This window comes from Megalops cyprinoides, chromosome 2 (assembly GCF_013368585.1).
Source record: "Megalops cyprinoides isolate fMegCyp1 chromosome 2, fMegCyp1.pri, whole genome shotgun sequence".
NCBI classification, from domain to species: Eukaryota; Metazoa; Chordata; class Actinopteri; order Elopiformes; family Megalopidae; genus Megalops; species Megalops cyprinoides.
The window spans coordinates 2,405,354-2,537,500 of NC_050584.1; the positions used below are offsets into that span (position 1 = coordinate 2,405,354).

Consider the following 132,147-nt stretch of genomic DNA (forward strand, 5'->3'; position numbering starts at 1 on the left):
CGCCCACCACAGCTGGAATCTGACTGCGACTGCTCGAGTTATTATCTGTGTGGCATGCTTTCACCAGCAGGGGGCTGCAAGGAGCCTCACATCTCCCAGTGCAATCCAAGAGAAACACAGCGCAGGCTGCCGGAGACTACAGAGTGCTGGGGTCTATTTGACTACCAAATACAGGGAGCCTAGTCATAGCAGCCTGGAGTGTTAAACTGCACTACAGAGGGGACTCTTCTGCCCTGTGCAAGCTAAGGGCCAGCACAGCACTGTAGTGTGTGTGTGTGTGTGTGTGTGTGTGTGTGTGTGTGTGTGTGTGAGTGTGTGCGAGTGTGAGGGAGAGAGTGAGTGAGTGTGTTTAAGAGGCCAGACAGACAGCATCTCCACCCCTTGAGTGAACTCCTCAGGCCTGCTGTTGCACCCCAATCGACCCCTCGCCTCCCCTGTCCTTTGCACCCAGCCATCTTCCAAGGGCTGCTGTTCTGTGCTGGTAGGCGATCTTCTTCTTCCTTTGGCATTTAACGGCAGACTAGAACACTCGTAGGCGCATATGCTGCCCCTGTCAGGTCCTGAAGAATTGCATCCCCGGTACAGTACTGTAGAAAAACGAGTACCGCTACGTTTTCAGATTTTTGGCACCAACTTGGTACCAAAGCATCGGTTCTCGTGACATCCCTAACTGTGACACAGGGCCTTCCACTCAGCCCCTTCACTGACTGTTCCCTGAGTGTGAGGAATCAGGGTTATTAAACGATGACTGAGGGCTCGTGTATTGACACGTTAGCAGAGTAACCGTAGACACCCTTTAAGCAAAGCTTGCTGGCTGGGAAGGGGAGGCCAGCACATGCCACTCCACAGTGACAGGCCTGTTTGCCTGAGTGACACACCAGCCAGCACCACCTGAAAAGCAAACGGCGGCAGCACCAGACCAACAGGCTCGGGCTGATGGGAATTATGGGGAAAAGGGCGTGTATGTGCTGGGGAGGAGTTTACAGAGCCAGTTACGTGATGTGATGTACGGCTGTGTGTGTGTGTGTGTGTGTGTGTGTGTGTGTGTGTGTGTGTGAGAGACAGAGACAGAGACAGAGACAGAGACAGAGAGAGAGAGAGAGAGAGAGAGAGAGAGAGAGAGAGAGAGTGTGTTAATTCTAGAGCCTGTTCACACGCTGTTCACATGCTTCCAGTAACAGCTGCTCTCATTTACCTGCCCATGAGTTCTGCCCATGAGTTTTGCCCACACTCACACACACTCATGTTATACAAGCACACTCACACAGACTACTACACACATTTGCATTAAATGCTTTGGCTTAAAGTTCACATGTAGATGTAAATAGAGCCCAGAATACAAGGAGTATCAAAGCACCCCACCTTACCATACACCATCATCATTGTAACACAGCACTCCACCTTACCATACAACAGGGGTCAGCAACCTTCTTGATATGAAGTACCAGTTTCAAATGTTCTTGTTAATTAGTGTGCCATTTCAACATTAAACATAACATTAGGCCTGCACGATGAGGAAAAATCTGCGATGTGCAATAACATTGTTCAATACTGCGATGACGGTATATTGAACAATATTGAACAAATATTGAAGTATGCATATTAGCTATACGTTTCCTATGTCTTTCTGCTTTAATAGGTACACTGCTAACACAGACCCTAAACATTGAATAGCTTATACCCACTGAATAAAGAAATGAAATAAATTATTTTGAACATGCTTTTATTGAACAAATTGCACATGAATGCCCAACCAATTAAACAGAACATTAAAACAACAAAATCCGCTAACCCGGGCTGCTAGGTTTGGCATATATATTTTGCCGAAGTGGTAGTGATTTCGCACTGACTTGTGTGACTGAAATAGCAATAGTTTGGTTTCCTTACTGAGATCGGGTCAAATTAAACAAAGTAAAACATGCATTTTAGCCATCAATTTCAACACTCGTTCCTGCGCAGAAATACCCACGGTTTGTTTCCACGGTTAGCAGTTTATTGTAAGTAAACACATGGCAGAGTGTTGTTTTAGTGCTTTTTCCACAGCGAAACTTGTTGGGAATCAGTTTTGAGAGCATGTAACAGGATTTCAGTTTTTTATGCGAGGCCACTTGAAATCAGACTGGCAACCCTGTCAAAAAGGCCGATTATCGCAGTTTATTGCAACGACACGCTTCTTTAGTGCATTTTATTTTCTATTCAACCAGCGCTCGCTACGCCCCTGCCCCTTTCCGCTCATTGGTGGAACGTCAGTTTTAAGGGGCGCGTCATCTTATCCGGAAGAACCTGGCGGCGGGAGCTAACTGAAGCTTAATAATGCTACTGAAAACCTAATGAAAACATGTAACATAACACGCGCGCTACATAACATAAAAATAAGTTACGTGCGAAACGGTTTAAAAAATTAATTAAAAATCTTCTCCCGCGCTTATTGCCAGTGTGCCAATGATTACGCTGCCTAAGGTTGCCGACCCCTGCCATACACCATCACTGTAACACAGCACTCTGCCTGGGAATACTCCATCATCACTGTAACACAGCACCCTGCCTGGCAATACTCCATCATCACTGTAACACAGCAGCCTGCCTGGCAATACTCCATCATCACTGTAACACAGCACCCTGCCTGGCAATACTCCATCATCACTGTAACACAGCAGCCTGCCTGGCAATACTCCATCATCACTGTAACACAGCAGCCTGCCTGGCAATACTCCATCATCACTGTAACACAGCACTCTGCCTGGGAATATACCATCACCACTGTAACACAGCAGCCTGCCTGGCAATACTCCATCATCACTGTAACACAGCACTCTGCCTGGCAATACTCCATCATCACTGTAACACAGCACCCTGCCTGGGAATATACCATCACCACTGTAACACAGCACCCTGCCTGGCAATACTCCATCACCACTGTAACACAGCACCCTGTCTGGCAATACTCCATCACCACTGTAACACAGCACCCTGCCTGGCAATACTCCATCACCACTGTAACACAGCACCCTGTCTGGCAATACTCCATCACCACTGTAACACAGCACCCTGCCTGGCAATACTCCATCACCACTGTAACACAGCACTCTGCCTGGGAATATACCATCACCACTGTAACACAGCACTCTGCCTGCGAATATACCATCACCACTGTAACACAGCAGCCTGCCTGGCAATACTCCATCATCACTGTAACACAGCACCCTGCCTGGCAATACTCCATCATCACTGTAACACAGCACTCTGCCTGGGAATATACCATCATCACTGTAACACAGCAGCCTGCCTGGCAATACTCCATCATCACTGTAACACAGCACCCTGCCTGGGAATATACCATAATCACTGTAACACAGCAGCCTGCCTGGCAATACTCCATCACCACTGTAACACAGCACTCTGCCTGGGAATATACCATCACCACTGTAACACAGCACCCTGTCTGGCAATACTCCATCACCACTGTAACACAGCACCCTGTCTGGCAATACTCCATCACCACTGTAACACAGCACTCTGCCTGGGAATATACCATCACCACTGTAACACAGCACCCTGCCTGGCAATACTCCATCACCACTGTAACACAGCACTCTGCCTGGGAATATACCATCATCACTGTAACACAGCACTCTGCCCTGATGTACACCATCATCAGCATTTGATCTCACTGCAGTCTGAATACTGTAGCAGCGATGACCTCAGTACTTTAATCTGAATCTCTTATCACTAAGTCTTTGCATCTGGGCATGCCTCTCCCTGTCAAAACCACACAGTCGAACTACTGATAAAAGGTGACAGGGCTTCTAACACAGGGATTCCCGTTCTTAAGAGACAGAGCCCAGCGCCAGACTGCCAGGGAAGAGCACGGAGCGGGACCAGGAGAGTTCAGCTGCCACATGTAGTGACAGCTCTCTGGGGTCAGGAGTCAGGAGTCAAACTGTCAGCTGTGGGCACTGTGCTGGGGTAGGGATGTACGCAGCCTGGACACAACCCCGTCAGTACGAGAAAGAGAAAGATTTCCCATTTACTGTTTCACTGTTTCAGTAAAAGAGTGCCAATAAAGCAGAGTTTGAATGCTGGATCTCGAGAGAGGGGCAGGGCGCTGTGCAGCTGCAATCCCTGCTTGTCCTGTCACAACCTGTCAGCTGCAGGTATTTCACTGCAGGCCAAGCACTGCGCGTCTCCAGTGCCCCACACACACACACACACACACACACACACACACACACACACACACACACACACACACACACACACACCAACAGCTGCTACAGTAACAGCACACTGCGCATCAGTCCACTCCTCAGTATAAATGCACTCCACAGTACAGACCTCTGCATTAACCCTGCATCAGCCCTCCACAGTCCAAATGTATGACCAGTGCTGCAGTTTGGGTGACTTTTGTTGTGAAAATGACCCTGGAGGTACAGCCAGCTCAGCACTCTGCACTGCAGCACAAAGCTGACACAGTCACCGCTCCATGCCAGCAGCAACCAGCAGGGACCTGCTGCACGCCGGCGGCGCGACCGCAAACGGGAAGCCGGCGGCGCGACCGCAAACGGGAAGCCGGCGGCGCGACCGCAAACGGGAAGCCGGCAGCGCGACCGCAAACGGGAAGCGAGCGGCACAACCGCAAACGGGAAGCGAGCGGCACAACCGCAAACGGGAAGCCGGCGGCGCGACCGCAAACGGGAAGCCGGCGGCGCGGCCGCAAACGGGAAGCGAGCGGCGACCGCAAACGGGAAGCGAGCGGCGCGGCCGCAAACGGGAAGCCGGCGGCGCGGCCGCAAACGGGAAGCCGGCGGCGCGGCCGCAAACGGGAAGAGAGCGGCGCGACCGCAAACGGGAAGAGAGCGGCGCGACCGCAAACGGGAAGCCGGCGGCGCGACCGCAAACGGGAAGCCGGCGGCGCGACCGCAAACGGGAAGCCGGCGGCGCGACCGCAAACGGGAAGCCGGCGGCGCGACCGCAAACGGGAAGCCGGCGGCGCGACCGCAAACGGGAAGCCGGCAGCGCGACCGCAAACGGGAAGCGAGCGGCACAACCGCAAACGGGAAGCGAGCGGCGACCGCAAACGGGAAGCGAGCGGCGCGGCCGCAAACGGGAAGCCGGCGGCGCGGCCGCAAACGGGAAGCCGGCGGCGCGGCCGCAAACGGGAAGCCGGCGGCGCGGCCGCAAACGGGAAGAGAGCGGCGCGACCGCAAACGGGAAGAGAGCGGCGCGACCGCAAACGGGAAGCCGGCGGCGCGACCGCAAACGGGAAGCCGGCGGCGCGACCGCAAACGGGAAGCCGGCGGCGCGACCGCAAACGGGAAGCGAGCGGCGCGACCGCAAACGGGAAGCGAGCGGCGCGACCGCAAACGGGAAGCCGGCGGCGTGAACACACTCAGGTTTTCAGCAGACTAGGTCACCTCTCTCTTCTTCACACAGCTCTCCACCAGAGCCCTCCTCAGGCACACCATCATCCCATAACACTGCACCCCTGCAGCCGTTTCAGCCAACAGCGTTTCGCCACCTGAAGCCCAGGCATCTCACCACAGTGCCCCCAGATCCAACCCTGATCTCAGCTGTGTTTCTGACCCCTCCAGCCGCTGTCTACAGTCATATTAACATCTGCCCACAGAACAGCCTGGAACACACACTAGCATGTACAGCAACTACGTACCAACGCAGGCATAGTAAGCAGAACTGACTTTAAAAATGCTGCTACTGACACACACACACATTACGTGCATTTGGCAGACACTCCTATCCAGGGTGACTTCCAGCACAACACAACAGGAAGTGTATCCATTCAAGTTCAATGAGCAACAGTGTCAGACCAGAGTAACAAAACTCTCAGACCAGCGAGTGTGAGCTTAACTTGTGGTAGTGCTTGAATGTTGTTAACTTGTGCAACCTGACTAGACAACGGAAGCAAAGTACGCTACCATACATCAGTCACTACAACACAGGATCCAAAACACATCGCAATACTACACACATGAGCATGCACAGCTTACACACACACTCACAGACACACGCACGGTGTGCTGAGGAGGAGCCACAGGTACGCTGTGCTCCGCTGCGGGGGGCTGAGGAGCGCGACAGTGCTACCTTTCAGCCGGCCGCCGTGCAGCCGCGCGGGGCGGGAGCCTCTGGCCAGGCCCTCGGGGGCCTCGTCGATGGTCGGCCCCATGGAGAGCAGATTCAGCCTCTTCATCCGGAGCAGGCGCGGCCCGATCTCCCGGGGCAACACCCCAGACTCCGGCGACGCCTCAGCGGGCGGCGCAGCCGGGACCAGGCTCTTCAGGAAGTCCATGTGGAGCGTCAGCGAGCGTAGCGTCTCAGGCCCACCGCAGCACTACCATCTCGCCGCCTGCTCGCCGAGTGCCACAGCCGCCTCACGCGAGCCTCCCTCAGCAACGTCGCCCTGAGGATGGGCGGTGCCTTCAACAGTGGGGAACTACACCTGGCTGCACACCTGGGCAAGCAGCAAAATCAGAAACGGAGCTCTCCGAAACCCGCAATTGAGAGGAGGAAGAGAAGGAGGTGAAGGAGAAGCTGCCGAGCGGCCGAGATGAGTGAAAAAACAGGAAAGACGGCTGTGTGCGTTGCTGAGAGCCAGAGAGAGGAGGGGGAGGGCGTGGCCGACTCAGAACTGCTGCACACACTGATAGAGCTTATCATGGAGAGAAAAGCCCTGCCTTACTACTGTTACTCCCACTGACAGACACACACACTCACAGTATACACACACTCACGAACAGAGTTTCACTTCCACTTTCCCCTGCTGAGAGCGGGAGGCAGAGGGAGTGAGGGGTGTAGTGTCTGTGGCAGCCCTGTCACCAGGGTGCGAGAGGGAGGAGTGGATGTAGGGCCTCGTGGGTGTCAGGGCATGCGTGTAGTCGCTGCAGCACAGATATTCAGCGGCTGAGATCCGAGGGGAGCCACAGGGCACAGAGTAACCGTGTATCAATCTGTATAACAATCTGCATCACCTGAACGGCTCGTGTCATTCACTGCGGCTGCATCAGCCTATCCACACCGTGTATAGATCAGTGGAACGGAGACGAACACAGCCAGACTTGCCTTGCTTAACTCAGTGCCAGAGGGAATCACACACACACACATACACACACACACGCGCGCGCGCGCGCAGACCGTAAAACATCCATCAGTCGCAAAAAACGCCACTCATATATTCAATGTTGATATCACAGAAACAGCACTATGCTGCTTCCATGTGGTGGGTAGAAACACATGGCTACAAAGATAAAGAGTGAAAACATATGCTATGTGCTTTTCAAAGCTAATAGGTAAGTTAACAACATATAGATACAAGTGATATTTTTCTGCCCCGGAAGCATTTCACTGAACTTTAGAGGTGTGCTCCCGCATCAGGTACGACTAAAGGGAAAAAAAAACAGGAAGAAACCTAATGCCACATACCAATAGCTGTTATTGCGCTAAAAATAGCTATTCAATATATCGCAACGGCTATATCGGCTATAACGCACAGCCTTGATTAATCGTATCAAGTTCTCCTCCAGCAAGCAGGGGAGAGGGGCTTTAAACCGTTATGCAATGCCTGCGCTGCCCGCACCCCATGCCCCTGCGTGCCGGGCATAAACAGCAGCTTCGCAGGTCAGCGCACGCTGACAGCGCTGACACACCAACACTTACATAAAGCCACGCTCAAAGCGCCACTGTTCCACATGGCCCACTTACTTTGTTTTGTAAATCTGACACGGAGGTTTACAAAGCCAGGCCAACACCGCCCCCTGGAGCCTGCAGGGGGCACTGCAAGCAGAGAAGAGACTGAGAGCATGATATGTGAGTGAGTGAGTGAGTGAGTGAATATGTGTGTGTGTGTGTGTGTGTGAGAGTGTGTGTGTGTGAGAGAGTGTGTGTGTGTGTGTGTGAGAGAGTGTGTGACGTCATTAATGGGCAAAGCAGGTCCTGGTAGGGGCGGAAGGCTCTCGCTGCCTGGCCTCCATTCTCTGGGAAAAGTCTTAGCTAATCAGCCTCCATCCCCATTCCGGAGCCACCGACGTGCTACAGAGAGAAAAATGCCACAGACGGGCGCGAGAGCTCCTCTCCTGCAAGGATCCGAGGATGCTCTGCCCGACAGCGCTGCAAACCGCTGGCCTCTAGGACAATCGCAGTGACACTCACTGACACCATTCAGAGAGACCATTTAACACCTCCTCCATCTCTCACAGCAAGCCAGCTCCACCCTGGAGCTGCTACGGTAAAAAGGTTGCACATTTGAGAAGTAGAACTGCACTGCTGCTGTACTCTCGAGAAAGACCATTCAAATTCCATAAGTCAAATTCAAACACGCTTACACACTAACTACTTTAAATGCATTTTGTAATATCGCCAAGGCATGTTACATAACATGTTGTGAAAATAAAGAAATAATAAGTAACAGCTATAAGAGCTTTTAAATAACAGCTTTTAACACATATAAAGATTGAGCACTGCACTTCTAAACTGAGACAGTTAAACCCATTAATGCTATAATCTGTAAATGTAAAGTAGATAAATATAAAGGTTGGTGTAATCCCTTCCGTTTCCTCACTTACGTAGTTACTCACTGTCCCTCAGGCAATGGGAAGTTAAAATGAACTGCTCCACTACTGGGGCTGCTAGCCCTTCCCCCAGCAGGATTTAATCGGATTTTCACTGCCAGGACACCGAAATGTTCGCTAATTTGACCAAAGTTATTTAAATACAGATTTTGTTTTTTTTTTTTTTTTTAAACATTTTTCACACAGCGTGAGGAAATGCATCTGTTTGGTCCCTGACCTACCACACGCAGGGACAGCAGGTCACAGCGAGTCTTGGAAAGGCGGCCCTGGATGACGCCGACATGTTAACGATTTATAGCGGCTGAGCTTTCCCAGGCCATGAGGAGGGCCCAAGCTGCCCTCTAGGGGCCAATCCTGGGAACACAGCAGGAGCTTGTCAAGCTGCATGGAGAGAAGGCTAGTGCTACAAACCCCACCCACTGTCACCTGTCAGTTTCATTTCTGTTCACTACTAATTCAGCAGACAGATGCAGAGCGTCCTGGAGGGCCATGATGGGGACATGCGTTAAATGCAAAGGAGAGGGCAGGTTCAGCAGCCAGCGACACCATACCCAAGCAGCAAGCCGTGTGTGGGATATGGCCATTATCTGCAAATGATACATAGTTACACAATGTCAGTGTGTGCAACTCAAGTATGACAAAGAAATCCGCTTTCGCAAAACCCTGTCCGCAGAGGCATCTGAAGAGTCCTGCTACGGTGAGCCAATTGGTGCTCTGTGAAGTTCTGCAATGAAACGAGCCGTTTCAGAGGAGCTAGACTATGAGAAAACTCTGGTGCAGTCGTGTGGTTTTCTGCACTTCCTGTGTGAAGACGGCTCAGGTGAGGCTGATCTCATACCGAGCCAAGCATCACGGATGTAACATACACTTCTCTGCACAGAAATGTGTGTCAGTCTCCTCGCAGGCCTCCCAGCCTGCACCACCCAGCCTCTGCAGCTCATCCAGAATGCAGCTGCCTGACTGATCTTCAACCTCCCCAAATTCTCCCATGTCACTCCCCTGCTTAAATCCCTCCACTGGCTTCCTGTCGCTGCCAGGATCAGATTCAAGACCCTGACCCTCGCCTTCTCTGCAATCAGCAGGACAGCCCCTGCCTACCTCCAAGAACTCATCCAGCCCTACACACCAGCCCGACCCCTGCGCTCAGCAGCAACTGGACGCCTCGCTCCCTGCATGGTCAAGGCAGGAGGTGCTCGTTCTGCCAGACATCGGCGTTTCACCTACATCGCTCCCCAGTGGTGGAACGAACTCCCTGTCCTGCTACGGACAGCTCCTTCACCCCATTCCTTCAGACGGGGCCTGAAGACGCACCTCTTCAGACTCTACCTGGACTGACCCAGCACACAATTGCTGCCCCCCCCCAATCAGTGCTGTCGTAAATTGCTGTGCTTTTTAAATTGTTTCTTGTTGCCGCCTTTACCCTGACGCTCATTGCTCTCAGCTGAGAACTGTCTCATTGTGGAACTGTACACATCCTGTCCCCGTACTGTCCCCCCTCCCTGCTATACTTGCTGTATGCACTTTTGTAAGTCGCTTTGGGTAAAAGCGTCTGCTAAATAAATAAACGTAAATGTAAACGTCTGAGAAGGGCGATTATCAATTAATCTTTGAAATATGTTCACAGTAATGAGCGCCTTTTCCTCCCTTTGGATAGGATGTCACAGATAATTCAGCCGATCATGACAGAAAAACAAAAAACAAAACACACAAGGCCTTTCACACACATTTGAGTGTTCTTGTGTGCGCTGTGCCGGGAGGCAGGGAGCGGGGCAGCCAGCGCTTCCACCTTCCGCTGAGCAGCACAGGTCTTTGGGGCAAAGGGTGCAGCCATTTATCTGGGTTGACTTTGGTGGAATCTGGCCAGCTCTGCCAAACCAAAGCCAGGATCTGCGTCCTCCCGGCGCACAGGCTCAGCCGCAGCGCGCTCACAGAAGTCTGGCTTTTTCTGCTGGGAAGGAAATTCAGATTTATCGCCGAGGTGAAGGCAAACGACTCGGCCCGACCTTTGACCTACCCGGTCTGACGCTCTGATGATATGACAGAGGGATTGGGGGCGAGGTTTGCGGAGTCCGCGCGTGGGCTGCAGTTTGTAAACGTGCCCCTCAGCCTTCAGCGGTGACACGTTAACAGATAAAAGCTCTCTCCACTTCCCTATGACCCCCCCTCATCATGAGAGATGGCACCGCTCTGAGCAGGAGGCCACGCCCGCGCTCATCTCCACAGTGACCGTACCTGCATGCGCGCCGGGAGCAACACTTAGAAGCACTCATTCTGAAGCGGCTGCCGTTTTTCCCAGAATGCCTCAGGCTCTGCGGTGGAAGCACCTGGCTGAGACAGAGGCCGGCCGTGTAGCATCTGCTACAGTTCAATCTCAGCAGGCCTCTTACAGTCAGTCATTCCGGCACTTACAGACAGCCAATCAACATTCAGGCCCTGGTGCTGACGGCTTGAGCAGCCACACAGGGAGTTACCGCCGTGTCTCACAGCCCGGTCACTGGCCACACTCAGGGCCATCCCCTCAGGGCTTCAGGTTGTGAGCTACAGAGTTGCTGAGAGACTGATCACCCAAATCCATCCAACACAGAGAGAGAGACATAAAGAGGGAGAGAAAGAGAGAAGGGGTAGAGAGAGAGAGAGGCTGAGAGAGGGAGAGTGGAGAGGGAGAAACAGAGAGAAACTGAAATGTATATAGTAATCATAACTAATTGATCAAATTATAGTTTACTGTTAGATGTACCATGTAGGGTTGATTACTGCTTTATATATCAATTTAACCTGTATGTACATGCGTTTTCTTTTTATTCACAAGGTTGTTTGATTAATTAATGCAATTGTTCGTCTTGCTGCTTTGGCAAAGCAGCGATTGTCTGCCCTGCTAGTAACACACCTTTAAATTGAAAGTGAGAGAGAGAGGAGGCAGAGAAAGGGAAAGGGGGGGGAGAGAGAGAGAGACAGACAGAGACAGACAGACAGACAGGGAGTAACAGAGAGGAAGTAACAGAGAGAGAGACCCCAGTGAGAGGCTGAGAGCAGAGCTGTCACACAGTGACGGGCGAGCGGGCCCTGATCTCTATCAGCGCAGGAATGTGCCAGAGGAAGCGCAGGGAACAATGGCGTTTCTGCACAGCCGCCGCCGCTCTCCCCACGCGCTGAGAAAACAGGAAGCGGGCCGCCCCTCCCCCCTCCCCGGTGCTCTGCCGAGCAGGACCGGCCGTCTCTCCCCCGCCGCGCCGCGCCGCGCCAGGCCGCTCGGGTCGGCTTACTCCGTCTCGGAGTGAGCAGGGACGACGGGCGGAGATGAACTTCCTGCCGGTCTGCGAATTCGCCGCAGCTCCTCCCTGTACTTCCTGCCTGCTCCGCTCGAGCTGCGAGAGTCTCAGCCCCCCGCCAAACTGTGGATTATGTGGTAAACATATGACATATTGCTTGGGAGGTGCTCTGAAAGCAAAAATGAAAGGGGCCACACAAGTGCAACGATTATCATCATGTAATTATTATAACATCATCTCATCTCAGTTATCAGTCAAGCACATACTGGCCATCACAGCCCTGGCCCAATCAGCAGCCAGGTCCCGTTGGCATACACAGCCCTGGCCCAATTGCCATCCAATGCATGAGACTCCCCAACACACAGAAGGCAACCAAGAGCAACCAATCCATAATGCCAACCTATAGGCAAACCTATACACACTCTGTATGAGCTACTAGTGTAAGGGACGAGCCTGTACCACAATCTCGCCAACAGCCGAACCCAGCATGAGAGGAAGAGGACGAGGACGAGGACAGCGCAGCAGAGCATGCCCTTTTTAGAGCAGCCACAGATCTGAAGCGTAGAGGGTTAATTGTGTAAGCGCACACAGACCATGCCGAGCAGCGGCACACTCTGTTCAGTGGGCTAAAGCTCTGACCCTGAGAGAGCGCCTTGCACACATTCGGCAGGGCTGCAGACGGAGCACGCTGCTAATGGTTGCCTGTATTGCAGCCACATAACAGCTGCTGCAAACTAGCCATCAGCTTTTCCCAGGGGTTGCTCCTTACCCTGCTGTAGTGTCCAGCACTGTACTGCTGCACCGCAACACTGTCTGCATTGCACTGAAATGCACCACTACACTGTCTGCGCTGCACTGAAATGCACCACTACACTGTCTGCACTGCACTGAAATGCACCACTACACTGTCTGCGCTGCACTGAAACGCACCACTACACTGTCTGCGCTGCACAGAAATGCACCACTACACTGTCTGCGCTGCACTGGGGGTGCAACGAATAATCGACGTAGTCGACTAAAATCGATGACCAGATTAGTTGCCGATGAATTTAATTGTCGATTAGTTGGTGACGTCATCATGTGTGTTTGTCGTGCTGACTCGGAATGCTCAGCCATGTAGCCTAAGCTACATTGCTTTACTGGAGTGAACAGTAGAGATGTAAACACCTTCACGACCAAAGACCTCAAAAGTGTGGCAGCATTTCACTCTTAACCCTTTCGCTCGTAACTTACTTTTTTATGCTATATAGCGCATATTACGTTACATGGTTCATTATGTTTCCATTAGCGTTATTAAGCTTCTCATAGTTTTCAGTTAGCATTTGCTATATTTTTTAATGTTAAATCGCTGTTCCACAAAGCTAGAATTTTTCCAGTCTAGTTTTCTAATCGCATCGGTTTCAGCATGTACGCGCTAAACGGCTAATCACACCGGTGTGACCGTATGCGCAAGAAGGTTGTGAACTGTAACATTTGCAAACCTGACCTTGCCCGGCATGGGAGCACATCAGTTATGCTCGAGCATCTGTAGAGGTGGCACGTTGCCCCTCTGGATGATGAAGACCTCGTCTCGTTAAGTTAGTTCGCGAGCTAGCATAACTAATGTTAATGTTAACAGCCATGTTACTTCATGTTATGAGTTGTAACGTTTTTTTAATTTGAAATACATTTTCTTTTGATCAATAAATTATTAATGACGTTGAATATACAGTGTAGCAAATAATAACCTATTATTCACAACGATCCTGTTCACATTCCAAATGTGCTCTGACTTTACAATGTTAAACCAGAGCTCGTTTGCTATTTAGAAATTCTCTGCTTAAACACTGCATCATTGTCATGGCGAAGTTTATGGCTGGAGATAGTGTTGCTGCCGAGTGCACAAGTTTAGAGAACACCGGAGAATTTGATACTTTCGAAATTGCGAAAGATTTCTACAACTCGTGTCTACGTGTGTGTGCCCAATGTGGGTTGCAATAGAATTAATTCGAACAAGTTATGGGTTTGTTGGATCTCATAATGCTACCATGGATGGCTTTCTTCAAAGGAAGCAGACTTGTACTCCCCAGCAAACTTGTAGCAGACTTGTACTCCTCTTTTAATGAATGGTTACTAGGACTAATTCAGTGAGGGCAGTTGCCAGGCAATGTGCTGGAGTGCCCCCAGGGTCCTGAGCTCTGCATCAGAGAGATCTGACCCATTTCGAGACAGGTGACCAACTGTGCTGTGCACCTGATATCACATCAAAGCTCAGAATACTCCTTCAGCTAAGTGATAAAAGGTTCAACTCACCACAGAGGAAACGTCAAGTTTCACAGTAATGCCACATACACACATATACACTGATGAGCCAAAACATTATGATCACCTGCCTAATATGCAGTTGGTCCTCCGTGTGCCGCCAAAACAGCACCGACCCACCGAGGCATGGACTCTACAAGACCCCTGAAGGTGTCCTGTGGTATCTGGCACCAAAACATTAGCAGGAGATCCTTTAAGTCCTGTAAGTTGCGAGGTGGAGCCGCCGTGGATCGGACTTGTTGGTCCAGCACTTCCAACAGATGCTTAATCGGATTGAGATCCGATTGAGCAACACCTTGAACACTTCATGTTCCTCAAACCATTCCCGAACAATGTGTGCAGTGTGGCAGGGCGCATTATCCTGCTGAAAGAGGCCACTGCCATCAGTGAATACCTTTGCCATGAAGGGGTGAACCTGGTCTGCAACGATGTTTAGGTAGGTGGCACGTGTTAAATTGACATCCACGTGAATGGCCGGACACAGGGTTTCCCAGCAGAACATTGCCCAGAGCATCACACTCCCTCCACCGGCTTGTTGTCTTCTCACAGTGCATCCTGGTGCCATCAGTTCCCCAGGTAAACGGCGCACACATACAAGGCCATCCACATGATCGAAAAGAAAACAGGACTCATCGGACCAGGTGACCTACTTCCACTTCTCCAAGGTCCAGCTCCGACGCTCGCACGCCCCTTGTAGGTGCTTTCGACGGTGGACAGGGGTCATCACGGGCACTCTGACCGGTCTGCGGCTACGCAGCCCCATAAGCAGCAGGGTGCGATGCACTGTGTGTTGTGACACATTCCTCCTGTAACCATTCAAATTTTCTGTGCCTTGTACCACAGTAGACCTTCTGTTGGTTTGGACCAGACGGGATAGCCTTCATTGCCCTCAGGCATCGATGAGCCTTGGACACCCAACACCCTGTCGCCGGTTTGTGGTTTGTCCCTCCTCAGACCACTGTCAGTAGGTACTCACCACTGCTGACCGGGAGCACCCCACAAGCCTTGCCGTTTTAGAGATGCTCTGACCCAGTCGTCTGGCCATAACAATTTGGCCCTTGGCAAAGTTGCTCAGGTCTTTACTCCTGCCCATTTCTCCTGCATCCAACACGTTGACTACGAGAACTGATTGTCTGCTTACCATCTAAGCTACACAGACCTTGACATGTGCCCTTGTTTGGAGATGATCAATGTTATTCGGTTCACCTGTGAGTGGTCATAGTGTTTTGGCTCATTAGTGTACGTGAGTGCATACACGCATGAACGAGCACACACATGCGCGCGCGCACGCACGCATGCACGCACACACTTACTTCATTAACACTGTAAGACAGTTCTGGACTTTCAGGTTCTACTCTGAGCTTCACACAGCGGGATGCAGAGAGGCCAGGCCAGCCCAGCGGGCCTCAGGTCCAGGAGAACACACTTTACAGTAAGAAGCGCATCTGTCTACACCCCTCCCGCCTCAGCAGCGTCCCGTGGGCTTATCCCTTCCTCTGGGAGGTGAACAATGGAACAGGTTCCGGCAGAGGAAGCCCACTCCCTTTCCAGACCTGCAACACTTCCACACAATCACAGAGCCTGGCCGCACACCAAACACCGCCCGCAGAAAGGCGCACATTTACTATAAAAGGCAACAGGCTTCCAGAGGCAACTGAGATGCCGGCATGGACACAGGTCCAGGATCAGCTTAGAGGGTCAAAGTCTGGACTCCCCGGCCAGAGCAACAGCCACAGACCATGAAAAATAACTGCAAACTGGCAGTCTAAAAATAACCAGCAGAAACTACGTGAGCACAACAGAAACCACACACACACACACACACAGACACACAACAGTAACAGCGCACACACAACATAAACTATGTATACTAATACATCTGGCCAAACCAGCTGGTGTAAAACAGCAAGACCACAAGCATACAAACACATCCAGCCACACAGCATACAGAGAAACGCATCTAGCCTCCAGCCACTTCAGGCTATGTCAGTCAATATGCTCTTCACTGCAAAGAAATGCCTGACATTCTGAACTGAGCTACAGCCAGACATCCACCAGCAGTCACCTCCTATCCCCACTGATCAGCACAAAGGCTTTCTGCCCATGTTGCCCAGTGGTTAAGCAACTGGCCTTTTAAACAGGACGGGTACAGGTTCAATTCCAGGGTGGAGCTCTGCTGTTTCAGCCTTGAGCCTATTTAACCTGAATCGCTACAGGACACGTTCAGCTGTGAAGCAGATTATCCAGACAGAGACCTGAATTGCTGACATTTTTCCATATCAATCTTTATACATTTAATATGTGAAAAATGGAAGCTGTACAAGCAATGCTGGACAAAGGCATGTTTTATTCGAACACATGATAATTAGGGATGTCCTGATCCCGATGCGAGTCATTTAATATTGAGTATCTGCCGGATACCGAGTCCTGATCCGATACTTGTATTTTCCTAGATAATACAGTTGCACAGTGCACACTTAAAGAACATTAAAGTTGTTAAAATCAATCCTATGTATATGCTTGACAACTGAATAGCTCTGCAATGCATTAAGAAAAATATTGCCTGCATCCAAGCTGTTCCTTAATGTTTTTTTTTTTTTACAAAATAAAGTAAACTAAAAATATTTTTATATGGCTCTTATCACAATTCCACTTAGTGCAGCACTGGTTTTCATTTGGTTTTTAACAAAAGAACCAAGTAGCCAAAACAAACTAATAGCTGTAGAGTAGAACTGTGTTGACCTGTTTGTTGTATTGTTAGAAACATTGGTTTGCTAATATTACAGTGTTGCACGGGTAAATTTTGTCTTTTTGTTCCATATGCTTACACAGATTTAAAAAAGAAAAAGAGAGCATCTTAAGACATGAATTTTCTTCTGCTTTATTAGTATCTTTCAGATGTTAGTATTTCGGTTTTAGATATGTATATTAATGAAACTGACATTAACAGTTGGTAAAGCTGTAGTTATTCGGAAACAATGTTCCATATTTTGCTGACCTGTCATGTTTTATTTGTTGTCCTACCTTGTGGACAAAAAATAAATTTGTCATTGTTTGACACATAGTCTCATGTCAGTATTCATATATAATTTGACGTGTGTGTGTGTGTGTGTGTGTGTGTGTGTGAGCCTGTGTCTATCGACTGATCTGTCTGTCATATATAATATATAATGGTATGGTTGGAAAATATATTTGTTTCATGCAACATATGAATTAACTTTGCACTAATTTATCAGACTTTTATAGCAAGTAGAGCAAGTTTCTAACAACTAACCCTGTGTCTGTTAAAATGAATCCCACCTATGGTGTATGTTGTAGCGTGGCATTTTACATGAACGGTAGGCGCTAGAAACAAAGTTCAAGTGTTCGTAGCAGAGATGTATATGTTGCTTATATAAAGCATGATTATTCCGGCTTAAATGTTTTTAAAATGATTTCTCAAAAAACCAAAATGTGTTAGGTTGTGCCCCGCTCTCTCGCACTCTCTATTGAACGCAGCTCTGTTACTACTGCCTGGAGAAATGCTCGCATTGCAGACATTACAAGTGGCTGTTGGACTGCTTTCGTTTTCCAATTTAAAATATTTCCACACTGCAGACATGTTAGCCACGTCCTGCCACAAGTTGTGCTCTCCGTTTAGGACACCTGTGTGGGCTTAGGTTCGTGCTCAAAGCCGATACCGATCGGTTAAACAATGCCTTGGTCGGCCCCGATACCGATCTTTGAGGACATTATTAATGATAACTATAAAAATAATATTACTATTCAATGTTCACAGCTTTTAAGAGAGCCAGAGGAATGGCAAGTGTTTCATTAATCATTCATACTGCTTTATTCAAGATGAAAACTCTTTACATACCATAGTTCCATAGAGAAGCGGTAACAGGCAGTCGGGTCCAAAACTCCAGAGACGTTTGTACAAGAATCTGCAACCAGACAACATTTTTCACATTACAATCGGCAATCAATCACTGAAAAGGACCGTGACCAATGAGCGAGAGGCTGAGCAGTCCCTGAGCGAGCAGGAGGGCACTCCCATTCACTGCCTGTTTGCTCTACGGCCTTGCGCAGCCACGGAGGGGCCAGAGGTCAGGTCATATGTTAACTTTTGCCCTCTCAGCTGACAGCCTCACAAAGGTGCTGTGACATCACATCGGTGTAAGCAGAATCCCCACTGCAATTGTGCATGAAGATTTACTGGATGGTCAACTTAAATGATTCATGTTTCCAACAACTCCGCAGGTCCGTCAGAGGCCCTCAGGAATTAGTGTGGAAAAACCGCAGGAAGCTCAACAGAGGCAGGTGTGCCTCTGAGACTGGCCACTTCATTGCCAAAGGAGGTTAGCGGGCAGGACACACCAAGCACGTGCAGGAACCAGCGTTAATTTCATTGATGAAAACTGTAATGAAAAATGTTCAACAAACCTTTATCCGCGACAAAAACGAGACACTAAAATTAAAATGCACCCTTGGATTTTGGTCCCTCATTTCAGTGCCACTTAAATGCCTGAGCACTGTCGACTGAAATATTTGCCCTCTGGTGTTCTGAAACTGATGTTACAGTAGGCTATTGTACCTGTTATTTAGTGTTAAATTATTGTAGTTGGGTTAAGTTGTATTTATTATGTGAATTTGTTACGTAAATTTAAGTGTTTTGTATTTATTTATACATTGAAGTATACTTTAAAGCACTGATTCTCATTCCTGCTCCTGGGGCCCCCCTGCTCTGCCTACCTGACTGAACTGATCAGTGGCACTTTTTGATTAGCTGGGCACACCTGATTTAATCCAGAGCATGCACAGTAATTTCAATCAGGTGTGTTTGGAGCAAGAATGGATAGAAGATATGCAGGACGGGGGGCTCCAGGAGTAGGATAGAGAAACACTGCTGTAAACTGTTAACAGTTAATATATTGTTCAATTTCAAGTTCAAACCTGCCTTAGCAATGAAAAAGCCGTTCTTTAATGTCGTCGACAGTCATTTTGTGCTTTTTTTTTTTTTTAACCCTTTTGCACATCGCACTGGTTTTAGCATATGCGCTAAATGGCTAATCACACCGGTGTGACTGTACGTGCGAAAGGGTTAAGAATCGTTTCAGGCGCTGTTTAGGCACCGGTACCGTTTTAAAAGTATCGCTTTAGCGCCAGTATTGGAAAAAACCAAACGATACCCAACCCTAACGATAATGTCAGAGACAGACGAATGGAGAAGCAATTTAGCTACCATATTTTTTAAATCAAATTACGTGCAGGCACTCACTTTACAAAATATGTGTGTACTGCATGCTTATGATTGGTTGATATACAGGTCCAGGTCGTGCTGCCCTGCCAATGGAACACTCGGAAGAAAAAAAAGAGCTCTGTTTAGGCTGTTTCAGGCGCTGTTTAGGCACCGGTACCGTTTTAAAAGTATCGCTTTAGCGCCAGTATTGGAAAAAACCAAACGATACCCAACCCTAACGATAATGTCAGAGACAGACGAATGGAGAAGCAATTTAGCTACCATATTTTTTAAATCAAATTACGTGCAGGCACTCACTTTACAAAATATGTGTGTACTGCATGCTTATGATTGGTTGATATACAGGTCCAGGTCGTGCTGCCCTGCCAATGGAACACTCGGAAGAAAAAAAAGAGCCGATTTATGGAGAAACTGTATCCATATCACTAGTGCTATTGACAATAAAACACAACACAGACCGTGCGGGTGATAGGGTAAGTTCTATAGCAGTCAAAATCAACTTGAACGCTTGACTGTTAGCTAAAAGCAGACGGGCATCTTTTCTTATTCACTCAACTTGTTACTGTTAATTGTGCATATTAGGCAAGTTGTTTGGGTACAGGATGAATGTTAACATTACATGAACAACCTACTAAGTCAATGTTCCTTGCCTCTTGGACTTCCTCTTACTTCCCCACTCTACAGCATAGATACAAAGAGTGTTCACTCTCGCTCTTGCCATTTGGTATTAGTAAGTTAGCAAGCTTATAACTAGGATATCCAGCAATGCTAGCGTTGTTCTGAGCTAGGTCCTACGCTGTAAGATAAAGTCAGTGGAAATATTGTCTTTTTTCACTGTGTCGTTAGGAACAGTATTGCAAATGAAGCGGTGGCCAATATGTGTTACTTGTTAGTATTTAGGTTAGCTTGCACTGCAATAGCGATCATTGGCGCTGTTTGTTTACAGGTCAGCTAGTGTACAGTGTCCTATTGTGCTTGTGTCATAGAAATATTGTAAATTCATAACCATTATTATAATCTTCGGTTGTTTTCATGTACCATGTAAATATTACGCTAGTTAAGTTTTATTACTGTGTCCGCTTCCACTCATGCTAATCCTAGTGTGAATGTGGTAACCGCAAGTGAGAAGCACCACTCTGATAATAGCCTGCTTGAGTTTTGCTCGACTCACTTCTGGGTTGAGACTACTGCTAATGCTATGTTCCAAATGCACAGTAACAATGCCCTTATCATTAAGTCTCGTGTCCCTTATTTGTGCAGCACTATAGTATGTCCTTGATGGTCATTTTTCACTACTATTTCAAACATATAAGTGACTTAATTATACTATATTTGCACTGACTTTGTCTTACATTGTGGGTAGGTTATATGCCCTGAGTCTACTGTACTTCACTGTAGTCGTTTTTATTTGTCATTTGCACTGCAATGATAAACAACCGAGTGCAAAAGAATATTCTTAAATTAAATAAATGTCAGATTTATTTGACAGCCAAAGAATAAGTCATATTCCTTCCACAGTGCAAAAGACACATATTACGTCTTTATACAGCATACACTGCATGACACAACCTTTGTGGATGTTACTGTATTATTAAATGCATCAAGTTTAGGCTACAGCTAGGAGTCCCTGGCCCTGAGAAGAAAACCTAAGGGCATGTAGCTGTGTGTTTGATGAAAGGTCACTATAATGATTTAATTAAAAAAAATGATTAAAATGTGACAAAAATGCATTTGCCTAAAACGAGACTAAATCTTCTATAGTTTTTGTCGACTAAAACTAATAATTTGAAAGACTAAAATGTGACAAAACTAATATGTCAAAAGACTAAGACTAAGACTAAATCAAAGTCAGATGCCAAAATTAACACTGGCAGGTGCAACAGAATGCGACAGAATCAGCCAATGAGGTGCTTTCCCTATGGGAATGTGACCCACTGCATGGTTATAAGTCAGGGAAGGTGAGCGTGTCGGCGAGTCAGATTGTAGCGCTGTAGTCTGGAGGCTGCTGAGGTAAGGCAGCAGTTGGAGGGTGATTTCACAGGCCGTCAGTGACTATTGGTTTAATGCACTGATTCTCATTCCTGCTCCTGGGGCCCCCCTGCTCTGCACGTTTTCCATCTTTCCCTGCTCTACCTACCTGACTAAACTCATCAGTGGCACTTTTGATTAGCTGGGCACACTTGATGTAATCAAGAGCACGCACACTAATTTCAATCAGGTGTGTTTGGAGCAAGGATAGATGGAAGATATGCAGGACAGGGGGGCTCCAGGAGTAGGATTGAGAAACACTTAATGAATGCAGGCAGGGGTTTGACACAGTGCACGACTCCTTTAGGAGCAGCACAGGTGATGCCGCTCAACCCCGTCGGCCTCCAGGCCAAAAAAGTGTCCCCCTCGGTAGGCAGATGCACTGGAGGCAAGTACACACAGATACCAACGCTAAAGTAAAACCGAGAGAGAAACAGACCAGCGAGCTGAGCACAGATCACGGATCATGTGAACAGATCAGCAAGTCAAAGCTGCAGAACTGGGGGCCCCCGCCCCACCGCGAGTCACACCACAGACACATTCTTCAGTGTATTCCCAGAAGAGCAACACAAACACACAAAAATAAAACATCTCACGCTTTCAATTTCCCTTTCACACCTTGGGTTCTCTCTGCCTGCCCAGTGAGTATGTGTCCTTGTGCAACTCTCTCGGCAGCCTGCACTCAGCAAACTGAGATGCACAGACGGTGCTGCAGACTTCACTATGCAGACTGGCCTGCTCGGAACAAGCTGCAGACTGCACTAGGAAGACCAGGGGCCTCCAACACATCGCTCACGAGCTACCGGTAGCTCGTTGCCCGTTTCTGAGTATCTCGCCAAAAGGTTCAAAGATTATATACAAAAAAATCCGACAACAAATAAATGCAACCTGGAAACCTCTTCCCATTTCAGTCCAATCAAATACACAGATGTCCCACCCCCCTCCAACACAAAAGGGTATCAGCTGTCAATCAAATAAGTTAGGCTACTCAAGTTTGCCAACACGTCATCACGTCAGTTACACTGTAGGCTAGCTACTGAAGTAGCTACTGGGCTAAAGCAAGGAGTTCAGTGGTGTTAGCAAACCGGTTTAGCTTATAAAATAGCCAGATTTATGATGAACAAAGTGGCCAGGCCAAAAAAAAAAAAACATGCTACTTCCATGAAGACTGGGAACGTGAGGTTTTTTTCCACAAATGGGAAGGACAGGTGTGTGTGCTTCATCTGTGGTACCAGCGTTTCAGTCAGGAAAAGATGCAGCGTTCAGCGCCAATTCAGGGACATTCTTAACGTGAAAAGGCTTAACATGGCTTAATGTTCCAAAACAGCGATCAATGATCACCAAATTTCTCTTGGACATGTCTTGTCATAAACACTTCCACCTGTCAAAAAATCAAAACCGAAATCCTATGAGTATGGACGTTATCATACTTTAAGTGTTTTCCTCTCTATTGACGCCCATTATAAGGAAAAGTGTTAACATGGCTTAATATTCCAAAATAGCATCCAATGATCACCAAATTTGTATAGAAGAACACATTTGCAGACTGGAGCAGCTCCGGTGAGCGAGCGGAATTCTGTTTCGAAGACAAGGCAGCAGATATTGCCGAAGTTGTAATAAACATCACAATCCTCTACGCTGAAGTTGCAAAAACACCACAATCTGATGATCTATTTCTGTGATGACAAGTAGTGGTGTAACGGATCGTAGTTGATCCGTGATCCGTACAGATCACCCCCCACGCTTCGGCACGCATGTGAACCGCGGATTAATTGCAAAGTACTGTATTTCACACTATTCACTGCCGCTGTTACTTTTTAAAGTAATAATTCCCTAAATCTTGATGCAGAGTTGCAGTGAAAAGATACAAGTGCCATTTTAAAAACCAGCAACCTTACTTAACAGAAGCATTGCGAAGATGAAGGCTGCTTCTGAAATCACTCACTCAGTCACTCTCTCACTATTCACAGTCATACAATAAATTAACAATTTTCTGGATATAGTTGATATATGTTTACAAGTTTATTCGAACATTTGTATGAACACCTTTGTGTCTAACTGTGCCAGCTAGCTAGCTAGCTGACTAGCTAGTTGCAACTGACATTAACCTGCTAGCTAGATAATAATAATAATAATAATAATAATAATAATAATAATAACCTTAATAATAAACTAACTTAATGAAAGAACTAGCACCCAGCTTCATCTGGTCAAATTAGTTGAAACTAATGTTAGCAAGCTAGCTGGCAGTTAAGTCCAACGATCAAGTGTAAAATGTATATATATGCACTATATAGTGAATAGGGAGCGATTTCGGACACAGCTGAAGAACAGCAGAACAAGCTGGAAATTATAAGGTTTAGTATAATTACATTGAATAATTTAAGCGATATATGTGCACACATACCAATCATAGGTCATAGGCTGAATTATAAAAGCCAGAAGTGGTACTATATGAAGAGCCATTTGGGAGCTGGAAGAGCCGGCTCTCATTGCTGAGCTGAGCCCACTAAAAAGAGCCGGAATTCCCATCACTAGTTCCTACACCGCAATGGAAATCATGGCTACTGCAAAAGCAAAAGTTCCTTGCTTTAAGTGTTCTTTAAGTTCTTAGTTAATCTAAGTAATTAATGGAAAGCAAAGTTATATTTGTCTCTTCCCCCCCCTTCTTTTCTTTTGGTGATCCGAAAAATGATCCGATCCGTGACTCAAAAACCGAGGTACGATCCGAACCGTGAGTTTTGTGATCCGTTGCACCCCTGATGACAAGCATGCCCAGTTTCCCCAGTTACACTGAAAATGCCCGAATAATGCACTTTATTGCAGTGATATACAGTCAACTATAACAAGATAGTTTATTTATGTATTGATAGCTATATCTTTGAGTAACGTTGGTGCCAGTGCAACTGGAACTTATTTTAGCTACCATACTGCGTACGTTACATTACTCGCCCATATGAGTTGGTGTTTCTACATGTTACAGGTAGGTGATGGTCATAATAATGTAAGCTAATGTTGGGTCTTGTAGAGCTAACCTGAATGCGATAGGGAACATCAACAAGTTCATTTGTTGATCCATAAATTAGTCAGCTGACTAGCAAAAAAATTGATAGGCTATAACGTTATTTCTTGCATGTCACTTACCAGGGCCGGTCATACTATCAGTCTCAACCCACAACTACTAGTAATGTTACTAATGTGTGTCCTGAAGCGGTCTCTGACTCGGTTTCTTGTAGAGAGGTGCTGGATATTGTTGCTCGAGACTTAGATGGAACTGCATCTAAGGCCCGTGTTACCCTTACGTGGACTGCATAGATGGTGTACAGTTGTCAGAGTCAAACAGTCACTTCTATTGCTTATTGTACATACTAGTATTGTACATACTGGGTGCTATATCGACTGAAGGTATATCGATATATTTTTTCTAACAAGATATAAGGTGAGACAATACCGTTTATATCGATAGTTTGATGTTGCGTTATGTAACCTGTTTTTTCTGTAAAGCCGTGCCAGTGTTTGCATCTCTCCTCTCTCACACTCTCCGCGCAGCCCCGCCCCCACTCTCCCTCTGCATCTGCGCGCAAACCCAGTGTTCTGTCGATTTGTCCTAGCTTATCGAAATCTCCTACCGTAGCGTAGATTGATAGTCATAGCTATTGATCTTTGCCACCCTATCGGAAAATACTACCGCAAGTAGGTTGTGATACCTTAGAAGCCAAAAAAGGTTGGTAATTCTTTACCTTTTCAGAAAATGGTTCTAAGCTAATTACACTATTGTTTTCATTAATTCATCCAACGGCAATTTCGAAAATGCTGTCAAGTAAATTTTAATAGGCATAGCCTACTTACAATTTATCCATCACATAAACTGTATGGATTTCGACAGTTGTTTACATGCTGACATGTAAATTTGTAGTCTAGTTTGTCCATCAACACACTAATCAATACCAACGTAAAACTGTAAGTAGCATATTTTGATATTCTAAATCTTATCAGAAAAGACTACCAGAATATAACTATAGAACGTTCTGATAGTCTGAATTACCTTATCAGAAAGTGCTACCAACATAAACCTATTTTTATTTAATATAGGCTATTCATTTTATATATTTTTTCATTTACATATTGACATATTGTGCAGCTGTATATTTTCAAACACGGTAGGCCTGTTTTTTTTTTTTGCTGATGTTTACATTTTTAAACAGCTGTGTGTTTTGTTAAGCAGGAGAGAAAAAACTAACTGTTATTGTTGTTGAAAACAACTGAAGAAGCATTCTTAGACATAGCCTATATTAAATAAAAATAGGCCTATTTATTTTATATAATTTTTCATTTACAAGTCTTACAGCTGTATATTTTCAAAAGGGAGGGAAACCCTGTCTTTGCATTTTATTTTGATCAGTCTGTTTTCATAAAAGTGCTTGTGACATCTCACATGTGGCTTTGTCTTAAAACGGAACTTTTAGCCCACTTCATTGGAAATACCGTGATATATATCATGTATTGCCATTCAGCCTAAAAATACAGAGATATGATTTGTGGTCCATATCGCCCAGCCCTAGTACATTTTCAGCTATAGTAATCATTAGTAATGAAGTAGCCTAGTTTTGAAGGACAGGCTCCCTGCTATCACATGTTGTTAATATATAACATCGGCCCTGAAAAAGCCGTCTCACTGGAGAGCACGCTGAGCAACTCTGCTTTCTGCAGCACGGTCTGGTGCTGCTGAATTGGGACTACTAATTCAGACTCAAATTTCAGTAAAAAATTAAGTTTTATTTATTTTTAATTTATTTACTTTACTTAACTTCGGGGAGCTGTTTTGTTTATTTATTTATTGAAATTTTCAGTTGAATTTATAAGAAATGCTGCTGGGAGCTCCCTGCACTTTTTCTTTGAAGATAATGTTGAAATGTTCTCTTTTAATTAAACATATGCTTAAAGGCATTTCAACGAAGTTTTATTTTGGAGTTTGTTTGTGTTATTCTAAAGTTTGACATCGAGATTTTCATTTTTACTGCAAATGTGTATCGGTTCCAAATATCGGTTATCGGTCTCCTTGATTAATAATAATTTGTATCAGCTCTGAAAAAACCATATCGGTTGAGCCCTAGCATAGATGGCTTGACCCCACACAGCATCATGGTGAGAGCCCAGCCGAAGCAGAACAGAGGCGGGCGTGTCCCTCTTACTGCTCCACTGCACAGCACTCTGCCCCGCCTGTCCTCAAACCTGCAACCTCCTGACCAGAGGCCCAGCAATGAAAATCCTTACCCTGGCTCGCTCTGCCTTTGTCATATGAAAGGTGACGTGACAGTCTGTTTCCTGAACCTCACCTCAGAGACGTGACTGGTTCTCGTTCTCTCTCTCTCGTTCTCTCTCTCTCTCACACACACACACACACACACACACACACACACACACACACACAGGACTGCCTGGCTCTTTTAGTCGTGACACCATCAGGGGTTCCAGAGGAGAGAGCGCACTGAGAGAAACTACACTTTCAAGCCAACCAACAGCAGCACTGACACCATCATGAGAGAAACCACCCACTGTCCAGTATAGGGCTCCAGACTAACTTTTTCCACTAGCAGCACTGTGAAGCACTTACTGAAAACTTTAGGACCACCAGCACAAAATTTAGGTGCACCACTTAAATTGACATGCAATGCAACAACATTCATATTTTTTCCATCTTAACTGTTTAACTGATAAATGCTTTGGTAATAAATTGTTATTTCTGTAAATTGTCTATGTGCTGTTTTATTTTAAAGGAAAAAGTCACAAAGTGAAATAATGCTTTAAGAGAAAAAAATCATTAAGTTAAATGGTGCTTTTTTAAACAAATAATACATTTATAGATGTAAACACAGGGCTCCAGACTAACTTTTCCACTGGTAGCACTGGTGCTACCAACTTTCTCAGTTGGTCCCACCAGGACATGATTTGGTCACACCTTTTATTGTTACAGCATGGTATTAATAAATGACCCTGCATGCTGATGAATAGTTGTCTTAATTTTCATACCCTCGTTCTGCATCAATGTAAAGATTGACAGCGACTCAAGACTTGATATCTGCAAAATATTTTAATCTGAACATTAAGTTTCCCTGGTACCGCAACCATGGGTACCGCGTTAGCCATTGTGGTTGAAAGTAGTACTGCTTCTTCACTGGTTCAGTCGGTCTCTCCCTGCCTGCACCTGCACTCTCATCATCAGTTGTGTCTGAGTCGGGACCTCTCGTTGGCTCTCCCTCTCCACCAGCCTCCTCCTCTCTCTCCTCATTTTGGTTTTTAACCCTTTCGCGCGTACACAATCTAATCTACACCGGTGTGATTAGAACAGAGGAGCTAATTAGTGAAGTCACCTTGTTTCATCATCAGTGCGCGTGTACAGGCAGGGAGAGACCGACTGAGCCAGTGAAGAAGGAAAAAGTACTGTTTTCAACTACAATGGCTAACGCAGTACCTGTGCCGGAGGGGCACCAAAACAGCCTAATGATCATCACGCACTCGCACGAACGCATCGACGTGAAATTTTAACTCGCACACTCTCAAAAAAACGGTCGCATATGAGGGCATATTTGCAAGTCGCACTGGTGCCAAGTTATAAAAACTAGTCACACTGTCTCCAAAAATGGAGTGCAGTCTGTAGCCCTGCAATAGGGCTCTATGGCAGACAGAGGCTTTCCTTCCTGCCTCAGACAAACATCCCCACAAGCAGAAGGGACAGAGGGACAGACAGGACTGCACAGAGAACATCATCAGGCCCACATAATGCACGCAGTCAAACCTAATGCCATTTCAGCAGCCTGAAAACACTAAGGCATGAGGAGTGACAAAAAACACAGCATGCGTTTGCCTATCAGTCTGCCTGTGTGTGTGTGTGTGTGTGTGTGTGTGTGCGCGTGTGTGCGTGTGTCTGTATGCGTGCGCACAAGGCTTCATGCCTCCACATGCATCCTCAAGTCAGCATGCCAGTGCAGACTTGCTGACCTTTTTGTTATGTGGATGGGCTGACATTGTGGACTCAGGGAACATGATGCCATCCCACTGACATAACGATCAGCGAAACTGCAGTAGTGCCGATGCAGAAAAAAAGGAGGCCTGCTGGCCCGCGGGCCGGGCGTTCACACAGAGCTCCAATCACAGCGTGCCGTTTCAGGAGGAGGGGTTTGTGGGGTGACCTGTGCCTATGAATCACACTACTTTCACTGGTGGCCACTCGTCACTGTAATACACTGTCTCACATGCACCCTCGCTCTTAATTAAATTCATTAATGTAATACACCTCAAAGCAAAAATTTACATACAACCTAACACTCTTCTTTCATTCTTGCCGATTCACTATCCCAAACTTAAATGCACACTTGCAATAATATAATTTGCACAAAAAAGGCAGATATTTTCTATAACTGTCACATGGATGGTGTATGAACGGGACTTTAACAAACAACCGCAGACCATTTGAGGAGGCTTAACAGCAGCTTACAGTACAGTATTCTGCGTTTGCAGACTGCAGTGCGTTGAATGGCAGTATTATACGGAGCTCTTGGGCCAAACCCTCGGCGTGTGAAGCTTTCGGCAGTGGTTTTTCAGCGGTCTGAAGCGTCCGACACACAGCACGTAATCCCTGCACTCTCCTGACGCGGTAATCCCCTAAACCGCTTTCTGTAGACGCTACCTCCACTTCCACAGCAGTTCACACAACGCGCGCACTTCTCATGAGAACATCTGCTCTCAACACCCGTGACCCTGTGACCTTTACACAGGTAGTGCCTGTAGGGTTCATCGGTCACTCCCAAACTCAGAGCCTGGGGACACTTTTCCCAAAACTGGGAGCAGGGCGTTTTCTTTGCTGAAGCCTGCCTCACGCTTCAATTACCCAGCGCTCTCTGCAGCCAAGAATAACGTGCTTCCACAAGGTGCAATTACAGGCTATTTCCAGCCGGCCTGCCCTGACAGCTCTGCGCGGACATGCAGCAGGGTGGGGCCAGGCGCGGGGGCGTGCCGGGTGCACGTTGGGGCCTGCCTGTTTAATGCCCGCCATGCATCGGCAGCGGCCTCTCAGAGCACGAGTCATGCGGGTCGCCCGCCGCAGGCCTCCAGCACAGGTACGCAGGCAGAGAGGGGCTACGCTGGCACGCTGGTCTATCACAGGTGCACTGAGCTGAGGGGGGCGTGCAGTGCAGGTAAATGGGGGGTGGGGCTATAGGGAGAGCATGGGCAGAGCATAGTTCCAGTCAGGTGGTTGAACAGGGGGTAAAGGTTAATAGGGTGGGAAGAGGAGGAAGCAGCACACCAGGAAGAAGAGCAGCACAGTAAAACATTAACACACACACTGCACTCCTGTGCCTGTCCCAAGACCACATCACTCCCCTAATACGCTGCAGGCCAAGCGCAACCAATCAGATCAGCTCCCCCTTTACAGACAAATCAGGGAGTCTTCAGCGTTCATACATCATTTAAACAGGCTGATCACTTGATTTTAACTACCATCAATTAACTTTGAAAACATCAGAACATATCTGTGATGTTTTATCAAAGGACTATTCATGGAAACTTAATACCAATTTGTTACTCATTATTCTGCTTATGTTAGAGACATTAAATTATTAATTTTCACAAGGCAATTCGGATTATTTTGTTTTTATCACCTCACATGTAACTAGACCATGTTTCTAGGTATGCAAAAATTAATACTTCCCCTTTACATGACAAAAAATGACAACCTATTTTTCCTGAGTAAATGAGCAGCGCAGTGCTCGGCTCTTACGGAGAACTCTACACCAGCACATTCAACACTGGACACGGCACTGGCAGGGAAACACACTCTGCAGTCAGACAGCTTTCCCGTTTATCACAGAGAACTCAACAGGTAAACCAGCTCTCAGAGAAAAGCTAAAGATTAATAGGATGGCTGAGGTCTCGGTGCCAAACAGACAGCCCTGATCTCCTGATAAGAAAGGGAAAACAGTCTCCAAGGGGCCAAACCAAGACAATCCTCTGTCCCAATTTGACCCAAATCTACATTTAGCACTCGTGCAGCAATCTTTTCCCAGAACGACCTCAGGGGTGGGGCTGAAAGCATTACAACATCTGCCAGCAAAACAAGCCAATGAGAGAGATCGAAACAATACTGCTGGGTCAAATCAGTGAATCACTGACGGTACGTGGTAGTGCCACTCAGTGTGGGGTTCCTGCTAGGGGTCGACCGATACGATAATCATTAATCTGTGACAAAAAGAGGACGATAAAAGCAAATATTGGCCTGAAATATTGGTTAACATATTTTTTTCCAGTGTGAAAAGAAATAGGTTGTGACAACATGGACTTAATTACAAATCCTCTTTACTTAGTCATATGTTTTCAGGCATAAAGTTAAATAAAGAGCCAAAAGATCAAATGAAAATTCTCTTAAAGATAAAAACAAACTGAAAATTGCAGTAACTAAAATGATTACCTGTGAGGGTCACATTTGAGCTGCAGCGTGTGTGCGAAGGTGTGCACGTTCGAATGAAGCGGTGTAGGAGAGAGAGACAGGGCCTACTAAAAGGGAGCTAATATTGACGTTGCGGGTAAATTTATCTATGGTTACCTTATTTTGGCTACGCAACAGATGCCTACCACCATTTCAAAAGCATTCAATTATCGGACGAACGATAATCATTGTGTAAGAAATAAAACAGTTGATACATCATTTGGACAGCATTTTCATAATAAAGTATGAAATATCAAACTTTAAAACTAGCCTGTGCGTCCAAGCTTTTTCTGAAGCTGCGGGGAGATTCTAGGAGCCCATTTGCTCATAAGTCATTTATGTGAAAAATGGACGGCTCATACAAAAGTAGGGTACTGTGTGGAAGGACTGTGATAAAGTTAGCGAAAATACTGTGAAGTGCAAACTGTGTGCTGCAAATTTTTTATTCTAATAACTCGACTTCCATGATGATGATGACGCCAAATGAAGAAACATCAAAGCGGCAAACAGGTATTTTCAGCTTTGCCGTGATGTTCCGTGCCGTGCAACCGCAACCGAGCTGAAGTTTAATTTCGTGAACGGCTGCTTAAATGACGACTAATTTAGAAGGGCTGTGCTTTAGGGTAAATTTCTTAATTTTCTAAATTTTTAGGGTTCATTTGAAAGAAAAAAATATACATTACTATTTGTTAAGTGTGCAGTGTCAAACTGTTGCAACTTATAGCATAAGTGCACCAACTAGTCCTTATTACAATTTCTTTTATATGCCAAGCTTGTTTTTTTAGCTTAAGCGTAGACTACTTATACGGATTCAAAAAGGTCCAATTAGCCTAGCGCAATTTGGGTAATGGCATGGTTTGAGCACAACGACCCTTTTACTGGATACTTACCTTTTTCCTTGTTTCCAGCAGATAACGTTGTCTGTCTCTGCCAATGAGGGAATTTTGTGGAAAGAATGCTAGCCAAACCAATTGCATTTTTTTCTGACAGAGGAGATGCGTCGGGATAGTACACGCATTGCTTTTAAAAGGTTTTCTATTGGGAATTTAGATTTTTAAAAAAAATATACCGATGACCAATAATCGAATATTTGGAAATATCGGCCCCGATTATCTAACGATCAGATAATCAGTCAACCCCTAGTTCCTGCAGCCTCAGTCTCCCATCTCTAGTATCTGCTGGACTGAACAAGAACATGGATCCACAGTGAAGCTCTGTGACATAAGCAACCCGTTTGCAAGCCCAAACGAGGCTCTATGTTATGACAGCAGCAGAAAAAGGATCCTGGGAACCCAAAGAATGCAGCTCTTCTCTGAGTAAGTATGGCCAGTTATCAGACGCCTGTGACAGCATCTCCTTTTCTGCACTGAACATAACCGTCTCCGCAGTGTAAGGGGTGAAGGAAATCAAAGGGGCAGAAATAGGAAGGAAAGGACCCGCTCCTGACTAGCAGCAGGGCAGTACCGAAACACCCCTGTGAGACAGAGCGGGTCGCCCGAGTCTGCCTGCTGTCCGTAACCATGGCACATGAAAAAGGGTCCAGACTTGGTCCGGAATGGCTGACGCTGTGCCGCTAAACGCACTGCTGGGTCGCACAGGGCCTCTGCGCTGCAACCTGCACAGCCTTCATGTAGAGAGCTGTGCAAACCGCATTCTCGCGCGAGGCTAATCTAATCTACGCTCTAACAAAACGATGAGGCCAGCCTGACCGCACAGTGAACGGGTCAAGCACAACGTGGAGAAGGCGCTGATGGAGCTGAGAGCTGATAGACTTGGGTTCGAGACAGGCCCATACGCTGATGCAGGGTCCATATGGTCCAGACTCCCGCCATGTCAGACCCTACAGCTACCTCAGCCACAGAAATTTGTCAAACCCACCAGACACACTCATCATCTGCTACATATCCACTTCCACAAGCACACGTCACCCCACACACACACACACACACACACACACACACTGCACAATTTGCACAAACATGCTTAACTCCACACACATATGAGAGCTAAACACATTAACCTACAAACATCTATACATACACTCATTCCTCCACAAAAACAGAGACACACACACATCTATACAAAATGTACAAGTTATACACACAAAGCATATACTTAATATCCTCTTTCTCTCTCTCTCTTGCACACACACGCCCACACACTCACAGAGAAAAATAAGCCATCCCTTCAGCACCACCATGGCATGAGCAGTCCTGTGGCATCATGGTTACAGAATAGAGCCCGACCTATGAATCGCCGTGCCGATATTATCGGCCAATATGAGCTAATTGCAATCAAATCGTTATGAACGTTTATAACGGCCGATAAATGACAATTAAAAAAAGAAACGGAGAGACGGAAGATGGATCCTACAACCATGTTATGAGTGTTGTCGTTACGTAGTTTGTCCACCAGAGGGCACACTGCAACTCCACTGTTTTCAACACACGGGGTTGGAATGCCACAAATCACAACAATCTGCTGATGCAAGCAGAGTAGCACACGATGGAGATCTTCTGTGTTCATGGTAAATTGATAATTGTCACGTGAAATATATTACTTAAATAATAATAAATATACCCAATCACCTCTCCTCTTAGCCTAAGTAAGCCTGACAACAGTCATGTCAGCCATGCCTGGTTTTGCTGCAGTAACGTGAAAGCAGGCACCGTCAGTCAAACATCAAAATTACATTTAACGTACCAGTAGTTGAGCTGTTGACAAACTTGATTGTAGGTTTATTTATGAAACAGTGTGGCAGTTCTAGCGAGTAAGCAAACAACGGTCCTATCATTTCTCCCTCGTCACTTCTAAAAATTAGGTTACCCACAAAGCTAGCTAATGCCATGTTTATCAATGGAAGACCGCTAACGTTAATGAGCGGTTAAACTATAGCGTTTAACTTATTCTGCCTCAATGAAGCAATGGTAAATATACCTGCAACTTGCATGTCTGTAGTAGTTACAGTCAGTGCATTGGAAATTATTAACCCTTTCACGCGTACGGTCACACCAGTGTGATTAGCCGTTTAGCGCGTATGCTAAAACTGGTGCGATTAGAACACGAGATTTTAGCTTTGAGGAAACAGCGATTTAACTCACTATATAAATATATATTTATAAATATAAATAAAATATGTACATTTATAAATATAGCAAAAGCTAACCAATAACTAGGAGAAGCTTAATAACACTAATGAAAACATACCAAACCATGCAAGGTAACACGTGCACTAGAAATAAGTTACGTGCAAAAGGGTTAAACCAGAGGGGACACGTAAATAAACGTGAGTTGAACAAGTATCTAACATGGCTTGTTAGCCAAAGAAAGTTATCTAGCTTCTCTTTCAAACATGTGGTGTGAAATCCCAAAGTCGCAAGTCCTCCTTGCAGACAGTCATGTAGTATTAGGGTGTACTCACACTAGGCAATCCGTATCGTGCCCGAGCACGTTTGACCCCCAATGTCCAGTTAGTTCGTGTGATCGCTCCGTACCGTGCCCGGGCCTGCTTGAAGAGGTGGGCTCGGGCACGGTTCAGTTGGACTCGGGCACGGTACGCATCAGTGTGATCGCTAACCGTGCCCGAGCATGGAACTCGAACAAGACGTCAATAACGCGACTGCCCCATTTAAAAAATATATCCGTTATAGCAGCAGTTAGCTGGATATCTGTTAGTTACACGGCCAGTCATAATTCATTTAAACCATCATTTGATTAGCCAGCTGACTTCCTTAAATATAACAAGCTGGTTACCTCCAAAATTCAACTGGTTAGTTCTGTAGATCTATACCTAAAAATAACTCTGTGGATCTCCACATTAGCTTGATTACCAGCAAGCAAAATAAAACTAACCATACTTTACACGGCAATGTACACATTGCTGTTGTTAGGGGCTTAGTCAGAGTATCACAAAGGAAGCAGCCAACCTGTTCAAGTAGCTAGTCTTCAACAATCGTTCAGATAGGTAGCCTGTTAGCTAACTAGCTATGTTTGTCAAATCTATCACTCGATAGCTATACGTTAGCTCCCCAGCCAGTTAGCATCGATTATACAACGCAGCGATTTTCAAGCTGCAATTCACCTTCATCAATAAGGTGAGAACCAGACCCGTTATTAACCCAAATAATCTCGAATGAATTGAAAAGTGTAGGCTACTATCCAAGCAGTAATGGAAGATGCTTGTTGTTGTAATGATGACAGTAGCGCATACACAAGTAGTAGCCCTAACTGGTTAACATTAGCTAACATTATTGTGATTAGGTTACTGTAATCTGACACAAAATATTGGTATGTCCCTTAGCATAATGACTGAAACGTCAGCTGCCTCCGTAAAAATCTTCTTATACGTGTAGCACGATTAAATGAAAATTGCTGCACTGCATAATCGATAAATCTATAAGGCATGTGAGAGGGCCGTGTGTCACTCCAAATAAGCCACAAAGTAAGTACAATCATGAACTCCATTGTACTGTGCGAGAGCACTTTTGTTCAACACAAAAAGTTGCATCGTGATGACGTAAGCGTGCTCGGGCCTGGAACGTTAAGCGCAATGTGAGCACAGGCCAGCGGGGGAGTGGGGAGGGGGAACAATCGTGCTCGGGCACGGTAGAAGGCAACCGGGCCTAGTGTGAGTATGCCCTTAGATGCATTCAACAGCAGCGTTTACTCTCGGTCACTGTATCAGTTTACCGCATAGTTTAAGATGGCATAATATTTTTAAAACTTTTTTCTATTTTTATACATTTGACTCTTACTTATCAAAACTTTAATATACTTTGTTGTACTTTTGTTCAAAGTACTATTTATGACAATAAAAAGTTTATTTTTAAACTGCATTATGTCATGTTATCTTGGTGACGACTTTTAAATAACTACACATAACAAAAGTTAGGGAAAATCTTAATGTTATGTGTTTCTGAAAAAAAACATTGGCCGATATATCATTATCGAATCATCAAATATCGAAATCGGTATCGGTCTAAAAAATCCTATATCAGTTGGGCTCTATTACAGACCTCTACACGAGCAGGATGCTGGGTCAATTCCCAGTTGGGCTGGTGTCACCGCACCCTGATCTGACCCTGTACAATGCACAGATGAATGGAAAGATAATATGCACCACACAAGTCTTCCTGCATAAGAGTGTATCCATGGCAACTCTATGATAAATAATACAATGAACCCTGCCAGCCAAGAGCACACAGGGCTCCTCTGGGGAGCACAAGCTTCCAAAAACAGCTGTCGCCCCTGTCCTGGCAGGAGCGGTCTGAGAGAGACTGTTGTCACGGCCACAATGCATGCTGGGTGGCAGAGAAGCTCTGTGGTCATGCTGCAGGGGATGCTCTCCAGCCGGAGACACTCTCTCCACCAATGGAAAGACACCTCACCTCTCACCTACTCCCCAGCTCCGGCCCTGCCAGACAGCCTGGCCTTGTAAACCCAGCCTGGTCTGTAAACCCACACACTTCCACTCACACCAGCCCTGCTCCTGCAGCACGTGCCAATGACACAGCCCCACTGCATCATGGGAGCTGGGTCCGCACAGGATATATTACCGCAGGACAGATTTCTGCGGTACAACATTAGCAGCACTGACCTCTGGTTATCGTGAAGCCAATCACTGTTTATTAACCAATGACAATGGCACTGAGACAGGGATGTTGGAGTGGGGATTTTGTTTAAGCAAAACTAGCGACTGGGCCAAGAAGACCAACGACAATGCCAGCTGAGGGGGAAAGAGCTATCTGGGGCAACCCTCCGAAATGCAGCTGTCAGTGTGTGTGGGCTTGTATCTGTGTGTTATGCACACACATTTGCGTATGGACATGGGCGTGCGCGTGCATGGGTAAGTACAGTGCCGTGAAAAAGTATTTGCCTCCTTCCTAATTTCTCCTATTTTTGCATATTTGTCATACTTTATTGTGTCAGATCTTCAAACAAAATTTTATGTAAGACAAAGACAACCAGAGTAAACACAAAATACAGTTTTTTAAATGATCGTTTTACTTATTGAAGGAAAAAAAAGTTATCCAACACCAACTGACCCTGTGTGAAAAAGTAAGTGCCCCCTAGTTACTCAATTAACCAATTAACCAAGTCCAATTGATAATTGGGTTTAATTAGACTAGACACACCCAGCCTTGATTACTGCAAGGCCTGTTGAATCTAATCATCACATAAATAGAACCTTTCCAGCAATGTGAAGTAGGCTAAAAGGTCTCAGCAAGCAGCACATTGTGCCGCGATCAAAAGAAATTCCGGAAGTGATGAGAAAGAAAGTTACTGAAATATATCGGTCTGGAAAGGTTACAAAGCCATTTCTAAGGCTCTGGGACTCCAGCGAACCACAAAGCCATTATCTTCAAATGGAGAAAACTTTGAACAGTGGCGAATCTTCCAAGGAGTGGCCGGCCAACCAAAATTCCTCCAAGAACACATCGAAAACTCGTCTGGGAAGTCACAAAAGAACCCAGAGGAACATCTAAGGAACTGCAGGCCTCACTCGCCTCAGATAAGGTCAGTGTTCATGATTCCACTATTAGAAGGAGACTGGGCAAAAATGGTACCCATGGAAGAGCTGCAAGGCGAAAACCTCTGCTAACCAAGAGGAACATAAAGGCTCGTCTCACATTTGCCAAAAAACACCTTGATGACCCCAAAGCCTTTTGGGATAATGTTCTGTGGACTGATGAGTCGAAAGTGGACCTTTTTGGAAGACATGGATGCCATTACATCTGGCGTAAAGCTAACACAGCATTCCACTATAAGAACATCATACCAACAGTCAAACATGGTGGTGGCAGTGTGATGGTGTGGGGATGCTTTCCTGCTTTAGGGCCTGGGCGAATTGCCATAATTGACAGAAACGTGAATTCTGCTCTCTAACAGAAAATCCTGAAGGAAAATGTCTGGTCATCTGTCCGTGATCTGAAGCTGAAGCGCAACTGGGTTATACAGCAAGACAACGATCTGAACCACAGGAGCAAGTCCACCTCTGAATGGCTGAAAAGAAACAAAATTTAAGGTTTTGGAGTGGCCTAGTCAAAGTCCTGACGTGAACCCCATTGAAATGCTGTGGCAGGACCTTAAACGGGCAACTCATGCTCGAAAACCCTCCAATGTGGCTGAATTAAAGCAATTCTGCAAAGAAGAGTGGGCCAAAATTCCTCCACAGCGATGTGAAAGATTGATCTCCAGTTATCGGAAGCGATTGGTTGCAGTTGTTGCTGCTAAAGGTGGCACAACCAGTTATTAAGTTTAGGGGGGGACAATTATTTTTTCACATGGGTGATAGGTTATCCAACACTTTTTCCTTCAATAAAATGATCATTTAAAAACTGTATTTTGTGTTTACTCTGGTTGTCTTTGTCTTACATTACATTTTGCTTGAAGATCTGACACAATTAAGTATGACAAACATGCAAAAATAGGAGAAATCAGGAAGAGGGCAAATACTTTTTCACGGCACTGTACGTGTGTGTATGTGTCTCTGGACAGAAGATTAACCCTCTCTCCACCAAATCCAAGGGTTTAGAGAAGGCTTCCTTTCATTATAACACTCGTCAAAGCCACTGTCCCAGTGGATTAAAGCAAACATGCAGTCCTGAAAGTTACACTGCTGTAACCGCAGATAGTGACCTGCTGTACCCTAGGAGGATTCCCCTCTTGCCAGTGTGCACCTCTACAAAATCCGGCAGTGACTTATCCCAGTGGGGAGCAGGACAATCCTGCCCAATCAGAGCACGCAATGCACGGTGCAGCTCAGGGGAGAGGGGACGCTTAGATCTGTCTCAGCAACAAGGGAGCTGGACACGGGTACCGCCAGGGCGCTCGGTCTCCGCTAAAGAGTTGGTTATTTGTTGAAATTTGGAATTAACAAGAAATACATCAGACTGGGAGCTGAATTTCAGCATTTTTACAGATTGGAAAACAGGCTTGTTCTTGTTGTTCGAGTTGCACGCAGGCTGTGACAGTGACACTACCTCTGCCTCTGAGAGGGGCCCGATGGGCCCCTGCCATTTACAGGACTCGATGGCTGGCCAACAATCTGGGCTACTCTGATCGTCAGGCCACCAGCAACACTGCTGCCGTCCTGAAGCTGTGTGCTACGCAGCTGGGAAATTCCCAACCAAACAGCGGCCAACGCTGCTGACAGACTATTCGGGGCCTGCTCTTTCAATGAAAAAGATGCCTGAAGTCCCTTGTTGGAGAAAACCCTTCTAATGGTGGAGAGCTGTATTGTAGGCCTTTGTGCGTTTCCTGCCCACATCTGAATTCACTCTCCACCCACAGCACTGCTGGAATACTGGCTGGATTCTTTTCTGTCCAGATCCATCAGAAGGCAAAACTACCAACAGCAACAAGAACAAAAGCCCTCATTGTCTCTCTTATGAACATGCTATACAACTGATAAGCTTTTAAACTACAGTACTGCATTTCGCCTGGAACAAAACCCTCTGTGACACATGTGCGTCTGAGCTGAGACACTGCCGTGTGTCAACACTTTCAGAAGTGCATGAACAGCTGCCTACAGAACCGTGGTCTGAGCTTGACTCCGGAGCACTCACAGCACGTTGCAAAACAGAAAAAAGACAATGCATGCAAGGAGGAAGGCTAGCACCGCGATCAAGGAAACATGGCGAGCTGGTTGTGGTGTGTAAAGCTAACCGTTCACGTCTATCCGGTAGCTGACCCTACTTGATTCATTTACATTCTCAGGCAGCACACAGCCACCAGATGAGACGAATGACCCCCAGTGGGAATCTGACAAAGAGTTCCTTCTTTCCTTCCAACTTGTTACACATATTCATTAATAAATTATGCAACATTGGCCCTTTGGGTAAATGGACTCTGTACCTGCTGTTATTCAAAATTAGAAGGTTATAACTATTATGCTGTCTAGCAAGCATGATATATTGAACACTGATTGATGGTATACACATCACTATATACACACACATCATATATATACATATACACACACATTAAACAACCAGCACATCTTTATCCAGCAACACTGGAAGGCATCAACTGGCATCTGGCTGCCTAGCTGACTCTCCGCCTAGATATCTAACGTTAGCTATCTGGATAAACACAGCAACAGAGCGATCGTGTTGTTTTACATTTATTTACTCATCTGGCAGACGCTTTCATCCATAGAGACTTACAAGTGAGGTACAATACAACCAAACGAAAAACCATTAATTGCTCAGGTGAGAGCAGAAGAGCTGTGTCTTCGGCTTTTTCTTGAAGATAGTAAGGGGCTCAGCAGAACGGATGAAGTGTGGAAGTTCATTCCACCATCGGGGGGACAACGGCGGAGAAAGTCCTGGATAGAGACTTTACACTGCGATGCGACGGGACCACCAGGCGCCGTTCGGTAGCAGAGCGTAGCGATCGGGAGGGGAAACATGGTTGCAGTGGTGACTTCAACACAGCACCGACTGTATTTTAGAAAACATCCTTGACACAAACAGCACGATGCACGGGATGCACACTTGAATTAATAACCGGACCCATCTTTACACACGACAGCGTGAAAATCACGCTATCCATCCGCACAAAAGCTGTCTTGTCACGCCTTCCTGGAGACCACACTGCACGTCGATGATCAGCTAGCCAACGCCGCTGCGGAAGGCACCAGGCTCTGCAAGTTTCACAATAATATCCTAGCTTAGTTTCAAGCAACTTTAAGTTAAACAGTAAAATTATGTCAGATGTGTTTTCCAGGCATGCTGAACACAAAAGGTCTGCCGTTTCACTGAAACGTCAGCCAAAGATACAGTAAGCTATCGCTAACTCAGCGCCTCCGATTCATACACAATCCAAACAGCTAGTTTGTGAGCTTTGCCAAAGACATGATCAGCTACTTTAGCTTTAAGCAAACAAAGCCAACACTAAGGTGTCACAAAGCTCTAAGCTTAGCTAACGTTAGATCGCAACACAAACACTCCTTGAGTATTTTATCTAGGCAGCTAACTAGCAGTTAGCCATATGCACCCAGTCAGACACTGTAGCAAGATAATGCTAACGGGGACGCAGATTTATTCAGCTCGCTGGCTCACGGTTCTCGTAATTGTGGAAAACTGGTTAACTGGCTAACGTGCTGCGTTAGCCACAGAAGCTAGCGAACGACTAAAAGCAATGTTTTGTCAGAACGGAAAGGGAACGAAACGTCTCGCGTCTTGCTTCCCGTTCAACCGCCAGGATGAAACGGCTAATTAGCTAACGTTAGCCGGAGAGCTAGCCAGCTTCGCCGAGCGCTTTGGTTGTTGGGGTTTGCAACGCTCATTTAGCCACAGCTAGTCAACTGTCTGGCAAAACGTAAGCAGGTAACCAGTTAACTTAATTAGTTATGGCGACTCGTCATATAGGCATGTTAATCTTTCTAAACAAAAGCAGGTCAGTGGTGTTAGCGCTAGCAGGCTAGCTAGCTGGTGCTCATGAACGGCGCCTGGGAGCTCGCGCTAGCTCGCGAGGTTAGCTATCGAACCGATTCAAAAATCTGGCCGTTCTTACCTTCCAGTAAAGTGCGCTTTCGCTAGCTATCAGTAGCCAGCTCTTCGGTGACTTACAATTTCCAAGGTGTTAACCAGCTGTTAGAATCGCAACGGAGCAAATCTTTAACAAATGGGGAAACGGCCCCCGCCTCGCTATTTTCCCTTCGTTATTTTAGAATGTTCCTTTTTTTAAACAGCTAAAAACTCGACGGCAGCAAAAGTGTCCGCCTCCCCGTCCGCAGGATTGGAGGAGCCCGAATTTATTGTACCGTCGTCTTTCGCTTATGATAGGATAGAAGGGCTGTCAATCTCACACCGCTTTGTACCGCCTCTGTTCTTTTGCGGTTGGTGCAAACTAGGGAATGCCCGCAATGCTTTCATAGCACTATTGGTGCAATCTCCTGACAATCATACGTTGTGATGGGAGGGCGTTAGACTTATGACAGGCGCTTGGTTGTAGACCTGCAGGAATTCATATCTTTGATTGGTCAGTATAAATGTCCATCCCCGCATTTTAACAATCATTTTCATTTTTTTGTGTAGAATTAGCTATGACTATTTTGAACACTTGTTTGTCAGCTAATCAAAGACCATCCTGTGAGAAGTTGAGCACTGACAAAGCAAATACATGTTTTCCTCAGATTGGATGTGCCTTGTGTATCTACCAACGGACAGACTTTCCAGCAACATGTACGAACAGTCAAAGGTCTCTCCTGAAAGACTGCTTAAAAGTCAGCTCCCGTCTTCATCTCGGGTTCAGTCAGTGATCTGTCTGCTGATTTAAAATCAGCTGGATATAGCACCGATCTCTATCAAGAGATCAATGGACCGGGATCGCAGAGCTTTGGTATTTTTTCTCGGAATGACTGCAGCTTGCAGCTCATTGAGAATGAATATTAGAAGTGTCCACCAGCAGTATTCCTTATGTCACGATTCACATCGTATTCCTAACAGTAATAACAGATCATCTTTAAACCGTAAAGCAGCTATCAGTATGGAAATGGTCAGGCCAAAGTACACAAAAAAATAAATGAAACAGCCTCAAAACATGGCGAGCTGATACGTCAGGGTCAAACGCCAAACCTCAATGCGGTAAGATTATAGAGATCTGGGACGCCCAATCAGAATCTGAAGCTAAACCCAGTTTAGTTCCGGGATGAGAGACTACATCCCGTTTCAGAGCAACAGCATCCGGGTCGTCACTGTTTTTTTTCTGTCTGGAGGTCATTTGGGAGCTGTGTGCTGTTAGCGGGAGCTTCACTTGTGATTCCCCCTACAAGACTATTATTGTTATCTGATGGGTGGTAGCAGAATCTGAAAGTATACGACACACCCTGAAATATGTCTCAGGCTTCTTCGGGGTTCCCGGGTGCCCCGCAACAACACGGGGTCTCTCCTCAGGTAACTGGCAAGCTAACTCGCCGAGCGAGGGTAGACTTAGTATTTTTCGTAGCGATCCTGCTGACGTTAGTTGGATATTGTTATTAGGTAGCCAAGTAACAACAGTTTGTTGTTGCAAGCAAATATTTTACTAGCAAATTAATAAATCGGATTCATGGTACAGCGTTAGCCACCTGATGCCAGGTAGCTATTATACGCGATTTTCGTACCGCAAGCGAACAGTTTGCAGACTTTGGCTACCCTGGTTAGCACTTTTCATTATTGACATTTTTACATTACATTATTTTCGGACAAACCGCTTTCCCTCACAGTGTTCTCCTGAACACCATGTGGTTAGACCTGAAAATTGTGGTTAGCTATCAGGTAATGACGTGAAACTGTGCAATTTAATGAATCGCCACTGTCAGTATAAATTAAAGGATCCATTATAGCTGGAAGATGGAATCTTGATTAAAATATGCATCTCTGCAGTGGTTAACAGAAACATAAACAGTCAAACCGTGGTGGTTTTGTGAGAATGATGTGTGTTGACCTGAAGTGACATCTTTACACCCCATCTTGACCAGGGTCCGATGGGACTAGACTACATACCCACAGAGGAGGAGAGAAGAGTGTTCAGGGAGTGTAATCAGGAGAGCTTCTGGTACAGATGTGAGTTGGATGAATTGGCTACCTCCTAGCAGGGATTCTTCCTCATCCACTTTTCCGTTATGTTGAGACGTGCACACAAGTGATGTGTGTACTGACAGCTGCATTGTGCCCACTTGCAGCTGTGCCATTCTCTGTTGCGGGCATGTTCCTCACCCAGGGGCTCATTTCCAGAGGTGAGTTCAGAGCCTGTTAAATAACATCGTTAACACGATGCATTCGGCTGTCTCTGTGTCTGACCTTCTTTCCTGCTGTTTTTAAGGGGTCCTGACGTCATCCACAAGGTTTGGCTCTCTGCCCAAAGTGGCATGTAAGTACAGCACTAACATTGCACCATTGGTTGTTTTGCACATACTTTTCTGCGCTGTGTAGTCTGGATTTGTAAGCACCTTGCCCTGTCTGAAAAGCCTCTTTTGAAAGGTCAGAGCATCTGTTGCTACTGCTAAGGTAACTACAGAAGAATCTGAATCTTAAATAGGGAAAAGCGCAAGAGCGGGCAGCGTTCATGGTCCGCACTGTTTGGGTGGATCGCCGCCTTAGTGGTGATAAGGGAGAGAGGCTTCATGACCATCAAAATGAGTGGAGCCATTGTGTGCTGTCAGCCAGTCTCCCATTTGAGGCAGATGTAGTGGTTTGCTGTTGCAAGCAAAGCCGCCTAGTGGTATTGCCGTGTCTCAGGGGGAGTGGCCTGCTCAGTGACTGAGGGAGGCCTGAGCTTGTGGTGGCTGAAGCTCACAGAATCTGTGTTTCTGAAGGGCTCACAGCAGAATTAATGGATGTCCTTGTTCTTGTTCCAAAAGCTAATGAGACAGAAAATTGATGATGTGTATATTGTGTGTGTTTGCGCACATGCATGTGTGTGTGTCCTGTCCCCAGTCGCTGGGCTGTGTGGGTATCTGGCAGGGAAGATGTCCTACATGAAGACATGCCAGGAGAAATTCAAGAACCTGGAGAATTCTCCTCTGGGAGAGGCCTTGCGCCAGGGCCACCGCAACCTGCCCCCTCAGTCAGTCCTGTACCACACACTCACACATACAGAGACACACATTCTCTCACACACATTCACTCACTCACACTCACATACAGATACAGACACACACTCCTGGATTTTCAACTGTTTAGTGTGTACTTTATTTCTGAAGTTTACTGTAGAAATCATTTATGAAAGGTTTCCACTAAGACATTGTCATTGAACTTTGAGCATTGTGTGTCTAATCATTAAGTCTGCAGTTGAGGAGATAATTCTAGAAACCATTGTCTTAGCAAAGATCAGACAGTTTATGAAGTAAAACTATATGCTTTAGGGTAGTTCAGAGTGTTTTGAGCTGAACATTCCAGACAGTTCAAATGGGAGTTACATTGGCAGTTATTTGAGTGACAGTTGATCAGTCTGGTTGAAATGGTTGTCGTCCTCCCCAGGTTCAGCCCCCAGAAGCAGTTGGACGAAGCAAATCAGACGGCATTTGAGTCAAACTCTCAGCCCTCATTGGACCTCCAAGGGCCCGCCCACCCTTACAGCGACTTCTCCTATAGCGACTCGTCCTACCAGCCCGCCCCTTTCAGCTCCGCCCTTAGTGACTCCGCCTACCAGCCTGCCCCGTTTAGCTCCGCCCTCAGCGAGTCTGCACCCACCGGGGCTGCGGATGACGTCAGCCCGCAAGGTAAGGGGGGGGGCGCACGCCATCGCCATGGAAACTGCAGGGCTTCAGTGGCCTAGCAGCTCTCTGAGTGAAGGCCTCAGCAGTTTCAGCCAGGGATAGCGGCCTTTACTGTGGGTTGCTGGGGAGCTCAGCTGGAGCTCACAGCTAGCGGGGTGTGGCATTCGAGCGTGCCAGTTTTTAGGGAGCCTGAGGTACGAACAGACTGCTCTAGCCTAGCCTAACCGCTCCGCCTCTCCCCCCCCCAGCCCCACCTTACCTGGAGGAAGAGGAGAAGCCGAAGAAGAGGAGCATTCTGTACGAGGAGCTGCGCAGTAAGAACCGCGAGAACTACGAGGTGACCCTGACCCAGAAGGCCGAGACCCTGCTCAAACCTGCCCCAGACAGGGCCGCGCCCAAGAAGGAGGGTGAGCGCACGCCCCAGGGAGGAGGGCCATCAGGGGTGGGGACCAAGGGAGGGGAATTCCTGGGAGAGTGTTAGCACTGGTGTCTTCTTGGGGGGGGTGAAGGCCAGGCGGGCAAAGGTGTCCCTGGCTGCTAGCAGTTGAGGGGGGCCTGGACATTGACCTACCGGGGGGGGGGGGGTTGGATTCCAGAGTCGGGGAGCAGGTAGTGGGGTGGGGGGATGGTTCTGTGAGCTATGTCTCATCTGTGTAAGAGTTTGGAGAACATACATGTGAAGTCACTTAGAGAACAGCATGCATAGGCAGGTTTGAGTTTACAGAGCATCACCTTTTCAGAAGTAACATCAACAACAGATGGAAGCAGATCAGCATATGCTGTGATGCAGCTGACATTTCTTCGCAGAAGGATTCATATCTCCCAGGTGTGTGTGGCCCTATTTCTAACCGCGCCTCTCCGGGTTTTGTTTTCCAGTGAAGAAGAACATTTACGGAGACACCTGGGAGGAGTGATCATCATCAGCTGCGGGGGGGGTTCGCATGCGCAGCTCTGCGCAGCGGTTGCAGGGGAAAGTGTCTATCTGGCACGCAGAGTGCTTCTAGAGCCAGCCCTTTGTCTTCAGTACTTGTGAGTCAGCTTCTGTTGCTTCACTGCAAGGCCTGGAGAGGGAGGTGTGACCACACACACATCTAAAAACAGCACCTCTCTTCTGTGTGAAATCTTCTGTCGAGAAATTAATGTGACGCGTTTGTCCAGAATACCATTATTAAACCAAATTGGTTTCAGCTCACTGATTACGTATGTCCGTGAGGTCTTGCTCTGTAAGGCGGGGCTGTTGAGTATGATTTGTTTTAATGACTCGATTCATTTCACTTGATTCAGTATTCAGTTTCCTTTGGGGCTGATTTTCAAGCGGGGCCATGTGAACAATATCACATGACCTGTATGGGTGCACGCTGAATCTGAGTGAGTACACACTAAAACTGAGGATTCACAGCTGCTTCAAAAAGAACATTTTAACCAACATTACAACACTCCACAGTTCACTCCACTCACAGTATCAGTATAACCAGGTAATCGTAGTTGGTAATTATTACAATATGTGTATATAATCACATTATATATTCATATATTATTATGCCATAGATTTGGTGTAAATTAGTACAAAATTGACTCATTACATTGAGGAAGTATGGCAAAGTTTTGGCACGTTAAAAGAAGGACGCATGTTCCTCACAGAGTGCTTTCTGATGCTCTGTGTGTTGGTCTTTACTCAAACCCAGCCTGCTTATACACAGAAGTGTCTGCAGGCTTCATGTGTCCGGCAGCGTGTTTGTGGCCGGGCGCTGAGGTTCAGGGAAGGGAAGCGTACGGGGCGGTTTCCGTGGAAATGAGCAGAGACCTAGGGAGTCTTGAATGGTAAACTCAGAGAGCACTCATCTGTGTGTCTGTGGTCGCAGTGTCACAAAGGTCATTTCTATCACGTCACTCTCCAGAGGAGCACTGGAGGAGATATTCATTTTTATTATTGTCTCACAGTACTAGAGGCTCTTTTTTCAAAATGCCCAATCACACAAGACTGCATGGAAGAATTCTCTGTGAAACATCGGATCAATCATGAGTGATACAGTCCCCTGGGAAAGGACTCCTTGCGCTTATGCTGTGTTCAGTAAGGACGCCCCCCTTAGCCCTGGGAGGGCATTTACAGCATGGCCATAGTGAAGTTCATGCCTGTGTGTGTGTGTGAGGTGGAGTCATGGGAAACTGGACAGATGGAAGGTTCCGCAGAGTTCCGTACAGTAAGGACTGGCAATGAAGTGTGGTTTTTTTTACGTGGCTGCCCCCAGGCTCATGTGCTGAAGAAAGACAAGTAACATGCTTATCACGTCGCTGGGAGGAATCTGAAGAACAGGCAACCCGTAAGACGAGCTGTTCTACAGCGAGTGCGTATATCATCAGTGTTGGGGACGTAGTGGTCTTTAGTCACCGCAACACCAGCATTTTCCTAGTTCTCTGGGTCCGCTCTGACATGCTAGCAGATTTCAGTTAAACCTGTAACATCTCAGATCTTTATGCAGATGTACTTCTTAGAAGGTTATACCCTACATTTTAATAAGATAATGGGGTCTCAGATGAGAACATCTAAAATTAGTTTTTTACTTCTTAGTTTTACAGTACTTTATGTAAGTGATTTTAAGCCTCTGAGGACATTAGTGGATTTTTGCTCTGCTTTTGCGCCCCCTTGTGGCAGCAGGGTTTGGTGTTCAATGTTATTGTTTCAGCTTGCATCAGGTGCAGGTAGTAAGAGATGCAAAGCTTTGCACTTTTACCTTTCCCGCTTGGAGAAGCGACTCATGATTTCAAACTCCGGCTAGCCGAAGAGGTTTGTTCATGTATATGAAGGTGAAGCCATTCTCTTACCCTCAGAAAAAAGTGAAACTAAAACCAACCGAGAGACCTGAACCTGTCAGGTTGTGCTGAGGGAGGGAGGCTGGAAACCACAGCTTTACAGGATGCGGTTCTCAGTGCTCACTTATGTATGTAAGGGCATGACTCCAATTATGCAACATGACATTAATGTTTCAGAGCGGAGAGGTGCGATATCCAATACGCAGCCATTGGTGACACACACCTCGTGCTGGGCCCTCCCTCCTCCATATGCTCTCGCCCGGGTGGCCAGGCTAATTCTGTGTGATTTGTTTTAGAACCACACCCCTTCTAGAATTTTCAGAAAGAGCCAGCAGGTCAGAACACCGATAACCTCAGAGACAGAGCTTTCATGGTGGAGCCCACAGAGGGCCATCTGCCTGCTCATTGTGAAACTGTATCTGAACCTGTGCTCTTGGGTGATGCTGTTGTGCAGCTATATTGTAAGAATAAGCACACACTTTTGAAGCACAGTAAAAACTTTGAGTTCTGTTGTTGAGTACTTGATGGCCTTTGCTTTTCCTTTGTTAAAGGGACTGGATCATGGATGGAAAATGACAAATCAGACAGGATAGATAAAGTGGAAAAGTTTATTTGTATTATCTGGGGTAAACTTTTTGTGAGCACCACAAAAACACCTGTGCACAACAAGTCCTTTGTGGTCATAGCTGCATCTGATACATGCTGTAAAAACAGTAGAGATGTTAAAAAATTAATATATAAAATAAAATAGTTTTTACTCTACTGCTCTGCAGAAGGAGAATAAAACACTGTTCAATACATTGCATAACATTAAATTTTGGTCGTTTAGCAAACACTTATCCAGAGCCACTCATATACTGCATCTCATACAGTGACACGAGAAGCTGCACAAACAAGACACCACTAACCACACATGAACGAACATCAGTGCTAAACATAGCGCTGAGATCACAAATGCGTGCCAAGATTGATATATGTACAATTTAAGGACTGTGCCATTACAAATATAATGTTAACACACACAACATGCATGCTAGTAAACCTCCATATACCCAGTGTAACACTGCTATAGATTTTACTGTAATGCTGCAATACATTGAGAGCGAGTGAGAGGGTGTGTGTGTGTGTGTGTGTGTGTGTGTGTCTACTCGCTTCTGTGTTTGAGAATGCGCATCTGTCTGTGTCAGCCTGCCTGTATGTGTACACGTGTGTGTGGGTGTGTGTGTGTGTCTGCCTGTCTGTATATACGCGTATGTGTTTGTCTGTGTGTGTATGTATGCATGTATGTGTGTGTCTGCTTGCTTCTGTCTTTGGATGTGCGTGTGTCTACCTGCCTGTGCATGTATGTGCCTGTCTGTCTGTGTATACGTGTGTGTGTGCATGTGTATGTCCGTCTGTCTGTGTATACGTGTGGGTGTGAGTGTACCTCTTCAGCTCTGTTCTCTCTCTGGAGTTGGGGGTGCCTGGTTCTTTTCACACTCCTTACACACGTGGTGACACTGCCTGTCAAACAGAGCTTCCTGTCACAGCATCCATCACCAAACCAGGCTGTCAGTCAATAACATTAACAATTCAATAACAAAACAACCAATCAGCAGAGACTACATTCAGTTGTAGTTCCCACAGACTCACTCACAAACATAATGGGGTAAATATAATGCTCAAAGCAGCCATTTAAAATCCTAATGAATTAATAAACACAAACACTGCTAGGGGTATCAAGAGAGTTCTTACTTCTATTCTGACGTGAATAAGGAGCCCATTCAAGTGAATGTGATCAACAGAAAAAGCTCTGATTGGTCACTGTCACACAGTAGACCAATTAGCCGAGGGCATACACACCTCTTGTGTTCCGGGTGGAAGCCCCTCCTGAATCTTGGGCTGAACCCGGGGCCAAAAGGCTCGAACCCAAGCCTCTGGAACTTGTCTCTGCACATTCTCATGTAGGAGGCCTTTCCTAGTATGTAACCAAGGATGCCAGCCACTGGGAGAAGAGGCGAGAGGTGACTGACTGAGCCAGGCTGCGATTGCCTGAGCAGAGGAAGAACCTGGAGGCTGAAGTGAGCTTCTTGCATGGCTTACCTGCAAGCTTCGGGAGGGGTCCGAACCTCTTAGAGGGATGCAGGACACCTGGAAGAGAGCAGAGATGCACGAGGACCAGGTCTGCGTCATCATTAAGCCTGAATGTAATGCTCTCAGAGTAACGCACAGTGCTGTCAGACCATTAATGTCTGATGGGATACTCTCGGAGTGACACACAGTACTATTACCTGTGCCAAGGTCTGTCTGCCTACCAGCAGCAAGTGAAAACCGATTTCAGCATCAGCCTTAGCACCTCACCCCCTGAATGCTAACATTCTTGGCTTCAACTGTTGTTCTTAGACAGCAGATCCAGGAACAGCTAACCTAACACTAAAACCAGCTTACACCTATTTTATGAAGACAGCTGTAGCTTATCCTTAATCAGTAGTTGGTGGAAGAGCCTTACCATTGTAGAGGAGAGCTCCGGTGATGGCCATGCTGCCCAAAGACAGAGGAAGAGCTAAAAGAGGGACAGACGCATAAATACATGAACACATAAATGCATTAACACACACATGTGTTCGGGGAGATCATGCTTGTGAGTGAATGAGTTTGTATTTTTTCTTTTGTGTGAAGGAGTAGATGTGTGTAGGTGACTTCTCAGCACCCTCACAGAGCAGTGCAGTCCCTTCTCTGTAAGTTTCCCATGCAGGGCATGGGTATTTCCCATGAACGGACAGCCCTCAGCGCTCCACTGGTGGAAAGGCTGCCGTGCAGCAGAGCAAGGAGTGTGGGCGTGTTCAGATCCTGTTTGTTCATAACGCTCCAAAAATATCCCATCATGCATTGCCTGGTAACCTAAACACTGGACATTATCCAGATGGCAGCAATCACTGGAGTTGTGGGCGGAGGGGCACTCCTTTTTAGAAAGTCCAACTGAGGATTAAAGTTCAAAAAGCGTAACATCTGTAAACAGCAGTGATGACAAAGTGGGCTTTGGATCGAGGGAACTACACCTCACCCAGACAAGTGAGCACAAGCCAAGTGGGAAAACAAAGAAATGGCAAAAAGTTGCCTGTTTCTGTGTGTGGTGTACAGATCAATCCTTCCTCTCCTTCCTCTGTCTCTCCCTCTTGCTTGCTTTCTCTCTCTCTCTCCCTCCCTCTCCCTCTCCTTTCTCTTTCTGTCCCTCTACCCCTCTACCCCTCTCCCTCTCAGGTAGCCATGTGGTGTCTCCTCACCTCGGTACCAGAAGCTTTCCTCCTGACACTCCCGGATGATCTGTCTCACCTCGTCTCTGTGAACGTGCTGATCTCCCAGCAGACACTGAAACACACCTGAGACTGTTAGAGGTTCCCCCAGCCCCACCCCCAGCCCGTGCCGCACACCTCTCTCTCACCGTTCCCTGTCCACCCCGCTCAGCTGCCTCAGAGGTCATGGTGGTTTTCGACATCTGCGTTGCATACGTTTCTCCGCTGCTCTGCTGTGTGCTGCCTGCCCTGCAGTCTTAGCCCGTTATTGCCCTGTCAGAATAAATACCTGCGGAGGCCCCGCCCACACAGGGGCTGTTCCTCTGACCGACCGACTCCCTCTCCCTCTCTCTCAAATTCAGATCAGATCGATAAAAAAGGGAGTGGTACACTGAAACATTGTGAACAAAGACATACGGTACAATGATAAACACTCTCTCTCCCCGGCTGTTTGCGTCTGTCCTGTAATGCAATCTTGTGTAATTTGGACACAGCCTTGACTCCAGTGGCGGCGGGTGAGCTGGAAACTGGGGAAGCCCGAACACTACCTTTAAATCTATCATTACTTTCAACCTGTTATCTTTATCCTCCCTGACTGACAATGAAACAAATAATTCACAGAATAATCGACACCAACGGCGTAATTATAATAAATGATTATGCTGGCGAAACACCGCAAATTGTCTGTTTGTGTGCTTGCGAAAGCTACAACGTGAGATTGTTTAATTAACAAGGATGGCATTTTACGATATAAATTGCGTTAAATGCTCATGACACATCACAGCTTTTGTGACGTCTGTGTTGTATACGTTATTGTTCATTGCACTCAACCTAACATAAAGGTTTATTCTCAGCAATTTAATTCGATTTAATTAAACTTAGCTCCGTTTTGTAATTGAATTTCGTAACACAAGAAAGCTATAATGTGAAACATTTAGGAGAAAGCTTAATTATTCAAATTGCCATCCTTGTTAATTAAACAATCTCATGCTGTAGCGTTCGCAATAGCACACAAATTTCAGACAATCTGCGGTGTTTCGCGAGCATAATCATTTATTCTAATTACGTCATTGGTGTCAATTATTCTGTGAACGATTTGTTTTATTGTTAATCAAGGAGGATAAAGGGCAACAGGATGAAAATAGTGATAGATTTAAGGGTAGTGTTCGGGTTCCCCTGTTTCCAGCTCACCCGCCACCACTGCTTGACTCACACCCTTTCAGAGTCCAGCCCATCTCATGGGTGTCCCAAACAAGAAAAGTTTCCTTTAAACATTACCAGCAAACCACCTCACAATCATCATTCAATATCTGTACATCTATCCTGGGCTTCAACATTTTTTAAATCCATTTGAAACGAGCCATTGAAAATGAGACACCACCAGGTGCTTGTTCACATGTTTAGATGTGGTCTTCTGCATGCTGGTCATGTGACTTGCTTAGATGCTCTTTTCTGCTCCTGTTTTGTTAGGGGCTCTGGATAAGCGACTGCCAGGTGAATAAATGTAAACCCATGGCAAGTGCTTATTTGGACATAACAATCACTCACCTACTCGATGGGTCTTACAAGGCTGATTCAGAGACACGTCCAAAGCTTTTTCCGGATTTAACACTGGCAACCGTTTCCTTCGTCAATCATTTTTGAAAAACACAAGTACGGAACATCACAAACAGCAGGCCTCGCTCCAGCCTATGGCTCTATGGTTACTGTGGAGGAGGCGAGGAAGGGAACTCCCTGTAAATGTGCTCACCATCCTGGACCTGTGAACAAACAACAATACACACATTCTAGAGGGCCTGTTTCTGGAGGCTTCTGTGTGAACTGAGTCTCAGTCAGTGTGCAGCTACTGCCCTGAAGTGAGGCTCCTCTGTGAGGCTGTGGAGATGAGGCTGCTCTCTGTGGTTCCTCTTTCTGTGAGGCTGCTCTGTGAGGCTCTCACAATTCTGAAGTAGATTAATTAAGTCCTTTTGAAAATACAAACCTGGTGGGTCCCACTGTGGTCATTTTCTGGGTGTGTCTGTAACTGACTGTGCACAAAAAGAGAAGTGAGCAATCGTAGGGTGTGGTATGAGGAGATCCATCACCTCTGTGTCACCTGGGAATGAGGCATTCAGCCCAGCTGGAGCTACACCAGAAACGCAAGTAAATAAAATAAAAGTAAATGAAATTAGATTTTTTATGTGTATTACCTATGCATATATAAACAAGTTATCATGTGAATTTACACCACAAAAAACCTCATCTATTTGGAACAGAGTCACACATTTCAACTTTACACACACATTTCACAAGGATTCAAAGGCTGATTCTGTTTATGTTGGCTAAATACCTGAAAGACACACCCACAGTGTAGCTTTGTTCTTCCCACACCCACCATGGCAAAATACGTCCTACCTATGCATAGAGGCCAGGGCACCTCACAGAGTCACCAGACTGGATGGATGGAAGACTATTTCAGCACTGATGTTGCTCTTCATTTCAGTAATAATGTTGAACTTTCTTTCAGCACTGGTATTGGACTTCATTTCAGCTGGGCTGCAACATACAGTAGTTTCCTTCCAGGGTAGTTCCATTCCACAATCCGCCAATCAAAGGGAATCCACTTGACCTTGGATTGCCATGGTGGACCTCACTAAAACAGCGTTTATTTTATGGTTTTCCTCCTTATCATGACCAACTCAATTACATACTAATAGCATGTGTGAGAGGACAGTGAGCAGTGAAGTTTTAAAAGTAAATGACAGATAATTAAAGTCAAAACAAAAAGGATGTGTTTTCAACACTGACTTACTGATGCAGGGAGGACCATACCACCCTCCTGCTGTAGGGGGCCACGCAGAGAGGACTGTACCACTGTCAGACTTCAGTTTGATCTGATGAGCTCAGATAAAGTTGGCTGTTTTGGGTCAGGAGTTCAGTAAGGTAGTCCGGAGCTCAACTATGTAATGCTTTACAAGCCAGCAAAAGTAGCACAAAGTCAGTGTTAAAAGCACATCTCTCTGTGGTGGAAAGCACAGACTGATCACATCTCACCTCAGGGTGATTCTTCTCTTAGCACATAAGCCTTGCGCCTCCTGTCAAGTTATATCCACATAACATACATTCTAGCCGTATAATGCAATGTCCTTTATATATCACTGTGTGACTTTTACAATAAGAGCAATATCGCAAATAAAACTGAGTAGTTGGTTGGTTAGTGGGTTGATTGATTGACTGATTGATTATTCATTGATTGGTTGGTGGTGTGGTTGGTTGATGGTTAATTGATTATTGATCTGTTAGCTGGCTAGTTGATTGATTGATTGATTGATTGATTGATTGAAGGATTGGGAAGTTATATAATTAACTTCTAAGTCGAGAGTTATTTGCATTTCCACCAGTATTTTATCATACATATTGGTTTAGCATAGCTTTTAAACACACGCAGTTCACTATCGCATAAAAGGTGACACGTTTGGTTGTCTTTTTTGATGTCCCACGCCAGTAGTGCCGTATTCCGATTAAATGTGCTGTAAACACAACACATTCTCTTCCTTCACCCTCATCCTTACCCTGAAGCGCCAGTGTGACCGAAAGCGGATTTTGCTGCCACCTGGTGGACACAAATCTTAGTCATTGATTTTTTTTCAACCTTGGCCTTGTCTGGTGGGTTCTCCAGGTAAATTTGTTGTTAATGTCAGTGGATGTCAGACAAACAGCAACAACACGCTCTCTTGTAGACTCAGTCCGGCTAAAGACACAAATAAACAAGTTACCAGTTATACAGACGAAAATAAAAGTGGTGGAATACAGTTATCCCAATCTGCACAAGCTAATGGGTCATTTTTCATATTACTGAACATCCTCATAATCCATGGCATTCAGATGGTCCTGTTTTAAATTGCTACATATACTGCATAAAATACATACATAAAATTCAACGTAATATTTGGTTTACCCTTTAAGGTATATTTGGTCGGCTAGCAGCAGTCCAGAAGAGGAAAACGGAGCTCAAGTTGTCCTTACACTGTTAGTACTAGGTGGGAAAAACGGTGGATACGTGTCCCACGATGGCCCAGCGCTGTAGTAGGCCCTGTAATGTTAGAATATAATTAGGGACGAGCTAATACCTCATTCAATTCGTTGGGCACCCGAGTAATTTGTTCAATTAGCACCCTCTGCCTTGTGTAGAAATACAGCCAAACGCCAGGGGCGGGGCCAGAGGGGGTGGGGCGTCAGGGGCGCGGGCCATCCTGGAGATTTGATTGGCCACCCCAGGTGCCGCCCAAAAATCCTAGTCTGTGATTGGCCACAAACCAGGTCGAAGGCAGGGCTTTTCTTGACATACTCGGTGATTCAAATCAGCGCGGGAGTCGGGAGTGACTGACTTCAAAAGTTTAAGTACACGTTTTGATACAACCAAGAAACAGCCGTTCTATATGTGTAATTGGTTGTTAGCAACACAATTGCTCTTGCTAGCAAGCAAAGTTATCTAGCTATCTGCCAATCATGCAAGGTAGCTAGCTAGCTAGCTAACGTCAGCTAGCTTGATAATGAACTACAAATCTCTCCAGGTAGCTAGCTAGTTAAATGTAAATCATTGTAAAACTGTAGGACTAGGATCTTTTCATTATATAGTTGGCATGTGTCTGTTGATTTGTATTTGAATTTCTTCAAATAAAAAAAGATGACGTGAGAGTATGGTGTTTGTCCTTCTTTGCAGTTTCATCCTCTGAATATGGTGTTCATATGGTTAGTTTATGGTTTATGGTTTAGCTCCTGTATTGTATTCATGCTAATTTCACATCTTGCAGTTCTTTTAGTGTATGGGGGCATTATAAATATTCGTTATGTGCCTATTTCTGTTATTGTGGGTGTTGTGTTATCCTCATGCCACCCTTGAATGAATCAGTGCACCACTTGGGCCACCCCAGTCAAAAAAGTCTAGAACCTGTGGGCTGGGCTGATCTGTCTGACAGAACGGGGTACAGCCCAGCACTCTAACCACTACTCCATACTAACCCACAACCCAGCATTCTAACCACTACTCCACAGTAACCCACAACCCAGCATTCTAACCACTACTCCACAGTAACTCAAAGCCCGGCACTCTAACCACTACTCCACACTAACCCACAACCCAGCATTCTAACCATTACTCCACAGTAACCCACAGCCCCAGCGCTCTAACCACTACTCCTCAGTAACCCACAGCCCAGCACTCTATTCCACACTAACCCACAATCCAGCACTCTAACCACTACTCCACAGTAACCCACAGCCCCGGCGCTCTAACCACTACTCCACACTAAACCACAGCCCTGACCACTACTCCACACTAACCCACAACCCAGCATTCTAACCACTACTCCACAGTAACCCACAGCCCAGCATTCTAACCACTACTCCTCAGTAACCCACAGCCCAGCACTCTAACCACTGCTCCTCAGTAACCCACAGCCCTGACCACTACTCCACACTAACCCACAACCCAGCATTCTAACCACTACTCCACACTAACCCACAACCCAGCATTCTAACCACTACTCCACACTAACCCACAGCCCAGCACTCTATTCCACACTTCTGCAGAAGTGCATCTGTCCTGGACTCCCTGGCATGGCTTCCTTCTTGTGGGCCACTGGGTTGGGTTACGTTATTGGTTAGATCGCTGATTCTCAATCCTGCTCCTGGGGGCCCACTGCTCTGCAAGTTTTCCATCTTTCCCTGCTCTACCTACCTGACTGAACTCATCATTGGCACTTTTGATTAGCTGAGCACACCTGATTTGATCACGAGCATGTTAATCACAGTAATCAGGTGTATTTGGAGCAAGGATAGATAGAAGCATGCAGGACAATGGGCCTCCAGGAGTAGGATTGAGAAACACTGGGTTAGATCAGTGTTTCTCAGACCTCTCCTTGCAGACCCCTTGTCCTGCATGTTTTAGATCTCTCCCTGCTCCAACACAGCTGATTCAAATCATCAACTCCTTATGCACTCCTGAAGCTGCTTAATAACAAACTGATCATTTGAATCAGCTGTGTTGGAGCAGCAAAAGATCTAAAACATGTAGGACAAGTGGTCTTCCAGGAGAGGTTTGGGAAACGCTGGGAGAGATCATGTGACCTGGCTGGCACAGCATGTCTCTATTTGCTACTCTGTGTTTTCTTGGGCCATTCCAGTCCTGATGTCAGCTTGTTTTGTTGTTGTTTCGTTTATTGTACATTATGAGTCGCACGAGGGCGGCAGTGCGGTGGCGGATGAAGAATCGCCAGTATTGCGCAACATTAAATTTTGCGTTTCACTTGGATGTTAAAACCCGTACGCACTGTCAATCTCGGCGCTGTGTTTGGCACTGTTTAAATATGCCTCGTTGTGTCCTTGTTTTGTACAACATTTAGTGCTGTTTTATTAAATGCACTTTGAGCTAGCTCTTCAGAAGTCGCTCTGGATAAGAGTATCTGCAAAATGACAACATGTAAATGTAAAAAAGCGAAAGGCTGCAGGTTCCGTGCCCAGGTGGCTAAAGTACCTCACGTGAACGGTTTCGGTAAAGACGCAGGTGCATAGACTGCACAACAGTGACTGCTGAGTAAATTAATTGCATAACTGAATAATGATATACGTTTTTTGGTGCTCTAGAAAGAGGCTCCCATGTGCAAAACAAAAAAAAACAAAAGCTTAACACACATTCCACATCTCCAGAGTCTGTTGTGTAGTGGCGTGCATCGTACACTAAAGTGTTCTCTCTGCTTTCAGCAGTACATAGATCCGGGCTGGACACTGAGCACAGCCCAGTCTTCCCCCATCCCCCACTATCACGAAAACAAGCCAAGGCCCCGTGCATTTTAATGAAAACTGCGTTTCACGCAGTCTGACCGTGGGGGTGCATTCACGTGCGCTGGGAGGAAATGGAACGCCGTGACTGCGCAAAGCACTGTATGAACTTAAACACCAGAACAACATACACGTTTTATTATTATTATTATTCAGCGACGAGCGTTGGTAATGAATGCAGCAAACACTGCTCCAGCTACACTAAACAAAGATAAGCAACGACATGTGCATTGCTTTAAAATATTACCACTTTAAAGAGAATTATTCTACAAAGGCGTTTGGGACTGGTGATTATCAGTACATTGTAGAAACTGCTGACGGCCGAAAGCTTAACTCTGGACAAAAAAATAACTGATTCTGTTAGCGGCGAGATCACGCCCTACTGTAAACTGGCAAACGCAGCCAATCGCATTCCACAATCCTCGGAATATGTGACGGAAAGGCCTCTTTACCGTTGAAAAAATGTTAGAGGTGGGGCCAGAGTCGTTTGCAGCCCAATCAAATTCCGTCGTGGGCTGGGTTTTCATTTTGCACGAGGAATCTCTCATAAGTGATATATGTGGTAAGTTCAGTAACCAATGAAGCGCGCCGAGGGGCGGGCCCCTGCCCAAACTTTGACCTGTCACGTTCGGCGGAGGGAGGGCCTAATTTCTTTGTCTTCGGCGTGACTGAGTGACACCCATTCTGACCTATCGCCGACATGCAGAGGCGTAGCTATGATGCTATTGTCCACCTAAATCATTTGTGGGCGTGTGTTATGGTGCCATGACCCGCCCACTGGCCGGTCTGCAGATTTGCGGAGAAGCGATTCAGTGTTAGTGCTCCTGGTAAAAAATGCACTCTGATGCGGCAAGTAAGTGATTGTCTCTTTGGATGTGATTTTACCAGTAATGCTGACGACCTCTCTTGATTGTAAACTTGCAAAGGGGCGACATTTTATCATGCATATTGTGTCAGAAAGATTTCTAATTTTTGATTCGTGCAGTATTCTGGGTCTAACTAGCTAGCCTGCTCCATACAAATCTGAAAATCTGTTTGGTCGCTGCTACCTTTGTAGTAGCTAGTCAATGTGTTGTCATTTTGCGATATAACAACGAGGAGAGAGCGGATGAATAAAGCGGTAGACTTGCACTTTTGTTCGTCTTGGAAAGGATGCCACAGTGAAGCGAACAGTAACATTATGTAAGATCGTGTTAAAATGTAGAGGATAGCTTTCTTGTTGGATGCATATTTTCACCAAACGAAAACAACCGTTTTTGTAGCGAAGACGTTTGAGAAGAATGCATACACAAAAGAGGTTATACACTGTCAACGTTGTAGCTGTTTCATAACGTAAATAGGTCAGTTTTCGATGAAACTGCGGAAAATTACACTGGATGAAAATTGTGACGCAGTTTTATAAAATATAATTTTTCATCTCTGCAGATGTAGTACGTGGCCGAACGTGTCGCCTGCGTTGAAAAGAGAAACAATGTCCGTAATATATTGCAGGTTTTTAATTTTACGTTGCAACATTTCTGCAACAATCTAAATTGCATTCGTCAGTTGGGGCGAGTATCAGGAGAGGGGGTGCTGAGTGTTTGTGTTGGTGTTTTAATTATGGGAAATGTAGTTCGTTCTGTTAACCCATAATTGTGAGAAAAGGCAGGAGTCGCTATATGGACTACAACCCCCAGATCCCTTCCCACTCTCTTGATACTTTGTAAACTCGGTGCAAGTTATCCGTGTGTACTGTTACAGCTGTGTAGCTGGTTAGCATAGTCGCGATTGGCCCGACAGGAGAACATACCACATATGTCCCTTTACACTGCGCTAACACGCGGTTTCTTCTCAGAGGTTTAAGTGCGTAATCGCCGAGTGCCAGTTTTTTTTCTTGACGTGAAATATCAGCTGTTAGTATTCTGAAAAAAGTCCTTCATTTAATACTCTAAACAAAATACTCGCAGCTATTCAGCAATTTATCATAGTTACAGTAAATGCAGTCTCTCGGTGTAATTATCATTATTTGATTTTCAAATAATGTGTTTCTTAAAAACCTAACATTAAGTAGGCAGCTTGAGACGTCGCAGTGATCCATCTCCCAGAGCGCATAAGCGGGTGTGATTTGGGTGGGGGGGGTATGGGTAGCCCCGTTCGCAGCCCACAGAGCAGGGGGGAGGGGATGCACCGGGTGAGCCGCTGAAGGCAGCACGATCGCATAGCTGGCCTACATACGTCTGCGCACGGTCACGGCTGGCGAGGAAAACACTAATGTTAAAATCCGTTGAAGCCCGATTTCGGCGGGGTGCAATATCTATGTTACAGTATTGTCGACTCGACTGACAGCCAGAGTTTGACATTTGCGCTGGGGTAGGGGCAAACATTTTTTAACTGACGTCAGTACACAGTCCAACTATTGCGTGGCGACAATAGTGCCAAGCTTGCCATAAAGCCAAACAACACAGCGCATCAGATCAGTTTCTGACCACTTTGTACTGTGTCACACATAGGCTTACGTAGGGTATCTGTCTTTCACACATGAGCGTACACAACTGAAGCACACTAACCATAAAGTTAAAGTCTGTTTAAAGTGAAATATCAATTTGTTTATATTATACTGTCAGGCTTTCATTTTCCATGTACCCTTTTAAAACATTTAGTGTACACATGAACTAATTTCATGTTAAATTGAAAACTATGAAATATGCATTCTCACTCATATCCAACTTTTAGCGCGCACACAATTAGAAAATGCTCAACAACAGTGTCGCCTGTTAATAACTGAATGTCCATAATTGCTCATTGTATAACAGAAAGATAGCTAGCTGAATCACTGAATGCACAAGAGAGGGAAGTCGCATCTAGCATCGCACGCCACAACGTGCCATGTCATATGACATGAGTGCTCAAAAATGAATTTATTACAAAACCAAACGTAATAGAATTCACATTTATTTCTTGCAATCATTTAATTTTATTGCATTACTTAAAATATTTGTGTATATATATATATATAATATATATACACACACACACACACACACACACTCGCACACAAGAAATATTTTATTGGACCTATTTTGGACTCAATGTAGTGACATATTTCAGCCCCCCCGCCTCCACACAAACTTTGCGTATGTGGGGCAGATGTGAAGGTTCGTCCTCAACATATACCCATTGACCACTTACACTACAGCTACACTTTTCTTACAATAGTGGGACACATGACCCACCCCAATGTTTAAGTATTTTGTGTCGTAAATGGGCTATGTTTAATAGTGAGTTCATTGAAATATTGCTTTTTTCATTTTGTGGTTTAGGAGAGGGATCTAATTGAATTCCTTGAGTATCATAACTTCCAGATCTTTGCGCAGTAATTGACAGGATGGTGTTTTGTGGTGTGGTGAAGAGAGCGCTCATCCCATTTTCCTGGGTGACCAATAACTCGTTTTCGCTTGAACCTCAGTGTGGCCCCAGATCTGGACCTTAAATGCCTAAAACGAGACAGGATCGTATGGGTCTGTGAGCTGCTATGGCCAGGGGAATAGCCATGGAGTTTAGATTTTTGTATGGAGTCAATATCTTTCTTTGAAGGAAATAATGACATCATCCAAAAAATCGGGCAGAATTGATGGCCTGAATTAAGGCGACAATGATGTGTGTCATATGTGTGCAAACAGAGAGAGCAGAAACTAGAATGTTTTTTTGTCTTTTCTCCTCATTTAGATTTTCAACTGAACTCCCACCTGTCTACATTGGCCAGCATCCACAAGATCTACCACACACTCAACAGGCTGGTAATAACCTGGGCTGGAGTGGGTTAACCTGGGCCAGCGTGGATTAACCCGGGCCAGCGCACGCTAATGTGTGCTATTGCAGGCTAATCTGGGGCCACGGTGGGCTAACCTGGGCCAGTGTGGGTTAACATGTGCTTTTGCAGGTTAACCTGGGCTGGCGCAGGTTAACCTGGGCCAGGTTGGGCTAACCTCGGTCGGCATAGGCTAAACTGGCGGGCCAGTGTGGGCTAACGTGTGCTATTGCAGGTTAACCTAGGCCATAGTGTGCTGATGGGTTAGTTTAGTCAGTTGTCTCAGAGGCAGGAAAGGGTCTCGGGGGTGTGTGACTGGAATTTTCCCCTGGCTCTTTTTCTGAGTCAACACCATGTTAACCGGGCTGGTCTGGTCAGAAAACCTGTACTAAAATAGGAAAGTCAAGTGGAGAATGTGAACCAAACTCCCCCAGTAGAGGAAGGGTGTTTGTTTCCTTTGCTGTCACATTTCCACATGATCTGGATATCATGCTTATCTGTCTCTCCGACATCAAAATTCTGGATTTTGGGTCATAAAATAATTAATGGCATCTTTATAAACGTGTTAAATGTGGATTACCAGACAGTAAATGGTTGTAGATGGGGAATGCCAGTTCCCTCTTGTGGAACATACTCTTATAGTCCAGAGTTTAAGGCAGGCTCCAGTACAGTACAATGGGAACATCAGACCCTTAGTTCTGTTGGAGGCAGGTTTTCAGATGAGCTGAGCATAAGGCTAACACATCACAAGAGCATTCATCATTCACAGCCAAGGGGCCATTTTCCAGCTCAGACGTCCATCACTCAGTCCCTGATTGCCTTTTACTCATCATCTCAGTTCGGCTCCACTGATGCTCAGAAGTTCACTTAGAGGTAGGATTTTTGTTCTCGCACCAAATTTTGGCATTTGCCATCGTTTTATGAATAAGCCCCTAATTTTTAACTGTTTTCAGGTGGGTGGCAAACATTCTAATCCATTCCACTCCAGTCTGTTCTGGTCTAACCCAGTCCATTGTGATCCAGTCCATTCTGATCCCCTCATTCCTGGCAGACCCGTTGACCTCTTCAGCCTGGTCCATATGGTGTTGCTAGGGTGTTCTGCGCCCTGACATGGTCAGAGAGGAGTGTTTTGGGTAGGTGTTCTGACCCACCTCCAGCCAGTACTGTAAATGACAAGCAAACCTGTGCTTGTTTGATTCCCCTGAAGTGTATTGATACCTGTCAATGGGTTGAGGCCCTGATCATTACAGTCCTGGGCTGTGATCCAAACCACTGACTGACCCCTTACTTCTCCCCTTATGTAATGAGTCGGCATGATGTCACAACGACAGAGGGGTGGGGGGAGAGAGAGACAGAGAGAGCGAGAGGAGCAGGGAAAGGGAGGGAGGGAGAGAGCTGAGCAGTGAGAGGAGGGGAGGGAGCAAGAGAGAGAGGGGGAAGAGATGGATGGGCCAGCAAAGCCTTGTTCCAGAGCACACCTCACATTTATCAGAGAAAGGCAGTCATTCTGCTGTTCAGACGGCAGGAGAGTGTGAGGCTCCCTGTAAAGACTGAGCACTGGGAGGTATTGTTTATGTGAAGCATTCAGACAAGTGAAGTGTGAGGGCCATGGATGTAAGTGTTGTGCTGTGACCGTGGCTCTGACCTGCCGACCTGGTGTGTGAGCACCGCACCCCTCATTGGCCCGAGAGGCGTGTGAGCACTCAGGTGTTTAACCTGTTGAATGTCAGGGCAGGTGATCATGAGGAAGGAGAAGCACAGAGAGGTAAGACATGCTCCACTCCTTCCTGCTCACCTTCCTGCCCTCTGTAGAGGTCAGTGTGCTGTAGCCAAGATTGAGCCAAGATTCAGATGTCACCATCGTCACCACCACCATCAGGCTGTGTCTTGGTGATTGTTCTCACATGGCCAGATCCTCTGCTTGCCTGGAGGGGTGGCATCCTCCAGACTGTCCAGCAGAGGGCAGTGTGGAACGCCATTCCTGGAAACCCAGTGGGATACTGCCTGTTGGTGTGGAAGGCGTGAAGGATTTCTGAAACTCACAAGAACTTTGGGTACTGCAAACAAGAGCTAGAGTTGGCCAGTTAATGGCACTTTTAAAGTACGACCCCTGGAGTCACCACACTTAGAAGATGTTCACCCAGCTTTTTTACTTCGTAGCAAATAAACAAATCACAGATATGACACGAAACAATTTGTTGAATAGCTGAACATTCTGGCTTTGTGAAACATACCTCAAACAAATTAAATTAAATTATTTTAATTAATATACATTTTTCCGAATCAAGAGGAAAAAAATATGGAATCACTCAATGTTGAGGAAAAAATTACGGAATCATCAACAAAAAAATCACAATTAGTGCTTTGTTGCTCCTCCTTGGGCTTTTATGATGGCCTGAATTCTTTGTGGCATGGACTTCACTAATGAAAAACAATATTCTCCATGAAGCTGGTTCCAACTTTTTCAAATAGCGGCTGACAGATCGGCTTTGCGGAATGGAGCCATGTGATGGACCATTTTTTAAAATTTCCACCATAAATTTTCAATCAGATTGAGATCTGGACTGTTTGCTGGCCATGTCATTGAGTTGATATGCCTTTCCTGAAGAAAAGCTTTAACACTCTTTCCTCTGTGGCAAGATGCATTATCATCCTGAAAATTGACTTCATCATCACCAAACCTATTTTCTATCGATAGAATGAGAAAAGTGTCCAAAATTTCAATGTACACCTGTGCATTGACTGTTGAGGTAATGATTGCCATCTCCTCTGGTTCTTTACCTGACATGCAACCCCATATCATAAATGAGGGGGTTTGATTGTTTTCATCAGGCAGTCATCTTTATATATTTCATTAGGACAGCCCCAGACAAAAGTTCCAGCGTCATCTCCTTGGCCAATGCAGATTTGTGATTCATCACTGAATATTACTTTCATCCAATCATCCACACTCCATGATTGCTTGTCTTTAGCCCACTGTAACCTTGCTTTCTTCTGTTTAGGTGTTAGTGCTGGTTTTCGTTTGGATTTTCTGTGTGTAAATCTCATTTCATTCAGTCGATTTCTTACAGTTCTGTCACAAACATTCACTCCTGTTTCCACCCATTTGTTTCTCATTTGTTTTGTTGTGCATTTTCTATTTTCAAGGCATATTGCTTTGAGTTTTCTATCCTGACACTTTGACGTTTTCCGTGGTCTACCCGTATGTTTTGCCTTTATAATCTTCCCATTTTGTTTATACTTGCACTAAATTTTAGACACAGCTGACTGGGAGCAACCAACATCTTTTGCCACACTCCGTGTTGGATTTCCTTCTTGAAGGAGTTTTATAATACTTTCCATGGTTTCAATTGACAACTCTCTTGTTGGGGCCATGTTTCCTTTCAATTAGCCAAGTTCAACAGCTCGTTAAGGTTTTCAGGCACTCTCTTGTAACTGCAGACTAATTTACATTTTTTTTTTTTTTTTCGGAGATTCTCATTTTATTTTTTTTTTTTATTTTTTATATATTTTTTTTTTTCTTTAGACCCACCACCACCCCCCCTCTTCGGAGGACAACTTTATTTTTAAATAAAGGCAATACATTCGTAATAATATGGATAATAATATGGATATCCATAAAAAGGGGGGGATTGTGTATAGCATACAGAATGTGAAATAAAGAAAACGCAAGAAAAAAACAAAGTGGCGAGGGACACTAGCAAAGGACTGGGAAGACAGGACTAGACAAGACAGTTGACGAACATGAAGAGGCAAGTTATTAAAGATTGAATAAAGTACGCTATGATTTACATTGAGTGGTCACGGTTTAGGGATGCTGAAGGAGGTTGTCAGATATATTCTGCAAGAGTGTAAGAGACATGTGTCTATGTGTATGTGTAATTGTGGTAACTAATAGGCAAAATAAGTAAATAACTTAAAGAAAGAAAAAAAAAGGGGGGGGGGGGTGAACCGAGAGTAGGAATGTTAGGGGTCAATGTAAAAATTTACATTTTTATACTTGTGCCGGTATTTGTTTTTGAAATGCAAATTACAAGGTGATTCCATATGTTTTTCCTCAACATTGAGTGATTCCATATTTTTTTCTCTACTTGTTTTGGAGAAATGTATGCCATTAATTAAAATAATTTAATTTAATTTGTTTGAGGTATGTTTCACTAAGCCAGAATGTTCAACTATTCAACAAAAATTGTTTTGTGTCATATCTGTGATTTGTAAAAAAAGCTGGGTGAACATCTTCTAAGTGTGGTGATTCCATAATTTTTTGCCAGGGGTTGTATGTCCCAGAAGGCTTGTTCTGTGTCTCCCTTTTCCCCTTGTTCCCTTGTGTCCTTGATTGATTCCTTATGATTTCATGATAACTCAGAAGTGACAGCTGTAACTGAGAACTTTAGGGTGTAACTTTGGAATTGAGCCCTCATGGTATGTACTGGTGGGTAACGTCATGCATTTTGTGGTCAGTAGTTAAAGCACAGTGCCTTGTGGGTAGGTGGAGAAAGCACAGTGCATTTTGGGTAGGAGGGTACCTTCTAGTGCATTGTTTGGGGGTTCAGGGTTGGTTGTTGTCAGAATTCACACATTAAAAGCCCAGCACCCAGGAGACAGTGTTTCACTGAAATGGTATCTCTGAAAAGTCTCTGAAATGGTATCTCTGAAGCATCCAGGCCTCAGGGAGCTACCGAGGCAGGCTGTCCTCCGCAATAGAGTGCAAACGCATAACTGCTCCTCTCTCCACAGAACCTGACCGAAGACGCAAGCCAGGACACTTCCCATTCCACAGGTAGGATGTCCTACTCGAGGTGTGTGTGTGTTTATGTGTTTTTGTGTTTTTGTATGTGGGTGTTTTTGTATGTGGGTGTGAGTGTGTGTGTTTTTGTATGTAGGTGTGTGCACATTTGTATCGGTGTGTGTATGTGTGTGAGAGAGAGAGTGTGTGTGTGTGAATGTGTACACATTTGTATCTGTGTGTGTGTGTACATGAGAGTGTGTGTGAGCATGTGTGAATGTATGAGCGCGTGTGTGCGTGTGTATGTGTGTATGTGTGTGTGATTTCTAAGTCTCTCCTTGCTGCAGAGTCTCTGCGCTCCTGCTGCTCCATGCCCCCCAGGAAAAAAAGGAGGCCCGCTGCTGGGGATTACATGTCCGCCAAGAAAAGCCGCCCCGACAGGTACTGTACGCTAATGCTAATGCACACACTTACAGAGCGCAGATCATATAATTGACTGTCGTCACTGCTCTGAGAGAAGCGTTATACCCTCCACATCCACTAGGGGGCTGTGTGGACCAGCTGGGAGAAGTACTGTCTGCTTAGCTAGCTTCCTAACTTGCTAGACAAGCAACAATGTGGTAAGGTAATTTAGTATTGAGTTTTTTGATAATCTAGCTGCTTGGCTAGCTAGTTGCCTGTATGTAAATTTTTGGTAGTATAACTTCACTTTGGTTTGTGTTTGCCAATCTAGTGAGATAGCTGGCTAGCTTGCTTGTGACTAAGCTTTCTAGCTAGGTACTTACATACTAACTAGATTAATTCTAAGATAGCAACCAGCTATCCAATTACTTAGCTAGCTAGCAACTGCTGTGCTTTGGGTAGCTTGTTGGCTGCATGTTGTGTGGAAAAACTTTCTCCTCTCTTCTTTACTGGTGGAAAGGGGTGGAAATTTTTATCTCTCAAGGTGGCCACCTTCACAGCACGTCAGGAACTGTGTGTCGTTTCAAAGTCCAGCACATGTTTATGTTGATCAGGTAACAGAGTTAATGGAGTGTAGGGTCTGACGGAGAGGGAGTCCTGTCGTTTCACACTCCAGCTGAGGGAGTGTGTGCGGAGATAAAGACCGAAATGTGACGTACAGAGCGGAGAGGGTGTGCTCAGATCACCTCTGCTCTCCTTACAGCGTGTACAGAAAGCACGAAGCCTCCAGGATCAAGAGCGAAGATGTCTTCTCAAGTAAAAGATGTCTGGAATGGTTTTACGAATACGCAGGTGAGATTATGGGAGGAGTGGCTCTATGAATACACAGGTCAGACTGAGATTCAGTCCACACCAGGGTAATGGATAGACAGCTGTCAGTGCAGTTTGTGGTGCAGATTATCTCGGACACAGGTCATCTACAAAACGTAATTTTAATAGTTTAACTTTAAATTTACAAATATTTATCTCTCCAAACATGGATCAATAGTTGGCAGAGGGTGTATGGTTTTGGGCAGTGGGCAGGTGGGGTTTGGGTGGGGGGAGTGGTGTCCTGTTTCTGGCACAATGTGACACGCCATGTCTCCCTGCCAGGCTGTGACGATGTTGTCGGACCGGAAGGGATGGAGAAGTTCTGTGAAGATATTGGAGTGGAGCCTGAGAACGTGAGTAGCCATTTTACTAACAGATCTGTACTAACAACACACTGAACAACATAGTAACCCACAACCCAGCACTCTAACCACTACTCCACACTCACCCACAGCCCTGACCACTACTCCACACTAACCCACAGCCCTGACCACTACTCCACACTAACCCACAACCCAGCACTCTAACCACTACTCCACACTCACCCACAGCCCTGACCACTAATCCACACTAACCCACAGCCCAGCACTCTAACCACTACTCCACACTCACCCACAGCCCTGACCACTAATCCACACAAACCCACAGCCCAGCACTCTAACCACTACTCCACACTCACCCACAGCCCTGACCACTACTCCACACTAACCCACAGCCAAACACTCTAACCAGTACTCCACACTAACCCACAGCCCAGCACTCTAACCAGTACTCCACACTAACCCACAGCCCAGCACTCTAACCACTACTCCACACTAACCCACAGCCCAGGTGATATTGTTGTCACTGACAAGTAAATTGGTTCTCTGGTGTGATTGACAGCTGTGTGCTCTGCCCATGCAGGTGGTGATGTTGGTCCTGGCCTGGAAGCTGGAGGCTCAGAGCATGGGCTACTTCACCTTGCAGGAGTGGCTAAAAGGCATGGGGTCCCTGCAGTGAGTCTCCGCCTCCTGCTGTTCCCATAGCACCGGTTTCCATGGAACCCAGCGAAGCCTACATTTCCATTCCTGTATCCCACACCCCTCCTGAATGGACCTCCAGGCCTTTAGAGAAGGAACATGTTATGATTTAATATTTTGTATTAAGTTATGCGTGTGTTGGTTTCTGCCATAAGGATTTGCCATAATCATCACTGATAACAGAATTTCCTGTCTGTAAAGAGGTATGTGTGTGTGTGTGTGTGTGTGTGTGTGTGTGTGTGTGTGAGAGAGAGTGTGTGTGTCCATCTTACACAGGAAGTTCAGTGTTTGTTTTTGGGTTTGGGCTCCAGATTGTGACAGACTTTAGTGCCCTCTGGTGTTCACCTCTAGACTGACAGGGCTCCTTCTGTTTCTGCAGGTGTGACTCTACGGAAAAGCTGAGGAACTCTCTAGATTACTTGAGGTCCGTGCTAAACGAGTCAACAAATTTCAAACTAATCTACAGATACGCATTTGACTTTGCACGGGTAAGTTCCTGCATATCTATGGCAGCATCTGTGCTGTTTGAAGCTGGAACTCATCTGCAGCTGCTCCTGCTGTCTGAGCAATATGCACATGGGTCCGTCTGACCCCTGGTTAAAATAAATTTCTGTGAATATTACTCCATTTCAGTCCTGCTTTTGCATGTCATTATTTCTATTCACTCCACACTGCCCCCTGCAGGACACTGCTCCACACTGCCCCCTGCCGGACACTGCTGCACACTGCTGCTCTGACCACTGTGTTTAAGGATCCCTGGGGGTCCTGACATCTGACCCTCATCTTGTGCTCTCTGCAGGAGAAGGACCAAAGGAGCTTAGACCTAAACACTGCCAAGTGCATGCTGGGATTGCTGCTCGGCAAGACATGGCCGCTGTTTCCCGTATTCAACCAGTTCCTAGAGGTACGACTCCCCCCCAAATACACACACGCACGCACGCATGCACACACATACACATACACACACAAAAGGCAGGTGTACCTGATAAACTGAACCAGGCAAACCGCAGATGTGACAGTAGGGGGCAGTATTACACATGCAAATGTACTGCTGTGAGGAGTGCTATGTCAGTGCTCAGTCCCGGCTGTGACAGGGTCAGCATCTCTCACGCACCAAGAGTAATAGCACACGTCTGCCCAAAGACGGGGCATTTATTTAGTGACAGACACAGCTTTCAGGACACTCTGGGGTCAGCTGCCCTGGAGCAGATTATGAGACTCCCATCAGTGGAAAGAGATTTTCATATATCGTATCCATCATATATCCTTCATATTTGTCATATTGGAGTGCTGTGCACAGCTGTGATGGGTTACCAGCAGAGACTCGGACACTGACAGCCAGGCGGCCAATGACTGTTTGAAATGCATTTATGAAAATGGTGCCATAATGCTTTTAATGCTTTTGTTTCGCAGCAGTCGAAATATAAAGTCATAAACAAAGATCAGTGGTGTAACGTTCTGGAGTTCAGCAGAACCATTAACCTGGATCTGAGCAACTACGATGAGGACGGAGCCTGTGAGTATATATACACATACATAAACTCACACACACACACACACACACACACATATATATATATATATATATATATATATATATATATATATATATATATATATATATATATATGTATATATATATATATATACATATACACATACATACATATATATATATATATATATATATATATACGCACGCACACAGGAGGAGTGTAATCTTTGGGCTCCTTGTGTCTTCGCAGGGCCAGTTCTGTTGGATGAGTTTGTGGAGTGGTACAAAGACAGGCAGATCTCCCAGCACTGATGACCAGCAGCGCAGCACCGAGCAAGGGAGAAGGAAAGCATGAATGACCAAACTGAACCAGGGCCCAGCGCCTCTGACTGTCTTTCCCAGAATGCATGCTGTCTCACCGACCGGCCAGTGTCCGGGCTCTGGAGCAGGGGGTGGGGGCGCGGCAGCGGTTGCTGTGACCCCCCCTTCCCGCACTGATCTCTCAATCAGCTGATGCACAGATGAATACTCCCACTCCCCTCCACCTCCCCACCCCAACTAAAGCAGTCACTCTCCTGTGGTGCATTGTGGGTATAGCTCACCGCTAGTCCCTTGCCACGCCCCCCCCCCCCCCACGCCCACACTGTGACGTGTTTCTGAGCGCATGTGGACCTGTCACATGCTTGTCTGTCTTCATCCCACCCTGAAGAGGAAGAGGAGGGGGAGGAGCCTGGAGTGGGGGTTATCGCAACGCAGCCAACCAGATGTCATCTTTGTGTTTTGAACTGTTTCAAGTGTTTTAAAGTTTATATATTATGTTTATATATAGTATGTTTTTGTCCCAAATCCTTTCTCTTAGGATATAATACTAATACATCTGACATTTTCTTCAGTGGTGTTTATTTTCTAAAGGTGTTACCTGATTGAAAATATGGTTATGAAGAAACCCCTACACTTCTGGTTTATTAAGTAAAGGTAAACATCCTCTCACACTGCCCCACTCTGTTTGCAGATCCTGCACTGTACCACTGCTGTCAGGGTCACCTTGTCAGTCCCTCACCAAACCATCAGCAAACTCACCAGAGCACTTAACCACGAGGGCTGAATTTGTGTTTGCGTGGGTCATGTGACAGACCCCCTGGTGGCAGTAGCTGCTGCTGCAGATCTGAAACACAGATTAACTCAGTTGTGATGTGGTTGGGTTTCCCCGACAAACACGCATACACACACATGCTCGTAGAAGTCTCTGCACTGTTATTAACATGTCGAATCACAAATAGGAAGTTTTTCAACAGGTTTATTTTCTCAAACATAATTTTTTGGAACAGTTTTGTGAGTGCTGTGTTTGACCTACGCTGCAGGAGCAGTGTGTGCAGCCCCAGTGCAGGGGGGTGGAACCTGCATCCCCAGGTCCCAGGCCCCGGGCCCTAGGCTGGGGCTCACACTCTCACACTCAAAGCTCAGAACCGCTGTCTCTCTGGAGAAGTGGCATTGTTTGGGCCCGGACCACATGGTGGGGTGCATTTTGGGGTTTAGGGAGAAAAGTGGGGTTGAGTCTCGGGAGGGAGGAGTAGTCCTGTGGAGGGTCAGTTTGGTTCCCCTGAGAGTGTCCCGTCGACTGCTGGAGAGGCATCTCTCAGCTGCTTTCTGTCGGGGTGAAAATGGCCTCCCTGCTTAGGAACCAGCTGCTGGGGGAAGGCCCCAGCACACTCTGCATGTCCCCTACATACAAGCACAATCCCGTGGTGTGTTGGCACAGTTACACCCTGTTCAGTATCAGAAAGGATGGGTTTTAGTAGTCTGCACGTAGGTGATTGCACTGCAGGGAGCTATTCCTGTAAATATACATTAGTAGTTAAACGTGTTACACTGTAAGACTGTGTACAGGCACCTGTGGTCAGAGTAACTGATTCAATCACTTCTGCGTGTTAACCCACCAAGTGCCATCTGAGCCAACAGTCCATTTTCTGCCCCTTCTGGTGTTTTGGTTTGGCCTAATACAGCCCTAGTGACCTCAGAGTACAGTGTTATTGTAAACTTTTTTCCTTTGAATTTATCTCTACCCTTGACCGCAGATCTGAGACCAGATTGCCAACCTCTGTTCCTAACTCCTGTTAACCACCATTTAGTGTAAGAATTTGATTCTGATCCAGGATCAGTTCCTAAAGGCTGAAGGTGCCTACACTGGGCTGAGGTCACATGGTTTAAACCTATGAAAGGTGCATGCTCCTTTTAGGATGTATCTGATGGTCAGACTCATTTAGGTCTTTGTCTGAGGCTGCAACGCTTGCATGTGTCAGAAACAGCTGCTCCTGTTGGATGAGCTGGGCTTTGTGGATTCACTGATCTTTACAGTATGTAGATCGCCTGATACAGAAGGCTCTGTGAATAGGAGGAGCCTTCCAGATCAGGTGGAGACCGGTGAATGTGTGCATCCACCCCGTAAAGGAATAAATAGCCCACAGTCTCAGCTGGGCCAGGGGTGAATTTACAGACAGTTCTACAGCAGTGTTGATGGGAGCTGTACTTTGCCACTAGTTTAGTTGTACTTCCCAACCTTTAGCCCTGGACTGCATCTCCCATCAGCCTCATCACCCCTGTGGAGAGGTGGTCTGTTCTCTCTATGGGGGTGCCAGGACCTAATGCGGGTCAGGTGAGACCAGGTCATGTTACCATGTTTAAGACAAGAGGCGCTCTGTCTGCTGTCAGTGACTGTGTGCTTTTGCATTGCTGATGTAGGAGAGACAGTGACTGTTGACTGTATGTATGTGTGGATGTGTGTAAATGTGTCTGTTTTCTCTGTAATGGATCTCTGGCCATATAAAGGGGTTTATTAACTATGTGTGCTGTCAGGATCAGTCTTTGCACTCCATCTCACTGGAGTGCTGTTTGGAATACGCAGGAAGTCCTGTGAAAATCATGCTGCTCAACACACCTCACATGCAGCTTTTCACTCTCAGAAGATTGTGCATACGTGAACGTGTTTTCGAGTGTTCTTGAGATGGTCTGTGTTTGTGTCTGAGAGACGCTATTAAATATAATGTAAATTGGTTGTCAAGGAATATAGGGCCACCACATATAAGAATTGCCTGTTGGTGGGTGTGTGTGAGAGGGAGAGAGAGAGCGAGAGAGAGTATGCTCATGTGTGTGGATATGCACACAGTGCCCTCCATATTTTTGAATAAAAACATGTATTGGTGGGTATTTGAAACCCACAGTCTGACCTGCAGAATGACCTGGCCACAGTACTCAGGGGAAGCTTCTGTAAGGTTGTGTAAGCTTTCAGCAATTCCCCTAACGTGGGGAATGAAGCGTGCGCTCTCAGGACAATCCACCGTCAGCGGATTCAATCGCCGACAGCGGCCAACGGGCAGCAGGGCAGACTGCAAATATTGGGCACATTTTGGCAAATTTCACACGGCTGACCTCCACCGGTCAGGTGATGTCTGCAGAAATACCACATCAATACAGTCACATAACTGGCCCTGTATTGCTTTTGCTGCTGCCAGCTCATTCCGCTAGAACGTGATGCAGGTCCACACTCGAACCCATAAACCCACCGAGAAAGAATGTAAAAAAACCTCACAAACTTTTCTCATCTTGTTAAGCTTTTATTGCTGTTCATTGGTTGACTTGGTGAAATGGTAGTTTTATATATACATGTACATGGCATAATGCTGTTTCTGATCATATTCTCATGGTGTGCTCCATGTTTTGGGGGGGGGGGGGGGGTAAATGGCAGTTAGGGTTTACCGCTCTCATACACCTGCAATAAAGCCACCCCCCACACACCCCCCCATCCCTCGTCCTGTGGGCAGCCGGTCCCCCGGGAGTTTGGACCTCAGGTGCCCTCTCCGGGTGAGGGATGTGGTTCGGACCCACCCTTCTCTCTGACTTGTGGAGCAGCTTATCGCTCGGGCCCAGGCTCGGTTGGAGTACCTGCCGCTCTAAGAGGAGACGGCATATGGCAGTGCTGAGCCTGGCTTGGTTCTGCTCAGGAAGCTGGGGGGGGGGGGCACGGCTGAGCTCTCTGTGTCCCTCTCTCTCAGGGAGACAAAGTTTGAAGCTGCTGTTTTATTCTTCCAGTGTTCATCAGAAGCAGAATGTATCATTTTTAAATCACTTGAATGGATTTCTGTATTGGCTAATGATTGGATGAGTACTGGCGAGTACTGGCAACTTGGCTCTAATGACAGCGTTTTCGGGGGACAGTAGAGTCTGTTTTTGGGTCTGAATCAAGAGGAGCTCTGAGCAGTGGGGTCCGGCTGCCTTAGGCCTCGCTCCCCTCGTCTGTGTGGGCCTTGGAGAGGAAGGGATGTGTTACCCCCAGGGTTAGGGAGCTCGTGCTGAGGTCAGGGTCACCTCCACTGACGCCCGACGAGCTTGGCTGGACTGGTCCCTGACCCTGACTGCTGGGGGTGTCCTCTGTCTCGCTGACCCCTCCGCTCACTGCAGCGACGGTTTCTGTGGTAACACTGTCGTACAGGTGTTCTGTGGGTGGCGAGGGTGCACCAGACCAGGTGAGGGCGGGGCTCGGGGTTTGCGGGTAGCTCTCGCCCCTTTCCCTGCCTGCTGCTGGGGGTGTGGGAGGGTGGAAGATTGGGGTGAATTTATCCATGGCTCTCTTTTTCGGGAGGAACAGCGCCCCCTTCCTCCAGTCCTGCCTCTGCCCCTGTGAAGGTGCCCTTGCCGGGCTTTGGGGTGCCTCAGCCACGGGGCTCGGAGGAGGCGTTTCGGGACCCTCCTCGGGTAGGTGATCTGAGGGGGAGGAGAGGGAGCGCACCAATAGACTCCTCCTGGGCTTTATGGGCTGAGGCAGATCTCCCTCAGGCAGGGCAGGGGTGGACCAGACAGATTTTCTCACTGAATACTTTTGAGTCAAGATGCCAGCTTCTGCGATTTCCCTGTTAGCAACGCTCTCGGATGCAGAGCCCAAACTGGGCCAGGGTGAACTCTCCAGTATGTCTGCGCTGTAGCCCCTTCCGTTGCTGGCAAACCACACCCCCTCAGGAGCCCCGCTTTCTGCAGGGAGGGGCCACGGTACTGTGTCTACGCCCCCCTCAGACCCGCGCTGCCCTGACCACATCACCTTGTCATCGAACGTAATCCAGTCTGTGCTGCTGTGTGAGCTATCCAAGCCGATAGTCACCTGTTTTCCACAGACGGGGTCTAGCCGCTCAGATGGATTTTCCCATGATGCATCGCTGGAGATGGGAGTCCTGCGGGGGTCAATGTGTGTCTCTGCAGAGTGCTCTCCCTTGTCCTCGTTCTCAGGGTTCAGGGTGAACTGTGCAGGTCCTTCTGTCTCATTCATGGGGTTCAGCTTGGACTGTGGGGATCCCTTTCCCTCATTCTCAGGGTTCAGGTCATACTGTGAGGGTGCCTCTTTCTCATTCTCAGGGTTCAGTGTGTATTGTGTGGCTCCTCTCTCGTTCTCGGGGTTAAGCATGCAGTGTGTAGGTTTGTCCCTCCTTTTGCTGAAGCTGGAGCTGGAGCTGGAGCTGGAGCCGGAACTCCACTGCTTAGGACTCTCCGTGCTCCTCAGGGCCTCCTCAGTGCCCCGCCCTCCCCATGCTTCTGCTGCTGATTGGTCAAAAGGAGACCAAGGCTCTTCCTTCAGCTGCTGGGCCAGGGTGAAACCTGAGAGGTCACGATGGCTCATTCTGACCGACTCATCCTTGAGAGAATCGCTGAATTCAAAACTCTCTCCGCTGTCATTCCAGAACTCTGAATCAAAGTCCGGGTCAGGCCGGTTCAGCGGGGGAGGGCTCTCACTCCTCCTGTACCAGTCCGCTGTGAACTCCCCTCCCGAGGGGGACACCGCAGTTCGATCAAGGCCGTCTTCGTGGTCATGGTCAAACTTCTGATTATGTTGATCTGAGCCGGACGTGCTGTGGTTCTCCGCTTCCAGGTCATCAGGGTCTGGGATATGTTCAAACTCCTCTCTGTGGAATGCAGCCCCCACTGGTGGATCAGGAATATGCTCAAACTCCATTCTGTGGACTCCGGTGCCCCCTGGTGGTTCTTCCTCGTAACAGGAATTTGATCGGTCATCGCTCTTCCGAGTGGTGGCTCTGTCTGCATCTCTGTCCCCGTGGGTCACTGAGCTGTGCTCCTCAGAGGAGCTCCGCCGCCCCAGTGAAGCTGGGACAGGGAAGGAGGTCCGCACTGTGGGGATGTTTTCATACATGGATGACTCTGTTCCCGGCGGGGAGGCGTTTTCGGGGTGTCCAGCTGGGTCGGGGAGGACGGTGACGTAGTATGGCATATTAGCCTCTCCCCGCCCTGCCCTTTTCCCCTCAGGCTCCTCCCACTCTGAAAAGCCCTCGTTGTGGTACGCCGAGGTCTCCGCAGGGGGTCGTCTCCTGGCTTGAAGCTCCGCCCACAGAGCGTCCAGGAGCGGCCGTGCCAGGGCCCCCAGGATGAAGGCGCCTGCAAAGGTGATGAAGACGGACAGACAGATGGCCAGGGCGAACTCTGACTGGCTCCTCTCACCGCCTCTGGGATGAGGCCCCGCCTCTCGGGGAAACCGCCGCCCCCCCGCTCCGACCCGCCCACGGACATGTACGCCGAACACCGACACTGCCTCCTGATTGGCTCCTGAGGTGCACACATACAGCCCCTCATCGCGCTCAGTGGTGCCCCGGATCAGCAGGCCCCCAAGCGCGTGCCGACGCCCATGTGGCGTCCACCAGTGTGCCCAAGTCAAATCTGCAACACAAGCACCAGCAACAGCCATCATGCCGCATGGGTTACACTGCAAAAAATCTCACCAAGCATATTTGTCTCTTTTCAAGTCAAAATATCTCTTTACACTTAATATAAGACACAGTCACCAAACAAGCAAAATTTCCTTGAGATACAAGGACTTGTTTTTAGACGGTGCATCTTGAATATCTTGTTTGGTGAAACTGTCTTGAAAACATCTTACTTTGAGTGGTATATCATATTAAGCAAGCCTTTTTGACAAGTCAGAAGGTTTTTAAACTGCATGACACAAAAACACTTCCTAATACCAGTTAAAAATGGATGAAAATTAGTTTTTTTCCACCTTATTTTAAGATCCCTTTCAAGAAATCTTAGCAAGTGTATTTCCACTAGTTCCATTAGCAGATTTTTGCACTTATTACTGGCAAAAAACACCTTGTATTAATTATTTTATTTCTTATTTTTGAAGGGCTATTTTTTGCAGTGTACAGTTAGCATGGGTGCTTCACAGAGGGAAAAAAGGAACTTTTATGGTCCTAAAGTATGTTTTATAACCACATTCTAATGTATTCAAAATCACATTTTACCCGCATTCCAATAACATTCTAATCCAAAACCAAAGTTTGCCTGCATCATTGATACTTGGCAGTGCTCTGAGAGTACACATAGAATGTGATGAGAGTATGGTTTTCCAAGAGGCCCATGGTAAGCTATTGCCTTAGTGATGTTATTTTTGTAGTTATTACTATTTCATTATGAATTTTGAATTATTGTACTCACCTTTCCCCTGATCGGGAATCCTGCAAGGCAACAGAATCTCTGCCCCCAGGTGCACAGTCACCTCCTGGAGAGACCCCTCCCTGTGTGCTGGTGTTTCACAGGTGAGATCGGAGTCATCCAGGTGCAGCAGGTCTCTCCCCGCCACGCGGGGTGGTTCCGTGCACGTCACCTGCCATGCCGAGCGCGGTCCGTCTCGGTCGAACGCCATCCACCTCCTCACGGTGGACAGGTTACAGTCGCAGCTCCAGCGGTTGCCGCTCAGGTCCACCTGTGTGCCCAGGCTCCGCAGCGACAGGTAGGCCATGGTGGGAATCGTGGTCAGTGCGTTAAAGCTGAGATCCAGAACCTGTGAAGAGCAGTTTCAGAGGTAATGTGCATGAGCAGGTGTGTGTTTTGCGGTCGGGATTCGTGTGAACTGGTGTCGAGAGTCATTGAGTGCAGTGCAGATGTACGTAGGTGCAGTCTAACAGGTACAGGTGTGTTTAGGTGCACTGTAACAGGTAAAGGTGTGTATAGGTGTAGAGTAACAGGTATAGGTGAATATAAGTGTAGAGTAACAAGTATAGGTGTGTACAGGTTTAGAATAACAGGTGTAAGTGTATAGGAGCAGTATAAAAAGTATAGGTGTGTATAGGTGTAGAGTGTCAGGTACAGGTGTGTACAGGTGTGGAGTAAGGGGCACAGTTGTGTATATAGATGTAGAGTAACAGGTGTATGTGTATAGGTTCAGTGTAATGGGTACAGGTGTGTATAGGTGCAGTGTAACAGGTGTAGGCATGTATAAGTGTAGAGTAACAGGTACAGGTGTGTATAGGTGTAGAGTATCAGGTACAGGTGTGTATAGGTGCAGCATAACAGGTACAGGTGTTCTACCCTGAGCTCCAGCAGGTCCCTGAAGGTCAGGGGGTGGATGGTGGAGATGAGGTTGTGCTGCAGGTGGAGCTCTCTCAGGTGAGTACAGCCCCGCAGGTCCTGAGCTTGCAGGGTGGAGATGCTGTTGTAGGAGAGCTGGAGCACCTGCAGGAATGCACCTGCCCCCACACCTGCAGGCAGAGAGAGGGAGGAGGAAACCCCTGCACCTGAATCTACAGGACTACGCCCACATTCAGCTGTGGTCCTGTAGCTGTTTCTCATTACAGCAGCAGAAACCATCCCCTCAAGATACAGAACACTGAAGAGATCAGTGTCAGTGACCAATTCACAAGGGCCCAAATTACTCAGCTAAACACGCTGTAATGTTGTGTCAGATGAGCTCAAAGCATGTTGGTTTACACCGGTCTGTTGTTGAGGCTTATCTGCTGTAATTCAAAGTGCTCTGACAGAGAGCCAAAAATGGCCTGGGAGTGGGGTTTGAGAGCGCATGACCCCTCCCTGTGGCGAACAGGACACGTCTGTCTGTTCGTCTGTCTGACGCATGCCGCTCTCTCATGCAAGCAGCCTGAGGAAGTACTTTTGGGTCGGGCCTTTGCACACGTCTCACGTCCCCCATAAGGAATGGAATGTTGGTGATCTTCTTCTGATTGGCTGAAGGGGATTAATTATTTCTAGTGCTCATAACATTTCAGAACAAAGTCCCTGTTACAGAGGATAATTAGTCATCCGCACTTCCAAGTGAGTATGCTCAGTGGAGTCTGTAATGTGTGTGTGTATGTATTTGTGAATGTATGTGTGTGTGCATGTGTGTGTATATCTGTGAGTGTATATTTGTGTGTGTGTGTATATTTGTGAGTGTACATGTGTGTATATATGTGTGTGTGTGTATGTTTATGTGTGAGACTCACCCTCAGGGATGGTCTCCAGCTGGTTCCTCTCCACAGACAGCAGCCCCAAGCGGGGGGCCCAGCTCACACAGGGCCCCCTGCCCCACCCCGTACACAGGGACAGGTGTGTGAGCCGGTTGTGGCTCAAGTACAGGTGTGTTAGCCCCTGCAGTGGGTAGTGTGGGCGGAGGAGGGGCAGCAGGGAGAGGAGGCTGTTGTGGGAGAGGTCCAGGGTGGTGACGGTGATGGGGATCCGCAGGGTGGTGAGCGATGGGCCCACAGAGGAGCAGTTTATCAGGGACCCCTGAGGACAGAGGCAGGGCACAGGGCAGGACAGCCCCCCCTGCAGGAGGAGCAGCAGCACTGCAGCACAGACCTCCCAGCACACTCCCTTCATCACTGCCCGTCCAGCCAATCAGCACATGACCTGAAACTGACCATCCAATCAGCACATGACCTTAAACTGACCAGCTAATCAGCGCACGACCTGAAACTGACAAGCCAATCAGCACACTCCCCCCATCGCTGCTCATCCAAACAAACTGCCCATTTAGCCAATAAGCACACAACATTAAACTGATGAGCCAATTAGCACAGGACCTGAAACTGACCAGCCAAGCAGCACACAATCTGAAACTGAGTAGAGGAACACGAGTCACTTTCCTACACACTTGTAGAGCTTTATGTGACTCTGCAAATGAAACTGAAACGTATGAATGGCAGAGGAGGTGGTATACAGCACAGCCTGCGTGCTCTTGTGTTTTTAGCAGAACCCTCATCAGTGTTCAGCGGCTCCTCCATACAAACAGGATTTCAGTAATCACTGAGGCAGAGCAGAGTTTCTCTCAAAGCCAGTGAACACAGCCCACACTCCCACATACCAGACTGAACAACTCATACAGCCGTGATCAACTACTGCATCTACAAAGACTGACACTTACTGATACTCCACTCCAATATACACACACATCATTCCTAACCCTGACACACAGTGAATCACTGTAACACACACAGATGCACTAATTCTGTCCTGCCTCTTATTTTTCTCACTAAATTCAAATTCATTGGAACATTACCGATGACGTTGAAATCCACACCTAGACAGATATAGGTTTTTCCTGTTTCATACTTTCAGTATGCTGGTAGAACTACATTATAAGACACATAAAATCAGACATGTCAAACACACACAGAACTTACCCCAAAGTACTCAGGTGTCCCGCACCGCTGTGGTCCTGTGACTCCCTCAGGGACAAGACCCGCTATGACCCACAATGCCCCTGTTCAGCTCCACCTGTGACTGCCTCAGGTCAAAGTCTGCTCTGCCTGATGGAGACGATCACAGAGGCCAAGTTCCCTGAGCCAGTCACATGCCTTGGTTAATATCTCACTTGCTTTTCTCAAAACACCTGTGTCTAGTTTCATATTGCACATATGATATGACCAACAGACTGGCAAATATTATCATCCTTTCACTACCAAGTTGTTAGGCAGAAAGTAGCAAATAATTGACATTCTTCCGCAATATCCATTTATGTGGTTGGTTCATGTATGTTACTTTTTTACTGAAAAAAAAAAAATCACATGCTGTGCCTCAGGCCCACAACTGCAGTTCCACACCCTGAACCTGAACCTGCACACGACACCCCAACACTGCACACTGTAACCCAACACCACACATTGTAACCCCAACACCACACACTGAGACCCCAACACTGCACGCTGTGACCCCAACAGTTTTGGATGTGAACAGCTGAAGATCATCCTGCTGTAACATCAGGAAAGTGTCTGATGTTTACGTTACCCTTACAGAAGTCTTGGCTGTGATGAGATGGAACACAACAGCAATGCGTCTTTATTCATAACACTCTGGTGTAGGGTGTAATGTGTGACGGGGACAGACAGCTGGGTGGTATACTGCCAGGCATGAGTGGCAGCCCTTATAGGGGAAAAATACGTACTGCTACAAGTTTATTTCTAAAGTTAATTGTCTGTGAGAAACAATGAGGGAAATATGTTGGCAAAACCTACCACTCTTGTAAAGATTTCTGTCAGGAACACCTGCGTGATTACAGCATGCTCTATGTGAGGAAACATTCCGGTTTCCTCACTGGACCTGAGTGGCTGTGTTTTTCTAACCAGGCAATTTGATATGTTGACGCGCAGACTATGCTGCGAGCTACACTTCCCAGAATACACTGCAAAAGCACTGTGGGGTGAAGCACAGTGGGGAATGCGGCTTAGAGCCTCAGTTCTCAAATTTCCTTCGGGATTAATAACGTATTTCTTATTCTTATTCTTATTCACGATCAAGTGATACCCACCTCTAAGCTTACGTTAAGAAAGTAGGCAGAGAAAGAACACACAGAAATCCACTGATGGCAGTTTTCTTTATTAATGTAAAAATGTGGTGAAGTTTGCATTCCCAACATCACTCACAGCTTCTCAAACATTTTAAAGGTTATAAGGTCTGGGACAGATGGCCATGGCTTTCAAAGCACTCCACGCCTGGCACAGCCCACAGCTCCACAGCAGGAGCTCTCAGGCATAACTAATCCACTTCAGAGAGATGAAAATAGTCCTGTCTGGGACAGCCTAAGAGACAGAAAGGGCCAATCACAGTGACCATAACAGAGACTAAAAGCCAATCACAGCGACTGTAACAGGGACTGAAACCTGCTGCTGAAAGACCACTGCTCCACTGACCTCTATCACAGCGATTTACTCATCAAGACGAGTGACAGATCTTCCAGGTGTAACGGCAGGTCAGTGAAGCAATGGTCTAAACTCTGCGTTTATATTGCTGTTGTGGTTCTTGCTGTTTTCCCAGCGGTGACCGCCAGGGGGTGCCCCATAAAGGTGAAATGGCTGAGTAAGTGTGACACACATGAACGCAGTGGAACCACAGCTGGCTGAACCACAGGGGAAATGTTACACAGAACAACGCACCCACACACAGATTCAGGCTTTCTCCTCTCAAGTGTCACCCAACAAAAATACATCACGAAAACAAACACACAAAAAAGGACGGTATTTGAGTTCCCAGACAGGAGCAGTTTAAGCACCAGTGTCTTACAGATTCAGTTTCACTGAAGGCTGAAGGCTTGGGCTGAACTATGTGTTGTACTGAAAGGAAATTATTAAGGAATTCCAAACTTTTTGGAGCCCTCTGGAGTTGAGTCCACTGACCACATTTCTTGTGTGTAAGAACCACTTTGACATTTACACACATGTTCAGTGGCAGTTATGAAGACCAGACCGGGGTTTAGCACTGTCAGACACCCACAGGACAAGGTCTCCTGTGAGAATCCACCTCAGAGCTGTGTTTCTATGGCAATCATGCAGCCGATGGCAAGATTCAAAGCACAACAATGACACACACACCTGCCAGTAAGGGACCGCTATGCCTCTGTATCTGATTGGCTGTTTTATCTCTTTGTTACTGTGTATGTACGAACCTGCTAGTCAGTGAGGCCAGTGGCAAGGATTAGGCTTCATGAACATTGTAAATACATTCCACAATGGACGCATGTCTCGCAGCTGCCTGTGAATGTCTGTACTTTACACTGAAACATGGCAGAGGCTGTTGCTGGCCATAGACTCTGTGACCCTACAGTTCAAAGTTAGCCGTACTGCTACACTCATTTTCCACTAATACAAAAATACTGCTCTGTCTAAACTCTGCATGCACATGATGTCTGAAACACTTGTAAAACACAGTAAAGCATTACAGAGTCTTTGGCCGAGCAGCGACAGAACACAAAAGATATGCTCTGAGAGATGTGTGTGTGTGTGTGTGTGTGCGCGTGCATTTGTATATACAGTGTGTATGTGTGTGTGTCTGTGCTTCTAATGTTGTTGACCCCTTATGGTTTTTTGCTTGTGTGGTACTCTGCCTCACTTGTCAGTCGCTTTAGATAAAAGCTTTTGAATCAATGTAAATGTAAATTTAGATGTTTCTGTGTGTGTGTCTCTGCGAGTATGCGTGTGTGAGTGTGTGTTTCTCTGTGAGTGTGTGTGTTTATGTGTGCGAGTGAGTGTGTGTTTCTCTGTGAGAGTGTGTGTGTGTGTGTGTGTGTGTTTGTGCTGAGGGTCCGCTCCCCTCCTGTCCCCGTCTCGTCTCCACGGCAGCAGCTGGCTGTGCCTCAGTGGGTGGAGCTGCAGGGGTTGTCGGAGGTCTGGCAGCCCATGTTCTGGTACTTGACCTGCACGCGGAACAGCGTCCCGTCTGCACACATGCACAGCTTGTAGCGCTCCAGACTCTCGTCGAAAAACAGCTCGCCCCCCACTGCCGACGAGTTGGGCATCCGAGAGGGGCTGACCATCACCCACCCATTCAGGACGATGCTGTTCTCCTGCAGGAGAGGATATCCATTACTGCGTCTCCTTCATCATCATCATGATCACCATCGCCATCACCACCATCGTCACCGTCATCAACACCATCAGCATGATCACCATCATCATCATCATGATCACCATCACCATCATTATCAGTGTCACCATAATCATCACCATCATCACCATCACCATCACCATCATCACCACCATCACCATCACCATCATCACCATCACCATCACCATCACCACCATCATCACCATCACCATCATCACCACCATCACCATCACCATCATCACCATCACCATAATCACCATCACCACCACCATCACCATAATCACCATCACCATCATCACCATCACCATCACCACCATCACCATAATCACCATCACCACCACCATCACCATCACCATCACCATAATCACCATCACCATCACCACCACCATCACCATCACCATCACCATCACCATAATCACCATCACCACCATCACCATCACCATAATCACCATCACCATCACCACCATCACCATCACCATCACCATAATCACCATCACCATCACCACCACCATCACCATCACCATAATCACCATCACTGTCAGTATTATCAGCACACACCTGCCAGAGACGGCAGCAGTGACAGGTCCCCACGGGAAGCTCTCCCTAGCATCACGCTCTGATTCAGTTCACTATCCCACAGAGAGGGGGCTCAGTGTACAGGCTGACATGCAGTGGCCACACTCGCATCTCTGCGCATGTCTGCGCATCTCTGCACAGCGGTGACACTCACAGCCTTGAGCTCGATGTCCCCGCCCATGCGGAACTCCACAGTCTTCCCCATGATGAAGACGCCCTCGTTCCCGCGGATCACTGCCTTGCTGTCCCCTTTGATGGTCAGGTCTGACGAAGCACTGCTGGTGATCTGCACACACAGCAGGATATCCGTTACACACACTACATGAGGGAGAGAGGGAGAGAGAGAAGGAAAAAGAGAGAGGGAGAGATGGAGGGAGAGAGAGGGAAGGACAAAGAGAGAAGGAGAAACAGAGAGAGAGGGAGAGAGGAAGAGAGAGAGAGAGAGAGGGAGGAAACAAGAGAGGGGAGGGGGGGTGAGGGAGGGTGTGGCCCCTGGGGCAGGCAGAATCTCACCCTTTCTGTTGAGGCCTTCCTCACATTGAGCACCTTGACCCCCTTGGGCAGGTGGAACTCGTGGTTCTCGAAGTCGGTGCTGAAGAATGTGCTCTGCGTGCGGGGGTCAGTGAAGGACACGCCCAGGTCACTGGTGATGGATGTCTTCTCCTTATCCACACTCAGCCGAGTGGAGCCCTGCTGGAACACCACCTGCACGCACACACGCACACACACAGGTTTAGTGTTCATTGACCGAGGAGCGCAGCAGCTTGCTGGTTGGCTCGTGTTGCGGTCGTGGTGCGGTCCTGACCGGGTTGTTGTTGCCGGTGATGACCAGGTCCTCGTTCTTCCTGCCCCCGACCGTACTCTTGTGGAGCGGGTGGACCACGCCCATGTCAGCCATCTGCTTGAAGCGCAGCAGGCCGCTGTGGTGGAACTCCATGCTGTCGCAGCCGCTGGGCCCGATCCGAAGCACCGTCCAGATCACCAGCGTGATCTGCCAGGGAAAGAGAGCCAGACAGAGATTCAGATTCAGATTCAGATTCAGATTCAGATTCAGATTCAGATTCAGCTTTAGATTCAGCTGCATTTATTCAGCTGCTGAATGCCACACCCACTGTGCAGCACAACCCAAAACCACAGTGTGATTAAAGATTGAAGAAAATTTAGAAGATTAAAGACCGAGTTGTTTTCCCTGGAGAGCACTCAGCAGTGCACCACTAATGTAGGCAGGTCTTTACCCCTTTCGCGAGTACGGTTGAATGGGTGTGATCATTCTACAGTGGTCCCTACAGCGGATGGTTAAACCGGTGTGATCAGAACACTAGATTAGAACAGCTATTTACAAGTGACACAACAAAGCAACATTTGTTCTAAAGCCGCCGCTTTTTCACATAAAAAGTTCCACAAATACAATGTGATGATTTATTTTTCAATGCAGATTCACATAAGTTGCAACATCAGCAGTAAAACACAGTTCTGATTCCCAGATTGTAAAAATTGTAGCTAACTAGGGTCTAGCTTTGAGGAAACAGGGATTTAATGTTAGAAAGTATAGCAAATGCGGCAGTGAAAACTATGAAAAGCTTAATAATGCGTGAATTATTAAAATACTGAAATCCTGTGTATCTGGTTGTGATTAAATATTTCAATACATCAAATACCGAGGTATTCTGTTTTTTTCCATGTAATACTTGCTATTTGAGTCAACCGAGCAGCGCAATTGCACTGATGCATCCACAGAGCAAGCTTATTCATCTCGAAGTAAACAAATATTTGCTATCGGCAATTCATATCTTATTATGTAATTTTGAAATTATATTTCGAAATAAGGCAGTTTGCTTCAAAGAAAATAAAGTCAAACATGCAGGATGCTCCACATAGCACTTTCTGAACCACACCGCACAGGGTAGAAAGTATGTTTATTATGAAGTCATAACCAAATTCTAGAACAGCAGGTGTGTATGAGCTGAAATAAGTCATGCTGGCAGGCAGATGGAAATATTTTACAGCTTACGTGTGAAAGGGTTAATAATCATATAATAGCTGACCAGCCACAACCCTTAACATTTAAGAAGTCGAGTCCAAGTAGCAAACCTTTGCTAACTGATTTTATGTACGCACACATAACAGGACTGCTGTGTAGAGTGTTTTTGCATGTTTGTTTGGTTTTGCGCAGGTGTGAGGGCCGTGGCCTGGCCCCCTCTCGGCCCCTCTCTCTCGGCTCTCTGCAGTGCATCTCCCTGCTGTGCTAATGGGGATGCTTGCCATGACTGTGTGTTACAGAGCTGATAAACTGTCTGCAGCTGCCCACCGTGCCACACGTCACACTGTTATGTGTTGCTGGGGGAAGTTAAAGGACTTTAATTTAAAGCGCTGAGAGAAGGACCACAGTCTCCACCCACACAGACATGTACAAGATACATACCTCAAAGATACAGTAAAGATATGCAGGTGTACAGGTACTACTACAGGTGAGATGTGTATATGTACAGGTGCAGGTGCTGGTGAGATGTGTGTATGTATAGGTGAGATGTGTATTTGTACAGGTGAGATGTGTGCAGGTATGTACAGGTGTGCAGCTTGCGGACTCACGATCAGGTTGATGAGTGCGAGCAGGAAGAGCAGGACGATGACGCACACGGCCAGTGTCCCCTTGCGGCCGCGCAGCCCTGTCTTGTGCAGCCGCTCCTCCTCGATGGGCACATACCCCGCCTTGAAGTTGCTGTTGTGCTCCTTGCTGGCGGCTCGCCGCTCGATGGCCTTCTCCCTCATGGACCGCTTCACGGGCCCGTTGGAGCTCTCCTTCAAAAACACAACGCCGCCGTCAGGCTGTCAGAGAGGGCTTGCCTGCGCCCCTGAAGCCCCAAACCTAACAGCCTTCCACTGCGGGACACCCGTCCTCTGAGACACACTAGCGCGGCCCCGACCTGGGCCCCGCGTTCCAGCGCGGGGTGCGACGATACCACCGGGAGGTCCGGCACGAACGTTGGAATGCAAGGTATAATTCGCGGTGATACTGAGGATTGCCTGTATCATTACCATTGTGCTAACGCTATTTCAATGGCCATACGCATGATAATCACTGTGCTACTGGAGATCACGGAGAACCGAGACAACAACGCTGCTGTACGGCCTAATTTTAACAATCCTCCGCTTCGTTTTGTTTTCCCTTTTCCCGTGTATCGTCCATCCCAAATTCTTCAGCAAATGGGGGTCGGGACGGAGGAAATCAAAATAGCGATAACGATATATGAGAAAATATGACACACCACGAAAATCGTAGATCAGCCTCCTTCAGGAGTTCACTGAACTCGCTTTTCAATTGGCTCTTTCACGCAGGACTAAAAATAGACGAAACGCATTTTTAAAACCAAACAGCTGCCCAACAACTGTAAATATTATCGGGCCTGCTACTAAATAAACAAATTGCGCTGTTTGGCCACACAAACGATGCGCACCTTCTTTGCCGGAGATCGCTGTATAGAATTGACATGAATCGTTTTTTCCATGGGCTCATCAAAACATTATAAAAACCGTTAGTCGCAATTTAGCCCGAGAGCCCGCAGATCGTGGTTCTGCAGATTCTGGAGCAAACACGGAAAAGAAGGCAACGAAGGATTAGCAAAGGCAGTGGTCGCTATCAATTAAAAAAAACAAGCACATTCTATACAAGGAAAGGATAAAGTCAGTATTTTCTTTAAAAAACAAAAAAACAAACCTGTTCGGACGCCATGGTGTTTCTCCCTCCCTCGCCCAGGCGTTTGACAGCTCCGGACAGCCAGTGGAATAAACCATTCCACCCGGGCAAAAAAAAAAAGAAACATCAAAGAGCAACAACAATCTCCATTAGAGATATCGGCAAACACATAAAAAACGTGTAATAAAATAATAAGTTTGATAATAATGTCGCTTAAATTGAAAGCAGTTGAGTAAATATTTCTGAGAGTTCGCAAATCCCATATGGTTTGCTCCGGTGTGAGACCAACCAATGGAAGAGGCGCTGATGGAGATTCCCAAAAAAGAAAGGCCGCATTAAGAATGTACCCATTGATATTTTCAGGACAGCGGTCCGGGAGGTTTAATACTCGTCACAGTTAAGATCAATGGAGGGCGGTCTTTTTTCTGACAAAAAGATTCCTCGATTAAAATGGCTGAATGACTCCCCCTGTGAAAGATATACCTCATTATTTTTTCTCGATGATGAATTGTCTGTATATATAATGAAACAGTTGACACTACCAGCGGTCACATATCCATTACTGAAATGTACTTCAGAATTATAAATAGTAGCCTATACTGTGTAAAATGTGTAGGCTTGACGCATGACTCTATTGACTCTGACTTTCTGAACTAGGCTATTGAATAAACACAAATATAGGGCGGTGTTAAACCATAAACGGGTTATGCGATAGTGATCAGCACCAAGGCAGGTATCCAGAGGGCGCGCCTATTGCCTCTCTAGCTAGACCCTTAAGCGGGCAGCAGTGTAACGTACTGGTTAAGGAGCAGGATTTATTACCGAAAGGTTTCCAGTTCGATTCGCCGCTGGGGCACTGTTGTTGTACCCTTGGGCAAGGTACTTAATCCACAATTGCCTCAGTAAAACACCAGCTGTATAAATGGATAACAGTGTAAAAAAAAAAAAAAAAGAAGAAGCTGTAATTAACGTAGAAATCGCTCCGAATAAGAGCGTCTGCTAAATACCAACAACACAATGTAACGTTGCATGCGGCATTTCTCTCAGGCGAACGAAAAAGAGACCTGCAGTGTCATTCAAGATGTAGAGCTGTGCTTTTCTTTATTTTCTTTATATCATTCCATCCATTGTTGATAGCCTATGGGTTTATTTTGATGACGAAATCGCAGGCTAATTCAATAAATAGGGCCTACCTCATACACCGTCATTGAAATGCAATGACAACAACAACGAAGGAAAATTACTACTACTACTTACTACTTCTACTGTTGATAGTAGATGTTGCTGATGTTAATAATCACTAATAATGATAATTATTAATAATCCAAGTTCATTTATTGGTGTTGTTATCATTATTGTTAGCACCAAATGTTTCCTAAGTGACAAAATATAAAGGCAATATAAAAATATAAATGCAACCTAACTAGCAGTTTAATAAGATCCATGGTTCATTGTGAAGTAAAAAACCTTAAAAAAAACCTTTCCTGTTCTTGACATGCAATCCCTCTGTGTCGTTTGGTTTCACTTACATCACAGAGGACTGTGGAACACCGTGAGCTATAGCATAAGAGTAACGCCTGCAAGAGCAGCAGGTCTTCTGCCCCCGTGTTACTTCTCGCTACAGTAAACAGTGCTCTACGCTGGAATTCCTCTGCACTATCTTGGGAAAACAGCGTTGCTACAACTGAGTGGGGAGCTTGGCGTCCGTAGCGTCGGAAGAAAGAAAACGTCAAAAGGGTGAACTCGCACAACTCGTATAAATACTGAACGCGCCTCCGCCGGCCGCGCACTCGGGCCGGATTAGATCCCAAGGTCTGGGACGTCCTGAAGCGTTTGCGGGATTACAGCGTCGATCAGACATGGCAGACACACTGAGGAGGCTGGTGAACACCTCATCCTACAGCGCTCTGCAGGACAAGCTGGAGTCCTGGTACAAGGACTACCATGTAAGTCATTAATAATTTACTCCAGCGACCCAGAACCGTATCCAGCAATAGTGAACCTATCGATATTTTTGCCAGCGTTTAGTGATCTATGGTTATGCTGCTGTATTTTAACTGGGAGATAAATCTATTAGTTTTGCGTTCGACACGATGCAATGTTATGAGGTTTCCATACGCACTAGCAACAAAAACCCTAACTAACTCAATGTTTTATTGACGTTTATAGGCCTAATGATGCTTACAATCTAATCGTTGTTCGAACGAAGGTTCCTCTGGAAATCCACACATTATGCATCAGAAAATCGTTTTCAAATCGTCTGCAAGGCTTTACTGTGCGTTGCAAATAGGTTTGTAGTTCATACACACGGAAGCGTCTGTTGCAGGGAACAGTGTATTGCATTGCATCGTGGCGTAATTGCAGTTTCGACGCAGCAAAGGCCAGGAATTAACTTGTTGATTACAATGATTTTCCGACAAAGTTTGGTTACTATGGACGCCTGTTGTCATGGCGACCGTGGAACCATTCCTCGTAACTCTGAGCGCGGCAGGGCGCTACGTCTTGCAGCACGCCCTCGGGAGCCGGTGCGCAGAAATTTCTGAATGGAGACACGTTTGTCGTAGCAGTGACTGTTGTAAAACTTTTGTTTTTTATGCCCGTTGGGCAACCGGCCAAGTATTTATTGTGCTGAGTTGAACAGCAGCCGAGCTATCTCTGCTGCTGGACAACCCGATTCTTCTTGACGCTATATAAACTTTTTTTTTTTCTCATAAGACCAATTTGATCCACAGGTGCTGGAAAGAAGACAAACGTTAGTAAACATGTTTTCAGTATTTTGATTAGCTGTGTGGATGTCATGTTCATAGTTCTGCTAAGTGATTTGTAAGGCTATTCTTATAGGGGCTAATTCCCAAGTTTACCTCGGAATCACTAAACCACTAAGGTAGTAAGATCCTTAGTGAAATACTGAAGCATATAATGCTAACGTGTTCCTGCTGTTATAAATTCCCAGTCCTGCAGAGCACAAATCCAATTGATTGTCCTGAAGAGTCAGGATTTAAGGAGTGTAGCAGTCTCTAGTAACCTGGTGCTATATCTGGTTTCAGACAGTTCATGGCCGCAGCCCCTCTCCCTTCCCAGGGAACCTGACTGACACTGAGATGATCATTTCCTCATTTTAAAACATGGCAATATTTAATTTAATTCGAGACCTTCACACAGGCCAGTTAACTCAGGTGTCCACTTTCTGCTATTTGCCTGTTCAAACAATGTCATTCGAAAGATTGATTTGATTTGTTTAAATACAACAGATCATATCAGGAGCTGGAGTAAGTACATAAGAACATAAGAACATATGATGACGAGAACAGGCCATTTGGCCCAACTAAGCTCGCCATTTCTTAATTAAAGAGTAACTGCATCAAGTCTAGATTTGAACACAGCAAGGGTCTCTGCCTCAACTACATGACCTGACAACCTATTCCATGTATTGATAACTCTTTGTGTAAAATAATATTTCCTTATATCAGTGCAGAACTTACTCTTTACTAGTTTCCATTTATGTCCTCTTGTTTTACAGACTGAACTCACCCTAAAGAATCTATTATAGTTAACCTTATTGATTCCTTTTATAAATTTAAATACCTCAATTAAATCACCCCTAAGCCTCCTCTCGCTTAGTCTAAATAGGTTAAGTAACTTGAGTCTTTCCTCATAGCTTTTATATTTCATGCCAGAATGCCTGGTGCGGTCTCCATTTTAATTGGACAACCGTTCACAGCCTCAGTTTTAATTGGACAATTGCTCACAGCCTCCATTTTAATTGGACGGCCACTCACAGCCTCCATTTTAATTGGTCTGCTCTCGGTAGGTGATCTCCTGTGACCAGAACCTGAACCGCTGCTGTGAGCTGGTGGAGCTCACCTCTAAGATCCAGGGCCAGCTATTCACCATCCTCAGCCTCACTGCCAGAGAGGGTAAGTCTTCCTTTACCACAATGTCTTGCAGTGCAACACTCTTTAACACAGTTTTCTGTAGTGTGGCACTCTCTAACACAACTTTCTGTAGTAACATACTCTCTAACACAGCTTCCTGTAGTCACTTTCTCTAACACAGCTTCCTGTAGTGTGATGCTCTCTAACAGAGTTTTCTGTAGTGTGACACTCTCTAACACAACTTCCTGTAGTAACATACTCTCTAACACAACTTCCTGTAGTAAAATACTCTGTAACACAACCTCCTGTTGTGACTTTGTCTTTGTCTAACACAATTTCCTGAGGTGTGACACTCTATAGCACAGCTTCCTGTTGTCACTTTCTCTAACACAGCTTCCTGTAGTGTGATGCTCTCTAAGAGTTTTCTGTAGTGTGACACTCTCTAACACAACTTCCTGTAGTGAAAAACTTTCTCAGCTTGTGTGTGTGTACGTGGGGGTGATGCCCGGTGACAGCTTCTCTTTCGGGGCTCCAGGCGGTCCCTACGCAGGAGTCGATACCCTCAAGTCTCGCCTTCTTCCCTGGCTGGGCAACTGCTTTACCATGGCAACCTCTGCAATCACCATGGACACCAGCCTGAACCTCATCCAGGTGAGCCCCCACCTGATGCAAACCATGGAGTGTGTGTGTGTGTGTGTATGTGTGTGTGTGTGTGTGTGTGTGTGTGTGTGTGTGTGTGTGCGTGCGGATATGTCCATGTGTGTATGTGTAATAATAATGCACTATACTGTTTAGACAAACCCACTCATGCTACTTTCTGGTATGTATGATTTTTTTAATTGAAAAAGCTGAATTGGACACTTGGAACATGCATTACGCAAGGATAACCTTCTCTCCCCCAGAAACCCTGTCAAATGTGAAGGTTTAGTGTGCTGCATACACAGTGTAGCTGCCCAGGCCCCAGGATGCTTAAAGTTTGATGTATATATTTTATAGGAATCCATGGAGAAGGAGAAGAAGATCCGAGAGCTCTCTCTCTCCCACGAGTCCAACATGCAGAAGATGGAGACAGAGCTGAGCTCCACGAGACTGCACCTGGACTCAGTCAAACAAGAGTTAGTGCTGCTACACCCCTGTCTCTGTGTGCTGCTATACACCCCTGTCTCTGTGTGCTGCTATACTCCTGTCTCTGTGTGCTGCTATACACCCCTGTCTCTGTGTGCTGCTATACACCCCTGTCTCTGTGTGCTGCTACACCCCTGTCTCTGTGTGGTACTATACACCCCTGTCTCTGTGTGCTGCTATACACCCCTGTCTCTGTGTGCTGCTACACCCCTGTCTCTGTGTGCTACTATACACCCCTGTCTCTGTGTGCTACTATACACCCCTGTCTCTGTGTGCTGCTATACACCCCTGTCTCTGTGTGCTGCTATACACCCCTGTCTCTGTGTGCTGCTACACTCCTGTCTCTGTGTGCTGCTATACACCCCTGTCTCTGTGTGCTGCTATACACCCCTGTCTCTGTGTGCTGCTACACTCCTGTCTCTGTGTGCTGCTATACACCCCTGTCTCTGTGTGCTGCTATACACCCCTGTCTCTGTGTGCTGCTATACACCCCTGTCTCTGTGTGCTGCTACACCCCTGTCTCTGTGTGCTGCTATACACCCCTGTCTCACTGTGTTGCTACACTCCTGTTTCCATGTGTCTCTGTCTCTCAGTGTGTCTGAGTGTCTTGTTTTTGTGGTTGAAGCCTGAATATTGAGAAGCAGCATATTTTTAAATGTCAGCCTAACAGTGTGAGATGTGCTAATGTAGCCTACATGAGGTAGCTGGTGTGTTCGTAAAGGTTCTGAGTGTCAGCGCTGAAACCTGTTTCAGGTTGGCTAACGCACAGCTGGAACTGGACGACACCAAAGCCAAGTCAGCCACCACCCTGCTGGCCACGGAGGACGAGATTCTGCAGCTCAGAGCAGAGTGAGTAGAGGCTGGTCAACCCTGCCTCACCCCCAAAATAACGCACCCCCTGAAAATACTGTCAGTGCTGCCTTAGAAAGAAAGATCCAAACAATTCTGTTCCTGTAATGTCACTCATCAATTAAAAAGCATTTCATCACAAGGTAGCTTTAGTGTTAAATGCTGTTGTCTCATGTGTATGTGTGTGTTTGCGTGCGCGCGTGTGTGTGCGCATGTGCATCTGTGTGTACGTGTGTGTGTGTGTGTGTGTGTGTGTGTGTGTGTGTTCAGGCTGCGTGCTGCGTGTGATCAGGCTGAGCTGTATAAGAGGAAGCTGGAGCTGCTGGAGGACTATGAGAGGCAGGTGCGCCTGCTGAGGGAGGAGGTGTCGTACCTGACGGCGGAGAAGGCCCTGCTGCAGGACAGGTGAGTGACCAACCCCCCACCCTCCTGCCTGACACCAGAGTGTAACCATGACAACCGCACCGGCGTGAGACGAAACAACCGATATGAACAAGCATGTGGTCCCCCCCCAGGCTGGTGCGGAGCCGGTCCCCGAGCCCCCTGCTGCGACGCAGCCGCTCCTCCAGCCCTGCCCTGCGTGGCGAATCACCCACCCGCGCCCAGCTCACCAGCTCCTCCCGCCACGCCCGCCTGGTGTCCCGTTTCAGCGACCTGTATGCCATGGAGCGGCTGGAGGCCGAGGCCCTGCTGCGTCGCTACGTCGACGACACCGAGACCGCGCAGAGGATCATCTTCATCTCCATCATGGTATGCCCCCCCCCCCCCCTTTCCCTCCTCTACCTCATCTCTACCCACAGGGGGGCAGTGTGGAGCAGGGAGCAGGACAGCAGTGTTGAGCAGTGATCAGTAGGGGGCAGTGCAGCGTGTGCCAGGCTGGAAGCTTCCTCTGTCTCAGCTCCTCTCCTCTCTCACTTTCCTCTCCCCCCTCCTCTCCTCTCCTCTCCCTTTCCCCTCTCCCTCTCTCCCCCTCTCCTCTCTTCCCCCTGGCAGGAGTCCTTCCAGGCAGCCAAGCTGGCCTTTCGGCAGTTTAAACTGCGCGTGAGGAAGACTCTGTCCCCGTCCCACGTGGGGCCTGAGACCCTGGAGGACGCCGTGATCGACTACATCGTCAGAAACCTGGATCTGTATGATGTGCAGGCCAGCGTCAACGTGAGTGCCTGACCTCTGTCCTCTCTTGACAGCAATAATATATATTCAATTAATAACTATAGCCACTATAATCACCAGGGTCATTTGTACTCTCACTCTGTAAGGCTTTCTGGACAGAAGTTGCTGCTAAAGGGTATAAATAAAAATATATATACAATGCATTCAGAAAGTATTCAGACCCCTTCACATTTTTCACATCTTCTTATGTTGCAGCCTTATGCTGGAATTGTTTAAATTCATTTTTTTCCTCAGAAATCTACACTCAATACCCAATAATGACAAAGCGAAAACAGGATTTTATAAATTTTTGCAAATTTATTCAAAATAAAAAATTGAAATAGCACATTGACATAAGTATTCAGACCCTTAACTCAGTACTTAGTTGAAGCACCTTTGGGAGTGCTTACAGCCTCGAATCTTCTTGGATATGATGCAACAAGCTTTACACACCTGGATTTGCGGATTTTCTGCCATTCTTCTCTGCAGATCCTCTCAACCTCTCTCAGGTTGGATGGGGACCCTCTGTGAGCAACCATTTTCAGGTCTCTCCAGAGATGTTCAATTGGGTTCAAATCCGGGCTCTTGGCTGGGCCACTCAAGGACATTCACAGAGTTGTCCCTAAGCCACTCCTGCATTGTCTTAGCTGTGCGCTTAGGGTCATTGCCCTGTTGGAAGGTCCACCTTCGGCCCAGTCTGAGGTCCTGAGTGCTCTGGAGCAGGTTTTCATGAAGGATATCTCTGTAATTTGCTCCGTTCAGCTTTCCCTCAACCCTGACCAATTTTCCAGTCCCTGCCACTGAAAAACACCCCCAAAACAGGATGCTGCCACCACCATGCTTCACCGTTGGGATGGTATTGCGCAGGTGATGAGCGTTGCCTGGTTTCCTCCAGACATGATGCTTAGAATTGAGACCAAGAGACCAGAGAATCTTGTTTCCCACAGTCTGAGAGTCCTTTAGGTGCTTTTGCAAACTCCAAGCGGACTTTAATGTGCCTTTACTGAAGAGAGGCTTCCGTCTGGCCACTCCGCCATAAGACCCAGAACAGTGGAGTGTTGCAGTGATGGTTGTAGTTCTGGAAGTTTCTCCCATCTCCACACAAGATCTCTGGAGCTCAGCCAGAATGACCATCAGGTTCTTGGCCACCTCTCTTACCAAGGCCCTTCTCCCCCGATTGCTCAGTTTGGCCAGGCAGCCAGCTTTAGGAAGAGTCCTAGTTGTTCCAACCTTCTTCCATTTAAGAATTATGGAGGCCACTGTGCTCTTGGGAACCGTCAATGCAGCAGAATTTTTTTGTAGCCTTCCTCAAATCTGTACCTAGACACAATCCTGTCTCTGAGCTCTGCAGGCAGTTCCTTCGACCTCAGGGCTTGGTTTTTGCTCTGATATGCATTGTCAGCTGAGAGACCTTAGAAAGACGTGTGTGCATTTCCAAATCATGTCCAATCAATGGAATTTAACAGGTAGACTCCAATCAAGGTGTAGTAACATCTTGAAGATGATCAAGAGAAATGGAATGGACCTGAGCTAAATTTCAAGTTTCATAGCAAAGGGTCTGAATACTTACATCAATGTGCTATTTCAGTTTCTTATTTTTAGTAAATTAGCAAAAATTTCTAAAATTCTGCTTACACTTTGTCATTATGGGGTATTGAGTGTAGAAAAAAATGAATTTAAACGATTTTAGCATAAGGCTGCAACATACCAAAATGTGAAAAAAGTGAAGAGGTCTGAATACTTCCTGAATGCACTGTATATATATATATATATATATATATATATATATATATATATATATATACACACACACACAATGCCCTCCAAAAGTATGTTAATGGTAGAGTGGAATTTGACATTATTGCTACTTTGCATTTGAGATCAAGAAATGACAATGAGACCAAAGTAGAGGCTAGCTTTTAGTATAGCATTTAACATTATCATTTAATTCGTTAGCAGATGACTTTCAAAACAAATCAAAGTGATAAAGTCTAATATTTGGTTGCACAGGCAAGTCTATGACCCATTGACATTACCAAACGTGTGGTATGTTCTTTGGAAATGCTTTTCCAGGCCTTCACTGCAGCTGCTTTCAGTCGATGTTTGTTACAGGGACTCCCTGTCTTCAATCTCCTCTTCAGCAAGTAAAATGCTTGCTCAGTTGGATTTAGATCTCGTGACTGACTTGGCCAGTCTAAAACGTTCTGCTTTTTGTCATTGATAAAAGCACGGCGATGTGTTTGGGGTCATTGTCTTGTTGCAAGATGAAGCGCCGGCCAGTGAGATTGAAGGAATTGCGTTGTACATATCCAGACAAAATCCATCTGTAAACTTCTGAATTCATCCTGCTGCTGCCATCATCTGTTACATCATCAATAAATATGAGTGAGCCAGTTCCAGAAGCAGCCATACATGCCCAGGCCATGACATTGCCTCCTCCATGTTTCACAGTTGAGGTAGAATGGTTTGGATCATGGGCAGTTCCTATCTTTCTCCACACTTTTGGCTTCCCATCACTTTGGTGAAGGTTTATTTTGGTCTCATCTGTCCATAAAACTTTCCTCCAGAACTCTACTAGCTCGTCTTTATTTTCTGGCAAATTTTAATCTAGCCTTTCAGTTCTTGTTGCTGATAAGAGGTTTGCATCTTGCAGTATGCCCTCTATAATTCTGCTGTCAAAGTCTTCTGCGAGCGGTGGATTGTGATACTTTCACACCTGCACTCTGTAGACTGGCAGTGATGTCACTGACTGCTGTTTTAGGGTTTTTCTTCACAGCTCTTAGCATTTTTCTGTCATCAGCTGCAGTTGCTTGCCGTGGGCAACCTGCTCTGTGTTTATCTTGAAGTCCACCAGTGGTTTCTTTTTTTGGTTCAGAATGACTTTTTTGTTCTATATATGTATGTATATATATATAGTATATATATATAATATGTGTGTGTGTATGTGTATATACAAATACACTCACTGAGCACTTTATTAGGAACACCTGTACATCTACTTATTCATGCAACTATCTAATCAGCCAATTGTGTGGCAGCAGTACAATGCATATAATCATGCAGATACGGGTCAGGAGCTTCAGTTAATGTTCACATCAACCATCAGAATGGGGAAAAATGTGATCTCTGTGATTTCAACTGTGGCATGATTGTTGGTGCCAAAGGGACTGGTTTGAGTATTTCTGTAACTGCTGATCTCCTGGGATTTTCACGCACAACAGTGTTTAGAGTTTACTCAGAAAGGTGCCAAAAACAAAAAACATCCAGTGAGTGGCAGTTCTGCGGACGGAAATGCCTTGTTGATGAGAGAGGTCAACAGAGAATGGCCAGACTGGTTCGAGCTGACAGAAAGGCTACAGTAACTCAGATAACCACTCTGTACAATTGTGGTGAGGAGAAAAGCATCTCAGAATGCACAATACATCGAACCTTGAGGTAGATGGGCTACAACATCAGAAGACCATGTCAGATTCCACTTGTCAACCAAGAACAGAAAGCTGTGGGTGCAGTGGGCACAGGCTCAGCAGGCACAGGTGAAGACTAGAAAAACGTAGCCTGGTCTGATGAATCTTGATTTCTGCTGAGGCACACAGATGGTAGGGTCAGAATTTGGTGCCAGCAGCATGAATCCATGGAGCCAACCTGCCTTGTGGCAACAGTCCAGGCTGGTGGCGGTGGAGTAATGGTGTGAGGAATTTTTCTTGGCACACTTTGGGCCCATTACTACCAATCAATCATCGCTTGAATGCCACAGCCTATCTGAGTATTGTTGCTGACCATGTGCATCCCTTCATGGCCACAATTTACCCATCTTCTAATGGCTACTTCCAGTATGATAATGCACCATGTCACAAAGCAAAAGTCATCTCAAACTGGTTTCATGAACATGACAATGAGTTCAGTGTTCTCCAGTGGCCTTCCCAGTCACCGAATCTGAATCCAATAGAACACCTTTGGGATGCGGTAGAACGGGAGATTCGCAGCATGAATGTGCAGCTGACAAATCTGCAGAAATTGCGTGATGCAATCATGTCAACATGGATCAGAATTTCAAAGGAATGTTTCCAACATCTTGTGGAATCCATGCCATGAAGAATTGAGGCTGTTTTGAGAGCAAAGGGAGGCCCTACACATTATTAGTATAGTGTTCCTAATAAAGTGTTCAGTGAGTGTATATATATACACACACACACGCACACAGAGGTAAGCGCATTGCTGAGAATCGCTTGGGTGTCAGTGTCTGTGTCCGGGCTGGGGCCTCGGGAGATAAGGGGTGATTGGCTGAAAGTGTGTATCTCTGGGGTCCCCCTGCAGGAGGTGATAAACTCCATGAATGTAAACCCCAAGATCTCCTTCCCGGCGGAGGTGGATTTCGTTCTGCTCAGCAGCTTCATCAGGGAGGCGTGCCGAGTGGCCTTTGCCATGCAGACGCTGGACCCGCCCCTTGACCTGGCCTTCAGCAGCGACGGAGAGCTGTACAGTGACAGCAAGTCAGTCAGCCGCAGATACGCCCACACACATACACACACACACACACACACTCACACACTCACACACACATACACACGCACACACACACACACTCACACACACACACACTCACACACACACACACACTCACACACACATACACACGCACACACACATACACACGCACACACATACACACACACACACACACTCACACACACATACACACGCACACACACACACTCACACACACATACACACACACACACACACACACACACACACACACACACACATGCACATACACACGCACATACACGCACTCACACACACACACACACATACACGCACTCACACACACACACACACACACATGCACATACACACACGCACATACACGCACTCACACACACACACACACACACACGCACTCACACACACACACACACACACACACACACTCACACACACATACACACACACCCCTGCTAATACCCCAAAGGCCAGAATGAAACTCACTCACTACCTTAACCATGTTGCACCGAATGCTCCACAACAGCGTGGGCTAGGAGTGGCAGCAGTGATGTGGGACAGTTGAGCCTGGGGGCCACGGGTTTAAATATCAGCTCCCTTTGTACTCTTCAGCAAGGGCCTTAGTCTGGGCTGCTCCTACATAAACCACACATTCAGATCTCCTTCAATCTTTCACATATCAAATCTACATACGGGTACAACTAAAGTAACCATGACCTTGACCTCCTTTTCATGAATATGTCTAAGAAGCCCTCCTTTCATTTCTCACCCTTGAATATTTCTTTTCCTCCCTATGTTCTCTTACCTTTATCTTTCTCCCTCTCTGTCTGTCCCTCTCTTTCTCTCCCCTCTCACCCTCTCCCTCTCTCCCTCCCTCTCTCCCTCTTTCTTTCTCTCTCTGTCCCTCTCTCCCTCTCTCCCTTTCTCTCTCTCTCTCCCAGGTACCGGCGCAGTTATGACTCAGAGTTCACTGCCCCGCTGGTGGCCTACCACGTGTGGCCAGCGCTGATGGAGGGGGACACTGTCCTCGTGAAGGGGGAGGCCGTCACCAGGAGGGGCGCTCTGGTACGTTTTGACTCCTCTCTCTCCACGCTGTGACTCCCCTCCGTGCTGTGACTCCTCGCTCTCTCCATGCTGTGACTCAACTCCATGCTGTGACTCCTCACTCTCTCTATGCTGTGACTCCCCTCCATGCTGTACACTGTTATTGTTACTACGTGTGGAAAATGAAAATTGTTTTTGGTACAGTTTCAATGTATGGTATTATATATACAGTATGTTGAATTTTCAGTGATCAGATTATTAAATGATAACCTTATCTCTGTTAGGGTGGAGTGAGAATAAGAGAATTTTTAGGGACTATGCGGGGAGGTGGATTCCCTGCAGGATCTGTGCCAGGACCTGTGTTTTTTTATCTCATTCATGACACCAAGCCTTTTACTTTGCTTGTGTGTAAGAACTGAATAAAGTCCCGTTAAGCTGAAGAGGGAAGTTTAGTGGTAAATCAGGATATTTAACATGTAGCTTTGTGTGAAAGCATGGGAAATGATGGTAAAGGGGTGTGGTTTGGAGGAATGGCTCAGGGCGTGTCTCTTTTGTGTTGCAGTGGAGGAGCAGAAGCAGGAGCAGCAGCCCTGTGCGCTCTCGATCTGGCAGCCCCTCCCGCACTCTAGTAAGTTACTATAGAGACTGACACCCCCCCCCCCCTCCCCAGGCAGCCTCTGAGTCGGGCGGGGCCCCCTGGTCAGCAGAAATACAGGGATAAATGGTTAGATGAGAGCTGTAGCCATTGGCTGCATGCTGCTCTGAGGTGTGCAGCTGTGTTTGTTTAAGTCTGTAAGACCCTTTTCTTTCTTTTTAACACACACATGCACCCCACCCCCACCCCCACTCCCATGGGCTCTGAGGCCAAAGGTGAGTACAGTCTAAGCCTCGTCCCAAACTCTGATCCCTCCATGCTGTTAAACAGCACACACTCTCCTCCTGTATATGAGGGATGTGTGTTTACCCAGACATTTCATCAACCATTGAAAGCCCCCCACCACACACCATGCACCCCTGTCTCTGAGACAGTGGTTCTGTCCTGACCCCCCTCCCCCCCCCCCCGAGCTGATGGTTCTGTCCTGACCCCCCTCTCTCTGAATTTATAGTTCTGTCCTGAGCCCCCCTCTCTCTGGGTTGATGGTTCTGTCCTGACTCTGCCCCTCTGTGTTCTAGGGCTCCAGCCGTAGTCGCAGTCCGTCTCCAGGACGCCTATCAGCCAGCCGGCTGTAAACCCTGATCTCTTACCCCCAACTTTCCACCTCAGACTGACTGGGAGAAGAGTAGACGTATCTGTGAATGTAAACATTGCTGTAAATATTTGAAAAGTATTTCCCATGTTTGAAATAACACCATGGCTTTGAACTTGAAAGGTGCTTTTGACATTTTTTGTTTTTTTTTTGTTGTGTTTTTTTGGTTTGTTTTTCTATGTGCTGTAGTTTTGTAGCAGTTTCGCATGTGGCTCTCACAGCACAGGGGACTTTAAAGTAAAAGTCCTCTCTGTGTAGCAGAAACAGCATGCAAAAAAATAATGACACAACGCAGAACACAATCGCTCTGAGCATCTGACCACTAATCTACCAGGTAGTCCAGGGTTTTTGATATTCCACACGCCCGTCCTTCAGAGTGTTCCACATATCTGTCCTTCAGAGATCCACCCCATGCAAGTAAGCAGCCTGTTAAGAGATATTAAAGGAGCTATCACTTATTGGTTATCATTTTATTGTTGGAGGTTGTGAGACTGCTGGTGGACTTTGACGTGGGTAGTTCATCACTCCAGATAGGACAGAGGTCGTAGGGTCCGTTCTCACCTTGCCGTGACCCAGAGATCAGAGGTCACCCCAGAGAGGGGTGACCTGTGCCCCCAGCTCCAGATGTGCCCTCTCTGCTGTGTCTGGCACATGAAAGCACGTCCCGCGGAGATTGTAAACACACCCCAGACAGCAGGGGGCGCCGCGTAACCCTGCCCCTCTCCCTTCCTTCCCCAGACCATTCCACACATTGTAGAACCTTCCTTTTGTTGCTGCGGCAGGTCGCAGGTCAGAAGAGTCCCGGCAGCTTCTCAACATGTCTGCTAGCATGTTCGCCAGCTCAGCAGTAGCATGCTCTGACCTCGGGCTGCCGAGTGAAATACAGTTTTTACATTTTTCAGTCATACCCGCATGGTTGCGCTTTTCAGAGGCAGTGTGGCTCATTGTGTCTGACCTCAAGCAGCTCTGCATCCCCTCAGTCACAGAGAGCTCCATGTTTCTGGCTCTGTTCCTCTCAAAAAATCAGAATAAAGACAGTTCAGCTGTTAAGCAAATCTTATCCATTTTAAGTCATATGCAAACTGAGGTGTTACCGCTCCAGATTTGGTGAGTATCTAAGTAGTTTTTAAAGGAGGGTTTTTAAGTGTGACACAGCGATATGAGCCTAGGTTATCAGACTGTCTTCTTTAGTACTGACAACAACCTCATAGTGATTACATTACACAAACATGACTATTAATTTTTTTAAATTTTAGAAGTTTTGTACAAAGTTTGAAAGCGGAACAGCCGGGGGCTTTGAGTAAGGCCCTTTCTGCTTGCTCTTTACACTGGGATTCTGGGTATAATTAACCCCCTCTCAGAGGTCACCGTATCACAGGCCTCACTGGGTCGCTTGGATTCAGGCTTTTTGAGGAATGAAGCGGAATAATTTCTTTCCTTTAATTACATTTGCTTTTTCGCTGGCCGATTTCGAGAGCCACGCAAAGCCTCAGAAGGGATGTACTACAGCGCAGTGCGCTACAAAACCATTGGTGCTGAAATATTCGTGCCCCTTATCACCTCAGAGGGACCTTCCAGATGCATAGATAGTGTCCTCTCAGTACAGACAACACTGTCTGACTGAAGACTCACCCCAGTGCTTTCGTAGATTAGATCGGTGTCAAAACTAACTAGAGGATTTTTCCTAACAACTGAGAAACAAATCTCCTTTTATGATGTTAAGAAAGTCTTAAATACCTTTTCTTTGCCTGTGTCTGAAGTTCTGTCTCTTCTGTGCTGAAGAAGGTCCCCAATAACAACTTCTACTAATCTAATAGCAATAGAAAATTTGCAAACTTGTGGATTAACCAATGGCAAAGAAACCCAAAACTCTGAAAATGTCGCAAACTAAAAGTGAAAGGTGCATGATTTCTGGTTTAACAATGAAGGTATCATTATATTTCTTGGATAGTTTTAGCAGCAGCAATTGGTTATAAACTTGGCAGTAGTTGGTTTTGCTAGTAGTAAGGAATAGTTGTGTGTAATAGAGGTATTTTAATGTTGCAATGAAAGTGTGCTTTTGTGTGTAGTGCTTTTGTAATGTACTTCTGTGTGTTTGTTATTGAAACAAAACACTGGATACAACTGATTTGTGTGCCTTTGTTTTATAATGAACATTTTCAATAAAATTATTGTCAGAAAAGAAAGGTGTATTTTTTTAATGGAAGTGTGTAAGAGATCCCATTCACAGCGTTATGAATGAGGGTAATCGTGACAAATGGTGTGAAAGGGTTTGGATGGGGAAACTCAGGCTTTCAAAGCGGGCCTGAGATTTCTGTGTTTCTGCTCCGCTCCGGGTCACGCAGGGTTAAGCAGGCTGGTCCATGGTTTCCAACAGCAGCACTGAGACTCTCAGGTTTACAGTTTTTGCCGATTGCTCACACACTGAAAGTGAATGCTTAGACAAAAGCATCAAAACCTTTACTTTTGTAACCATGCCTTAAAAAAAGGCACCAGAAGTACAAACACATTTTCTGCTTTGCACTTCGTTTGCAATTCTGCAACACACTTCTTGCAAAACACTGTTTCTTACTGTTTCACACTGTTTCTTACATTAGACACTTTGTTCAAAAATGAAATCTCTTGCAGTCATTGGGAAAGCACTTCTATTCAAAATGCAAACCATACCTGAAATTGGCAACACCCACACACATACATGAAAACACTTATACACTAATTGAACACTTGATCAGTTGAACAATTGATCAGTCTGAGCCTTAGCACTACAAATAGACCTCAGGTAAACTCACCTCTTTTGTGAGAACTTTGCAAACATGGAGGCAGTGAGAGCGAGAGCAAGAGGAAGAGGTAGAGGAAGAGGAAGAGAGAGGAGTAGGAGGAGGACGAGGACAAGAACAAAGGGAACCAAGCAATAGATGGAGACATATTTCTGACGACCATGTCATAAATCATGACCTGATGATGAGGGAGGCTGGGCAGAGAGTCCAGCCCAACCTGAGTCGCTACACGGTAGCATCCATAATATGGACATTTATACTGGAGAACAGGTTTGTCTTCAACTTTCTACACTAGACTGTACCTATGTAATTGTTGCACACCATTCTGCATCACAGTACAATACAATGTAGTCCTACAATATTAGGTCTCTGCTCGTCAGTGAACAAAAAATATAGGTATAGTGCTGTGAAGTATATGTAATACAGTTTTGATGTTACTGTGTACAGTATGACAGTACAGTATGTAAAAAAGAACCTAACCAATGACATCATGTACAGAACTGCCAGATGACCTCCTCAGGGTAGAAGGCAACGTCTGTTCACCCATGAACAGGAACTGGCCATTGTCAATATAGCGTTGGCAAACAACGCCATCCGCCTACATCAACTATGAGAGCAAATTATCGCAGATAACACAACATTCCATAATATCAGTATATCGACCACATCTTGTGTCAACACCAACGTACGATGAAGCAGCTGTACAGGGTTCCATTTGAGAGGAACAGCATTAGAGTCAAAGACCTTCACTATGACTATGTGCAAGTAAGTGTCACTGTACTATACTGTAATACAGTAATGGCAGTAGATTGTGTCCTATTGGCACTGCATAGGTACATTCAGACAAAGCATTATGTGATCTAGGCTGTAGCTTGTAGCTTGTAGCTAGTAGTTTTGCCTGAATGTGTTTGACCCAACCGACCCCCCCACCCCCACCCCCATCCTTGTGTGAAAATGTAGACATTGTAGTCCTGTGTTTTGAGTTACACCACATTCATGGCACAGTGCATGCATTTTCTGTTACAGAGAATCCTGGACTTTGATGCAGCTGCACAGCCTCATGAGTTCATTTACGTTGATGAAGCTGGATTCAGTCTAGCTAAAACTAGGCATTGGGGCTGAAATATTATAGGACAAAGAACCGTTGTGAATGTCCCTGGGCAGCGCGGGGGAAATATCACCTTGTGTGCCGCCATTAGCATGCAAGGAGTTCTCCATCACCATGCCACCCTAGGTCCCTACAATGCTGCACACATAATCACATTTCTAGATACATGTAATGCAGTTGTACAGGATGCACCAGAGCAGACCAGGTTTGTTGTCATCTGGGATAATGTTAGCTTTCACCGGGCTGCTCTGGTCCAGGACTGGTTCACCAGCCACAATAACTTCACAGTTATATACTTGCCCCCTTACTCCCCGTTTCTCAATCCGATTGAGGAATTCTTTTCGGGTTGGCGTTGGAAAGTGTACGACCGCCAACCACATGCCCGTCTGCCTGTTCTGCAAGCGATGGAAGAGGCATGTGGAGACATTGAGGTGGGGTCAGTCCAGGGTTGGATATGGCATGCAAGGTGATATTTTTCCCGTTACCTAGCCAGGGATGACATTGCTTGCAATGCAGGACATCTATCATGCAGGACATCTATCATCAAAGTGTCCACAAAGGAGCCTGCTCCATTGTCAGGGACTACACCCACCCCCAGTGCGAACTGTTCACACTTCTACCCTCTGGCAAGAGGTACAGAAATGTGAAATGCAGAACATCCAGACTCAGGAACAGCTTCTATCCAACAGCCATCAGACTCTTGAATGGGTCAAATACACAAATACACACCTCCCCGGCCTAGCCCATGCATACATTCACACATACACACCCACACCGCAACCAACTGTGCAATAGAATAGAACTGACATTGCATCAACATTGCACATCCTACACTACACTGATGTCCTTTTTGCACATTTAATGTATATATCCTTTTTTTATTTTTTCTTACACTCTCAGACCTTTTTTATATATTTCCATTCTTGTGTTTTCTTACCTAATTGTACCTCTTACTCTTAATGGCATTCATAAGTGGAAGGCAAAGGAAGAATTCCATTGTACAGGGAACTTGTTTCTTTACTGTGCATATGACAATAAACTTTGAACTAATTGCCAGTGAACTAATTGCTTGTGATGTGGATGAGGTGATGTGGCCAGACCCTAACAGAAGGCGGGATCCATAAACCATCCACCCCATCCCTTACAATACTATTTTTTGTTTACCACTGTAATTTTACTGTAATTATTTTTGTTTGCGTGAGTTTACAGTAGCATATTGTATTGATTACTGTACTGTAATTCTACTTTTTGTGTTTTTTTGTTGCAAAAAAATAAACTGCATATTTTTTGCAATGGCAAAACAATAAACTGTATATATGTTTTTTTCTGAAGCCTTTCTATTTTTGTGTTCATTGAGATGTGAGTAGATGTACTGTACTGGAACAATCTTTCACAGAAGCCTGTATGAGGAAAAAAAAAAATAAATAAACTGCATATTTTTTGCAATGGCAAAACAATAAACTGTATATATGTTTTTTTCTGAAGCCTTTCTATTTTTGTGTTCATTGAGATGTGAGTAGATGTACTGTACTGGAACAATCTTTCACAGAAGCCTGTATGAGGAAATTAAGAAGGTATACAAAGTACTAAAGACAGCAGTGTTTTGTATAAAGTACATCAGTGTGTTGCTGCTTTGAAAGAGTAATTCAAATGGATTTGACACAATGAGCCAAATTCCGCAACAAGTGTGTAAGCAATCGCAAAACACTGTAAAAGTGTGCATGCCTTCAGAAAATCTGAAAAAGGAAAATCGTCCAAAATAATTCAGGCCTGATGGTGCCATGGTATTGGACAACCCCCACCCGATTGAAACCGCGGCTGTGTAATTACAGAACATCTAAATTTAATCTCAGGGTGCAATGGAGCAGGAATTACTGACGTGTCCCACACCAGCTTGGCTGTCTGTGCTCTGCTGTTTTAGGGGACAGGTTTAAGGTGTTACCGACGACAGAGTCAGGGCTCTAATTGTGCTGTAATGAAGATGTAGTCTGGTTCTACATAACGGTGGCGTTTAAGAGTTGTTAATAAAACACATTTCAGTGCCCCCACCCCCCAGTCCCCAGTTCTGTGGTTTCTGGATCGGTTTCTGGATCGGTTTCTGGACCAGTTTCTGGATTGGCTTGGGAGAGTCTGACGGGGCCAACAGATCTCTCTCAGTGGGAGCAGGATTTTGCTGGAGTATGGCCAGAATCTCAGTTGGAAGCAAAAGAACAAACCCGCTGACTCCTCCAGCTTTCTGTCAAAGATCCGTCTGCAGAGCGTCCAACCAGGAGACGCTCCAAACCGCTGCTCCCTGAATGCATTCACATGTATGAATGCATGTTTTAGGGCTCCAGGTGCAGCACTGTGGCCCTCTGGTTTGAAGATGGTGATAATACTGTGACCACAACCTCCAACCACAAAGGGCTGTGTTTCTCATTCCTTTGTGCTGATTGGCCCGTGGAATTTGAGATGGCCCCACACATCAGAGCAGTGGCAAGTGGGTCACCATAGAGGACTCTCTGCCATATGTAGTTCCACCATTAGATGGCACTGTTGCTCCATGTCTGAAACTCTTGGCCAGTGAGTACCCAAAGAATGAATGTCTTCATTCTTCTGAGGTCAGAGAGCGAGTTTGAGACAGGAAGTTGGGTTTGTATTACCAAAGACACTGGATAGACTGGTGTGTAACTGTATTAAAGGCCAAGGCTTTCCATTAAGAAGGGGGAAAGAAAGAAGAGAGGGATAGAGGGAAAGAGGAAGAGTGAGAGGAATAGAGGGAGAGATGGAGAGAAGGAGAGGGAGAGAGGAAAAAAGGGAGAGAGAGAGAAGTGTTGAGGGATAGAGGGAGAGGGGCAGAGGGGAAGTGAGAGAGAGGAGGAGATAGCAGGCAATCAAGTGAGTAGGCAATCAGGCAATCGGGCGGTACAGGGTCCCGTTTCCTCTCTGCTACAGGGCGTTGTGCTGGTGACAAACGCCACTGAGTCCTCATTATTGGAAGCCCCAGTAGGGCCCTCACTAATGAGCTGGTTGTTTAGGCCCTTTAATTAGTGGGCTCAGGCACGCTTGTGGCCATGCCCCCTGCTGGTGCTCGTCAGGGCCAATCCATCAGTGCTCGGCCATCTGCCCTGTCTCAGCGAGTGGGTCAGTTCCTGGACCGTGGGAGCTCTGCCTGTTAGCGAGATGCTCAGATGACAGCCTCTGCCTGGGACTTTCCTGATGTTCCGGCATTTTCCTCAGGGGCAGAGCCCAGCTGAACGGGTTTGCTTGGACTGACTGTTGGAGCACGACGTGGTGCTTTCGGGACCTGACAACTGAGCCAGGGAGCTGAGGGAGTGAGGGGTACGGAGGAGTGAGGGGGCAGCATCAGGAGCTTGTGTTCAGACTCCTGTGCATTACAGTGAGCATGGTAACGTCTGAAGAGCCTGGGACTCAGAACGACTGTGCTGTTTGTCTGCATCTCACTCCATCGGAGAGGCACACTGACACCTCGAGCACCCCGTCTGTCCCCCATGCAGGTTCGAGACCCTGTGAGGCAGATGTGCTGTATCTGACTCCATGAGTGTGTGTGTACACGGGGTGCGAGTGGTCTGGTGAGCCCCTGCTTAGATCACCTCATATCTTCAGGTCCAGCCTTCACTGTTGTGTGCTGAGCATTCAGAAAAACTATCACCCCTCCCCATTAATTACACATCTCAGATTCTGTGTTCAGAGCTGTGTGTGAGAGTGATCTCAGATTCTATGTTCAGAGCTGGGTGTGAGAGTGATCTCAGTGTCTGTGTTCAGAGCTGGGTGTGAGAGTGATCTCAGATTCTGTGTTCAGAGCTGGGTGTGAGAGTGATCTCAGAGTTTGTGTTCAGAGCTTGTGTGTAAGAGTGATCTCAGAGTCTGTGTTCAGAGCTGTGTGTGAGAGTGATCTCAGAGTCTGTGTTCAGAGCTGGGTGTGAGAGTGATCTCAGATTCTGTGTTCAGAGCTGTGTGTGAGAGTGATCTCAGATTCTTTGTTCAGAGCTGTGTGTGAGAGTGATCTCAGATTCTGTGTTCAGAGCTGGGTGTGAGAGTGATCTCAGATTCTGTGTTCAGAGCTGTGTGTGAAAGTGATCTCAGAGTCTGTGTTCAGAGCTGTGTGTGAGAGTGATCTCAGATTCTGTGTTCAGAGCTGTGTGTGAGAGTGATCTCAGAGTCTGTGTTCAGAGCTGTGTGTAAGAGTGATCTCAGATTCTGTGTTCAGAGCTGTGTGTAAGAGTGATCTCAGATTCTGTGTTCAGAGCTGTGTGTGAGAGTGATCTCAGAGTCTGTGTTCAGAGCTGGGTGTGAGAGTGATCTCAGAGTCTGTGTTCAGAGCTGTGTGTGAGAGCAATCCTGCTGCATTCTTTCAGAGCCAGCCAAGGAGAAAGCTTTCACTGGAGGCCCAGGGAGGAGGGCTCTCTCTGGGGCTCTAAGCCACCCGACAATGCAGTTTATAAAGGGGGATCAGGCGTGTGCATGGAGGAGAAATGCATTATGGGTGCATCTCCCAGAGTCATCTGCTGACCCTGCCGCTCTGAATGACCCTGAGAAAGTGAGGACGTATCCGTGGAAACTTGTCAGAGATGTGTAGATTCGATCCCACCTGCGTCATATATCGCGGACGCCAGCATTCAGTCCAGATTCCCACGTAAAGCGTTCCGTTCTGGGGCCTGGGGGATGTTTACCCAGGTGTGCTGCGGTCAGGGGAGCTCACAGAGGGCCACCGCAGACCCCCCCCCAACCGCGCTGGGGGTGATAACTCACCATGTTTCCATGGAGACTGGGCGAACTGAAAGAATCCTGGTTTTCCCCTCCACCCCCCATCCCTCGTGAATGAATGAAGGCCGCAGAGCTGTGAGTATTGGACTATGAGTAAACGCTAAAGGGCCTACATAACGGAGCAGAAGACCTGCAGAAACCAACCAGAGGGGAGGGGCTGAGAGAGGAAATGGGAGGGGCTGAGAGAGGAAATGGGAGGGGCTGAGAGAGGAAATGGGAGGGGCTGAGAGAAGAAATGGGAGGGGCTGAGAGAGGAAATGGGAGGGGATGAGAGAGGAAATGGGAGGGGCTGAGAGAGGAAATGGGAGGGGATGAGAGAGGAAATGGGAGGGGCTGAGAGAGGAAATGGGAGGGGCTGAGAGAGGAAGAGGGGAGGGACTTAGGAAATGGGAGGGAGGAAGATGCCTTCAAGTCGCAATGTCAGTGGAGTAGTGACTCTCTTCCAATTTGGCATAAACACCTCACTGTAGTGCATTGTGTGACTTTATATTTACATTTATTTATTTAGCAGACGCTTTTATCCAAAGCGACTTACAAAAGTGCATACAGCAAGTATAGCGACAGTACGGGGACAGGATGTGTACAGTTCCACAGTGAGACAGTTCTCAGCTGAGAGCTGCGTCTGTTTGAGGACACAGTACTATTAGATTTGTACAATTACAGCCTATAGGGCAACTAATACGATACACTTTCAAACGGCGGACTTCGACAACTTCAAACGGTGCAATGAGCGTCAGGGTAAAGGCGGCAACAAGAAAAAATTTAAAAAGCACAGCAATTTACGACAGCACTGATTGGGTGGGGGAGGGGCAGCAATTGTGTGCTGGGTCAGTCCAGGTAGAGTCTGAAGAGGTGCGTCTTCAGGCCCCGTCTGAAGGACTGGGGTGAAGAAGCTGTCCGTAGCAGGACAGGGAGTTCGTTCCACCACTGGGGAGCGATGTAGGTGAAATGCCGATGTCTGGCAGAACGAGCACCTCCTGCCTTGACCATGCAGGGAGCAAGGCGTCCAGTTGCTGCTGAGCGCAGGGGCCGGGCTGGTGTGTAGGGCTGGATGAGTTCTTGGAGGTAGGCAGGGGCTGTCCTGTTGATTGTAGAAAAGGCGAGGGTCAGGGTCTTGAATCTGATCCTGGCAGCGACAGGAAGCCAGTGGAGGGATTTAAGCAGGGGAGTAACATGGGAGAATTTGACTTGTAGTATGAAGTATCAGAGGATTGCACCAGTCTTGTTTCAGCATTCCTGCTTATTGTCACTATTATTAATAAGCTTCAGCAAGATGAATGAAGTCTTTTATCATGCCAATAAAGGAACTTAAACTGAATTGAGAGAGAGAAAGGCAGGGACACAGAGAGAGAGTAGAGAGAGAGAGAGAGAGAGAGAGAGAGAGAGAGAGAGAGAGAGAGAGAGAGAGAGAGAGAGAGAGAGAGAGAGAGAGAGAGAGAGAGAGAGAGGAGCTGAGATGAATTGAACAGAGTAGAGGAAAGCAGAGAGTTTGTGGTGGATTACCGAGAAGAAAGCAGGAGCTGAGTGAGAGTGAAGAGCAGAAAAAAAGTTTAAACCACAGAAGAGTCTCAGAATGCAGTTTTGACATTGCACAAATGTTTGATTCCTTCCCCCAGCCTCCTCTGTCTCTCAGAGCCTAATGTTTTCTGGATGATTCGCACAATTTTCGCTCCAAGTGAAAGACTAGAAACATCTTTGGCCCCGTGGTGAAAGAGCGCAGAAGGAATATTCATAAATGCATATCTCCTAGAACATGATGACATCTGTAAGCGGGCTGGACACCAGTACATAAATCAAAGAGTCTATGAAACTGGGGAAAAGAAGAAAGTAAAACCACAGAGAACAGCAAGACAGACAGCAGGAAGGCTCCTTACAGTAATACTCACAGAGACTGATATTACACTGAGTGCAGTCACACTCATAGAGATGTAAACCATGTAACACAGCCAACTGATGGTGAAGAGAAAAATCCTGTAGGATCAGAGGTTATGATATACATTCCATACATGACATTACTAGCTAAACGAGTACAGACCGGCGGCCCTCACATCACACATCATGAAGACCCTAGAGCGGCTGCTTCTTCACCTATTGAGACCCCATGTAGAACACACACTGGATCCCCTGCAGTTCGTGTACAAGGAACACATTGGAGCGGATGATGCGGTCTTCTACATGCTCCGCCGGGCCTACACTCACTCGGATGAGGTGGTTATGTGAGGATTATGTTCTTCGACTTTTCGAGCGCATTTAACACCATCCAACCCCCCATACTTACAGACAAGCTCGACGGGATGGGGGTGGATCCCTCCTATATTTTTTGGAGAAAAAGTATTGATGATACTGCTATTGTGGCGTGTATCAGGAATGGGCAGGAAGGGGAGTACAGGGGCCTGATGAAGGCCTTCAGCGACTGGAGTGACAAGAACTGCCTCCTACTGAACACCTCCAAGACCAAGGAGATGGTGGTGGATTTTCGCAGGTCTAAGCCTCCTCTTCAGCGAGTCAACATTTGCAGGGGAGACATTGAGGTGGTGCAGACCTACAAATACCTACAGTAGGTGTGCATCTGGACAACAAGCTGGACTGGTCCTTGAACACGGATGCCCTCTACCGGAAGGGGCAGAGTCGCCTCCTTTGCCTACGGAGGCTTACGTCATTTGACGTCTGCAGTAAAATGCTGCATGTTTTACCAGTCGGTAGTGGCAAGTGTCCTCTTTTATGCTGCGGTCTGCTGGGGAGGCAGCATGAAAAACAAGGACGCTGGGCGGCTGGACAAGCTGGTGAAAAAGGCTGACTCAGCGCTTGGCAGGAGGTTGGACTCACTGGGGACTGTGGTGGAGAGATGCACGCGGAGTAAGGTGCAGGCCATCCTGGACAATAACAATCACCGCCTCCACAATATCCTGGCAGGCCGCAGAAGCAGCTGCAGCGGACGGCCCACCTCGCTGCACTGGAGGACTGAACGGTTCAGGAGATCCTTTGTCCCCACTGCCAGATGCACTGCATCAGATAAGAGCTCCAGAGTCAGGGAACTGTCACCTATGTCACACTCTACCACACAGGCAAACCGTTCCACTAAAATATGTTTCATTTCATTTTACTGCTTTCTATCATAATCAACTGATTAGAAAGCATACGCATTTTAATTTTGCATGGCAATGGAGCAATGAAACTAAGTAAAGGCCGAAGTCTTCTGATAACCACAGGAAGGGTGTGTGTATGCATGAGAAAATGTGTGTACACTTGTGGGTATGCTTTCATGTGTGTAGATATGAGTGTGCGTGTGAGGATGTAAGAGTGTGCGTGTGTGTGTGTGTGTGTTTGAGGGCATGTACTGGTGAAATGTATCTCGTCCTGTGTCTGTCCCTCAGGTTAACACCTGGGCCTCTTGGAGGAGGATGTGTCTTAGTGACACACCGCTGTGTCCCTGAGCCCATGGTGTTCTGTGGTGTCATGGGGGCGGTGTAGTTTGTCATACTCGTGAGAAGAGTGATTGTGCATTGGAGGAGTTAGGAGTTAGGCAACTCCCACAGGCTCTGGAACGCTGTTAAACACATCTGCAGCAGAGTCTGAGAGAAGGAGACACAGACTTACGACTGGAGAGAGAGAGCACGCAGGGCGAGGTCAGTGACTCCATCGCCGGCTCTGCGATTGTCATTAAACCCTCTCTCTCCCACTCTCCCCCATACGCTGTTGGCGATGTGCTGCTGGTCTGTGGGGTCAGTTGTGCAATGGCTGAACGTGTTCTTTTCTGTGTGATTAACAGTGAGCAGGTCCGCTCGGGGGGGGCGAGAGGAGCTGGGTGTGGCCGCTGACCCTTCATTTGCTCCGGTGAGCGTTGGGAGAGAGCGTTTTATTCCTCCGGCACTTCGATTGCGAGTACTTCCTTCCTCTTGCAACAGATTGCCACATTCCTTAGCTCTTATTACTGCTCGGTCCTCGGCCAATGCAGCTCCCTTTGGGCAAGTCTCTTTTTGTCATTGGACATGTGGTTATTCACAATATTTGTAATTTTGAAATTTTACGAAGACTTCAGGTCATGCCCTTTCTTTACAAAGCAAGAAAATGAGCTTCTTGCTCTGCAGAGTGGGTAACATTTTTAAACGTCGGGAGTTCGGATGTTTGAAAGGGTGAAACCCGGGACCCAAGCCAGCATGTGCACCTCATTTACCGCCCTAATAAACAGCATTAATGACCAGCGTGCTCACTGTTCCAAAAACATCCTCCAACAAGTTCAGGCGCCTGATTGGGAGCTGTGGGTCTGCCATTGCACAACAGTTATATTCTCATTAGAGAAACAGAACTGAAATAAACGGAGCCTAAAAAATTGCCTGGCCCAAATCCCAATAATCATTCAAATAAACATTTCTGCTAAATCTGATCATGGGACTCAGAGAGGCAACGCCTCAGAGGGAAATGCTTTATGTTTCCAGGCTGGTTATTCACACGTCCTAAACCCTGAGAATGTGACCATGTTTCGGGTTTTTAGCGCCTGACCCAAACTCAGCACAGGGAGCTGGTTAAACCCTGAGAATATGGCTGTGTTTTGTATTTTTTTTGGAAGCCTCTTGCCTGCCATGCTCTGATGAAGTGTAGTTTATGGCCAGGGATAAATTATATTGGGGACCACCATTCTACAGAGAGGCCGAAGAAATCAAACCCCTGTTAACTGGTCACAACATCCTGACCTGGTCACACCATCCCGACCTGGTCACACCATTCTGACCTGGTCACACCATCCTGACCCGGTCACACCATTCTGACCCGGTCACAACATCCTGACCTGGTCACACCATTCTGACCTGGTCACAACATCCTGACCCGGTCACACCATTCTGACCCGGTCACAACATTCTGACATGGTCACACCATCCTGACCTGGTCACACCATCCTGACCCGGTCACAACATTCTGACCCAGTCACAACATCCTGACCTGGTCACAACATCCTGACCTGGTCACAATATCCTGACCTGGTCACACCATCCCGACCTGGTCACACCATTCTGACCTGGTCACACCATCCTGACCTGATCACACCATTCTGTCCCGGTCACAACATCCTGACCTGGTCACAATATTCTGACCTGGTCACACCATTCTGACCTGGTCACACCATCCTGACCTGGTCACACCATTCTGTCCCAGTCACAACATTCTGACCCGGTCACAACATCCTGACCTGGTCACTCCATCCTGACCTGGTCACAATATCCTGACCACTCTGAACCAATTAAATGGCCCTGACTGGTTGTTTACTGTTTACTGTTTACTGGCCTCTTTGCTGAAAGGCAGTTGGGGTGTCGTCTGTTCCAAGTGTGACTGAGGGGTGCTACAGTTTGTGTGTTTAGCGGTGTGCTGTAGAGTGCTGCAGTTTGTGTGTTTAGCGGTGTGCTGTAGAGTGCTGCAGTTTGTGTGTTTAGCGGTGTGCTGTAGAGTGTTGCAGTTCGTGCAGGTGTGAGTTTCACTGCCTTACAGCCCCTAAGCGACTTGTAAGAGAGCAGCCTGATTTTATATTCTCACAAGCTGCTCGTCACATCCTGCCAATACCGGGCTCGACGAAGCTCTGTTGGACGCCAGCATGTTTTTCTCCAGGGTACTGGGGAGGGGGGGAGCATTCTGTCATTCGAAACTCCTCATGAATCTTAGGGATGCGGAGTCAGAGACCGTGTGGAGTCAGAGACTACATTGACATTTATCAGCTTGGCATATGCCCTTATCCAGAGCGACTTATGTAGGTTTACAATTCTTACATATTATCCATTTTTATGACTTGATATTTACTGAGGCAATTATGGGTTAAGTACCTTGCCCAAGAGTGCAACAGCAGTTCTGCAATGGCAAATTGAACCAGCAACCTTTGGGTTATGAACCCTGCTCCTTACCACTACACCACAACTGCTGTGCAACCAGACCAAGGAGTGTGGCGTGAAAGACAGTGTGCAGTCAGAGACGGTGTGGACCCAGACACAGTGTGCAGTTAGAGACTAACAGGCCATGTTACATTAAATAAATAGAATCTCTGTCATAGCTGTGGTTTGTCTGCCCATGGCTCTAACTCCCAGGTTAAAACAACAGCTTTATGGAGCAGCTGTTAAAACTCTCACAAAAAGACATTATCGCTCTCTCTAAAATGCAGACTAAAGGAGCTAAATAAATCTCTGCTAAACACACACACACACACACACACACACACACACACACTCACTCTGACACATGAAAGACCCACCCTGAAAAAAGTGACAGGGTAAACCTACAAGGCTGTCTCTGCATGGTTTTAATAAAAGCAAAGATACATGACAGAACATCAACCTGTATGATCCAAACCAGCATCTTTAAAACAGAAGGAATTAGTCATATACAAAGGCCACGGAAAGCAGTTGCATTGGTACAGAAATACTGCAGGAATGTGTTCTGAAAATTAATCTTCTGAAGGTTAATCTTATAAAACACCACAATTTGCAGTAAAATGCTGATGTGGAAAGTCAGACGTTAGCAGAGTGACCGTGATACTTCCTCTTGCGCATATTTTAAATCTGAGGGAAGGTTTCCACTGCCGGTTTAAGGGTTGGTTTCTGCTGCGTTGTTGCAGCCTAGTGCTTGTACTTGTGGTCAGAGATGCAACTAACACAGTGCTGGAGTGACATATCCACGTCTCTAGACTGAACCTGGATCAGCTGAGTTATGCACCTCCCACTGTCTTCTCCTGAAGACTCACCTCTCCAGACTGAACCTGAATCAGGACTCTCAGACTACACCCCTGAGTCGACTTTAGGCCAGGGCTGACTGACTGATTTTTATTATGCAGAGACTTTTATTGCTTGGTCGCACTTTACATAAAGTGGCCCAGATGCATGTGTATTTGCAAAGAGACGATGTAAGCGCTGTGCTACACAGATTCTAGCACCAAATAGTACTTGCACCTGTTAAACCTGTTTGCGTAATTATACTTGCACAACAACAATGCCCTTTGTTACAGTACTATACTATGTAACACAGTACTTACTACCTGGGAACAGTGCAAATGCATGTTAATACCATGCATCTGCCAAACCAATACACACATCCCTTGTAATGAAAGCTGTTAAATGTCATTTGAATATTAATTATTACCTTTGCACAGCTTACCTTGCCGGGATGTATTGAATGTGTTCATCTGAACAAAGGCTTTAAACCAAATGCAAACAGTTGCAAAAAGATGTATGTTTTGCTCATTGCAATAGTGTAATAGACAGCACCCTCAGACAGCACTAGATTATGAAAATAAATACTTTTGCACACTTTGTTGGCTTTTGGGTCAAAGCCACACAGCTTTAAGCTGGGCCAAGAGTAGCAGCCTCGCAGCTGGTCCAGTATGAGCTCAGCCACACACACAGACACAGAGACTCAGCTACAAACCAGAGTCAAACACAGACACTGAGACTCACCCACAAACCAGAGTCAAACACAGACACAGAGACTCACCCATAAACCACAAACACAGACACTGAGACTCAGCTACAAACCAGAGTCAAACACAGACACTGAGACTCACCCACAAACCACAAACACAGACACAGAGACTCACCCACAAACCAGAGTCAAACACAGACACAGAGACTCACCCACAAACCACAAACACAGACACAGAGACTCACCCCCAAACCAGAGTCAAACACAGACACTGAGACTCAGCTACAAACCAGAGTCAAACACAGACACTGAGACTCACCCACAAACCAGAGTCAAACACAGACACTGAGACTCAGCTATAAACCAGAGTCAAACACAGACACAGAGACTCACCCACAAACCACAAACACAGACACAGAGACTCAGCTACAAACCAGAGTCAAACACAGACACTGAGACTCAGCTACAAACCAGAGTCAAACACAGACACTGAGACTCACCCACAAACCACAAACACAGACACAGAGACTCAGCTACAAACCAGAGTCAAACACAGACACTGAGACTCACCCACAAACCAGAGTCAAACACAGACACAGAGACTCAGCTACAAACCAGAGTCAAACACAGACACAGAGACTCACCCACAAACCAGAGTCAAACACAGACACACTCTGGGCTTTGGGTCTTTCTATGGACTCCAGGCTCTGAGTCTTTCTATGGACTCTGTGTTTTTGTGGACACTGGGTTCCGGGTTTGAGCTTCTGGATGATGGGTTCAGGGTGTCTGCATCTGAGCTCTGGGTTTTGAGCCCTGGCTTCTTTTGCATGTGAATCCAGGGAGCTGGGTTTTGTGGGCTGGTTGAGGGCGTAACATTTATATTACATTTATTCCTTTGGCAGGTGCTTTTTATCCAAAGCAACTTTCAAGGCCGTTGTGCCGAGCAAGACAAAATGCACGTAGGAAGGGGTAGCTGCAGGCAATGAAACGGAGTCAAAAGCAACACCACTGAGGTTCTGTGCTAAGCTAACACTCACTTTACACTTTATAGACAGGGCTAACCAAGGGCGTAGATTTGCATATGGATGGTAGGGACATGTCCCTACCAATATTTCAGTGAACTCGTTCGAATTATCTTTGGAGTGAAGTCATATTAGATAATTCCGATGTTCCCTCGGTTGTTGTGTCCCTATCAATGTTGAGACCAAACCTATGCCCTTGGGGCTAACGGACAGCGGGGAGCAGCCTGAAGAGGCGGATTTTCACTCTTACCTTTACATTTACATTTATTCATTTGGCAGACGCTTTTATCCAAAGCGACTTACAAGTGAGGCAGAGTACATGCGTCTTATCTTTTCTTCAGCACAAAAAGTTGCATCGTGATGACGTAAGCGTGCTCGGGCCCGGAACGTTAAGCGTAATGTGAGTGCAGGCCAGCGGGGGAGTGGGGAGTGGGGAGGGAGAACGGGGAACAATCGTGCTCGGGCACGGTACAAGGCAACCAGGCCTAGTGTGAGTACGCCCTCAGCCTGTGGTAGGGTGGCCTAAAATACGGAATGATCCCGTAATTGGAAACTAAAAGACGTGTTCCGTATTGAACTGATACGGGATACGCTTTGTTCCGTGTTTTTGAGAATCAATTCAGTGCAAATCTAAAGGAGAGAAATATTACAGGTTAGACTATTAAAACAGGGTGATTTGTATGTGATAGAAGGAAACCCTGCTGCTCTCCCTCAGCCTGTCTGTCATGTTATGTTCCACTACCCAAACAGAGAATGCGCTTCTCATTGGTCGTGAGTCCTGGCAACGGTTATGATTGAAGTTCTTTTGTAATACCAGGTTTGTTTTATTCAAAAGTAGGGCTGGTTAATAAAACGATAACAATAATTATCGCGATATAATTTTCCACGATAGAAAAATAACAAATGCTCGATAAATGTTCGATATAATTTCTTTCCATGCTTAGATAGCATGCACAGAAATGAATCATGAACTACCAAGTGGTATCGCGCAAGTTAGGTTGCACGGTGAGAGGTATAAATTCAGGCCAGCACGTGGTATTGTTTACACAGTAGCTGACAGGTTTGTAGTTGGTGCTGAGTAAGCGAAATGAGCGACACCAAAGAAAAAGCAGTGCCCATGACCAGCTCGAAGGACAAGAAAGGTCACTCAACTTCAGTAGTTTGGAGATATTTTGGCTATTTACAATCCCACAAAAAACAGAGCAGCGTGCACTGCAAACTGTGCAGTAGACTCGTGCCATCAAAGACAGGGAACATCACAAACCTGTTTCATCATTTGAAACAATATCTCCCATTAGAACAGGCAGAAATTAGGAAATTACAGTCCCGAACGAGTGTTGTTAGTGGACCCTCCACAAGCACCAGCCCAGTACCCAGTGCGACTACCCAGCAGCAAACGATCGTATCAGCATTTTCCAGCACCGTGCCTTACGAGAAAAAAAAAGCAAAGAGACGAAGACATCACAAATGTAACTGCATATCGCATTGCAAAAGACATGCTTCCCGTTAGCACTGTTGAAAATGAGGGATTCAAGAAGCTTATGAGTCCATCAAATGTAGTTTTTATATATATTCTTTTTCTTAAAATACAGTTCTGTTTCATACTAAAGAATGAGAAAATAATATATGTTAAACTGTTGTTTTGCACAGCCCAAATAAAATTCTTGAATGATAATCTGTTACACACGTATTCCTATTGCTCAAAAATACAAAACTGATCAAATAGATACATGTATGGTAAATGATTGAAGCCATTGCGGTTTCCTTGATGTGATTATGTATGGTATGGATAGGACTTCTCACAACCAAGTATGTGGGCATTTTTATGTTATAACTTTAGATACAGTAAGTCTACTACTGAAGGGTAATGCAGGTGTAAGACCTGTTATATTTGTTATAGGTCCACAGTAGTTAGAGCTCCTCAGTCCAACCCCCCCGCCCCCACCCCGTTCCTTACTTCCATTTCAGGAAGTTGGCAACCCTACCGGTGAGTCTGATGCTGGAGACTCACATTCTCACCGCGCCCAGGATGGCTCTGCCGGTATTCCTGTTGGTATTGCTGAGATCCTACAGAAATGCAGCAGGGTTACATATACGAGTGATCCACCAGTCCATTTTGAATACAGGGAAATTCCCCGTGTCTTTTAGTATTCGAGTCATGCGGCAATGCAGAATCTGGCCACCAGATGTCAGTCTTGCTCCACTGAGTCCAAATATTGCACCTCATGAGTACGCACTTCTGTATGCCATGTCCAAAGTCATCCATTCTTATCTGAAGACATCTGTTCCACATTACAGAAAATATGTACTATTATTCTCTCCCTCGCTCTCTTTCTCTCTCACACACACCCAGACACAAACAAACACACACACACACATGCACACACACTTCTATTCTTGTACTTGTAGTGTGTTGTGCTTGGAAACTGATTCTGAGGTGTTCTCATTCTGTTAGCGCACAGATGTGTCCCAGTAACAAGCGCCAAACAGCTCGAGTGCTGTTGCTTTATTTCTTCCATCTCTCTCTCTCACTTTCTCATCTCGAGTCATGCGCTCTCCGGCACATACACACACACACACACACACACACACACACACACACACACATACATACAGACAGGCAGACAGACAGATACACACACACACACACACACAAAACAAACCAAACTCAGTGTCTGTCAGTCTCTGGATCACGATCAGTTTACCTGCCCAATCTGTCTGGATCTAATGAAGGATCCGGTGGCTCTTCCCTGTGGACACAGTTACTGTGTGGTTTGTATTAGGGGCTGCTGGGATCAGAATGATCATACTGGTGTCTACAGCTGTCCCCAGCGTCAAGAGACCTTCATTCCAAGACCTGTTTTAAGAGGAAACACCATGCTGGCTGAAGTGGTGGAGAAACTGAAGACTACAGGACTCCAAGCTGTTCCTCCTGCTCACTGTTTTGCCGGACCTGGAGACATGGTGGGTGATTTCTACACTGGGAGAAAGCTCAAAGCCATCAAGTCCTGTTTGGTGTGTTTGGCCTCGTACTGTGAAACTTACCTCTCTACCATCTCCTGCCTTTAAGAAGCACAAACTGGTCCAAACCACTGGACACCTGAGAAGATCTGCTCTCATCAAGACAAACTGCTGGAGATTAACCCTATGGTCACACGGATGACCATAGAGAAACTATCTCTATCTCACGGATGAGATAGAGAAACTGTCCGTGTGGTGCTCAGAAAATAACCTGTCACTGAACGTCCTTAAAACCACCACCTTCAGGTTTCTGGGCACCCACAGCTCTGCAGATCTCTCCTGGACACCCAACACCAAGGCCTTAGTGAAGAAGGCTCAGCAGCAGCTGCACTTCCTGCGTGTCCTCAGGAAGAACAACCTGGACAAGAAGCTGCTGCTGGCCTTCTATCACTCCTCTGTGGAGAGCATATTAACATACTCTCTGGGGGTGTGGTACGCAGGCTCCACAGCTGAGGACAGGAAGGCTGTGTGGAGGGTTATCAACACCGCCCAAAAATTATCAGCTGCCCTCTGCCCACCCTGGACGACATATCCAGATCCCGCTGCCTCAGTAAAATTAAGGCCATCACAGGAGACTCCTCACATCCTGCCTATCACCTGTTTGACCTGTTGCCCTCCGGACGGCGCTTCAGGTCAATCAAGTCCCACACCACCAGACTAACAAATAGCTTCTTCCCCTGGGCCATACGGACTGCAAACAAACACTGACCCCCCCCCCCCCAACCCTCTACCTCAATACAACTGTGCAATTCCACTGTGCACTTTAAGTAGTTTTTTAAAAAAAAAGGCCATATCAACGCACAAGTTTTTCTTTATATTTATTTTCATTTACAATGTGTCTTCTTTTTTTAAATTTGTAAATCTGTATTTTACTGTATTTATTGTATTTTATTGTATTTTTTTTTTTCTCCTATGTCGCGTGCCTTATTTGTACTGGGTGTACATAAATGTTCATCAGTGCGCTGCTGTTGTAGACCATCCACAATTTCGTTGCACCCCCACCGTGCAATGACAATAAAGTCTATTCTATTCTATTCTATTCTATGACACAGGAGCCCTTGTCGCTTGTCGCTTATGGGCGTTCCTGGCTTGTGATTTCTAGGTTACAGACCTAATCAAAATGTTGCATCATTTGTTTCAGCAATGTGTGTCACGCTGCCTTCACTCCCATTGGTAGTCGGCATGTCGCATTGCTCAGTATTTGCATAAAACAGACCTCTAGTCTATTTTAGCCCTGCCTAGTTGGCTTTGCAACAGCCGTTTGTCTCTTGTCGCTGTAAATCGCCGACTCTCATTGGAAATGAATAGCAGCTGGTCGCTTTGTCTCTCTCCTGTGTCGTCAGTGTGACTGTAGGGTCACTGTTGTACTGATCAGCAGTGTATATGTAATCTGTGTATGATGGGTGAACACAGAGGCCATGATACAGTCTCAGCTGCAGCAAAAAGGACTGAGGAACAGGTAAGGACTGGACAGCATTACTATGATCAGTGTTTTGCTTTAAAAGTAATCATACAGTGACTATGTTTTTTGCTGTGATTTACTGTCAAAACTCATTAGCAAGGGAGTATTTGAATAGATTTACACATTTGAAAATGAGAACTGCTGAAGGGAGTAGTTTTCAGGTCTGAACTCCACAGTGATAAAGCTGTAAGAGGAGAAAGTGAATGCAAGCCAGCTCTCTACAGATCTGTCCACACCCCTCACCCCCCTATCCACTCCCTGAATTAACATTAACATTAACAAAGACATCAAAATAATTTCAGAAAGTGCATCAAGAAAAGATCTTCTTCCACATTTATTATTGCAAGATGACGGGGGAAAAGAAAGTATAAAACTCATTTATTTTGTTTGAAAATGCGGTGCACAGATCTTTTATATTTTAGGACAATTAATACAATATTAATTGATACTTATAAAATGTACAATTTCTACTTGTATCTTGAGTAGTCTGGCTGAGTTCTGCCACATCATTTATTCTCCTCTGTCTCTCCATATTTCAGTAAATGAAGCAAATATTCTGCAGATGCCAAAACCCAGCACCAGAGGGCAGTCCTTATAATGTGGGTCTGCACACACACATACACTATTGCTCTCTCTAAAACGCAGACTAAAGGAGCTAAATGAATCTTTCCTAAACACACACACACACAGTTGATACAATTAAGACAATATATCAACAGAGTCTGAAAATGCAGGAATTCCACCAAGTAAAATACAAATACTGTATAAATATGTTACAAATATGCAGAAAATTATCACTGAGAATTGTTTAAATAATAAACTGGTGAAAGTATGTTTAAACAACATAAATGATATATTTTGCTACAAACACCGGATAGATTCAAAAATAGTTTTTGGTTCATAAAACGAAATAATTTAGAATTATATTATCATTATTTGAATAGGAATTACTGTTAACTCCAACTTGTACAATACTATCATATATTAATTGTTAAATGAAATAATTCAACTCACATCATTCATCTTATATTATTAATATGTGTTTTATGACAGCCATGATTAACATTATCAGGAACACATAGATTCTAACAGAGTCAAGTGCCTTGGTGTTCATCTAAGCCAGGGCAATGGTCTGCCTTTGAGAAAGTTATGAATGTAATTTTAATTTTGCAAGTTACACTGCCCTGGTGTACAAGGCCGATGGCTCACTCCTCGCTTACACTCTAAACTACACCCTAAACTACACCCTACTCTACACCCGAAACGACACCATAAACGACACCCTAAGCTACAAACAAGTGTACATTCTGCTCCACAGTGTCTGTCCTGGAGTGGCTCCATGGAGCATTGGTCTGCAGACACATCATCTTACTGTAACACTTGAAGGGTGTTTGAGTAAATTGGACCACAGTACACGGCCCCTTAAGGTTGGTATCTTTTCTAAGCCTGCCGCCGTGTCACGTGTGCATGGACGCCCGCAAGAGCAGGAGATGGCTGGGCAGACTGTCCTGTGTTAATTTCAGCTGCAGCCCTGAAGAACAATGTGGCAATGCGCAACAACTGCATCACACGCAAGAACATCCTGCAAGCACACCAGAGGCGACGGTTATGCAGATGTCACAGTGAACGAGACTGCGACTTCGCCAGAGGGGAGTGTGAACGCGCACAGGCCCACCTGGTCCGGCTGCACCCGCCTGTGATTCCAGACCCCTCTGAGCATCACCAACATTCATCCTCCAGTAGAGGGCAGTGCGTTGCTGTGCAGTGCATTCCAGGTTCCCTGTAGCTCCAGCCACCCGCACCAGCACCAGAAATATGTGCAGGAATGTTCCAGAGCAATGGCAAGCTATTTTTAGAGAGGAGTGGAGTGGAGTGCAGGGGCCTGTGTCCCCATCTTACTCTGCCCCCATCTGGCAAATACATAAACACACTGGAGTGAAAGAACTGCCAGACAGCTGCACAGTCACTGCATAGATGGGGGACCAGGAGGAGGAGCATAACGGGACTTACAAATTGTGCATATTGTTTACATGTTTAAGATGCTAGTTATAAATACCCACCTTATAGAATCATTTCCACATATTAATTGCTAGTCTGTCCATCACCTGCTGTAGTGTATGATGGCTTAAATAGGGTTCATAGTATTTTTTTATGTCATTGTTTATTCTAAGACGGACTGTAAGCTCAACAGCTATTGTGAAGATCTCGGTGTGAATTAGCGCTGTTGAGAGTGCTACCAGGCACCCAGGCTGGTATTTTAAGTGCAACGTGCTGCCCCTGGGTTTGGCTGGGTTTGAAACTAAATGAGAGAGGTTCATTTTTTGTACTTTATGACCACAGAAAACAATAAAAGAAAAAAATCCAAGTCCTTTTGACCCCAGCTCTCACTTCTCTTCGCCAACTCGCTTTCAGCTGATGCACAACAGAATTGCAGAAAATATCAGATTACCTGAGAATTTTTCATAATAGTTATATCCTGTTTCTAAATCATTAATAACATGTGTTGTGTATGCTAATGACGTTGGGGAGAGATTCCCCCATAATACCCCATAATGACAAAGTGAAAACAGGATTTTAGATGTTTTGGCAAATTTATTAAAAATAAAAAATTGAAATAGCACATTGACATAAGTATTCAGACCCTTAACTCAGTACTTAGTTGAAGCACCTTTGGCAGCGATTACAGCCTCGAGTCTTCTTGGATATGGTGCAACAAGCTTTTCACATCTGGATTTGGGGATTTTCTGCCATTCTTCTCTGCAGATCCTCTCAGCCTCTCTCAGGTTAGATGGGGACCCTCGGTGGACAGCCATTTTCAGGTCTCTCCAGAGATGTTCAATTGGGCTGAAGTCCAGGCTCTGGCTGGGCCACTCAAAGACATTCACAGAGTTATCCCTAAGCCACTCCTGCATTGGCTTGGCTGTGTGCTTAGGCTCATTGTCATGTTGGAAGGTCCACCTCTCAGTGGCCCAGTCTGAGGTCCTGAGCGCTCTGGAGCAGGTTTTCATTACAGATATCTCTGTACTTTGCTCTGTTCAGCTTTCCCTCAACCCTGACCAATTTTCCAGTCCCTGCCACTGAAAAACACCCCCACAGCATGATGCTGCCACCACCATGCTTCACCGTTGGGATGGTATTGCGCAGGTGATGAGCGGTGCATGGTTTCCTCCAGACATGATGCTTAGAACTGAGGCCAAGAGACCAGAGAATCTTGTTTCTCATAGTCTGAGAGTCCTTTAGGTGCTTTCTTGCAAACTCCAAGCGGGCTTTCATGTGTCTTACTGAGGAGAGGCTTCCGTCTGGCCACTCTGCCATAAAGCCCAGATCGGTAGAGTGTTACAGTGATGGTTGTCCTTCTGGAAGTTTCTCCCATCTCCACACAGGATCTCTGGAGCTCAGCCAGAGTGACCATCAGGTTCTTGGTCACCTCTCTTACCAAGGCCCTTCTCCCCCGATTGCTCAGTTTGGCCAGGCAGCCAGCTTTAGGAAGAGTCCTAGTTGTTCCAAACTTCTTCCATTTAAGAATTATGGAGGCCACTGTGCTCTTGGGAACCGTCAATGCAGCAGAATTTTTTTGTCTTCCCCAGATCTGTGCCTTGACACAGTCCTGTCTCTGAGCTCTGCAGGCAGTTCTTTCGACCTCAGGGCTTGGTTTTTGCTCTGATTTACTCAAGTTTCACAGCAAAGGGTCTGAATACTTATGTCAATGTGATATTTCAGTTTTTTATTTTTAATAAACTTGCAAAAATTTCCAAAATCCTGTTTTCACTTTGTCATTATGGGGTATTGAGTGTAGACTGATGGCTGAAAAAATGAATTTAAATGATTTTAGCATAAGGCTAAACAAAATAACATAACAAAAAAGGCATAACAAAATGTTAAAAAAGTGAAGGGGTCTGAATACTTTCTGAATGCAATGTAGGTAAATCAGAGTCATTCTGACACATGTTCCCGCCATTAACAGCGACGCCGATGCTATCCTTCCCCTGACTGTAGAGACCGTCACTACCCAACTCTTTCAGAGATTATGTCGCAACTTCTGGGAGATACTGATTTCAGATGACTGGCACCAGCGTGTAGAGTGTTGGGGGGGGGGGGGGTCAGGCTGAGGCTTACTCACAGGCCCAGCTGAGCCGGTGACTCGGTCCCAGGTTCATATGAAAACTGTTCTGGTACAGACCAGCCAGATGGGAGCGGTACAAAGCCTATGGGGAGTGGCATTCTGCTGTTAAGAACACTGATGATGGGGGTGCTTCGCCCCTCAGCAATGTGCTAATGATGCCAGAACAGGACCCCCTTTCTGCGTCTGCCTGCATCTGTCTGTGCCTGGTACTGCTGTTTGAAAGCAAAGGTGGGAAAGGCAGAGTGTGAGCCTCATCTACAGGTAAATTCAGGTGAACCCAGATGAACTCGGGTGAACCCAGGTGAACTCAGCAGCACGGAGTAGAGGGGCTGGGCTCTGGCTGATTAATCCCTGCATTTCTCTGAGTGAAGATGAGCCAGTCCTCAACAGACCCTGACACCACCTGTTCTCTCTGTTTCTCTCCCTCTGCCTCTCCCTCCTTCCCTCTCTCTTTCTCTTCCTCACTCTCCCTCTCTCTGTAAAGCATGAATTAAACGAAACCCCATTCACAAAGAAAGAATCAGGGTGACTCCCACAACAGACAGGAACTTCAAGCAAAAGTCTATTTAAAATGGTCTCTGTGGTCCTGCAATTGTGGGTACATGTAGATGTAGATATGTAGATAATTTGATTCCCTAAGCCTAACCACGATTAGCCTAATGGCGATGACAAAATATATCTGGATTGAAACAACAAAAACACGGTTATGTTTTAAATGGCAATGTACTACTAAATGACGTGATGTAACCAACTGCCTAATAGGCTATCCGCAATCAACGTAGTCAGCTAATTTATATATAGCGACCTAGGGAGACCGGACTTAAACACATCCATCTTACAAGAGGAAAAAACAACAAACATCTGAAATCTGCAGTAAAAACAATAAAATAGCCTACGCACTTTTCCCGTTTGAACTTGGACATGTCCTGTCATTACAGATACAATACATTACATTTATTACAAATAGCCTAAATAAATGTAAAAATATATATTTTTTAAAAAATTGGCTAGTGGGGTGGCCAGTCATTTTGTGGGGGGTCATGGCCACCCCCGGCCACCTCTTGGTGGCGCCCCTGGTTCTGCGATTGACTGTACAAATACATTCAACAAGAAATCGGAGCAATCTTTTTACAGACTTCCGAAAGCTAAAGAAAAGAGAAGCAAAAGGATCGCTGCAATTCGCAGAAACAGCTGGAATCCAGGCACCGAAACGTGTATCTTACGGTTTTCCAAATAAAAGTTGTAATAAAAAATATTTGTACCAACCTGTTCACATACAACCAGAATATCCATTGGTGTCCTCGTGTAATTTCGCCAACAAATCCCGCCTTGAAGTAGGCCTACAACCAACCAAGCTTTTGCGGACATTCTAAAACGCTTAAGGTGAAACGGCTTAACGTGGCTTAATGTTCCAACAGCGATCAATGGTCACCAAATTTCTCTCGGACATCTCTTGTCACACAAAAAAACAACACTAAAACCCAAGGAATATGATATTTAGGCCGACGTTACATTAAGCGCTGCACTGTTGCTTTTATGTTAGTTGATTGCTGTTTGGAAAATTAAGCCACGAAGCGTTTTCCTTATAATGGGCGTCAATGGAGAGGTTTGCTTTTTTGACAGGAGACAGTGTTTATGTGAGATGTCAGACAAATTTGGTGATCATTGATGGCTGTTTTGGGACATTAAGCCACGTTAAGCTTTTTCCTTATAATGGGCGTCAATGGAAAGGAAAACACGTAACATGAGATAAAGACCAGATTCCTAGGATTTTGGTTTTGATTTTTTGACAAGAGGAAGTGTTTCTGACGAGAGATGTCCGAGAGAAATTTGGTGATCATTGCTCGCAGTTTTGGAACATTAAGCCACGTTAATTGTTTTAGAATGTCCCGGCTTTTGTATGCCTTCAGGCTTTGCTTTGTGTATTTCCCCGGCATCGAAATCAGGTACATATAAATGTCAGGAAACCCCGATTCCTGGCCACATGTCAATGTCCATGGACCACTGGTTCTTTGGTAAGTTGTAAGGATCACTGTCGAGTCAACTGTCAACTGCCTTTAATTTAAGCAGATAATTGTTTGTTTTACTCCCGGTTTCGCAGTTTCCCCTACTAAAGGCAGCCATGTTGCAGCATGTTTTGCCACTCAGTCCGACTGAGGAGGCATATTCCGGCAGGAAAGTGACGTCAGCGCATAACCTCTATTGCCAAACTTTCTCGCCAAGCATGATATGGTGTAGGGCAGCGTTTCCCAAACCTCTCCTGGAGGACCCCTTGTCCTGCATGTTTTAGATCCCTCCCTGCTCCAACACAGCTGATTGAAATGATCAGTTTATTATTAAGCAGCTTTAGGAATTCATAACGAGTTGATCATTTGAATCAGCTGTGTTGGAGCAGGGAGAGATCTAAAACATGCAGGACAAGGGGTCCTCCAGGAGAGGTTTGGGAAATGCTGGTGTAGGGTATGCATTAGAGTAGATAAAGGACTCATAAAGCTACCTATGTTTGTACTGTGCGGTTACTGTATGTTTAAATGTGAAATATTTTAACAATGTAATTATGGATCACATCACTGCAATGTAACACTTTCCGACAGATATATTTTCCTATGGTTGGTGAACCCAAAACCCTATAGGGTGGTCAAGAAGCATGAACAAGAAGGGCTTAATGGCCCTTTCTGCTATGCTATATTTTGTAGTGATGGGCGGACAAAGCCTTGTGAGGCTTTTGAAGCTTCTTCCTGATTGTGCCGAAAAAAGATCCGAAGCTTCGAACGAAGCATCAAAGACAGACACAGTGACATCTGGTGGTTTGCAGAAATTACAGCAGCCATGAGCTCGACGCTCCGGAGGAAGACTGCACACAACATCTGGTTGATTTCAGTTTCAGAACGTTATGTACTGTGAAAGCCTAAGAACGCGATGTGTCTTCAGTCTGATCTTCGTCGTGGCGGTCTGGCGGTGGCGGAGAGGAACGTTCCAACTGTCTACTACAACATAGTGCATAGTACATCGTATCTAGCTCATTGATAAAGTTGAATGTTTTCATATATCGCAGCAGATGCAATCACATTCCTCACTACGTAAAATTAGATTTTCATTACAGATTACATGCACACACTAACACTCTGACACACACACACACACACACACACACACACACACTCCATACCTGTCTGTACACTTACAGTAAGAGAGAACACAAGAGCTGCACGTAGTCACACAGAACCAATAAGGCCATAAGGCAGGACATTAAACAGTTTGGCTTTATTCTATCCTTACCGGCACAGTTTTAACAGGGACTCGTTATGTGGGTTACAGCTGGGAGCTGATTAGTGGAGCTCAGAATGTAAGGTTGTGGTTAAGATCTGAGTATGGTGTGCTTTTCCTGAGACTTGGAGGGATGAGATGCAGACTCCTCTTGCACATCCCAGGGCTCCTGCTTCTCTCTCTCTCTCTCTCTCTCTCTCTCTCTCTCTGTCTGTTGAATACCTATGTGTCTTTCTCTCTTTTACCCCCAGTTTGTCAATTTTTCAAAGGAGTTGTCCACACTCCTTTTAAATCTGTGGGTCTGTGGTTCAGATCTCTGTGGGTCTGTGGTTTAGCTCTCTGTGAGACCGTGGTCCAGCTCTCTGTGGGTCTGTGGTTCAGTTTTCTGTGGGTTTGTGGTTCAGATCTTCTCTGTGGGTCTATAGTTCGGCTCTCTGTGGGTCTGTGGTCCGGCTCTCTGTGGGTTTGTGGTTCAGATTTCTGTGGGCCTGTGGTTTAACTCTCTGTGGGTCTGTGATTCGGATCTCTGTGTGTCTGTGGTTCAGATCTCTGTGGGTCTGTGGTTCGGATCTCCGTGGGTCTGTGGTTTAGCTTTCTGTGAGACCGTGGTCCAGCTCTCTGTGGGTCTGTGGTTCAGTTTTCTGTGGGTTTGTGGTTCAGATCTTCTCTGTGGGTCTGTGGTTCAGTTCTCTGTGGGTCTGTAGTTCGGCTCTCTGTGGGTCTGTGGTCTGGCTCTCTGTGGGTTTGTGGTTCAGATTTCTGTGGGCCTGTGGTTTAACTCTCTGTGGGTCTGTGATTCGGATCTCTGTGCGTCTGTGGTTCGGATCTCTGTGTGGGTCTGTGGTTCAGATCTCTGTGTGGGTCTGTGGTTTGGATGCTTCTCCCTGTGAAGCTGCTGTTGGATGACCGTGAGAGTCAGAGCTGAAAGGTCATCCTCTCTTGGCGGTTGTGACCCCCCAGCGACCTTCTGCACCCCAAAACAGGAGAGATTGCAGTCAACACACACACGTATATACACACACACAGTGTAGCATCACACACTCATATACACACACGTATACACAGGGAGCACAGTCAAATGTGACACAGAAAGAAAATGGTACAAACAGCCCTTGACTCGAGAGAATAGCCCTTACAAATGTTGCATTGTACTCCCAACAAGTGAATACCACAATGAACACTTCAATTC

The 132,147-nt window shown here is 46.3% G+C and overlaps 6 protein-coding genes across 9 annotated transcripts in view; 3 read left to right on the forward strand and 3 right to left on the reverse strand.

The window, feature by feature from the left end:
• The window catches only part of fryl (furry homolog, like), a 130,497-nt gene extending 88,874 nt beyond the window's left edge, over positions 1–41,623 (reverse strand). For 2 of the 4 annotated variants that reach the window (XM_036522866.1, XM_036522865.1), the window contains exon 1: positions 6,100–6,239. In XM_036522866.1, the coding sequence (XP_036378759.1) occupies positions 6,100–6,205 (106 nt within the window). In that variant the 5' untranslated portion in view covers positions 6,206–6,239. Of the gene's footprint in view, positions 1–6,099; positions 6,240–18,008; positions 18,076–41,421 lie in introns of those variants that run through there. The other 2 variants (XM_036522868.1, XM_036522869.1) reach the window with 2 other exon arrangements.
• A 977-nt stretch (positions 41,624–42,600) lies between these two features.
• ociad1 (OCIA domain containing 1) lies at positions 42,601–46,600 on the forward strand. The gene is made up of 8 exons (XM_036521681.1): positions 42,601–42,803; positions 43,370–43,454; positions 43,574–43,627; positions 43,714–43,761; positions 44,328–44,457; positions 44,871–45,112; positions 45,358–45,516; positions 45,986–46,600. The coding sequence occupies exons 1-8, from the start codon at positions 42,744–42,746 to the stop codon at positions 46,021–46,023; spliced, it is 816 nt and encodes a 271-aa protein (XP_036377574.1). The 5' UTR covers positions 42,601–42,743; the 3' UTR covers positions 46,024–46,600.
• Positions 46,601–48,453: 1,853 nt separating this feature from the next.
• Positions 48,454–51,437, reverse strand: ociad2 (OCIA domain containing 2). Its single transcript, XM_036522298.1, has 7 exons — positions 51,342–51,437; positions 51,184–51,268; positions 50,409–50,462; positions 50,003–50,050; positions 49,763–49,904; positions 49,347–49,423; positions 48,454–48,622 (listed from the first exon to the last, which is right to left on the reverse strand). The coding sequence occupies exons 1-6, from the start codon at positions 51,393–51,395 to the stop codon at positions 49,351–49,353; spliced, it is 456 nt and encodes a 151-aa protein (XP_036378191.1). The 5' UTR covers positions 51,396–51,437; the 3' UTR covers positions 48,454–48,622; positions 49,347–49,350.
• Positions 51,438–58,788: 7,351 nt separating this feature from the next.
• On the forward strand, positions 58,789–71,677 carry dcun1d4 (DCN1, defective in cullin neddylation 1, domain containing 4 (S. cerevisiae)). Its single transcript, XM_036521938.1, has 11 exons — positions 58,789–58,864; positions 61,717–61,787; positions 66,536–66,578; positions 66,872–66,965; positions 67,690–67,778; positions 68,079–68,149; positions 68,700–68,791; positions 69,195–69,303; positions 69,615–69,719; positions 70,229–70,331; positions 70,561–71,677. The coding sequence occupies exons 1-11, from the start codon at positions 58,846–58,848 to the stop codon at positions 70,620–70,622; spliced, it is 858 nt and encodes a 285-aa protein (XP_036377831.1). The 5' UTR covers positions 58,789–58,845; the 3' UTR covers positions 70,623–71,677.
• Positions 71,678–83,581: 11,904 nt separating this feature from the next.
• sgcb (sarcoglycan, beta (dystrophin-associated glycoprotein)) lies at positions 83,582–88,293 on the reverse strand. The gene is made up of 6 exons (XM_036522338.1): positions 88,246–88,293; positions 87,120–87,329; positions 85,336–85,521; positions 85,044–85,235; positions 84,685–84,816; positions 83,582–83,913 (listed from the first exon to the last, which is right to left on the reverse strand). Exons 1-6 carry the CDS (start codon positions 88,258–88,260, stop codon positions 83,704–83,706), a joined length of 945 nt encoding a protein of 314 aa, XP_036378231.1. The 5' UTR covers positions 88,261–88,293; the 3' UTR covers positions 83,582–83,703.
• A 1,790-nt stretch (positions 88,294–90,083) lies between these two features.
• On the forward strand, positions 90,084–101,999 carry spata18 (spermatogenesis associated 18). Its single transcript, XM_036522890.1, has 12 exons — positions 90,084–90,170; positions 92,036–92,141; positions 92,635–92,750; positions 93,096–93,214; positions 93,978–94,073; positions 94,344–94,478; positions 94,589–94,823; positions 95,067–95,225; positions 99,537–99,712; positions 100,667–100,790; positions 101,332–101,397; positions 101,943–101,999. The coding sequence occupies exons 1-12, from the start codon at positions 90,084–90,086 to the stop codon at positions 101,997–101,999; spliced, it is 1,476 nt and encodes a 491-aa protein (XP_036378783.1).
• The last annotated feature ends 30,148 nt before the right edge of the window (positions 102,000–132,147 follow it).

What these genes read in the sequence shown, in the direction of transcription:
- ociad1 (XM_036521681.1), top strand. Translation starts at nt 42,744, where the DNA reads ATGTCTCAGGCTTCTTCGGGGTTCCCGGGTGCCCCGCAACAACACGGG. An exon ending in AACACGGGGTCTCTCCTCAG is followed by an intron (nt 42,804 to 43,369) that starts GTAACTGGCAAG and finishes CATCTTGACCAG; the next exon opens with GGTCCGATGGGACTAGACTA. An exon ending in CTCTCTGCCCAAAGTGGCAT is followed by an intron (nt 43,762 to 44,327) that starts GTAAGTACAGCA and finishes TCCTGTCCCCAG; the next exon opens with TCGCTGGGCTGTGTGGGTAT.
- ociad2 (XM_036522298.1), bottom strand. Translation starts at nt 51,395, where the DNA reads ATGTCGAAAACCACCATGACCTCTGAGGCAGCTGAGCGGGGTGGACAG. An exon ending in AGCGGGGTGGACAGGGAACG is followed by an intron (nt 51,269 to 51,341) that starts GTGAGAGAGAGG and finishes GGTGTGTTTCAG; the next exon opens with TGTCTGCTGGGAGATCAGCA. An exon ending in ACCCCTCCCGAAGCTTGCAG is followed by an intron (nt 49,905 to 50,002) that starts GTAAGCCATGCA and finishes CTCTTCTCCCAG; the next exon opens with TGGCTGGCATCCTTGGTTAC.
- dcun1d4 (XM_036521938.1), top strand. An exon ending in TTGGAGTGGAGCCTGAGAAC is followed by an intron (nt 68,150 to 68,699) that starts GTGAGTAGCCAT and finishes CTGCCCATGCAG; the next exon opens with GTGGTGATGTTGGTCCTGGC. An exon ending in TATTCAACCAGTTCCTAGAG is followed by an intron (nt 69,720 to 70,228) that starts GTACGACTCCCC and finishes TTTGTTTCGCAG; the next exon opens with CAGTCGAAATATAAAGTCAT.
- sgcb (XM_036522338.1), bottom strand. An exon ending in TCACCGGCAACAACAACCCG is followed by an intron (nt 85,236 to 85,335) that starts GTCAGGACCGCA and finishes GTGTGCGTGCAG; the next exon opens with GTGGTGTTCCAGCAGGGCTC. An exon ending in GGAAGGCCTCAACAGAAAGG is followed by an intron (nt 84,817 to 85,043) that starts GTGAGATTCTGC and finishes CTGTGTGTGCAG; the next exon opens with ATCACCAGCAGTGCTTCGTC.
- spata18 (XM_036522890.1), top strand. Translation starts at nt 90,084, where the DNA reads ATGGCAGACACACTGAGGAGGCTGGTGAACACCTCATCCTACAGCGCT. An exon ending in CCTGGTACAAGGACTACCAT is followed by an intron (nt 90,171 to 92,035) that starts GTAAGTCATTAA and finishes TGCTCTCGGTAG; the next exon opens with GTGATCTCCTGTGACCAGAA. An exon ending in CTGGACTCAGTCAAACAAGA is followed by an intron (nt 93,215 to 93,977) that starts GTTAGTGCTGCT and finishes AACCTGTTTCAG; the next exon opens with GTTGGCTAACGCACAGCTGG.